Below are 103,956 nucleotides of genomic sequence, written 5' to 3' on the forward strand. Positions count from 1 at the left end.
CCCACCTTGAGCTGCTCCAGCTAGAAAGGGCAGAACTGAGCCTAGGTCCCTACACCCTCCATGAAGGTAAAGGATCCCCTCATTTCCTGTTCAACTGATAGACATCAGGGTCCTGAAGATAAAACAAGAGGTATCCTTAGATTAATGTAGTTGGATAGGCAAGTACAAATAAAGATATGTGTGAACATGCAAAAGCACACCCATGTCAGTTATACTGATCTTTGGGGCTTTCCTGGCAGCCCAGTGGTGAAGACCCCATGCTTCCACTGCAGGGGTCTTGGGTTTGATCCCTGGCCAGGGGGAGCATATAGGCAGGGAAGGTCCCACATGCCAGGTGGTACGGCCAAAAATAAAGATTATGCTGATTTTTTTTCCTCCTTTATCTTTATTGTAGCTATTAAGTTTAAATTTATATGATTCAAGATTCAAAGGGTACAAAAGGGTACCCTTTCTTTCTCCCACCTCTGTCCCCAGGCGCCTAGTTCTCCTTCACATGAATACCAATTTTGAGTTTCTTCACCAATTTTATGAGTATATCTTTACAGAAATACTTTCGACTTCACAATTATAGATAGATAAATATCTAGTTAGAGATATATCTCCCCACATTTTTACATAAATGATATTACAAGACTCTTTTGCACCATGCTTCCCCCCATTATATCTTGAAGATCCTTTCTTTCTACTTTTTTACACCTTTATGCTGTTCTACTGTATACATCTACCACAATTTATTTAGTAGTCCCTTATTAGTGGGCATTGATTTATTTTCATTTTGGTATTACAAACACATGCTCAACATTTTGCCTATTAGAAAAAATTCCTAGACATGAAATTACTTAATCTAATATATGTGCACTGGCAATGTTTCTATATATTGCTAAATCGCTCTCTTTAGAAGTGAATACTTCTACAGCAACATATGAGAATTCTTGTTTCCTCATACCTTTGACAAGTCAGTGGATATTAAAGATTTTTTTAAATTTTTGCCAATCTGATAAGTGTAAGATAATACCCTTATAGCACCTCCAAAAATGTCATTCTTCTTTATCTTACCTGATTCTATTATAATTCTATTTTACAAATGCTAATACTGACACAGAAAAAAGAAACAACTTATTGCAGTCACCTTCAATGTAAATGGCTAGGGTCAGATGTTCAGCACTTTCCTATACAACACTGTAACACAAGGAAGCCTAAGATTTAAAAAGGATGGGTGGCTGCAAGCATTCCCTGAAAGACACATGGTATAAAAAAGCACAGAAGCTTTCAGACATCTCTTAGAGGACCCCTCTTTAGTGGTCTGATACCAAGACCACATTTCTGCTTGTTCCCCTGGAGAATACCCTCTGGAAGGTGAGGGACTCTGATTAGCAATCTGATCTGACCCAGTCCTAAGCATTAGCTTGAATTCACTATCTGGGAAGCAGTAGAGTGTTGTTTTTAATTTCCCTGAGACTTATTTCTCACTGGCCACCCAGGATCTAAGTATTGATCAGCATGGGGGTGGGTAAGAGGATGTTTTCCCTAGATTTTAGCTTTTTGTAGACCTGATAAAGATAATTCCTAAGCTTGGGAGTGCACACATGTGGCACACTGCTTTACTAATGATAAACCTGTGGATCTCTTTATTGACTGTTTCGTTGATGATGAAAGTGAAGGCCAGAAAGATTAGATGAATATCTTAGGGTCACACAGTGCATCAGTTAGCAAAGCAGAAGCCAATGAACAGAGACCTAAACCTGAACTCATTCCTTTCTCCTGCAGTCTTCCCTTCCCACTCCACTGTTCATTTTGGTGGATAACTGACTACCTGCTTAGGCTGTCAAAATCAAAACCTAGGGATTAGCATCCACAACTCCTCTTTCACTAATCCAATTGATCACCAAGTCCTCTGAATTCTTCCTCCTAAATGCCTCTCCTCTTCATCCTTATTAAGTTTCTCCCTCTCTAGGCTGGATTATGGCAGCAGCCTCCTTCTTTGTTCTTCCCGCTTCCTCTCTCTCCTTTCTCCCATCAGACACAGTACCCCCTAGAGTCAGCTTTCCAAATATAGATAACAAATGATCACATGTCCCAGCTTAAGACCTTTAGTGGCTCTCCCTTGCCTACATGTTAAGTCCAGATGCCCTTCCGTGGCCCTTACACAGCCTCTCTGTCCAGCCAGATGCCTCAATCCGAGCTCCTCTCCTTGTTCTAGGTCCATACCTTGCTCTTTCTTCCCTCCCTGCTTTAGTATGTGCTGCTCTCTCCACCTGGTAGATCACTCCTTCTTGGGCCTAAAAAATTCCTATACTTCAGGAACCCAAATTCACCTCTTCTGAGAAGCCTTTTTTGACACTACGATACTGTTAATGACTCCTTTATTCCAGGAACATTTTGGCCACACCTCTGTTATAGCATCTCTCATACTAATCTTAGGATTCTTTTTCTACCCCAGCAGACTGAAGGGCATACGCCATTAGTGACTCAATTTTTATATCCCAGAGCCCAGCACAGTACACGTAGGAACTGTTCAGTAGGCACTGCTGAAGAGAGAAGACTCTGAACCAAGAACAAGAGGTTCAGTATTTTAACTGCTGGAGGAGTTCAGGACACTGTAGAGGCCTTAAGGCTTCAGCTTACATCCATCTGAGGAAAATGATAGTAGAACATTTCTCCAGAAACAAGCCATTTCCACCCAAGAGGAGAGAGAGAGAAGAGGACTGAGGGGAGAGGGCAAGAGCTGGGACTTTCTGTCCTCCAGGGGCTCTTTACTGTGGGCTGAGACAACAGGTTAACTTGAGAAACTTCCCATCTCATATCACTGAGAACAGAAATTAAAAAGAGAGGGTAGCCCAGAACTCTCTTAGAATTTATGACCAAAAGGACAGCGGGTGCCACTCAAGAGGGGTATAAGAGTGCTTCCCCACCCCCTCACCCAGGCCTTCCTGCTGTGAACAGCTCTGCCTGAAGCCTGCCCCTCGCCCCCAGCTGTAGTCTGCTCCTTCACGGTGTTTCTAAAATGAACCCCCAACAGCTAAAGTACAACTACTCCAAGCCTTCCCTCATATCACAAAAGAGAGAAGAGGCATATCATTGTGGTTAGTGTTTTAAGTGTATTTTAATGGTTATTTTAAATTGCATTCAAGTTTAGTTCCAAGTTCAACAGGGGTTCTTAACCTCTTTCCTCCCATACAAATAGGAAATAGTCCTGAAGGTCAATGAGAGAACTCGTTCAGCGTCTCCCCTGAATTCTGATCCTTTGGGACATCCTTTATAAAACTCTTAAATAAAAGTATTTGCAAGAACCTTTCCACCTATTGAGGTTTTCTCTCGTCCTGCCCTCAGAGACGGGTTTGTCCCTTTCTGGGGGGACAGCAGCGGTGAAGGGTGTCACTGGGGCAAGCGGGAAGTGCGCGGAGGTGGGGCGTGGAGGTGGGGCCGGGACGCTCGGGGCACCCGGCGCCCTGCCTGGCCCGCGGGCGGGGCTGCTGGGCGGCTGCCGTCCCTGGAGCGGGGAGGACCGGGCGGCGCTACCCTCGGGCCTGGCGCTGCAGAGCGCGGGGCGGCAGGTCGCGCCCTCCGTTACCCGCAGCCTGCGTACCCGCGTCTCCTCCGCTTGCGGTTTCTGGTCGGATCCCAGCTGGCCCGGACTTGCTCCGAAGTAGGAGGAACCGCTGTCGAGCGAAAAGTGCACACCGGTGATTGATGAACTCTTAATAGAACTAACCTCTCCCGCCCCCAGCCTAGACACACACGCAGAGCAGGCCTTCACCCCAGCCCCTCCCCTGGCCTCCCCGCGGGCCAGGGGGACGCGGTCGCCAGCCGGTTGGGTGATTAACTTACCGTTTGTCTTTCGGAAAGTGTTCAGGTGGGTCGGAACACCCTCCCGTCCGCCGCGCCGCGCTGTGAGAGCGGGTCGAGCGCGTCACATGGCGCTAGCCGAGCCGGCCTTTGTGCGGCGCGACCGCCCCACTGCCCCGGGGAGGCGGCAGCTATTGTTCCCCGTGGGGGTGGGAGGCTGTCCAACTCGGGGTCCACGCCAGCCCTCTCTCCAGTGTGCCCCCAGGTTCGAGCCTGGGTGGGGGCCTCCTTTGTGTGTTTTTGCCGGCGACGGAGATGGCATCGTTGCTGCCCCAAGGGGTTAGCAGACGCGGGTGAAAGAGGTCAGTTCTGGCTCTGCCACTGCCTGGAGTTCAACCCAACCGACCCACTTTCCCGGTCATTTGGCCTTCAGGCCCTTGTGGAGACGAGGAGGGGTGTGGTATTTTAGGGTAGCTTTCCTACCAGGAGAGCCATCAGAAGGCCTTCTCCCTGTCTCCTCATAAGTCAGGGACTCTCATCGCCTCCTTCAAAAAGGCCTTGGTCCAACAGGCACTCTTAGACGGATTTTAGCCCGGCTTCCCCACCTAAAACACTGCCTCTGTACCAGGGTTCTCTATGCATCCTGGTTTCAATTAAGATCTCCTCTTTGGGCTCTTACTAATGTTAAAATCCTATTCTCATGATTTTCCAGATATTATTCTTCCATATAAAATGACCCCAACTAGATATAGGAACCATTCAAGAGACTTACCCCTGGAGGAGGAAATGGCAACCCACTCCAATATTCTTGCCTGGGAAATCCCATGGACAGAGGAGTCTGCGAGGCTACAGTCCATAGAGTAGCAAAGAGTCATGACTGAGCAATGAGCAGGAAGAAGAAGAGATTTTACCACAAGATCTGGGACAAGAAGACTTCTGTAATATCTCCCACCATGCTGATCTTCTGGGAACCCTTCACCTGCTTCTGCTACTGCAAATGACTGGACATCCATTAACCTTGGTTCTTCATGTGTGGAAACCTTTTGTTTACTGTGCTTCAGAAGGCTGGGCCTGGCCTGAAAATGGATCTTTGACTTATCTTGGTACTTTCCCAATTTGCCAAGGTGAGTATGAGACCTGAGTGAAATGTTTAGGAATGGGTTTGGGGCCAGGCACATAAATCCATTTGGTCAACTCTGGGCATCCAAAATAAAGGGCTTTGTAGCTGGAGTAGAAGACAAGGGAGCAGTGATAACTAAGATTTCATCCTCTGTGATGATCTTCTCTACCACCAGCATCACCAATGCAGTAAGTGCACAGGATTCATCTACCCTATCTTTTTTCTCTCCATCCAGACCTTCTACAAGAGAGCTCTAAGAGAGCCAGTCCTCAGAGGTGCTATGGGTGCAGCTGGCCACTCAGTCTCACTTCCCTGTGCCTGAAGTGTCAAGGGATAGGCCCACTCACCCAAGCCATAGCTACATCCCCTCTCTAGAAAGTTGCAGTGCCCTGAAGTAATCAGGCTATAGGCCTGTGGGAACTGGAGCCTTATGTTTCTCTTTTTATTTACTTAATATGAACTGCTGTTCATCCTGTTCTTTTCCTACAGTTTCTGAAAGAAGGACCAGAGTAATGCCAAGAGTTGCCAGATGAAGAGGACCTTCCTGGATTCTGTAACTGGGATTAACCCATTCTTGACTTCAGGAGGCAGTTTCAACTAATTCTCAGGATAAAGTCAAAACAGGCCTGGGATGTCCCTTGAATATCCATAGTGTAAACAGGCTTCTGGCTCCCCCAGGTCAAGCAGAGAAACACTTTTTTAGAATGTTGGGTTTCTCCTTTGTTATTCAAACATACACCCACACACACATCCTCTTCACCCTCCCTAATGAAAAGCCTCAACAGATGGGGAGCCTAGGTGCTCAAGCCTGCTGGCTGAGAAGACCACTTCACTCAAGGGTCAGTTGGCTGGTACAGAATGGGGGAGGGAGAGGGATGAGTAACTAGTATGGTTAATTACCATGTTTAAAATACTCCTTACAGATACAAATTTAAAAATGCTTTTCAGCAAGGTTAGCAGCCTCTGGGGCCTGGGAAACCAATTTGGCTGATGTGTCTCTGATAGGGACTAGGCTTGAGGCTGCACCAAGGGGCAAGCACTTGCTCTGTATTCTCTCCCTCTTATTTGAAAGCCTGTACAAAGAAATGGTACAAAATGGATAGCTAACAAATGATTCCATCTGAGAAGGATTTTTCTCTGTGAGGTCCTTAGATAAGGCTGAGGTCTGAAAGCCAGGAGGTAGAATGTGTTACTGCCCTTTCTTGCCACCTTTCCTCTGCAACTTCTCTATCCCCTTGGCTAACTCAGTAGGGTTTTCTCACTCCACTGCAGGCTGGGTCCTGAGTTTCTCCTTGGTAGCCAGGGCAGGCTCTCCCTGTCCCTAAATCTTTTCCCACCCCCAGCTCTCATTCTGCAGCTGGTCATTCCAGCCACTTCATCTCAACCCTGCTTTAATTCACGTTTGATTGGCAAGACGGACTAGGGGGCTCCCAAATGACTTCCACCCCCATCCATAGGCCTGGGCTTGGGGCCCTGACCCCTTTCTTCAGGTCCCAGAAGAATCGCCCACAACCTCCCTGATAAGACCTCCCTCCAATGGGTCTAAGTAGGGGGGCGAAAAAAAGGCAGAGCCGGCCACGACCAGAGCCAAAGAGCCATTTCCTCCCCTTGGGCAAAGGGGTTAACCTCCCCGAGCCCAAGGTCCGCAACGAGGCCGGCCCCTCCCCACCTGCGGGTGTCGGACGCCTTGCCGCCTTTGTGCGGCCTCCCCGCCGCGGGGCCCGTGGGAAGCCGCGCTCACAATGGCGACGCTGCTCCCGGAAGGCCCGCTGCTGCGGGCGCCCTCGATCCAGCAGCGCGCGGCGGCTAGGGGCCAGCGAGCAGCCTCCTCGAGGCCGTGGTGAGCTCCCCACAGAGCCCGCGCGCCGCTCCCGGGAAGAAGCCTCGGTCTGGAGTGGCAGTGTCTTTCCGCTGCAGACGTGCCTCTTCCCGCTGCAGGTCCTCCGCGGGAGAAGGAGCGGCCTGGGCCTGGGGCGCCATTGCCGGCCCGAGCTCCCCTCCCCCACCGTCCTTTCTCTGCCTTCCCGAGACCCGAGGGGGGGGGGGGGGAGGCGGGCGCCTCCGCCGATAGAGCAGCTATTGTGACCTTCCCTCGCGGAGCGGGAACCCAGCCGGCTGCGTACCGCCGGCGGTGACGGGGGAGGAGGAGACTCTGGGCGCAAACCTCGGGCCGCGGAGGGGGTAGCAATGAGAAATAAATAAAGCTTTGCAACCTCGGGCACTTGGACCCTTCAGAGGGTGTTTGGTTGTGTTTAGACTCCGGTGCTTCCTAACACTAATTGCAGGCTCAAAAAGAGCAGAATTCATGGCGAAGGCCAAGGCGGCTTGTTTATAATTCATGCAGTTTTAAATGGCTGTGCGCGGGCTCCGCTCTCGCCCTGGCTGGCGGCCGCGCGGGAAGGGCCTTCCCAAGACTGGCCGCCGCCCCCACTCGCGCCCTGAGCGACCGATTGTGGTCATCACATGACGCTCACGCCAGAGGCAGGAACGCATCCATCCGAGTCGCTCCCGGAAGCCTCGGGGAACCTTTCTCCAGAGGTGGGAGAGGACTCCCACTCTGCTAGCGAGGGGGTGCTTTGGGGCAGCTGCAGCTGCTTGGAAAGGGAGCTCCCAAGCCCGCGCTTCTTTGGAGCCTGAGCGTGCGAGGAGGCTGATGTCAACCGGGCCAGACACCGTTTAAAATCTAATCCATGAAACCCTAAGCCGCAGATGACACTTGGGGCCTTGCAGACACCCGCAGACTCAGCAGATACTCCTGCGGTAACACACCGCGCTGGAAAACGCCTGAAGCCGTGATGCATTATGTATTTTTTATTATTATTTATGGTAGGAAGAGGAGATGAAGGGGAAAACCGGGCTGAATCTAAACAGCCTGACAATTCATCTATTTAATATTTAGCCAGTTAAGAAAGGTTGTAATCCCTGCAAGGCAGCAAGCTCTCCTTTGATTTCCCTAATAGCTTTAAAAAATAATTTCTTACAAGACAATTAGAAATTCTGCCTATGGATGCAAATTTCATAGAAAAACAATTTTAAGCCTTGAACGTGGGTAAAATATCCCTTCGGTTGAAGTCATTTATTCTTTTGATACACTTCTACAACATGTATACTTTAAACCTGCTCAGATAAAGTGAAATTTAGCAAAAAGGATAATTCCCTCCCGCCCCCAAACTAACATGCCATTTTAAAAACAGCACAAAGGAACAAGGAAACTAAATATTATTTTGAGCCATCATTATTTAGCGAAACACAAACATCCAAATAGAAACGATTGTTGTTCCACCAGAAGATTAGAAGTTAAATGATTTCCACACAATAGAAATTTCACCTCATGTCACCGGGGATGTAGTAGGAGTTGCATTATTTGTCAAACCAAATAGAGATGCGTGGGCCGACTTTGCTGAAATACAAAAGAATCGAACCTTATCTGAAGGCGTTCTCCGAGTGCCTCCTCCTAGAGAAGCCGGTGTAAGCAGTCCGCCCCAGTTAAAACCACGCTAATATTTACAAAACGGTTATAAATCCTCGAAGACATTTTGCCCATTTTGTACAAAGAAACAGGAGTAAACAAAGTGTTTATACTTATTATGTTCCATTAATGAAACTTTTATTACTTTACATCGTGGGGAACGTTTGTTTTCTTTAGAAATGAATCACTGATTTCTATAAGGAAAAAATCGTGAGGGCATTTCCGACAGAAAAAGCTTAGGTGCATGGCTTCAAATGATCGTTTCTTTTTCTGCATCTTAGCTTTTTCATTGTTCAGTTCTTCTTATGACTTCTCATATCTTTTCTTTGATTGTCAGTTTTCTTTCAAAGTTTTTTTTAACTACTTAATGCAGAGAAGTGAGCTCTGGCCTCCCCAATGTAAGTGCAACCTAAAAAGGTGGATCTGTATCTAGAAAGAGGGCGGTAGAAACAGCAAAACAGGCAGCAGAGAAACACCCTACCCAGATCATCCCACCCAGAACATTTCTAGGTTTGCATCTTCAGATATCGCACCCTCTGAAGTCAATAGCTAGAAAGTAATCAAGTATTCCCCAGAACCAATTTGTGTACAGGATTCCAAGTAAGTGGAAACAATGTTTCACAGGGTTAGCCTATGGGGGTGGGGGGTGGGGGGTGGGGGGTGGGGGGCGGGGGGCGGGGTTCCTCTGGGATTGTGCACAAGAAAAAGGCAGAGTGATCTACTTGCAAATGTGCGTGATTAACACAGATACACTTCCGACTGAGAAATTTTTTATTCTAAATATTTGTTCAAATAGTACCAGACAATTTGAAATCAATAAACTGTGGCGAGGGCTGTGGCTGTTGGGAAAAGAATAACGGGTGTCGTGCCACGCCATAGGGCCGCCTGACTCTACCCGTGAAGGACAATTTGCGGTCTTAATCCTTTACAACTACAAACACCAGCCACGGTTAACAACTGTTCAAAACTACTCTCTCAACTAGTTCAGACCAAGGGGACTAAAGAGGTGATATGTGGCCCCCCGCGGCCCGGGAGCGCGTTCCTAAACTCGGCTGGAGAACTCTACGAATATACACATAAATACATTAAGACGAGGATAAATAATCAGGAAAACGAAATGACTCGCTTCAAATAATAAATACAGATCGTTGAGTCCGATGCAATTCTTATGGGACGGGAAGAAGCATATAAATTAAGGTCTCCGCAACTAAACTAGACGCGGGCTAGGCCCGGACCCTCTGCGAGGCGCGCCGCCGATGGATCTCAGACTTACCTTCGGGACACCATTACCAGATTAGAGTCCCTCGGTCCGCAGTATGTGGCACTGTGAGGTTTAACAGCGGAGAATCCTTAGGGCTGATTTACGGCGAGTCACCCAAAGCAGGGTGCGCCTGGAAAGGAGGCCCAGGCGCCTGCGCCTCGGCCGCTGTTGGCCCAGAGACCGGGAGGCAGCGGACCGGGCCAGAGCGAGGGAGTGGGGAGGTCACCGAGCTGCCCCGCGGGCCCCGCCCGCCACCCCCGCCATCAAAGCCAAAGAGGTAATCGCGCCGCGAGTTCGGGCCGGTGGCGGCCGCTACAGATGCGTCAGTTTGGGGGCCTCGGGCAGGCGTCCCTGAGACGAGTGGTGGGCCGAGAGATCTGTGTAGGTGGGATGAGGGTCACACGGTCCGTGGTGGTGGTTGCCTGGAATCTGCGCGGCGCAACTGTAGTCCACGCTGGCCGAAGAGGGGTGCGAGAGGTGGCCCAGGTTGAAGACGGGGCCGGACGCGGGCGCCATGGAGTCGACGAAGTTGCCGCCCACGTACACCGGGCTGCCCTGCAGGTTGGCGCTGGCGAAGCCGCCGCCGTTGCTCGCCATGGGGTGGGGCTCGAACTCGGGCGCCGCGTAGCGCTTCTGCTGAGGCAAGCAGCTGCTGAGCGGCGCCGTGTAGGCGGCCAAGCCGTACATGTTGGGCTGAGATTTGGCGAAGGCGGGCGGCGATGGCGCGTCGTAGGCCAGGCCGGGCACGGGTGGCAGCTGCCCTGAGTAGGCCACGTGGCCCGCGGCGCCGCCGAGCGGTGGGCTGCGCTCCGGAGACTGACCCGCCGGCGAGTGCAGGATGCCCTTGGCCTTCTGGTCCTTCTTGTACTTCATGCGCCGGTTCTGGAACCAGATCTTGATCTGCCGCTCGGTGAGGTTCAGCAGGTTGGCCATCTCCACGCGGCGTGGCCGGCACAAGTAGCGGTTGAAGTGGAATTCCTTTTCCAGCTCCACCAGCTGTGCACTTGTGTACGCCGTGCGCACCCTCTTGGACGCTGGGCCCGGCGGGCTCTTGTCTTCGCAGCTCTCTCCTGGGCCGGGAGGGAGAGAGAGAGGTCGCTGAGCAGGAGATGTGGGGACACCCTGGGCCGTAGAGGGGTGCTTCCCTGACTCCTTCCTCTTCCTCCCCCCGCCCCATTTTAATCCTGGCTGGAGCGAGGGAGGGGCGTTAGAGCGGTGAGATTCCAAGAGATTCCCAGAACTCAAAGGCCCCAGGCCTACCTATCAGTGGCACCTGAAACTCCCATCTGCCTTCTGAAGTCCAACTCATTCAGCCCACCCCTTCCCCTTCAGCCTAGTCCATCATCCCGTTCCCAAGGCTGAGGAGGAGTTTAATGAGAGACTAGTAGCAGCTGGTAAGGCCTCCCGCCCTGTCAAAGAAGGGCCAGACTTCACTTTGAACACTCCTTCCAGCCACTGCTGCTGGGAAGGTAGGTGGGGGGAATGTTGGAGGCAGCCTCAAACTGCCTTGCTCAGAGGCTGGATCCTGGGCAAAGCACCCCAAGCATGGAATGAGGGTGGCGATCTTGGCAGCTCACTCCAGCTCAACTGCACCCATGGGCCCAGTACTCAAATGCAAGGAGGTGACATACCATGAAAATATAGCCCCAGATTTTTAGGGCATTCAAGGCCAGGCTGGGCATATTTTGAGTATTACAGTGCTGGGAGCAGCAGCTTCAGCAGTGGTTTCCCCCACCCCTGCCACCTCTCAGCAGCTTGTCCACTCCCTCCCTAGGAAGACAAATGGATTTCTCCTGGGAGGGAGGGCCTAGGCCTGCAGCTAGGAAGGAGGGGCAGAAGGAGAAGGAGCTTACAAGACTTAAAGACTCTTTCCCACTAGGAGCAGCAGCCCCAAAGAGCAGCAGGCAAACCGGAGATCTGATAACAAACCAAGTACATCCCAAGCTAACTACACCTCAAGCTAGCCCTGGACCTGGGAGCAAGTTCATCTACCTGAAGATAAAAAGTGCATCAGAGAACACAAGGCCAGAAAAGTTCAGGAATCAAGCAAGCTGAGCAGAGAGTGGCAGAAGGTCTCAGAGCTGCTGGTCCTGCCCTTCTTCCACACAGACTAAACGGACCTAGGGAAATTTTTCTCAACACCAGAGTCTCCCTTTCCAGGGAAAAAACCCAAGGCTGCTCCTGTTTCAGAGTACAGCCTCTTGCCCTAGGATATGAGCCTCCAGGTTAGGGATTTCCTGGGAGGGGGAGAATTGAGTGGGAGTGGCCTGAGATATGCCATTTGAGGTTTTGTTTTTTGTACATGTTATTTTGTTTTGTTAGGGCAGGAAAGGGTTGGCCTTGCCTTTCAGCTTTCAGGATCTTAGTTCCCCAGCCAGGGATTGAACCTGTGCCCTTCGGCAGTCAAAGTACACAGTCCTTAATCACTGAACCACCAGGGAATTCCCCAGGTGTGCCATTTGGTAGTTTAGTTATCTTGGGCAAGTGACTTATCATCTCTAACATTTTCCTTATCTGTTAAAATGGATGTTTTATTAATACCTACCTCAAAGGGTTCTTTGGAAAATTAGACAGTGCTTGTAAAGCACTTAACATGATTCTTAACATAGTGTTCAATAGCCTTTTAGTTCTTATTAATTTAAGGAAGTGGGATTCATGTGATATGGGCTATATCACCCCCTGGGCTTGGGGATCATAGTACCTATCTTCAAGTTTTGAAGATCTATTGGCTGGAAGGAGTTGAGTTATGACCAGCAGTCCAGATATTAGGGCAGTATAAGGAAGAGCTGTCTATGAATAACTATGAGACATGTCCAGCAGTGGTGCCAGCAGCCTGGAGTGGACATCAGCACCCTGTCACTGTAAGGATATGACCACAACCAGAGACACTAAAAAGAAAGAACAGGGAGCTCCCTGGTGGTCCAGTGGTTAGGATTCAGCACTTTCACTGCCATGGCCTGGGTTCAATCCCTGCAGCCCCCAGTCAGGGCACTGAGATCCCTCAAAGCCATGCAGTATGGCCAAAAAAACCCCACAATTTCTGCATTGCAAGTTTACACATATGGCCTCCAAAGTTGTACGTCCAGCCCTGAGCCTCTTAATTCCTAGGTGAGCTAGCTTCTTGGGGTCAATCTGGAGGAAAGCCCAGAGATGAGGCCCCTCAGAGGGCTACCTGCAGTGGCACAGCTGTTCTTCTGCTTGGAGTTCTGGCGGGACTCTTTCATCCAGGGAAAGATCTGCTTGCTGATGGTGGCTGAGGAGCCAGAAGCATTGGGCCCACCTTTGGCCTTCTTGGCAGGTACTCCACCTCCAGGGTTGGTGGGAGAGGATGGGGGCAGGGCTGGTGGTGGTGGCGGTGGAGGGGGCTGTGGTGGCTGCTGCTCTGAGTTCAGACCTGGAGGCTGGCTGCCACCACCCCCACCTTGGCTGTTCCCAGTGCCAGGCCTCATGCAGCTTCCATTGAGTTCAGCCGCCTTATGGGCTGGGGCTCGGAGAGGCGCAGAGCTCTGGATGGAGCAGGCAGAGCCTGGGTAATCAGTGTCCATGGAGTTGGCAGCAGCAGGGGGTGGATAAGGCTGATGGGGGGCACTATAGCCATAAGTATCAGCAGCTTTGCTGTAGCCATAGCCTCCGAAGAGTCCTGGGTTCTCATAGTAAGCAGCCTTCTGCATCGTGTACTCAGGAACCTCTGGGGCCTGCTGACCCTGCTCAAATAACATTGACCACCACTGTCTCCTTCACCACCACCTCCAATGTCTACCAAATCCTGAGAGAGCTGGGGCAGCCCCAGGCTCCAGATAACCTGCAAAGAAGAAAAGTGAGAGGCCCCAGAGGGACTGTCATTGGCAAGACCAGTCAATACAGAAGGACTAGCCCAGGCTCTCTGCTTCCCACCCACTTCATAGTAGGAGGATCTGGGATTTTTATGAAGTTCAATTTATTTGAACCCTTGGAAATGTCAGAAGGAATTTCTCATAAACCACAAGAAAAGACTCCCCTTCATCCAAGGGAAGGAGTTAATTTTTTTTCCCAGATACAATTTTCTTTCTCCAAGATTGTCAGTTTAGCCTTTGAAACTGCATAGAAAAGCACTTATGGCCTATACATTTTAATGACTGATTCTCTCACTAGACTTTGAGCTTTCTGCAGGTAGGCACTGTGTCTTATTCACCTACATATTCCTAACATCCAGCCCAATGCACCACATGCAGTTAAGTGCAGTAAATGCATGTTGAATGAGTGAATGAATGAATGGATCAATCAGTTAATCATAGGTCATCCCAGGGATGTGATGGGCAAAAGAAAAGTCTATTAACCCTCAGAACAGCTGGCACTCTAAAAAAAAAAAAAGTATCTCCCCCACCTGGTTTCAAAATCACAGCATCTTTCACAGAGAACCAGATAGTCCACTCTCCGGTGAATGGGTCAGAGTCGGCCAGTTAGCACATGGGTCAGCACTGTGAAATCTACTAGGAGATAAAACCCAAGAAGAAGACTTAAAGACTCCCAGAGTTATTTTGAGGCTAAAGAAGTTTCTTCTCTTCTACATTTTTCTAGATGCTTTACTTTGTAGTCCACTACTTTTAAATAGATATCATTGGAAATAAGAGATTTAGAATTTGAAATGCATACAGCATGGGTGAATAAAAAATGCTTTATGTTCTAACTTTATAATTTTAATCCTGCATCCATTGTATGAATAGATACTGCTATTGACCTCTGCTCTTGATCAGCCATTCCACTCCACCTCCAACCTACAACCAATGAGAGACCTCTTATGGCATAATGAATGGACGTAGAATTAGAAGAATTAAAAAAAAAAAAAAAACTAAGAAAAATTCTACCCTTTTTGTGTCCTTTGACTCTTGATGGGGGGTTTACCTTCTCACCTACCCCCTTCTCCTTCTGAAAGCCCCTAATGAGTTAAAGTGTAACCAGCACTATTCAACCACTTTCATCTGCTTGATAAAGAAAACTCATTGGTCAGCTCCTAGATCTGAATTCTTAATCTCACCTTTCAGTCAACTCGCCTTCCCCAAAACTCCCTGGTTTCCATCATGGTCATCATGACAGACCACATTATCTAGACAACTTAGGGCCTAACGGATTTGACCATTAGTACTACAACTCCATTCATTCATTTCCCTTCCATTTTCACCAAACAACCTAACTCAAGTTCTTAAATTCTTCACATTTGCCTTTATTTGGTAGAATAGTTGCTCATTTTGTTTTAAAATATAAGTGAGCATGCCATTAATCTTGATAAGAGAAGTGCTTCTTAATGAAAGAACAGTCAGATGTAATGTTTTAGGAGTAGTTTCTATTATTGTTCTTAAATGTATGCAGTTAGGATATCTACCAAACAAAGCTGGTCTTAATCTTTCTTGCATTCATTTCTGTATCATTATCTGACTTTTAAAGCTACTGAATATTAAATGGAAAGCTACATCCTCATTTTGTGACTAATATTTATATGTGTTTGCCCCCAGGCCAAAAAACTACTCTGACTTTGGTTAGATCTTAGGATTTTTCTAGGATCCTGCTTCCAGTCTTAAACCTTGGGCTCTTTGGATGTCAAAATGGTCACTTTTGACACTCAGACCACCAGAACTTGATGCTGCTTGTCATTCCATCTACAACATTGGAAGCAAAACATCCCCTCTCTTGCCTCCCAGGGTGACCAAGTTTATCTTGATAGGTAGACTAGTCACAGTAAAATAGCCTCTTTAGTAACTGACCAAGTCTTTGAAACAGATGGCTTTACATATATATTTGTTCCTATGGCATATTCCCAGACAAAGGTCTGTGTACAGACCTCAAAAGTGCTAATACTGGGCAGCTCCATGAGTAAGCTTAGAGTCTGTTCTCCCTCTTCTGTTTTCATTGTCTTAAGGAATTTCAAGGGTCACTCCATGATGATCCCACACCCAAATGTCCGTTTCCCCAGAAGCAAGGGCAATAGCTCTCTCCTCACTGAGAAGGACTTTGTAGCCTCTTCCATCACCCCAAAATGTAAAGCTCCAAAGAAATCACCTTTCCTAAAACAGAACCTGAGAATACTGTTACAAAACTGGTTTAAAAAAGAGCCGCAGCTTATTTCTTTCCAGAAATCGCTGCTCCTTGTGAACTCTGCTTGAACCTAAGAAGCAGGAACGGGTCATAAATCACTTGGACAATGGTCAACTGTTCAGTGGCTCATCTTTTTGAGCCCCCCCCCCCTCCTTTAGGGCTTTCTTTTCTCGCCCTTTGGTACCTCTGCTCATTTGGGCCCCGGGACCCAAATGCCTTGGGGTGAAGACTAAGCCGCGTAGGGGGAGGGGTGGTCTTCGAAGTCCTCAGCTGCCCTTTCCTCTCCTCCTCTCCTCTACCCCCAAATCCTGCTCCCACCCCTGGCCCAGAGCACCGGCCAAGGCAGGCACCCCAGAACCCCGCCAGCACCATCCTCCGCTCCTCCTAGGGCAGGCGCGCCAAATGGGATCTAGCTGGCTCTTTTCTCGTGGTCCCGGGAAGTTGCCCAGCTCAGCTCGGAGGCCCAACCGCCGGCCAGACCAAACGGTCCTCAGCCGAAAGGGAGGCGGCCTCCTTGGAGCCACCACCGCCGGATCCCCGCCGCACCCTCTGCGCCTCCGAATCAGCCGAACCCTGATACTTGCTCACTGCACTTAATTCTGCCCGGGATCAATATCTAAATATGATACCGAATAAATAAAAGGCGCTCAAAGCGGCTGGGGGACGGAGTTCTTAAGCAGCTGGAGCTCTCACGGTGCATATCAATGCACCTGTCATTGTGGTTTGTAGCAAAATTTATGACTGCGAGCACGGCTGCAGTAAACGCTTCAGTAAGGAATGAAAAGAAAAACACTTCCCAAGGCCCGGCACTTTTCACAAGTGGAGAACAGGCTCTGCGTAGGAGGAGGCGCAGCAAAAGAATTCCCTGCTCCGCAGTTTTCCCGGCCCTGCGCCCGGGGAGTAGGGGGAGTATATAAAGTGGCCTCTGCGGGCCTCCTGGAGCAGCTCGGCGGCCGGACGCGGGACGCGATGGGCGCAGCCTGGCCAGGGACTGGAGACCTGCCGCCCGCCACAGCCTTGGAGGCCAGGCCGGAGGCTCGCCGGACGCACGAAGGCCGGCCCCGCGCGCGTTCGCCCGTCGCCCTCAGTGGCCGCGCAAAGGCTGAGGGGGCTGGGGAGGGAGGCGGCTGCAGTCTCTCGGTGGTGAATAGAGCTGCGATCGTGGTAAAATCAAGGACGGGTCGGATTAGTCTGTGCAACTTGAGAGAGAAGGGGTAGGCGTTGGGGTGCAGGTTGCTTCTATTTCTTTCATTTTATTATTATTATTTCCTCTAAGGTTTGAACTGGTCTGAGCTTCTCTGCTTTACCTGAATCAGGGCCTTGGAAACCCACAGATCTCTTTCTGGCAGACACCAATCTTGCTGGGCATCCCCATTAATTCACTGGAACCGGGCATCGATTCTTCCTTCTCTTCTGGCTTTACTACTTTGGGATTGTAAACGACTACTTTTCTGATTTGCTAAGAAGGGGCTCTATTTACCGTAGAGCTGGAGCAGCTTTCTGCCCACGTTCTCCAGATCTCTCAGCCTGAGCTCTTCTGCCCTATGGGAAGACCTGGACGCGCCTTCTAAATCACTCTTATTTAGCCCAGATAACTCAATGTAATACACCCTGCATTTAAGGCACTGGGCTGCCCCTATTAACGCACCATAAATTTGAAGACCGATGATCGGTTATCATGTAACCGGCGGCAGTTCACACTGAGGTGATCCACTTCAAAGCCGCCCTTTGTTTTATGTTTTGATGCATGAATCCTGAGATGGCTAATTTGAGTTGCCGGACAAATGGAAATGTAGTGGAAATTACTTTTAAAAATCACACCACTCACCACAATTTGTGTGTGTGTGTGTGTTCTCAAAATTTTGTCTCTAACTCTTTGTAGGCTCTTCAAGTTCCTTTTGATATTCTGTTGAGATGATCTGGAACAAAATGGAAAACTCAGCAGCGGCTAGTTCTTTCTTACCAACATATGCGGAGAGACATTACTCCCTTTAAGGGTGTCATAATCAATGTCACTATTTTATATGGTGTCTGCAGCCACTCCAGGCACCTTCTCACTGGTAAAAAGGAGACTTGGTTGGCTCCTGGGGAGCAGGTGGCTTTTAACACCACAATCCTTGACTGGATGTGAGAAAGGGGAGGCAGAGCGGTGGGGAAGGACCAGACCTTGCGCAGGGGGTGAGCCAAGTGGGTCACACAGGGAAGCCATTCCCTCTCCTCCTATTCCAACCAAGCCCTAAAAGCCCCATGTTCCCCAATCCCCCAGGCCAAGCCCACCCTCTAAGGAGCAAAAGGGAGGGACTGCAGGATTGGGACAGAGGGAGGCTACAGCTCAGGGCACCAGAGAAGGAGGGCAAATGTGTAGATGGGCCCGGGTGGGTCCTAGTCAAGGCTCCCACATGAAGCCACAGAGAAGAGGGAGCTGGGTGTTATTTCTTGGTTTGTACATTGTATCTACCACGATTTCCCTAAGTTTATTGTATTCCAGTCAGTACCCACCACATTCCTGGCCTGGCCTGCCCACAACTGGGTCGGGGGATCAAACCAGCTGCAAACTGGCAAAGAAGCAAACACCCCTTCCACCCCACCCCAAAACAGACCAAGCTGCCTACCACTGCCTGCGCTCAGCGGGTGCCCTCCCTGGTCAGGTGAAAGGAGAGACACAGTCCCCTCCTCTTGTATCTGCCCTGTGCAATTTGTCGACTCAGTAGTTTGCAAACACTAAACTGTGCTGGGGAAAGCCCCACACAAAGCATTCAGGGCCCTTCTAAAGACCAGACCGCACAGCCATAAGCCTTTGAAGTGACCTTTGGCTCGCACGGCAATAACTCACCCCTTAATGAACACCCAACGGAAGCGCCTCAGAGAGATCCCGGACCGGTAGGGCTCCTAACACCGCACCCAGGCTTCAGCTCCCCAGCCAGTCTCAGACCCAGAGGGCCCACTCCACAGAGCCGGCCCGGAGGGCTGAGCGGTGGAAACACGATATACTCGAGCCCTAGGACCGGATCGGCGGGTCCTGAAGCCACTTCATATGATGTATTCACGTGGGTAGACAACTTTCGCCACTTAGTTATTTCTTATTTATTTTGGGGGGGAAAACGTTCTTCAGAATTATGCCCTTCCCCTCAGAAGATCTAAATTGTGAGGCCGCCCAGTGCCGCGATTCCCCCACGCCTGTAGCTAGATTTTGTTTTCCCAGCCCCGGAGGAACAGGGTAAGTTACTCCCAGGTGTTCTTGGGATGTGCTGTGTGCTCTGGGTGCACCTTGGGAAGGGGAAGGAAAAGAGGACCTCAAGGTGGCCAAAGTTGGGCTGTCCAGAGCCCCCACCGTCTTCTCGAAGGCTCTTTCCCCAGCCCACCCAGCAACCAGCACGGGTCCAACTAACTTCAGCCTTCTGCTTGCCCAGCCTTCTGCAGGCTTTATCTGGCTGGCTCTGAGCCACCAGCTCAAGTACCCCTTTCACAGCCAGAAACAGGGAGCAGGAAGGAACCCCGTCTCAGAGCTGTCAAGGAAGAGCTGGTCCCGGCAGACCTAGCCAGGTATCCCATCCCCTACCAGTACCCCGGGAAAAGGAGAAAAGCCTTTCGGATAGGGAGCCTTGGTGCAGATTATTGAAATTTTCGGGGAAGTTATAAGTGAGTGCTCCACGGGGCCAAATGAAATGCTGCTCGCAGTAATTGGATTCAGCTGACTAAGTTGGCAGGCGTGCAGCTCCAAGGCAGCAAGAGAAGAAAAATGTCCAGCGACTTTAACTTCTGATGGAGCGAAGCATCAGCGATTGACCAAACAAGTTTACTGCTCTCCTTTGATGGCCAGGACCCTGGGAGTCTGTCCCTCTCTGGCTGAGACCTGTCCCAACTAAGGTTAAGGGAGTGCTCCTTGCTTTCTGGGTCCCTTTCCCACAGAGGCCCAGTCTGGCCTAGCCCTATAGCAGTTTTCCAGGAGCTAGGAGCCACTCACTCATGGGGCCGCTTTCTCAGGCTTTGGTCCTGGGGAAAGACCCAGGATGAACTGTCCTGTGCTCCCACATCCAGGACACAATACACAAAATGATGGATGGGATGCAGGAACCAAAATATTATTTAGCTGTCATTTCAGTTTCTTTAAGAAGGACCCAGAAGCCCTAAACCTTTTCTCTGCCACTATTGCAGTCAAAAACCAGATTAGTGAGGAGGACTATGGAGGTGCCCCCCAAATTCTTTTGGGTAGTTTGGGGGTTCTCTTGAATTTGAGGGAGAAGCTTGAATAGCATGTTAACCTCACAGAGGAAAAAAAATTAAGCCAACAGTAAGAGGATAAAAAGCATGCGTATGTGGAGCTAGCTCCCAGAACAATGCAGGGAGCTGGCTGTTCACAGAGTTTATTTTAAATACATATAAATCAACCTGCCTGCGCCCAGCCAGGCAGCTCAAGACACGGAATTAATATGATGCTCCATCTTACTTTGGAAGTGACAGTGTTTTTTTTTAAAAAGTTTCTTTTTATTCATTCCATTTTCCACCCATTCTCATAACTGTACATTTACCCCCCAAATACTTCCTCCAGTGCCCAGTCCCCTCCTCAAACTGCCACCTCCCGCCACTATGCCACCGGCAACCCTCCCAACCTGGCAAGGTAGTATGTCCCCCTAATCTTTGGGTAGGCGGGGAACATCCCCACAAAGCGAACCTCCTTAGGATTAATCACCATCCTGGATGTATATGTAGAAGTGTATCTAGGTCTACGCGGGCTGCCTCACCAATTGGCAATAATCAAGATCACAGATTACACAAAATAAATCATATTTAGTATCCCATTCAGGGCAGCAAGCAGCCCTGTGCCCAAAGATTTCTATTTTGTCATGCAATTGCTTACCTGGATCCCAATTTATCATAAACCTGGTGTCCTCGGCCTCAGAGTGGGCGCCAGTGGGGGGCAGAGCTAGCCTTCCCCCTTTGTCTGCAGACAACGCTGTCCCAACCCTGGTCCTGCGCGCTTCAAGACGCGGCCATATACCAGAGCACACGGAATTCCCGGTAGAACGGAACCAGGCTGAGGTTCAACTACCAATAAACGTAGGAGGAATGAATTCGCAGTCCCCGAGCTGGCTTTGCCTGCGCTGCACGCCCGCCGGTCCACCGCCTGCCTGTCCGCTCCCAGGCCCAGAGCGGCGGCCACCCGCGCCCCCACCCACTTCTGGGTTCCTGCCCAGCCCTCCCAGGCCCCCCAGAGCTCGGGGTTTGTTTTCCTTTCGGAATGTGGCCCTTTCTGGATTTGAAGAGAGCCCCGGAAACCCCCTCATAGTCGGGAAATACAGACGCTGCCTTCAAATGCGAGCATATTTGTTCACGTGACCCCGAGGGAAGATTGTACTGATTGAGGCTGAAACTTTCACGCCATCCAGCCCCGGAGCGCAGCCAGGCCTGGGGGCTGGGAGGAGGGGCAGGAGGCGTGGGATCTTGGTCCCTTCCCCTGGGCAGACCAGGGTGGGTTTGGGGCAGAAGAAAAGCCCCCATCCCAAGGCCTATGAATGACCTAGCTCCAGCCTGGCCGCTGGCAGTGGGATGGGGGGCGCTGAGCGTCTCTCCCCCCACGACCTCTGACCTTGGCCCAGCCTTCCACCAGGCTGGCCCGGGGACTGGAAATTTTAGAAGCTGCGTTTCTTACAGGCCTCTCCGGAGGCAGCTGCGGAGCACCAGAGGCCCAGGTTCCCCAAGCTCCCCAGCCGCACCCGGTACAAGGTCCCGCATCCTCAAACACCCGGGCAAGGCGTCGCTCTTCCCCTCCCCTGGGAGGCAATTACGTTGTGGCACAGCGCAGGCTCCCGTCCTAAGGTTGAGAGCCTCCTGCTCACAGACCCCGAGGAACGTCCCTCTTCACCACCACCATAGTCTGGGACTTTGGCTCGTTCCGCGGACACAGCTGATGAGCCTACACTTTCAGAGCCAGAAAAAGCGCATAAGCACGACCGAGACCGGAGGCGTTCTCCCTTCTCTGCATCTGGCGAACTTCACCCGGGTCCGGCCGGGCCTGGAGCCGCGGAGGCGTGGAGCCGCTATTTGCCGCGACCTGTGAGCCTCTGGGTCCGTGCAGGGCCCATGGATCCCGCAGGCCCAGCGACAGAAGGCCGCGGCTTCCCGCTTCCTGCGACGTCTCCAAGAACGCGAAGGGAGATGCGGGATCGGTCCCGGCTGGGCTTAGCTGGGAGAAGAGGGAGCTTCTATTTTAGAAATAGTAAACCAGGATAGATTTCCAGCACACTCCGAGTGGTCGGGTGTAATTTACGGTAACAAGGGTAACAACTCTGCATGTGGGAAAGAAGAGCTTAAAAGCTCCTGGCCAAAAAAAAAAAAATGCTCCTGGCCTGGGCGAACAGCCAGCCTCCAGCCCCCCGGCTTGCAGTGAGCTCCCACCGCACTACCCCAGCTCGACTCGCACCGGGAATCCCGCACCATGTGGGGGTGTCCACTCCATCCCCGAAGTCCCGCTTTCACAGCCAGCTCTGCTTCTCAGCGGCATCGGGCACGGAGCAGATGCCCTGTTGCCACTTGCGAGGTCTCGGACAGGGGTAGGCGCATGGGCAGGGCCGCCGCAGAAGAGCGGGGAGAAGGGGGTAAGATCCTCCGCATTCCCACTCCAGAAGCACAGGAAAGTCCCGGAGAACAGGTCACAGGCTCGAGCCCCCAGACCTGTCAGCGAGCCCCTCCTTTGTTCACCTGGCTGGCCCTAGCTAGAGGCCCACTCAGGGCGCCTCTTGGAGCCGGAGCGTGGGTGCCCCCCCCACCCCCGTCCACCCTCACCCGGAGGACCCCGCCCCCAAGCCTCCCGCCAGGGGCCGTGCAGCCGGCCCGCAGCAAGTGTTAATCTCCAGCCAAAGAGGGGGGCCCCTTTGCGGGAATTTGTCTCCAGGAAAGGATCTAAGCCTTCTTCAATCGGAGCATATGTTCATAGAGCAATAAACCGGAAAGATTTACAGTCCTCGCCCGGCCCCCAACAGCCTCGCACCCTTTCAGGAATTACTTACGATGATTTATCACACCAACCCGGGCAATTGTCACACTGATAAAATAGCCCGGGCCGGTGCCCGCCAAGCCGGGCCTTGGGAGGCTGTTGGCTGCCGGGGCTGGCAGCCGGGCTGGGGAGGTTTTTTGTGGGTTCCTTTCTGGAGCTACCAAGGTATGTCCAGGTGGGGTGGGGTGGGGTGGGGTGGGGTGGGTGGGGGTGAGGTTGGGAGGGTGACAGCCAATTCTCATTGAGAAAAAATGCAAGCAGCTCAGAGAAAGCGCCCAGAATCTGCGCCAAAGTCACTTGCAAAGCACATAAACATTTGTCATCTTTGAATAATTGAATTAATGTGTTATTGTTTGAATGTATAATTCATAATGGAGGAAACTTTGTCTCTGTCCTGATGGGGGAAATATACACACGCCAAAAAAGAAATCAAAACACACACAATCCCAAAACAACCACCACACGCAGCCAGCCCCCAGCTCGCCCGATATCATCCTCAAAGCCAACTAGAGGGAAGGAGGCATCGGGCCGGAGAGACGAGCTGGAGGAGGAGAATGGCCTCTGCTGCCCCCAGCATGGACCTCCGGCAAGCTGGGGTGGGGTGGGGTGGGGTGGGGTGGGGTGGGAGCGGGGTGGTTCGTGGGACCTGACAGCTAGCTTCTCGCGAGTTCGAGAAAAAAGGCTGAAATGAGCCAGCGGGAGAGACGTCTCCAGCATCTCATCCCTGGTCTCTCCCCCACTCTACACGCCCGTTTCCCTTCCCCCGAGGCTTCCCCTCACCCCAGGGTCTCCCACTCCTTGGGTGGCAGAGAATTTCCCTGTCTTTATTTTAGATCTCCTCCCCAAATTAAAGATACGAAAATCGAGGGGGAAGAGGGACAGACTCCTTGCTGGGGTGACAGAAGCAGTAGAGCTGGGGTGAGAGGGAGGGGAGTGGGAGAAACAACTCGGAAATCATTATCTGTTGGTTAAAATCTGCCTGGGGTAAAATTTCAACTCGATTTTATAGCCTTCCATTATGACGCAAAGAAAAATTTACGACCCTTGCTTGAAAAGAGGGCCGGGGCCTTTTCTCACCGGTTTAAGAATAGGCGGCAGATGCCGTGACAGCGACCATTGTTCCCGGTAGACACAGGCGACCGGGCAACCTCGGCCCGCGTGCGCCAGGCGCGTCCCCCAGCCGGGCGGGTTTTTACTACTCCTATCGCCTCTGAGCAGCCCGCGCGCACCCTCGCCCCTCGCCCCCTGCACACCCTCACACACACACTCTCTCTCTCACACACACACACACACACACTCGGCCCTCTCAGTAATTTTTCATAAGTGCAAAGCTTTGCTGAACCAAAGGTCACCATCCAAGCCACTAACAACTTCTTGCCGGCGCACGCTTCCAAATCAGGAAGCAAAGGGAACTATTTGTCAGCGGCCCTGACAGCTAAGTTCATTAAGGATTTAAATCCGAAGAAATAAAAGTCGCCAAAATATTTACCTGCCGGCTGCACTCCCGCGCTCGCCGCCGCCGCCGCAGCCACTGGGGGCCGAGGGTGGAGGGCTGGGGGCGCAGCGCAGCCCCCCTCGGTGGGTGATATTCTTGGGATCCCTGCACTTTCCAAGTAGGAGAGAGCCCTTTGCGTGGCAGATTAATGACGACTCCGTGTTTCTTAAGGGACGTGCTGAATTAATTATTTCGCCAATCACGTGGTCGGGACTTGTAGAAATCTATTCTTATCATCTTCCTCGCACTTTGAAAATTCTCCGGGTTATGAAAGGCCCTCCCCCGGCTGCCGGCGAGCCCTGGCCGCGCAGCCAGGCGCGGGGGGCAGGGAGGGCTCCCCAACATGGCGGGCGCGCGGGAAGCGCTGACTGCCTAGGGTCCCCGATTTACTGTCCTGTACTCCGACCGGCTGGGCTGAGCTTCCTCCTCATTCCTGCCCGCGATTCAATACACACGACCGTATTGATGTATTGGTGGGCACAGGAGGAGCCATTAGCCAGAAGACGGGCAGAGGACAATCATAAAATGTGTCTGAATATTTAAACTTCTGTCTGCGCACTTATAAATACACATGTCCACGCGTCTGAGGCAAGCCCTTACATATATTAAGGACACACGTCTGATTTTTTGCATTCTGCTCATTTCCTGTCGAGAGTAAGCTCCCTACCCCCCATCTATTTTGGGACTCCTGTCTTGGCCCCCTCTTCAAAGGCAAGGCCAAGACGTGAAAAGCCCTCGTGAAAAAAATAGCGCGCGCCACTCTTTATAGTGGGGAGTGTTTATTGTCGTCTGGAGGGCCGAAGGGGCGCTCGGGGGAGGAGGGGCAGCTGCTGGAGGCCCCAGTGGGGCTGAACAGCACAGAAGTAGAAGGAGCCCAAGACTGGAGACCAGAAGGGTAAGATCCAAGCAGCCACGGCCAGCCTCAGGTTGGCCCAGAGCCCAGCACCAGACACTCTTAGAGTTGGGGAGCCAGGAGATCTCTCACTCACCATGTCACAGATCCAGGGGGTCTGGGGCTGACCTGGGCCTGCACAGAGCCAAACTGGAGCCTCTTTTTAGCCCAGGAAGTTACTTATTTTCCTTAAAAAAAAAAATAATAATGCCCACCCCGCCCCCACCCCAGCCTGAATCCAGCCTCTGGCTTTCCAATGCACACAAAATTTAACAGCCAAATTGGGAGTATGTAGGCATGGGGGAGGGAGAAAATGGTAGAATTTCTATGCCTTACACAGTTTAACCCTCACACATCAGGGATATTATAGAAAATAATAAAATACATTGTTTATACTGGATGTTAGCTTTTAGAAGACCTAATGAAGAAAGCTTCTGTGGAGGCACCAAACAGAAGGGAGATTTCGCTACACCTTTTATTATTTCAAATATAGATCAATGAATTACATCAAAACTACAGGCAACAATTAGTATAAATAATACTTTAATCAGTGGCAGCAGAACATTGATTACTTCTATTAAGAAAGCATCTTGTATGAACAGACACCATGGGGCTGACTGACAATGTCATCTCCCAACAAAAGGCTGCAATGGACAAAGTGAGATGGGAGTCTGAGAAGCAGTGTCCTCAGCAAACACTTCACTCCCCCCAGTTACTATCCCAACATACCATTTTTAAAAACCCTCAAAACAAACACTTCTGGCTCATAGTTGGGGGAACAAACTGGAAACAAATAAAAGCAAATGGGCACTGAGCCTTTCTACACCTAGGTCTCCAGAACACGTTCCCAGAAGGAAACTCATTTCCTTCCCTGCCCTGGCCGGCTGGGGGGCCCTGCTTCTTGCCCGCCCCACTCCTGTGGGCCCAAATGGACGACAGGGTCTGATTGGGACCTCAGGGTTGGGGGCTGCCCTCTGGGCCTTGCAGGCTCCATTAACATTTCAAAAGGGAATCTCTAGAAGCCGAGAAGGAGAACTGAGACTTATAAACAAAGAATTCGTTTCTCTGATAAAATTACTTTCCAAAGTAGTGGAGCTATTTTTAAGAAGGAACTTGGGTTTTCTTCATCAAATATACCTCTTGGCTTTCCTCTAGGGCAGAAGTGAAGGCAGTTACGTAGTTTGGCATTTGGTCTGAAGCTGGGATGAGTAACCTGAACTTCTAGGAAGGGAAGAAATCTATATAATAATTTTTATAATGCATATATAATTGGACATTGTGAAATATATACCTCCCCACACACAAGGAGAAGTTTTGATGTATTAACAAGTTTGGGTTTTAGGGAAGAATCTGAGCAACTTTCCAACTTGCCTAAAGATAGCAGCTCTTTTCAAATGCTGCATCCAAAGACTGCTCTCCATGTTAGAGGAGGGAAAAAAGAAGAGAAGGGTAGTTAGAGTCCAAAAGGTTAAGGGTTTAGAGGTCAGTCCTCCCGGCTGAAATACAGCTAATCGAATAGAAAATTTGTCCTCTGGATGAACCTGATTCTGTAATTTAGCCGAACTTCAGTAAAATACCTTTTCAGCTTCTCAACGTGAGGGCATCAGAAAAAAGACGTCTTGACTATGTATGAACTCTGTGCTTTTTGTCATAGAAACAATGATGCAAATAATGCAGGAATATCCATCTTTAATATCCCGACGTGGCGATATTCAAGTATTGCCATGTGCAAGTCTGAGAGCCAGGCTCACCCCAAGGAGGAACAAAGAGCTGTCCCTAGGGTCTAATACAAAAGACCAAGGCTTGGAGGATACTTTAGAGAAGTGGAATTTCAGCCTAGGGACCCCAGTGAATACCTGCCCTCAGCTCTCAGGAGACACAGAACCAAAGAACATGCCCGTAGAGGAAGTCTTTTTTCCCTCTACACTCAAATATATTTTAAAAATTACCTCTGAAACCTTCTGAAGCACTGAAAAATAGCCCCAATTCTGAATCTCCTTTTCAACCTCCCTCCTGCTCCCTCCCCCCCCACTTTTGTCACTTTTTGGTAAGGGACAACCAGGGGCTTCTTTTTGGAGCCCGAGGCTTTGGGGTTTAAACTTCTGAAGCCTTGTTTCATTTGAGTCCATGAACTCTGGCCATTACCTTTGACTCTTTCCCCTTATCCTTAAGGGTCAACATTTTAGAAAAATGAGCTTTGAATCCTTCGCAGGCAAGGCATGAGAAAAATGACTAAAGAACATATCTCCCGTTGTTTGAGAGCGATTGTTTTTAAACCACTATTCTCAAGGCAAGGGAGCGGAAAGGGCCTGAAAACTTTTGTACTTTTACAAATTCCGCTTCGAATTAACAGGTTGAAAAATTCCTTAGATTTGTTTTGAAAAATTAAAACTTAGGGGGAAAAACCCCTAAGACCAACTTTTGTGGACTTCTAGATTCAGTTAGTTTTTCATTTTTTTAAAAGCAAGATTTCCTCACCTTCCCACTTTCTCCCCAATGCACATCCCTTCTCCCATACCAGCCATACACCAATTCCTATAAAATACTGCTACATGGAGTATTTGGGGACATTCGGAATCCAGTTGGAACAGAAAATTCAGTCATTATCTAATGACCCAGAACATGGAGGTTTTGTTTTCTTTCCCCAGAAGGAAAATGTAGGACCATTTGTTTCTTTCTTTTCTCCCTTTCCTCTAATCACCCAGAACTAGTTGTAAGCACAGTGCTGAAAAACACACATGTGGACATACATATTCAAGAACTCAACTTTGAGTGGATCCTTCCCTTCCCTCTAGAAGGGTTAAGGGCCTCCTATATACATTTCCTGGGAGTGGGGAGGGGGTGGAGTTCCAGCCAGAAGTCAGGCCACGCACCTCTGATTCCGCTCCCTGAAACTCAGTCCCTTTCACATGTTAAGTTTTTTGGCAACACCATGTTAGTTATTTCTGTACCCCAATTCTCCAACAAATAAATATTTAAGCAAATATAAACATAAAACAACCCGTTTCTGCTTCCTTCTTAGACTCATTTCTTTGGGCACAGGGATACTGGGAGCAAAAAATATATATATATTTTTTCACACTGGAAATACAGACAACCCAGAAAGTTCAGGAATCCTGGCTCAGCTCTCCTGCTTCTACTGAAAACACCTAGCGCAGAGGTGGCCAAGCTTCTGCCTCAACTCTGGCACATTTTTAAACCACAAAGATCCCTGGAGGGGTGGGGTGGGGGAGCATGTTCAAATTCACACTGGGATAAAGCATCCAACCTTCATTTGCAAATTCAAAACCCAACAGCAGAGATTTTCAGGAGTTTAATCACTCGCCAAGGTTTTATGTTCTCAGTAGCTCCTGCCATTTGATAATATACTTTAGAGAGAGAATCCCGCCCCCTCCCACCCCCATCCCCGCTCCAGGGAGGGTGCTGCCCTCGGGCAGGATGCTAACCTTAGTCCGAGGGAGGCCTGCGTGGGTCCCAGGTCCACCCCACAGTACCTTAGAGCCCAGGGAGGTGACAGCAGGCCCGGCCTGCCCCCGCAGCTTCGGCTCAGCCAGGAGCTCAGGGAGGGGTGGGCCCAGGGTCCCCACTTCTATAAGGTCGTCAGGTCCGTGTGGTGGTCCTTGGCCAGCGGCTGCAAATGCTGGCCAGGGGCAGTTGAGGAGGAGCAGGAGGACGAGGACGAGGACGAGGAGGACCTGCCTTTGGTGTTGGGCAGCTTGTGGTCTTTTTTCCACTTCATCCTCCGATTCTGGAACCAGATCTTGATCTGGCGCTCGGAAAGACACAGGGTGTGAGCGATTTCAATCCGACGGCGCCGCGTCAGATACCTGTTAAAATGAAATTCTTTTTCCAGTTCTAGGACTTGCTGCCGGGTGTAGGCCGTCCGGGACCTCTTGGGCTCCCCGCCGGTGTAGTTGGGGTTCACTGAGAGACAAAACAGATGGCACAAGGTCAGCTCCGACCTCGGGGTAGGCCCCTGGCCACCGGCACTCACTTCCTGGCGCGCCCCGAGGCCGGGCCCTCCCTGCGCTCCCTCCTGGCCCGCTACTCCCTGCCTCCCGCCCGCCCTCTTTCCCCAGCGCACACGCTCCCTCCCTCCCACCCCCTCGCACCCACCTGCTCCCCTGGGCTCGCAGGCAGGGATCCCCAAACGTACCCCCGTCTCCCCAGCCTGCCGCCAGCTCCAGAATTCCCAGGCATTTTGGAAATCCCCTCTCCTCCACCGCGTTCCCTCCACTCTGAAAATGGAGTCCTCCCCCACCCCACCCCCATCTCCACCCCTTTTTGCGCCCGCAGACAGGCAGCCAGCCACATGGTCCCGGCTTGCTCCCTCGGCTATAAAAATTTATGGAGAGAGTAACTGCGGCGCCCATTGAAACCCCACACGCCCCCACCCACTCGCACCCCCTCTAGGGGCTCAGGCCGCCGGGCCAGGGTGGAGACTGAGCGGTCCTGTGCCTGTCCTTACCGGAATTCACGTGCACCTTCTTCATCCACGGGTAGACCACTGCCGGCTGCTTGAGGGCAGTCCCGGGGGGAGGCTGCTTGGGGCCTCCCGGCTGGCTACAGGCCCGGGCGCCGGGCAGGGGTGCGGGCGGGGGCGCGGAGGGAGCCGGGCATGGCTCTCCGGGAGCACCGTAGTGGCCGCCGGGGCCGCCGGGTTCTGGCCCGTGACCCCGCGTGGGCAGAGACGGGCCGGGCCCCGGGCCGCCGCCTCCGAAGGTCTGCTCACCGAAGTCGGGCCGTGGGTAGAGCCCCGGAGGCTGGAAGTCGGTCCCCTGCGCGCTACCGCCGCCGCCGTAGTAGTCAGCGCCCTGCTCGCCTAGGTAGCCGCCCTGCAAATACTCCTCGCACGGAGGAAACTTGGGGTCCACATACTTGGAGTTCACCATATACGAACTCATGGCCATTAATTTCAGAAGGTAGAAAATACTAATTTTTCTCGTGTTGTCTTTTTTTCTTCTTCCATAGGGCCCTCCTACTTGCTGTCAACTGAATAAAGTTGGCGGCCATGTGACCAGGCCAGCCAATAGCGAGGGAGTGAGTTTATCACCGGGCTGGTGAGCATCTCATAATTTTCACAAATTTAACTAAATAACATACGTGTAATCAAGTGACTCACCGTGGCACCTTTGAGGGCTCCCACCAGATGTTAGTGGAGTTCTAATCCCAGCACCCTCATTCCCCACTGGTAACCCCAGCTTTTGTCTGCCACTGACTTTGCTAACCTCCACTGCCCTCTCCATGCACCCGGACTGCAATCAGCCCCCCAAAATGTGCACAGTTCAAGAGGGAATGAATTTCCCATATTTGTCAAGGTGCATGGCATCAAAAGGTGGGTGGAGGAGATAACTCCTGATTTGGACAGAGAACCCCAGGCAGGCAGGACTCCTGCCCACCCAGCCCGCGGGAGCATGGGGACTCTGCCATACAAAGGCCGAATCCCTCCGGCTTTGTCTTCATCAGGGTCACCCAAAAGTTACTACAATCTGGCTGGCCTGAATCAAATTAGGCAATGAGTAACTGCCAAGCTTTCTTTGAAGGCCAGGGTGTTTGTAGCCAAATCTGGCCTTGCTGGTATGGCAAGAAGCTCCCTTGATTCTCTGGCTAGGGCAGCAGGGGAGGGTAGCCCAGGAAGGTTGTGAGGTAAACCCACCTCACTCAAAAGCATCCCCAAAAGGGCCCTTAACTCCCTCTTCCCGGCTTGCCTTCTTCCCACCTGGCAGCAAAGGTCAACAAGCCCCCTCTTTGGGCACCCTCCAACTTTATGCCCCTAGAGAAGAGAGCTGATCCTGGGGCTACCTGACTCCCACTTCACTCCCCAGTGCCCCCAAACCTAACCCTCTGGCCCTGCATTCATGCAACCAATTAGGGATTTACACAGGGGGCCCTGTTTGAAGGTGAGGAGCTTCTCCAGGAAAAGGCTACTTTACATAATTGGGCTCCGACGATCCTCCTGCCTGGAGTCCAAGGTAATAAAACAGAAAGAGGCAACTGAGCAGCCGGCTGCCTCTGGCCTCCACTTCTGACTATTGCAGAGAATGTGAAGTTTTTGCATCGACCATATATTCCCCTAGAATCGAATCTGTGACTACGTGGATACCACACAAATTCGGTTCTACAGGGTATATATAGACAACGTTACTGCCTCCAGGTTCCACCCAGAGCAAGTACCCAGACTGTTGCCAGTCCCAGCCTCTCCTCCTTGGAGCCGCCAGCCCGACGCAGCCACCTTCACTTTCAGAGACAGTTCAGGTAGTCTGAAGTGCTTGGTGGCAATTTGCAGCAACGAGTTTCCCATCCTTGTACCAGAGCCAGGGTTACCAAGCAGCCAAGGAGTCAGGACAGTCTTCTTAAGAAAGAAAGAAAAGAACAGAAGAAAAATAATCCATCGCAGAATGGCGATTGTATTATTATCCCCTTTCTGGATGCACATAGCACCCCATCCCTTATCAAGTGGTATTTTCCAGAAAGGAGAAAATGCCCTTAGTGGCAGAAGAAAAAGAAGCAAGAGGGAATATCCTCTGCCCCTACTTTTGCCCACTGCCAGGGCAAGCCAGGTTGGCTGGCTAAGCTAGTTCTCCAAGAAGTCGCACGTTTACCTTCCAGGGCTCTGAGCCCGGCTGGCCTCTCTGTCCGGCTGCTGCTTACCACCCCGAGGCAGGCGCTGCTTGCAGGCACGGAGCTGCCCTGGGCTGGGGCTGGTGTACTAATGGTGAAGGGCAGGGCGAGGGGTCATTCGAAATCATTTACAAACATATCACAAAGTTTCATTATTTTTGCTTTGCCGACAGCAGCACACAAGAGTACAAAAGTTCACGAAGTGTGCCGCCCTAGTGCTTCGGCGCAGTCTGGGGCTCACCCCTCAATTCACAGCACCAAGAGGGCTCAGGACTGGGATGGATTTCGGGGACAGAGGGATACCCGGGCTTGGGTGGGGATTTTGGATCCTTAACTCTAAGCTAGAGGTATTTCATTTTGTTTTTTATTTTACCCTCATGATTCAAAAATTGTTTTCAAGCCTCAACTTGGGCCTGGTGGGGTGGAACAGGGAGAATTCCCTCCACTCCCCCTACCCCTAGTATGGCAAAATTGGCTGACTTCTCTGCACTGTGCACACTCCCCACACACTCCCCACAGTCCTTTGGTTCCAGTGCTTTGGCTATTTTGTAGGGATTTCCCGGGTGCCAATTCTAACAAGACCTTCTGAAACTGCCCCACATCCAACTCCCTTGTCCCAGGGGGTTCCCCCAACTTCCTTTAATGCCAAGAGCTCCTGGGGACCTTGGGTCTAGACTTTATCCAGAAAAATTGGGGGAGCTTGCTGGGATGAGTGGGGACCTGAGTGAGGGTACACATTTTCATATTTATTAGACACTGTGACCTGCATTTCACCTTATTGCTCCACTCCTTCAGACAGGTCAAAGCCAACGAGTTATTGATGAACAAAAGCGTTAAATATTCACCTCCCGCTCAACTGCCCATACAAATGCTTTTGATGTCTCCGGCTTTTTGTGCTGTGTTCAGCTACGGGGTGCCAGTCCTGGGTTTGCAAGCAAGGAGCATCCACAGAGATAAGCACCCAGAGCCAGGGGAGCTACAGGAAGAGGGCAAGACCAGGAGTTCTGGGGACGCTGGATTTTCCGGCCTGGAGCTGCAGGGCCTGTTTCACTTGAGACAGCCTGATTCGTAGAGGTGAACTATGTACTGCGCGGATCCTCCACTCCTAGGGGGTGGGCACAGCCCCTAGGGAGTTGATTATGTTGCCCAGCCTGGAGGGCAGAAATCTGGCCCAGAGCCAAGCCCTATCTTCTCCGACCCTACAAAGAGGACGTCTCACCAGAAAGGGAGGGTGCCTGGTTCTTAACATCTTCACGCATTCCATCTCTCATTAAAATAAAACCATCTCCGTTTTGCATGAGGGTCTTTCCTGGAGTCTCTCCCCACCACCATCATCTTAATGAGATAGCCTTCCTGAGAGTTCACAGGCCTCCTCAGAAGTGTACCTGTCTTCCTCGGCATAAGCAACTCTGAAAGGGCCGAACTTTTGAGCCCAGCACCCCAAGAATCTCTGCCCCCAACAGCACCCCCAAACACCCCTCCCCCTTGTCTGCCTGCAACACTAGCGGCTCTGGTGCAGAAATTCTCGAATTGCAGGTAGAGAGGAGCAGGAGTGAATTAGAAGGGCCCTGTCCCTCCCTCCTTCCTCAGCCCAAGTCCTCAACCCAAGACCCAAATCCCTGAGGCCGGGGCTGGGCCGGGGGAGAGGGTAGGAGGGACTTGCACGTAAAGCTCAGAATTTTCAGCCCTTCCCGGAAGCGGGCCAACCCAACACACCCGCAGCCGTAAAGGGTTGCGTCCCCCACCTCCACATTCCTTTTATTTAAAAAACAAAAACAAAACAAAACAAAAAAACGAGAGAAGGTCGGGGCCAGGCTGGACCGGGTTAAGCTGGGCTGGGCGGCGAATGGGGATCGCGTTGCCTGGGTGCTTAGCAGGTTGGTTCGAGCAGAGGGCGATGCTCGACACAACTTGTTAATAGGGCAGGCTGCTAATTAGCTGCAAGCTCTTCACAGACTCGTCCGCTGAGGCGGAGCTGCACCTGTGCGAGCGGGGGAGGCCTGGGAAGGCCGGGAAGGTCCAGGGAGGCCCAAGGAGACAAGGGCGAGCGCTCGCTGCGCGTTCCCTTAGTTAGGTGACTGGAAACTAGGCCCCAGAAAATCTTCCCGGGAGTCCAGCTTAGATCCTCCAGTTCCAAACGGGCTCCCCTCGCTTACCCAGGCCTGGGGAGGCAGGGGCCGTTTTTCCACCCGCCCACCGCCCCTGGCTCGGCCCTTCTCCCCGCACCCGCCCAGTTATCAATACCGCCCCTTCGCGATTCGGAAGAAACCGGGAGGTACTTACAGCAGTGGTGTCTCACGGTCCCGAACCTGTTGCAATGAAAACGGGGTCACTTGAATTCCACAGGATAATAAAACGGAGATGGATGATACACAGAAAAATGACAAGGCCCAGACACCCCACCAAAACCCGGACCTCCCTCCTGCTTCGGATGCCCGCCCCTAGGAACTGCGCCAAGTTCTCCGCGAAGCGGGAGACTGCAGTGCTCAAGGGCAGACCCGCAGTAGGAGAGTATGCCCCCATCACCTCCCCCACGCCATGCACCTCTTTGGGCAAAACCTTACTTTTTGCCTGGCCCGACTCAGGCGGTCTGTAATAGTGTTTCCCCCGTGGGAAAACGGGAAGCGAGGAGAAAACGGGCCTTTGTGTGTTTCCTTTTGCAAAATCGGCTGGGTGGGCGCAGGTCCACTGGGGAGGGGGCAGCCGCTGCATCTGTCCCTTACCCCAGCTCCCCGTCTGTCTTGAGCTGGAGCAACTCAGCACCCCCTTTCCAATTTCAGATTGGTTTCAAATTCCCCAGCCAACCAGTGCCCCCTCAAAACTGTCTTCTTCCCAAAGAAGGACCAGGCAAGGCTGGGACTTGCCGTCCCACTTCAGCTCTAATTCAAAACAAAGAGCAATTTCCAAGGGAAATGAGGACCCAAATGATAGCCAAGGAAGAGGAAAATCGATGGGTTTAAAGGTAAATGGCAATGCTTTAGACTGTTATCCAGTTCTGTGGATATGACATCATTTCATCAGCATTTTTGCTGGAGAACCCATAAAGCAATCTTACAAAGCAGTGGTCCTCACGGGGGCTGATGTCCAGCTTTCAGTCTCCTCTAGTTTTATTCTGGGACAGGGGGCTTCTCTGAAAAATCGCAGAGGCAGAGCATCTCCATTCTTAAACTTTCTATCTGTCCACCTAGGCTACCCATTTTATTCCTCTTCTGAAGCAGAACTACACTCTGAGGAGGTGAGAGACAGAAAGTTCCTCTGGTGAGGTGAGAACCCTCAATTCCTAATTTTCTGTGTCTAGAAGGGAGAGGGGATTCCCATCCTATTTCTTGATTTAGGTTAAGCTAAAATTAACTTCCATGGGACTTCTCCCCACCACCAGGCAGAAAAGATGGGGCAGATAAATCCCCCACCCCTGGAGTTGTCCTGGAAAAAGTAATAAGTGACTTACTGGTTTTCTCTCCTAGTGGGCAGGGGAGCTGGGAGCAGACTGTCTCCTTCTGAACCCGGCGCTAGCTGGAGCCTCTCACTTTCCTATCGCTGCTCCAGGAACCAAGCATCTGCACTTGTATGCTCTTAACCTAATTTATGGTGGGAATTATATTTTGGCTTGTCAACTCTCAAGCCATAAAACAAAGTTTATTGGAATCACGTGCTCGTAAATAGCCACTCAGGTCCCATCTCTGCAGAACCATAAATAACCTTCGGCTTTAAACTTTTATTCACTAAATAAAGGTTCACTGCAACTGTTCCCTCACATTTAAATAGTTCCAAATATCTAGGATTCAAGGGGGGAAGTCATATTCATATCAATACCCTGGTCTTTTCAAACAGCATCTTTTCAGGGACTCTGTTTAGAGGGAGAGATAGTGCAATTTGGAAAAGGCTGGTTGGTGGGCATGTCTTATGATTCTTTGGCTGCATCCGCTGTGAGTACCATCAACTCCTTTATTTCAATCATATTCTAGCTCTAGATGTGGTAAATAAAGAGGAAAGCCAAAGGTCATTTCTATTGGCTTATACCAGAAGTTATTTCAAATTTTGTTTTAGCTTCAGTAGAAAAGAGTGGTTGGAGGCTGGGTGGGCTTGGGGGTGGGGGTGGCAGTTGGAGTTAACACTTGGCCCTGTATTGTTGTGAATGGGCTCAGCAAAAGTTGAAGGTAGCCACATGCCTAGAGGTTTCTGTAATTTGCTTAGATCTGGAAGGGAAGCCTTTGCAAGTGACCAAACTGCTTAAAACAGCAAGACTTGGGGTTTGGTGATGTGAGAAAGTAGAGAATAGCCTCATCGGGCATCTTTGGCAACTGAAGCTCTAAAGAAGGTTATAAAACAATAAAACAGCCCTGGTGTGAAGGGGACAGGGTGTGAGGAAGCAAATGAGGCTCTTAGGAACCCAAGCCCAGGAAGTCAGATGTCCCCAGTCCCACAGGCCCTGGGGTCCAAATCTGGGTAAGATCCTATCTCTCCCCGATATTACCCCTCCACTCCACCTCCCCCCCGCCCCACCCCGCACACTGCCACTCCCACCAGAGGGAGAGCCTGAGAGGAGGAGGCAGCTGCTCTCCCGCTGAGAAAACCAAGAAAAGAGCCTGGGCCTGAGCACTGCTCCATCGAGAGTGTGACTCTGTGCTTGGGGTAGGTGGGGGTGGGAAAGACACCCCCAGCTCCCACCAAAGGGAGTGAATGAAAAGAGAATTGACACCACCCTCCTCAGCATCCTTCCACAGCCCACCAGAGTTGCTACCAAACAGTGTGGAAACATGTGATTTTGACTATTCCAATTAAAAGAATGGATGTTCTCTGTAGCTTTGTAGAGCACATATACATCTAAGATTTCTAAATAAAATTGTGAAAGTTCTCATCAGCAAGTCCTATCAAACCCATGAAAGAGATTCCTTTCTACTAAAATCTCTTTGCATTCTAATTTCCACCCATTCTCTGTGCATTTCTAAACCCATTTCCTAATTTCACATTCATTGGATATGAAGCAGGGAGCTATTAGTCCAGACTGTATGGCATTTATTTCTCTCCCCCAACCCCCACCCCATTAGCCCACTTAGAAGTATCTTTTTCTTTTACAGTTGGCAGTATCTGTTTTTAAAATATGAGTAAAGATCAATCCTTTAAAAACTGTTTTCTGACTCTATTAGCACTAGGTGAGCAGCTTCAAAACAAGTCCTTGTTCATCCATTTTTTAAAAAGTTTGAGGGCTTGGGAAAGCCTTCTTTATTTTTCCTTAATTCCTAACTTAATAAAACTGAGTTAACCAAAGGATATATGACATTCTAAGCAGTTGTGATGAGCTTTTTATGGGACAAGGGTGGTGTAAAGAGAAGACCAGACTGAGGAGATGGTGTTTGAAACAATATCTGGCACCTAATCTGGGCTCAAGAGACATTTTTTGAATGAATGATAATGTAAGATGATGACTGGGACTTGCCCACAGTCTTCACTGTGGCTTACATAAGAAGAATAAAATTATACAGCCTACTCTGTATATTTAGATGATAATAGGAAAGTAACTAGCTCTGCTGAGGGGAAAGGAGGAAAGAAAGGAAGACATTGAGGCACACAACTTCAATCACTTTCTAATCTTAGGATAGTCAGACAACATGGTTAAGGAGAGTGTACACCTTCCTCCGATCTTCCCTTGGCCCCTGCCCCCAGTTTTGGGCTTTTTTAGATGAATGACAGTGTGGAATGGGGAAGTGCAAACTCTGTCTAGTAAGAAGGCTGAGCACCAGGGAGAAGAGCAGCCTAGCTTGGGCCGATTTCTTGGGGCTTTTCCAAGGACTGTCAATGGTGGTGGTGGTAAGTCATGAAGACGAGGTGGGGAGAAGAGGTAGAAGCCTTCTTAGAAACCTGTTGCTGGGTACAGTGAGATTCTGAGCACTGTCTTCCCCATCTGACTGGGAAGAGCCAGTTCTCGGAGTTTCTGCTCAAAGAGCTCCCATGAGCTAGAGTCCCCCGCAGGGTTCTCCCAACCCAGATGCCAGAGCCACTCCCAGGAAGGAAGAGAAAGTGAAGGGGCCCAGGAGGCATCAGCTGCACTCCAAATGTAACGAGGTCCGTTCTCTGCCTGCCCTAGAGGCCCTTGCTATGTGGCCTGCTGCTGCTAAGTCACTTCAGTCATGTCCGACTCTGTGCAACCCCATAGGCGGCAGCCCACCAGGCTCCCCTGTCCCTGGGATTCTCCAGGCAAGAACACTGGAGTGGGTTGCCATTTCCTTCTCCAATGCATGAAAGTGAAAAGTGAAAGTGAAGTCACTCAGTCGTGTCCGACTTTCAGTGATCCCATGGACTGCAGCCTACCAGGCTCCTCCGTCCATGGAATTTTCCAGGCAAGAGTACTGGAGTGGGGTGCTATTGCCTTCTCCTTGCTATATGGCCTAGGAAAGGATATTCTGACCTTGACATGCAAGAGGCCTCTTGCCCAGAGGTGGTGCTGAACTCTTCTCTTAAACTATCTCCAAACCAGGATAAGTGGGAATGAGACTTCAGATGAATCCCCTAGACCAGGGGTAGGAAGGAAACCGCCAGGCCTGGCACTTAGGGACACAGACTGGGGAAGAGCCAGAGAAGGGCTGAACAGGGAGTCCCAAACATGAGAGAAATATAATTTCATATTCCTGACACTATAGTCTATCGCTGAAAGAGGAACACAACACCTCTCCTGCTACCCCCACCCCTCCCCCTACAGTAGGGTCTGCTCACTGGAACTCTGCCTTGGTGTCTTCTGGGAAGGAGAGGTAACCCTGGAGGTAACAATTCCAATAGTGAGATGTGGCATCCAAAAGAACGGGCTCTGGGGCGGGAACTGTAATGGGGGGCCAGACCTGGAAAAAGCTCCAGTGGGTCCAAGAAAAGCAGGGTGTGGAATAGCCATCTAAGCCCATTGAGAATCAAGAACAGAGGTTAGATGGGTCAGGAGATGGGGGTGGCTGGGCAACTGCAGCACTGCTCAATTTCATGGGCCAAACTCTGCTAGACATGGTTTATAGCAGGAGGGACAAGGTGTGTTTGGACAGGAAATCCGACCCAGGTGGACTCCTGGTTAAGCAGAAGCAGCTTGGCCAAGGGCTGCAGAGGCCCTCTTAGGAAAAGTCTGTAGTCAGAAGTCTTGGAGGCCAGGGGTAAGGGGTAGAACCTGGCTGCATGGGAGGGGTGTACATATGTGTGGGTTATAGCCTGAGAGAGTATTTATATAATTCTTTTTAAAAGATATAAAGTATCTCAAAAAATAGAAGGGCTGATGGAGATCTGAGGGGGATAGTCCTCTTTAAGACACACCTTGACATCACCATGGCCCAAGGTGGGAGCTGTGGCTCAGCCATGGCCCTGGAGCCCAGATCTTGGAACACAAGCAGATTAAGGTTGCGGAACACTCCTTGCCTCCTTTGTGTTGGCCACTGGCCTTTGGCTTTTCCACTCTGTCCCAGCTTTCAAGATACTGAAAAAAGGGTACTTGCCTTGGGGCTGTAAAAGAGGCTGTGACTGGGTGGTGGTAAGGAAGGTGGCTCCAGAAGGTGGCCTGCTCTCTAGTAAGACCTGAGCCTTCTGTAAGAGTCACGGATGTGCCTGTGTGGGTGTGAGGCTTCTGCTACCTGGTATCTGCCCCCTGAGGAGCTGGGGGCACCTTCTTCTTGGATGTGGCCCTGAAGTCTACCTGTAGGCAGGTGCCAGACAATGAGACCCAAGGAAGCAGGGCCTCTGAGACCCACTACAGCAACAGGGGAAGCCCCAGATCCATGTTCTCCTGTGACCAAGCCTAGGCCTGTCTTCTCTGTACAATTCAGGGAATGGGTGCGTGAACCAGGTCTCTCTCAGCTCTAAAAGGCTAGGCCTGATTATTAAACAGAAAAAGGATACTGATGATAAGAAACACCTATTGAATGCTTGTTATTCAATATGTGATTAAAACAGGTATTGAATGTTTGGCTAGTGCCAAAAACCCATTTTAAGTGCCTAATCAGTGAGTTAATATATGTAAAATAGAATAGTGCTGGGCACATAGTAGTGCTATGTAAGTAAAAATCCTCATAACAACCCTTGAAGGTACTCTAATTATCTCTGCTTTCCACATGAGGAAACAAGCCCAGAGAGTTTGCCCTACTTGCCTAAGCTCACACAACAGTTCAGTGGAAAAAATTTGAAAGGAGGCAGTCTGTACCTAGAACCTATTCACCTCTTTGAAAAAATCTCTGAGTTAGCAAGCGGTCAATTTCCCCTTCCCAGTTTGGTAGCAACTAGTCAGCTTACGACTTTTCCCTGGTGGCTCAGATGGTAAAGCGTCTACCTGCAATGCAGGAGCCGCAAGTTCGATCCCTGGGTCAGGAAGATCCCCTAGAAAACCGGATGCAGGAGGGAGCTCCCTTAACTAGGGGGAGGGGCATTGCTAAATGGTAGTGATAACTTGGCCCCTGTAGACCACAGAATCATAAAAGACACAGGAAAGACCCTCAACCAGTACTCAAACATAAGCATACATCTTAACTGCCATGGTGGAGAGTGTTTATAAACTGCAGGTTCTGGACATCCTGATTCAGTAAGTCTGGCATGAAACAAAGGAACCTGCATTATAAAGAAGAGGCTTGAATGCAGGCCTTCATTAAGAATCACTGCTCTAACGTAGGGAAATGAGGGAAGCAAAAGACTGTGTTGCAAGGAGACAACAAGGAACAGTGAGGTTGGATCACAGCCAGTTGGGGATGTCACCGCTGATGCGAGAAACACCCCCATGGAGCCCACCAAAGGCCTGAAATGGGTGCAATGGGTAAAGAAGAGTGTGGGGGTGGTGTGAAAAGGGGGAAAGATGAGTAACTGCGGGATTTTCAAGTCGCACGCAAGAAGTCACCCTGGATCTCGGAGCCTCAAGGGAGTCCCGGGGCCGAGGCCTTGTTCTAAGTGAGCCTGGGCGAGCCCATCAGTTTGAGGCAGGCGACGCTGAAAGCTCGGGTTTTCAAGGCTGTCGCGTCTAGGTACCAGGAATTGCAAGAAAGGAAAGTGGCAAGAACAGCAGCCCAAATGAAGGGGCTGGTAGGGATTGGGCGTGGCTTGCCCCACCAGACCCTCTTTTCCTGCTCTTCAGAGCCCAAAGCGCAGAAATCGCGCCCCCTCCGGGAAGGCGGAGGAAGTGAGGTGGCCCGCCACCCCGGAACCTGCCTTCAGGTTCCTGGGCCCCGGGCTGCCTCTGCTGCCAGTCTCGAGAAGCCGCCCCTGGGGGTGGGCGCCGCATCGCCAACTATCTTCGTTGGCGGAAAACACTTTATGAACTGGGGTGGAGGGCGGGGAGACGGAGGGGGCGGGGTCAGTGTCCCTCCCACACTCCCGCCCGCAAGCGCCCGGGGCATCTCCCGCGCCTCCGTAGCCGACAGGACGCTTGTCCTACAGCGCCTCCTCCTGGACAAGGCGCCAGACAGCAGAGCAGGGGGACTGTTCCAGCCCCGGAAACCCGAGGCCCCGGCTTCTTAGCGCGGGCAGAGTCTTCCCGAGCCAGAGGCTTGAGTTGGTCCTCCCTTCCCATGGGGGCGGCCTCAGGGCCCTCTCGACTCCTTCTGGCCGCCCCCACCCCTACCCCCAGTCCCACCCCTAGCAGTGACAGCAGGCTCGCGACCCAGGAGTGTGCATCCTCCGTTAATTAGGCGAGCCCAGGCGGAAAAACCCTACAGTTCGTGCGTTTATTTATTTATTATTTGTTTGACCGCTTTCTGCTGAGCCACTGGTCCCCACAGAGCCTTCGAACGTGCTGCGCTGGCGTAACAAGATCCGAGAATGGTCCGGTTGAAGAATTGGCCTGAAGTTTGGCGGTTTGAACAGGCGCCAAGAGGAAAGGCCTTTTCCCAAAGCAGAAGCACCAGGCTGAAAAAAATCTATACACTTTCCTGAGGATTATATATATATATATATATATATATATAAAATCTTCGTTTAAGGTGTTAAAAAATGTATGTATGTTTAACACCATGAAAGAAAGATTTGGTTTTCTTCTGGTCACTAGCTCGTATTTGCATACTGTTTCTAAAGTACAGATTTAAATTTGGGTGAGGTGGTGAGTCAAGATGATTGAAAATAACGTGGTCAAGGGCAAGATGTTTGGCTATATTTAGACTGAAGGCTGGAATAAAGGAAAGATCAGGAGCGAATCCTGAGGCAAGAAGGAGTGGAGAGATCGGGTTTTATCTTCCAGCTCTGAGTCCACTCGCCCCCTCCCCCCATCCGTGCTTTGCTGGTTGGATCCCTAGGCTGGGTTATTTCATTGCACATGCGCCGGACGCTGGGCGCGCGAGCTAGGCAGGCGCAACCCCGCACTGAGCTGTGCGGGAGGTTTGCGCAGCGCTGGGTGGTGTGCAGCACCGCACACTGCTGCAGCGCCTAAGTGCAGAAGAGCCTGAACGCCGCATCTTAGAGACACAGGAAACATACTTTTGCAGGAAATCCTGTTAAAAGCTTCACGCGTCCTTTCTGATCTGCCAGCCCTGTTCCGCCAAACCAACAAAATCGCCATGTTTCCAGTAAACCCTCAAGGTTGTCTGTCCTTTGGATCAGCAGTTTCATATCCAGTGCTCGCCTTCTCCCCCGTCGTTAATCAAGGCTTGGGGGGGGAGGGGAGGGTGAGGGGGAGAGGGAACCACCCTATGTCCAGAGAGTACGACTTCTCCCACATACTGCACAACTATGAAATCCAAGAGACCAGTTCCTAGAAAGAGGGTATCTTTTCGCATTAATTTCGGAAAATTGGCCCTAATTGGACTTAAGTCGGAATTCCGAGTTCTTGGTGGCTTCTCCCCAGCTTCCGGTGCCCCCGCGTGCCCTGCCCGGCGGTCGCACTGCGGCAAGGCCGTAAATACCTCTAGCAGCTGCCTGCCAGCCCAGAGTGAAATACTGTCTTTGTTCCTATTTCCCCTGCTTCTCGAGCTCGGAAAACAGAATTCTGGCGAGATATATTTATTTGGAGGAGCATCTGACAGGAAAATACGTTCGGTTTTCAACCCTGGTGCTTGGCCACGTTTATAACAACGAGCTTCGCTCTTTTTCCGAGTCCTCCGGGAGACCGCAAGCCCAGCTCATTGCCTGACACTAAGGCCCGGACGTGCCATTGGTTCCCTGATCTACACACGGTTAGAGGTTCGGTTCGAGGACTCTGGGAATTACACTCCCCAGCTTGTGAGCTCTTTGGGTCCAACTATATTTTTAATTTCGTTTGAGTTTTTAAAAATTGGGTTAACAGGGACAGTGGGGGCATTTCCAGTAGTGGCAAAAGCGTTGACTAGTCTCCTCTTGGACTAAGTGGCCTGAGTTCAAATGTGACTGGCAGCGTATTTATTCCCTTAGATGCAATTGACTATTTAAGCTCTTAATGCTACTACGGGACTTAGGAAAAACCCCTTAGTCCTCCATATCTGCCCATGACATCACCCTCTGCTGTGCAATTGGACCTGCAGACCGCCCAGGTTCCTAGTCACTTGGGTGCGCTCAGTCATTGAACCCAGGGAGAGGCTACTGAAACTCGGAACACAAGGGCTTGGCCATCACGGCCACAACTCGTCCCCACCCCCACCACAACTCCCAGCAATTTAGGGATTTCTCCTGGAGTTGCCAGGGGAGGGCCTTGGGAGCCCCAGTCCAGAGGCCTGTTTTTCAGTAGGTAATGCTCGATACCAATATGAAAGAATGATCTCAGCAGTACTCTAACAGAGATATTTACAAAATACAGACATTCTGGACTTAAAAATCAGTTTCTCATTTGTGAGTGATCATAATTAGTGATCGAGGACAATTGCCCACATCAACTAGCCACACATCGTGGCCCTCCATTTTGAAACGAGCATGATTCCGTTGTTACTTACTAAAAATACTTTTCTATAAAAATGTCATTTATTGTTCAGAAATACGTTTAAGGCCAGCATGGTCACACTGGAATATTTGGGAGAACATTGAGTTAGGCTTTTCCGCTGGCTCCTGAAAAAACAATGCTCCGCCACGCACAGGTTAACCCCATGCGCAATGCGGCAGATTGTCCTGAGGTTTTAATATTTCACGTGTCCGTGAGGGAAGAGGCAATGGGATTTGAGAACTGCATCCTCTAGTGCCCTTCAAAATCCGGAGAAAATAGCATTTCTTTCTGCAAATAATTTTCTTTCGATTCATAGATATTTTGGTTCACTAGTTTTGAAGTCGAGTTGGAAATATTGCTATGCTATTCATTTGTAGGCAACACACACACACCACAACAATACATTTAGAGAGCAAAATGTCTACTCTTTTCCTACTCTGACAAATAAGAAACACACGCGATGCTTGAACTTATTAAGCATGCTTAGAATTTCTGAAACGTCTCTTGTTTTTTTCCCCAAGACCTGCACCAGGGTTTCTGATCCTCTGCTCTACTGCTACCTCTCAAAACATGCATCCATTTTGTGGCACAGAATAACCCAGATTCACCTGACAGATGTGTGTGGAACCTTTCTTGAGTTGTTACGAAAATCATCTGAGAGCTAGAGAAGCGGTTAATATTTAAAATTCCATCCCATAAACAAGGCCCAATAAACCAAAAACTCTAAAAATCAGCATCACTCACCAAAGCCTAGATGAACAAACGTAGCACCATCCTGATACACAGAATCCACCCCACCCCCACCCCCAAGCTCCAACCCTCAGAAAACACCTGTTAGCCTCCCAGGTACCTCTGACCACAGACCAACCGCAAAATACTGCTCTCGACTTCAGAGTGTCTGTAGTGACCCCCAGCAAAGCTGACAGCTCCAGAAACCATCTGCACAGTCTTCCAGGGAGGGGATCCTGAGGCTCTCGGTCTATGCCGCTATCCACCTCTCATAATCTCGAGAGGAAATAGGGCTTCCCTTCTGTTTCTGAGCTCAGCCGGCCCCCACCCAGGGCCCCAGTGGACGTCCGCTCAGAACCTTAGTGATCTGGAGGCAGGGGACGCAGACAGGCACTCCCAGGCCCCGGGGAAGTGTGGGGGTTCGGGTCGGGCTCCCCGAGCTAACCGAACGGGTGGGCACCTCGGGCTTCCCGGTGGCAGCGCAGGGAGCGCGGGGCGGGGGCCGCTCTTACCGGAGGTGCAGAGCTGGAGGCGGCGGTCGTCCCCGGCGGCTGCTGTAATCCACTAGGCGCTGCCCGGTTACTCGCGCTCTGCGCGGCAGGGACCCACTCATGTTGGAGAAGGAGCCGCGTCGGAACCGCGCGTCTCGGCCACCCGGCTGCAGGCCGGCGGCTCCCGGCGGGCGGTGCCGGCGCCAGTGGGGGCCTGGGCGCCCCGGGCTCCTTCCGGGCTCTCCCGCCCGCCGGGCTCCCCGCTGGCTCCGGAGGCGGCAGCGGCGCGGCCCGGGGCGAAGCAGCCGTGGGGCCAAATTGGGTGCCGGGCGCGAGCCGAGGCCGCCGCGGACCCCGCAATCCCGCAGCTGGCGACTGGAGCCCACCTCTGCGGAGACAAAGGTTAGAAAAAGAGGGGGTGAGGCTCTAGGAAGGCAGAATGCGGGGGGAAATTCGCCTGGGAAATCAGGAAAAAGGCCGTGAAGGCGAGCGGAGCCTGCACATGACCAGCCGCAGCCAATGACGACCGCAAATAGGTCATAAAAAGGTCTATTACCAAGTTGTAAATTTTCTTCAAACAAAAAGGAATTTACTGCAATTCCTTGCGGATTTTGCACATACAGCTCACAAGCGCCATGTTTTTTCCTCTCTTTCTCTCTCCTCTTCCCTCTTCTCTCTCCGTGTTTCTGCTCTTCTTCCTCCCCCCTCCTGTTTCTCCGTGTCCCTCTCCACCTCTCGCTCTGCCTTTCTAGACTTCACGGTTCCTTTCTCTAGGAATTCTTTTCCTTTTATTTTTTATTTTGGTTCTTTGGCTTGAAACCTCTGCTCCTTGGGCGCTGTGTTTCAGGGAGAATGAATGCCGCGCTCGCTTGGGGAGGTGATTCTGCCAGTCACCCCTCCAACTCTCCCCTCACTTGGCTTCTCCTCTCCTCCCCTCACCAAAAGGCCTCTCTGAAAGAGCAGTCAAGCGCTTTCGGTTTTTGCCCCTCTCATCTTCAGGCAAGCCACCCAGTCTGACCTTGTGCAGAAAACCGGGGCTCTGCAGGCCAAGAAAATGTGTGTTCTCCCCCACCCAACTCTCTCCAACATAAACCGGGTCCCTCCTGTTTCTTGGGGTTTCTGCAGTAGGAGAGTTGCCAATCAGCTCAAAGGCTGAAAATGGTTTTAGGTACTTGTCAACTTCTCCAAAATAACAGTTTGAACTCCCAATACCTATACTTAATCTAGATAGAAACATCCCCCTGGGACAGTCCTGGGTTAGAGAAGAGTCAATCTTTTTTAATACCCTCTGAAAATCCTTGTTTAAGTCTCCCCAAGTGCAATTCGCATTTCTATGGAATTCTAGCCCCCTCTTCCCTTGCCCCCCAAAATGTCTGTCCATTGAAGAGCCTGTTCAGTGCAATATTGAAGAGGAGAGGGACTCCATTTGTTCAGGAAAAAAGCAGCTCCCCAGTTTCAGGCTTGGAAAAAAAAAATAGTTCTTTTTCTTCAAAGGCAGGAGTGCCATTCCTTTCGCTCTTCTCATGGAAGCTGCTCCAGGGAACCCCAGCTAAAGGTAAACATCCTTGGCTAGCTCCCCTCATCATTAATGCATAGGCATGGCCATCCAGGCTTCAAACCTGCCTGTAAGAGGTAACCTCTCCTCACCCCCACCCCATCCTTTCAAGGACACTGCTTTGGATTTCAAGTAATACATTTATAAATATGTGCATTAGGATTTCAATGTGTAAGTTCTCAATTAACATCCTCACACCAAGTACCTAAGTGGTCATACACTTAAGTAGGAAGCACACAGCACCCTCTGGAGCAGGCTATGTGTATCCCTTGAAAAAGTTCTGATGACCTTGGATGTTTCTGATTAAAGTACTTCTGTTGCCATGTGTCAGCAAAAGTCATATTCTTTCTAGAAAAAGTCAGTGATCTCCAACTTTGCTAGAGGTACCCAGAGCAGCAGCCAGGTTCATTAAAATGTTCTCTTTCCCCTGTTCACCGCCAGATGCGTGCGGATTCAGCAAACAGTGGGAAAGCAGAGGACACAAGTTTGGATGTGAAAGAGTAACACCTTCTGCAGTGAGGAATAATTAAACAATATTTTAATTACACAAAATCGAGCATGTTGTTGGACCTTCCCAAACAGTAACACTTTATGCTGGTCTATACATGTCTATACATTCAGAACATTGTTTAGTTCTGAAACATTCTGAGAAATAACCTCAACTGTCAATTTTCCTCTACCCAAATAAAGGCCGAGTTTATGACCCTCCATTTCAGCTGGTGGAAGGAGGGCTAGGAAAAGACTGCACTTTTGAAAAGGCAGCCATATTTGTACTTTTTCCCCCTGTGCAGAGATAAGCCATGTGCTGGGCTTTGTGGAACCTCACAAAATGGCAGCCCCTGAACTGACTTTTCTCTAGGAACCGTTGAGACCCACATCTTCTTTTGTGTGTTTCTGGTCTATGCAGAGAACCCAAATCACTTAGGACCCTTGGTTTTTTCATCCAGTGTTAACACTGGAGGGTCCTATTTTTCTGTAAATGATTTACAGACCTCTCTAAGCAGACTCTCTAAGCAGTCCAGGGCACCAAAGTGTCGACTGTTTCCAAAGGGTTCTCTGAAGGCTTATGCAAATTTCTGCAGCAAAAATGTTGGTTCGATATGCTGCAACCCTCGGATGTTTACATATCTGAGCCAATTAGAAGGGCATCTCCTGCACTCGTCACTGGGAGTTGTCTGCATGAAACACAGATGGGGGTTTCTAGCCACTGCAAGAAAGAAGGTGGTGAGTGTGTGTGATTGTAATTCCACAGACTTTATTTGAAGACAAATCTGTGTTTTCCCCAACTACAAAAGGAAGCATGTATACTTACATTAATTACCAACACTTTCTACATGAGTAATCTATATATACATACAACAAATATATACCCAAAATACCAAATCTGTAAATGTACAAATACTCTCAAGTGTACTAATTTTTGCAAGTCTTTTTGTGTACATGAGCTACGAATTTACCATTGGTTAGGGGTCCAACAAGGCCAGAAGGTACAACACTTTCAGAGTAGCACAAAATGGAGGAAAAAACATTTTTACCGCCCTTCCTTAACTGATTTCCACATCAATCCATGCACCGGGTCCCCCACCATATCGAGTCTTGCCCAAATCAATGGCTCTAAAAATGATTTTCAGGGAGAATTCTTGTGTAGAAGACAGTGAATTTTGCTAATAGAGGAATCCCTTAAATGGAGGGCAGCTGGAGTCTAGCCAGCACCAGTCTCCAGCCAGCTTATTCCCACCCTCTCCACAGCCAGTTTCCTAGCCATGCTTTCAAGCACTTGGCACACTTGCTCTAAACCAGTCAACAGCAGAGTCTCAGGCAACACACAGAGCAAAACGTTTCCAAATCCAGCAGGCACGTTTGCAGCTGTCTCTTCTTGTGCAAATGTTTCTTAAGCCCCAGGCCACCCTTGACTTAAAACTCTTTCCTGGCTCAGGTCAGCGAATGCCACAGCCATGGCCTCTTCCCTGGATAGAAAGCCAGGCTGTGCTTCGCCTCCAGCCTAACCTGTGCCAACGTTTCCCTGGCCCTTGAAGCAGCAGGCAAACAGCCCACCATCACCTGAACAAGTGATACAGACCCCAAAGTATAGGATTCCATTTTCGTACCTGTGCAATAAAAGCCACTCTGGAAGTTAAAATGTACCTCTTTAAAAACCTTTTCCTTCTCCAGGAGAAAAAGAAGAGAATTCTTCAAAGTCTACCCGATAAAGGGGCTTTCCCTTTTGTGGGGAGAAATGTTAGTTTACTTGAATTTCTCCTCTTCCCTCCTGCCCCTCTTCCCCCTCCTCTTCCCTCATAAAATGGCAGCTGCAGGAGTAGCCTCAAATGGAAAATAGATATCTTGTTAATAACAGATCCCAAACCCCAGCATCAGCACTGGCTCAATGGAATAAGCTGTGGTATAATCTGGACTTTGGGTTGCTACCCACTGGGCCTACAACTCCACTCCTTTGCGAAGTTCAAAGCTCTCCCAGTATCTTATCAAGGTTGTTTAGAGCAAGATGAAGCTAGAATAGCCTGGCTGACCCTCTCTGAAATGAAAGAGAGCTCCCCCCACCCCACATTTATTTACTTTTATAGCAAGGGTGCAGGTAACCCCCCTCCCACCTTTTAAAAATCAAATAGATGCTTTAGCAGGATGCTGCTTTCCCATGAGCCCTGGAGATTGTTCCTGACTCAGGAAAAGGGTTATTGGCGGCGCTCAAAGACACTAGCTCTAGAAAAAGGATTCATTTCTTTTATTAAGGAGCTAGCTATATTCCGCAGCGGTTGTTTACACTCGGATTTTTCTGCATTTGCTCTCAAGGCTTGTTTCAAATAGGTGAGGCCAACCTGGAGAACAGCAGAGGACGTACCAACCGACATCTGAGATGCACACAACAAGTTGGCTCACAATGGGCGTGCAAACAGAGAGAATACAAATAAATATGGCACCTCCTCAGAAAAAAAAAAAACAACCCACAAAAACCGGAATCACAGCGGCGGCCACAGCACAAAGACCTAGCAGTTGCAGGCGATACCAAGCACAGTTCAAAACGAAAGCAAATTCAGAAAGGAGAGGCGTTCCACAAGGTGACTTGCCAGGCTAAAAAGTATCTAAGTGAAAATGTTATAATTGACTTTTCAAGTATTCATTCACTTTAGATGATTCAACTGCCATAATTTGTATAAACTATAGAAAAATTATTAAATGTCAACTTTGACATTGTCCTGAAACTTCTGTCACTAGCCGAACATTTTCCCCAAGTTTAAGGAAGCTGCAGAGCCAGGACTATACATTACACTCTTCAGCTAACATGTGCTTTTCTCAATATTTGGCCCAGACTTTTCCCAGAGATATTACATTTACAAAATTCTCAAAGAAACCTTTTGGAGTAAACAAAAGGCACCCGAACCATTCATTATAAAAGCAGAAAAAATATAAATAACACATTTTAATCAAATAATATAAAGTAAATATTCTGCGGGCATAATTTTTTAAAATTAATAAACTTCTTTTAATTTACTCACCATAAAGAAAAGATTTAAAACGTTCAAGTGCACTTGTTTGATTAATAAAGCATTTTATATTCAATTATTTAGTGCTAATCATTAGGAAGTTTACGTTGTCGAGGCAAAATCACCAGCTCAGACATTAAAAACTACCATTATAAAAATATAGCTACAAGGTCAGTATCAAATTACTCTTACATAGGACAGCTCAAGGGCTGTTTCTATGCGACACTAGAAACATTTTTTTTTTAAACACCCAAATCCCTCTCAAAGCGCAGAAACCTCAAGAGCAGTGACATGAAGGTAGCTTGAAACACAGGTAAAGTCCTTTCCAAAAAAGAAAACAGGTGGTGTCCACCAGCATATGCTGATCATTAGTTTTAATAGTCTGCGGTAAAATTTTAAAGGTAGAAGTTAATTTGTCGGGCCTTCGGCTCGGTCTTCCTCCAGCTCTTGGGCTTCCTTTTTGGTTTCCCCATCCTTCGCCTCCTGTCTGGAAACCGGGAATTTGTCCTTGTTGTTCTCCTTTTTCCATTTCATTCTCCTGTTCTGGAACCAGATTTTTACCTGTCTCTCGGTGAGGGCTAAGGCATGGGAAACCTCGATTCTTCTCTTCCTGGTCAGATAAGGGTTAAAAAGGAATTCCTTTTCCAACTCTAAGGTTTGGAAACGACTGTAGGTTTGTCTTCCTCTTCGTCTACCAGGAGCTGCTGATTAAAACAAAGAGGAAAATAAATATTAAAAATGTAATGGTGCGTCTGCAGGTTGCTGGAGGTTTCTGAAACAGGTCTAAGGGGTGAAATATACACAACTTTCCTTAGGTCTGATATAATATATAGCATGGGCAGGCAAGAGGGACAGCGAGAACGTCCTAGCAATTATTATGACCCCCATCATCTTTTCATGGTTTCTACTTTAAAGAAAAAAAAAGTCTGTACTACTTCATGAATAAGAGTCACTGCAAGCTACACCAGAAGAAAAAGGAGAGGGAGAGAAAAGGGGAGTTTTAAAGTAATTACGTGAGATGAAAGCAGATTTCTCCCCCTCTCCCCGCTTAAAAAAAAAAAAAAAAAAAAATTGCATCCCAACCTTGTGGTCTCATCCAGGGAAACATTTGAGAAGGAGACGAGCTCTGATTTAAGTGGTCTGGGTCCTCGCCAATATTACCACTGGACGATTTACAGTCAGGATATTGTACCAGCTCGGCCTCTTGCTGGGTCGTAAAAATCGGCTGTCTCTGTAAGTTATCGTATCCGTAAAACTTCGCGGGCTCCCCGTGACAGGCAATCCCACCGCAGGGGGGAGGCGGCGGCGGAGGAGGTGGGGCGGCCTGGTAGGCTGCGGCTGGGCTGCCCCCGCCGGGGTGGAAGTAGTCCTGGCCGGGACCCGGGCCTCCCCCACTACTGCAACCCGGCCCGGCGGGCGGCGGCGATGGGTGCGGGTGCGGGTGCGCGTGCGGGAAGCCGGCGGCGCTGTTGCCATAGAGCTGCAAGGCGGCGGCAGCGGCGTGGCGGCCGCCGACCTCGGGCGCGAAGTGACAGTCGTAGTAAGTGGGATTGATGGCCTCGCCCGCCGCGGCCGCCGCCTTGTACTTGGAGTACAGCGGGTTCACGAAGTACGAACTCATCGAGGCGGCGGCGGCGGCGGCCAGCGGCCGGGGGCCAAGGTAGGGCGGCCCCGGGCGGGCGGGCGGCGCGGAGCAGGCAGGGAGCGCGCCTCAGCGCCACCGCACTGCCGCGGGGGCCTCTGGGGCGGCTGCTCGCGCCACTGGGGCCGCCGGGCTACGTTGCTGCTGCCACCCGCCCGCCCGCCGCTTCTGAGACCCCGCAACCGCGGGCACTCCGCTACTGGGCGCTCATGCTCCTCTCTCGCGCCCGCCGCCTCGACCTCGCGCCGCCTCCCTCGCGGGTCGCAGGGCCTCACCCAGCCCCCGCGTTCCACTGCCCGCCCGGCCTCTCCCGGCGCGGGCCGGCTTGGCCGCAATAAACTCGCCAACACCCCGGGTGACCTGCCCCGCTGCCTCCACTCTTTCCTCTCAGGCACCAGGCGGCCCTGAGCGCACCGGGACAAACAAAAAAAAGTGCGCCCGGCCCACGGAGACACTCTTTGGCTTCGGTTTACAAACCCCCGCTCTGGAGGGAAAAGGAAAAAAAACACCCTCTGCCCGCCGCCACCTCTCACCTCGCCCCCCCCGCAGCCCCCTCCCACCGCTCTCGCCGCCGCTGCCGAGGCTGCCGCCCCGGTGCGCCCCGGCGAGGCATTTTCGCACCACGCCACTGCAGGGAGAGGGAGCGAGATGGACGCGAGATAACCGCGCGGAGGGATCCGCGCGGAGGCGACATCACTGCACCCGACGGGACGCCTCACGCTGGCGCGGAGATGCCTCCGCCAGCCTTAAAGGGGGCCCATAAAACCGCACTGCCAAGGGCTCGCCGTGCCCCCGGGGCCCAGGGAATGCGGGCCATGGCCGGCAGGGCGGGGGCACCGCAGAGCCTTACACTTGGGGGTGGGGGAGCGGGGAGGCAGGGAGGCCACTCCCAAGAGACTGTGGAGCAAATGACTCCCTCCCCGGCCCCTGGAGCAACCCCTCAGAGGTTGGCCGTGGCTTTTGCGCCTCTGGACACGCGGGCGCAGCCCAAGGAACGAGGACAAGCCGTGTAGACGATCCGGACTGAATATTTGAGTTAGGTCCTATCCAAGTGGCTTGATTAAAGGCCACAAAGGTGACCTCAATACCAAAGTGCATTATCAAAGCGAATCTAAGTAAGTCCTTCTTTTCCAGCCGAGCGGGCCTTGTGGAAATGAGATGTACATTTACCCTTGACGCACTGCACGCCTGGCTGAGGCTCCCAGGTTAATTGATATTTAATGGAAATCATGCCCATGAATATAGTTTCCATCATTTCACCCTTGATAGACGTCAGTACCAGACGCAGGGGGCAGCCTGAAGAATGTGGGGAGGGGGAACATTAGCATTGCTGAGAGGGTAAATAGAAAAGCAGACAGAAATGTTCCAAGCCGCGAAGGAGGACTCACGCTGGGGAGGCTGGTATTTTCTCCGGCAGGACGCGCGGCTCCGGGTCTCAGCCCCTGCGTGGAGAGGACCTCGGCAGGCGGTGGCCCCGGGCGGAGGTCGGGGAACCGACACTCGGGAGCCCCCCAAGGAGCCTCCGGGCCGGCGTTCGGAACATGCCGGTTCCAAGCAGCTGCAGGCGGCGCCCATCTTCTAACGATTCTAGTTCATGCAACAAGCTTGTGAAATTAGTGCCGACAACAGGCGCCGTGTTCAACTTAAAAAGTTACTAATTTTTCCAAAGGTAAAGAAAGAAAACTCATTCTATGAAGGACGAGGAAGAGAAACGTCCCGTGTCCTGTGGGCAAATCGAGTGTGAATCGGAAAAATATTCCTGATTTTAGAAACTGGCTCTGAAGCCTCTTGACGTTACACCACCAATTCGCCTTCTCTCTCGCCTTCTTCTTCCCCCGACCTCTACTCCTGTGTTGATGATGTTCAATGTCCAATAAATGTAATAGGTCTCTGCTGAGTGTGTTTTCCTTTGCCTACTCTGCCCTTTTTCGTGGGTCTTTGGGTGACCCTTTTTCTTGGGATAATCGTTGTTGAGGGCGCCAGGCCCACGGGAACCGACCTCAGAAACACTCTCTCAGCCCACAGAGGACGCCCCCGCTAGAACTTAAACACACCTTGCTGGCTTTTCACGACAAATCAGAATGTCTAAAAACCCCCAGACAGCTCCCAAAGGCGTAGCAGGCGACCGATTTCAACTACCTCTTGCCCCTTGTGGGTTGGCCCAGCTCGTGGGTGAGATCCTGAGGTTAGTCCGGGTGGACAGAATATTATTATTTTGCAAATGGAGAAAATAAGGTCTGAGACGGAAAGGCATAACAAGAGAATGTTTATTTGTACAGGGAATAGCTGAAATAGTGAAGGTAAACGGTTTGCTAATGAATCTGCAGATTATAAAGGCATGTCTTATTTTAAAATTAGTATTGCTGTGTGAGTAGTGAGGGGTCCGGGTTTTGTTGCTGTTGTTGTTTTTTTCTGCCGGTTATCACCAGGTTAAAAACTTCCTTTAAATCCCTAGGCGAAGGAACTGATTCAGACGGTTAACGATTTGTACTCCAATCTTGCAAATACCCAATTAAAAGAGTAATTATTTTCAATAAAGCCTTGAAACAAACTTTGCAATCGTGCCTTTTAATTTCACTGTTTGCAGTGTGTGTGTGTGTGTGTGTGTGCGCGCGCGCGCGTGTTTAAACCCTCGATAGTGGATTTTGGAATGGAATGGGGGGAAAGAAGAGAGAGTCCAGATCTCAATAATACAAAGCACTTTCTAGAACTTTGTGATTCCTGAGGGGGCGAAAAAGAAACACAAACACTACAAAGTCATTTCTACACACATTCTGGCCTAATTACGAAAACATTGTAAGACAACATTTCCTCTTGGGACAAAACAGTTTTATTTTTTTTCCTTCAAGCATTCCGTTTATAATCTGAATGGGAACAGAGTGCGATTAACTTCGTAAACATGTATTCTTTTACACTTTTCTGTTCTGATACAATGCATTAACGTAATGTTTTCAACTGTGCCATAGTCCAAGTTTTCTGAAATCCTAAGCCAAAATTTTATACATAATAAATACTTCTGGAGAATGTAATAGTGCACATTGATTCTTCTTGGTTAAATTTATCCTAATTTGGAATCTAACATAGGATTGTAAGTATCTTTAATCAAGCCCTTCTTCCGCCGCAACGCCAGCTTTACGATCACAAAATGGAGCAACGGCGCTCTCTAGTGGCCAAATGCCACCTCTAACCGAGAGAGCTTAACTTGTCTTTATTCAACTCAAACCAATTCCAATCTTGTTCTTTAGTTTGACTGGGGCTTGGATCGCTGACACTAATAATGCTTTCATCTCTTTGATTGTCGACAAGTCAAGTGCAGAAAACAGAGGCTCCTGAATGCCAAAGATATTTCTGCTCCCGAGAGCTTCCAGTAGTCTCTTTTTCAAAAGCTTCCAGCCCTTATTTTGCCAGACATAGTAAGTCCCCATTCTGTAATCGCCCACAATTACAGGATGGGCTAGATTCAACCAGATCATAACTTTCTAAATATCAACTGCTGTAGGCCTTTTTTTTTTTTTAACAGTGGAGCCGGACTTCGAAAGCTAAGAAATTACAGAAGTTAAATTCGTTCATTTTTTCTTTTAAAGCTGTTACATGTAGCATTAAATCCTGAATGTTAGCTACTTTGTAATTTTAATGCTTCAGGCCCATTTCACTGGACAATGGGGGTGGGGATAGAAGGCAAATTAAAAACGTTTTTTATTTATCCCTGAATGCCTGTCTGGAAAGGCCCGTTGGGGTGTGTTCATTGGAACTTCTAAGCACAATAAATGAGATATTAAATGTATATCAAAAGTCACAGAGCAAAATGAATTGGCTGAGCATTCCACTTGAGTTTTTTTAAAAAGTCAAGACTTTAATCAGTTTAGGTGTTTCCTAAGAGGCTGATCTTTTTTTTTTTATTCTCATTTTCAAAAATGCTTTCCTCCAATTCAGCTGTAACGATTAATTTATCTATAAGCAAACAAATAATTTCCAACAATATTTTTGCTCTGTGTTTGGAGCGGAGGGCTAGATATTTTTGTGAAAGGTCATTTAAGTGGTAACTTCATCTCTTTCCCTCGACCATGCGGCTGGGAGATGCTCGGCCTAAGTAAACGACCCAAGAGCACTAACTCTCCCAACCCCCAAATAACAGACGTATTTTCCTTTTTTAAAAAGGAGCTAACGGTGGACATAGTCAAATATTATTGAGAGCCACCCATTGGCTACTTCTATACCCAGCTTATTTTTAAAATCAGAACTGTATTGTCTCCTCCTTCCTACTGCCCCCATTTTTATTTCTTAGGTGCTCACACCTCATTCGGGGCTCCCCAGCCCGTCTTCTTAGTCCAACGGAGTCCGGTTTATATTTTATTGTCCAGATTTTAAGACCCAGTTTTGTCTGCATTTTTCCTTTCCTCCCACAAACACAAACATCAAAATGAGATGCTTTCAAAGCGAAGCGCCGGGCCTGTTGTAAACTCATTACCTCCAGACGTCTCGCCGACTCGATGGCTTTATGACACCTTGGCTCTTCCTGTTTTCAAAGAGCCCAAGGTATCGCGTTGGCCGCAGGGGCGGGGGGTACGCAGCACCTTCTGCCGGATCTGGGCCTTGGATTTCCCTCCCTGCCCCCCTCTGCTTTTCCTTCAAGTCCCCTCTTTCATCCGGATCCCCCCAAAACTCTGCCATCGCCCCCGCCTTCCGCCCAGCCCAGGCCGCCCGGCGCCGCCGCCTCTCGGGCCTGCAAAGGCCGCGTTGGGCCCAAATCCTCACTTACAATGACCTTCATTTTAGCCTCTGAATGCGGTCCTCGGAGGGCCGAGCTGGGGGCTAAACACACAGAAACTGGGTGGGGGAGGAGGGAGCGGGGTGGGGATAGCTGCGGAGGAGAGCCTTGACCATTTTGATCTTCTAAGGTCAGTTCGGGGCTCCTGTGAGGAGGGGCGGAAGCTCATAGCCTAACCGGCTCAGCCCTCCCGGAGCCAGCCAGCCCCGCGCAACTGGAGTTGCCCCAGGGTGCTGAGTTGGCCTTTCCCTGGTTGCGTAGGGGGGAGGGGGGAGGCGGGGGTGTTGATGACTGCGACTCCGTGAGCTGAGGGAGACATGGGGTGCGGTATGTCAAAGCCCCAGAAAGAAGGTCTCTTGGTTTCTGGGGTCCATCGGCTCTGCCGGTTCTGCTGCAATGCTGACACTGGGTCCCGGGTACAGAGTTCGCCGAGGCATTGGAAGCAGGCTGGGACAAGACCGCCTAGGGCTCCCCCGGGGGAGGGGAGGGGGGGCTGTGCTCTATGCTGCAGTCTGCCCAACCAAAGCGAGGCTCAGAGGCACATCAGAGACCTCTCAGGTGGAAGGGCCATGGATTTTTAGCAGAGTATCCTTCCCAGAGATGGGGAAGAAGTCCCATAAGGGTTATATTTTGCAAAGAGGCAGAGAAAGCAAGCACACAGTGTTCAGGGCCAGCGTCTGGGCTCCATTTGATCAGGTCAGCATTTATTGGTAGGAAGCGGTAGCATTTACAACTGGTCCTCAGGCAGGAACCGGGAGGGCCTACACCCGCGGCCGCCCACGCGAGCCAAACCCTCCCAGGGAGAGTGCGGCTCCTCCAGTGCACTGAGAAGAAACCCCTGACCCACCGGAGGCCCTGGGCTCCTCTCTCAGCCTCATTCCAGATCTCAGTGGAGGGCCCGCGGCCTCCCTGAGGACAAGGGGCTTTCTTAACCGGTGGGCAACACGGCCACGGCTCGGCCCGGGCGGGCCTCCGCACCGTCGTCGCTCTGCCTTCGCTCTCGGAAATTGGGTGCGCTTGGCCCCTGCTTGAGCAGCGCTAAGCAGCGCTCGGGGCTAAACTACAGCACTTATCAGAAATATAGGAGACATTTACACAGGAGAGGACTCCTCAAACCAGCGTGCACTCACAAAATATGGTATTTCCTAAGGAACCAACGGAACAGGAAAAGAGGGGAGCAGGATAGGGCAAAACCCCAAAGCCACTTGGTTTCTCCACCACATAAGCGAGCAAATACAGAGTCCCCCAAATTACCTCACAGAAACCAACCACAGTCACTTCTACATAAAATGGGGTGGGGGGAATGTCCGAATGGCTGGAGAAGTTCTGGAAATCAAGCACCCACAAAGAAAAAAACCCCACTGCCATTGCAAAGCAGAGCGGTCCTGCCGGCGCCGTGCCGGGTCAGTCTCCCTTGGGGCATTTCTCCTTGCTCATCTTTTTCATTTTCATCCTACGATTCTGGAACCAGATTTTGACCTGTCTCTCTGTGAGGTTCAGAATCCTTGCCACCTCATAGCGCCGGTCCCGAGTGAGGTACATGTTGAAGAGGAATTCCTTCTCCAGCTCAAGCGTCTGGTATTTGGTGTAGGGACAGCGCTTTTTCCGGGTGGAGCGAGCGTGGATCCAGTTTGCTGCGGGGTTGTCTATGAAGAGGGGGGTTTGAAGAAGGGGAGCGAGGGGCGGAGGGGAGGCAGGGAGAGACAACGGGGTGGGGGAGAGAAGAGGTTGTTAAATTAATTTCACCAAGGATGGCCGGTTTTCACAACTTGGGGGGGGAATTATCATAAAAAGCCTTAATGCCCGCGCTCTGTTTACAGTACAAACCGCGTGCCCAGGGTAGGTGGTTATGGGACGCTTTTTTTATGGATGCGTGTAGCTCGCCCAGGCTAGGGTAGGCGTCTAGACGTTTTTATAGGTTAGTAAAACTATCAGTTTTGCACATTCGAGCCTTACAGGTTTCAGCAATAAATCAGGGGGCAATTTCTTTTGCACTTACTTGGGTCAAGTTGCTGCTGCGGCGCCTGCGAATGCTGCTTCTCTTCCTCCTTCAGCGGACAGCCCGGGCTCGGGTGGTCGCTGCAAGCTGAGGGCTCCGATGAGCCGCCTGCCCCGGACCCGGATCCAATCCCCGCCCCGGGCCCGGTTCCCCCAGCCGCCGCCGCTGCCACCTTGTCCCGTAGGAACGAGTTGCACGAGAACTCGGGACCGCCGCTCCCCTGGGACTCTCGGGCCGCGGAGCACTCAGTCCTTTTGGAGGAGGAAGACGAGGAAGTGGAGGAGGTGGAGGTGGTGGCGGCGGCGGCGGCGGGGGTCGGTGCCGCTCCGCTTTCAGGCTTAATCCCGTAGTGGCGCCCGTTGGGTGGGCCGCTGGGGCCGGGGCTGGGACCGGGGCCCGGGCCACCGCCGCTACCGCCGCCGCCGCCGCCCGCACCGCCCGGGAAGCCGGGCAGCGGCTCCATCCAGGAGCGCATGTAGCGGCCGGGCTCGGAGGCGGAAGCGGCCAGGGGCGGCGGGGGCACGTATGGGTGGTAAAGGCCGCTCATCGCCGCCGCCGCCGGGGGCTGGGCGGGCACCGCGGACCACGAGGCGGAGAACACGGCCGATTTGGGGGCAAAACTACACGAGGCGAACTCGGCGGCGGCAGCGGCTGGGCTGTCGGCCACACCTGCGGGCCTGCCCTGCGTGCCAGGCCCTGGAGGTCCGAAGCGCCCGGCGAACACCTCGTCGCCCTCATGGCCTATGAGCGAGTCCACGTAGTAGTTGCTGAGGGTGCCACTGGAGGACATTTTGAGGCGCCCCGCGCTCCCACCCAAGGTTACACTGCCCGCCGCGGCGCCGCTCCCCGCCGGCGCCCGAGCCGCCGACTAGTTCGCAGGCTGCAGCCTCCACCATTGGTCGCGCGGCCCACGTGATCATATTTACCAATACCAGGAGTAAATCAGTCCGCTAAACTGGGGGCTGCTGTGATTTAAAAAAAAAAAAAAAATCATCATCAACATAAGAGCAGCAATTAGAGCCCACGGGTCCCGGCCCGTGAGCCGAGCTCGGCCCGGCCTGACTCGGCCAACCCGGCGGCGACTGGGACCACGCGCCCCGACCGCGGCCGCAGGAGGCGCTGGGGACTATTTGTTCGCCTCTTCTTGCCGCCCTCGGTCTTGCAGTCCGGACTGGGGCTGCTTCCTCAAGCGTCTGGGCTCCGAGCTCCCGGCCGTGAGTTCTGGGCGCACCGAGCACTTGGCAGAGCCCAGAGCGGCCGGGGGCGGGGAGCGCGTGCCTGTGCGGCCAGAGGCAGGCCGGCCTTCCGAGGCGGCCCCCTGGCGCCCGAGGGGAGTTCTCCCGGTGCTTCTCTCCCGGCCCCAGCCCACCCCTGCCTACGCACACCCACACACGCTCTCTCACAGCTTGTCGTGTTGTTTAAAACAGGTGGAAGACCTCTGTAATGATATTATGCCTTTCAATAAAAATTTTATGAGGTGTATTTGATTATAGATTAATGTGTCCCTAATAAAACGGACGGATGGAGCAGCTCGAAAGGCCCCCCTCCCCCTACCACACTCACACACGCCCGCGCAGACACACACCCTCGACGTGAGGCTGAGCACACGCCGAGGCCGGAGGGTTGAGCTGGGGCGGCCTGGCCCTTGGGCTGGGCGCGGCCGGCGGCCACCGCCCGGGCTCTGTCTGCCTTCGGAAGTGTCAGCACTGCGCGGACCGTGGCGGCCAGGGTGCCTTGTCTTCTCCGGGACTTCTGGAAAGGTCCTGGAAGAGAACACGCCATAGAGAAGAACCCAAATGGCAGCGCAGGCCCGCACCCCGCTGCCGCCCCGACCCTGCCTCAAGAATGGCCATCGGAACAGCATTTCCCTGGGCCAGGCCGCTCCCCTTGGTTCTCACTTGGAGGCGTCCAAGTGAATTCCAGACATCTCTAAAAAATGCCCTGTTCCTTGGGCTACTCTTACGAATTCTTTTCTTTCTTCCTCTCCCTCCTCCCCACTTTTTTCCCCCCAGTCTCCAAAGGTAAGGCTAGGCAGCCTTGAATCTGAGGTAAATGCTCATTGTCACTCCCAAATCCATGGTACAAAGCCTCGGAAGCCCGGCTGGGAGCCGAGACAAAAAGCAGTCGGGCGTCGGCGGGTGGAGGATATATTCCTCGCTCTACAAGTTGCCCAGAGCACCCTTGGGGGGCTCCCAGCCCACCTTGAGCCCCTGAAAGGAAGGGGGGAAATGGCTACTTATGGTCTGATTGATTGCCTTTGCCAAAGGCTTTCTGATTTTATTCCAGAGGAGCTGCCTCTGCCTGTAGCCCAGATTTTCCTCTGAGACATGACCCCTTGTCAACAACGAATGGTGCTCCCCACATCGCAGGAGGTAAACTGAGAAGCTAAAATTGCCTTCCTTCTCCTGCCCAACCAATGGAGGTCTGGGCAGATCTATTCCAGTGTTCCCAACCTGGCACTGATGCCATCCATCTTCCATCCAAGGAAATGGCTCCCCTAAAGCTTTCTGTCTTGGACCTGGAAAATAATCTCTGTTTTCGGCAGGAAGTTTAAAACTCTGAATAATTACTGAGTCTCCCAAGGACTCTTGGTCGAGGGTTTTAAGGCTGAGACCCCCTTAAAGAGATTGTTTTTAGGGGAAAAGTTGGGGGCGGGGGGACACGAAAAGGATTTGTCATTTTCATTTGCCCTTTGACAAATCCAAGGATTTGTCAAGGAAGCTGCTTGAGTCTACTGGAGACCTTTTGAAACCACAGCACAACCTAGGGTAACGATTTCTCTGTCAGCTCATCCCCCCAAGGCCTCTCCTCTTCTCCCTGGCAGGACTAGAAAAGTATGGACTCTCGTGGGCTGAGGATCCTGCAATCCATCAGTCAATCTATCTATCCATCCATCTATCTATATGCACACTCATACACAGGGGAAAGATAGCTGGAGTTTTCTGTGTCATGGTAACAACTGGAACATTGGACTTCATGGGAAGTCATGTTCATCTGCAAATTCTTTCGGTCACTTTTCGTACATTTTCTTGCCTCCCAGATATGATGGCTCCAACCAGCAGTTTGTAATTAAATGGAGGGAGAATTAACTGGTGAAAGCCTTTCCTTCCTTTAATTTTTTTTTTTCATTAAGGCCACCAAAAGGTAATCACTAAACATAAAATCCTTCCACAAGGAAACCACGGCAAAGTGGGATGAGAAAACTCACTCATCTTTGGCTTCACTGTGGCCTGGCTATCTTGTGCTTGGAATGGGGGTAGGGATAAGAACAGGGGAGCAGAAACGGATCCGATGCAATGCTAAGCTGCTGCTTGTCTTTGCTCCTGTAATGGAGGCCCCGCGGCTTCCAGGTGGGCAAGACTGATTTCGACCTAGTCCCTGACGATGATACACCAGCTAGAAATCACGAAGACGCCACTGAAAGCATTAAAAATAACACAACCAAAACCAAAGAAAGGAAGACACACAAGTGGGGAGCTGCAAGGAAAATGCGGTTTGGGCACAGGTTTACTTACCAGGCTCAGGCTAGAGGAAAGTTCACATCCACTGACAAATCAATTATGTTACTATCATGAGGGGAGGGGGGAGACAGGACCCTGCTTCTTCCCAACTAGGAAAACAGCAGGCACAGCCTGGATTATCACTCCCCCACCACGGCCAAATTTCAGCACCAAAGGCCCCCTTCAGCTTTTCTCTCCCATATCCCTTCCCCTACTCTCTACCACCCCTGCAACTGCCCCAAACAAGCAGTTTAACAGGAAGATAATCTCATCAAAGTCTTTCATCTCCATCACAACATATTTCCATTTCAGAAAGCAGAGGGAGTGCACTTGTTTCCAGAGTTTATTGCATTATACATGCGACCAGAACATGCACAGAAAGGACAGGTTGCTGTTGTACTTCTACCAAACCACAGATGCACCACAAGGGAAAGGCTACAAGGCAAAGTCAGTCAATATTCCATCTCACCAAGGACAACTGCTAAACTCATTTGCAAAAAGATACATTGTAATGTGCTTTTTTAGTCCCCCTCCCCCCAAAGCTTGTGGGTTTTAATCTTTTTAAATATATATGTAATTTAAGTACTTTTAAGTACTGGATGTATTCAAAACGCCATGAGCTCATGGACTAACCACACACAGAGACCTTTTGTGTTAGGAAAAACATGAAAAAGTCACATTGCTGGATGGACGACTGGATTGATGGATGCTCTACAGTTCCAATAAGTTAAGAGCCAAATGAAAATGCGCAGTAATAGTTACCCTGCATTACGATGAAAAAAAATAATAAATTACACGTGCTAGTTTTTTTAATATATATATATATATACTCATAGGGATTACAGATCACTTGCAGCACGAACAGAATGACCCCAAAGTCACATTCTAGCAGGAAAAAAAAAAAATTCAAAAAACAAAGAGCATTGAAGGTTTTGTTTCCGCCTTCCCAGTCCTCCAGCACTCGGCCCTGGAACTCGACGCCCCTCTCCGATCCTAGCCTCTGACGGGCCTCGGACCTAAGAGAAGGTGAGGTTGGCGGTCAGTTCTCGGATCCGGTTCTCTCGGCTCATCTTCTTGAGTTTCATTCGGCGGTTTTGAAACCAAATCTTGACCTGCCTGTCGGTGAGGTTAACGCTCTTACTGATCTCTAGGCGGCGCTCGCGGGTGAGGTACATATTGAACAAGAACTCTTTTTCTAATTCCAGCGTTTGGTGCTTAGTGTAAGGGCACCTCTTCTTTCTGCCACTCTTTGCAGTGAGCCAATTGCTGGTTGGAGTATCAGACTTGATTTCCTCTAACAAAATTAAAGGGAGAAGAAGAAAAAAAAATCAAGAATTTTTTTTTTTCTCTCAATCTGTTCAAATTTACCCTTGGCCATGACCCCGCTGGCAGCCAGGCCGCTTTGGGAAATGCTTGTATTAAACATTACTCACATGAGGTGGGCCCTGAAAGATATTTGTAAATGATGCCAGGTTAGTTAAAGTACCCAAAATGACACAAATGGGTGGGTATTCTTGCCGTCTGTGTCAGCGTTCTCTCTCTCTCTCTACTTTCTGACCTGCACAAAATATTAGTACAATAGTAAACTTTCAGGATCTCACCAGCAGCATTCTAAATGATCATCTCACGACAGGGCTAGAGTGGAAGAAGCAAACCACAGTCTGACAAGCCTATGAATCCCACTGCTGCCTCAGATCCCCAAACCTGCCACTTCCTCCCCACTTCTCCCAGGCAGGCGGGGAGCCCCACAGCCAGGCTTAGAGATACCAATTCTTTCAAAAGATACCAGAGGAACCAAGTACACCTTCTCCGCCCTGCCTGGGCATAGTTTTATGCCCCAGAATTTCCTGAATTCTTCTGCTTTCTTGCCCCCACACAAAAGCATTCTCGCAGAAATGAGAAATGTAGCTCCTTGCTGTGGCCCAACTCTGAGCACTGGGGCAGAGGATCAGGGGCAGAAAAGCCAGAGCCCCTGGCTCTTTGCCCTATCCAGCCCTAAAGCTGGCCCTGCCGGGTGGGCCATGCACATTCCATTCTCCCTCCCTTATGCCTTTGCCCCCTTTGCAAAAGGACTGCAAAGCTTTCTGCACTTTCCCCAGACAAAGCCAAGGTTACCTAGCCCCGCAGAGGCAGGGAGCCCTGTTCTCCGGCCCAAGCACCAACTGGTCCAGCCATCTCGTTCCCCTTGCTGTACCCAAGCTCGCAGGATGCGGGGTGCATACAGTTGAATACGAACACGGTACCTTGGACCACCTTAAAATCATCACTGAGTGAAAGGCATGGCTGGGACTGCAAATCTGAGCGGGAGAAAGGAGGTTCTGGGGCTGCGTTTACCAGCCTCAGGTCTCATTTGCACTCTTTTGTTGCATTTCATGTCTAGCTCAGGAAAAATAAACCCAGCAAGCCCTTCCTCTGTCCGGGCGCCATCAGCATGGGGCCAGGACTAGCCAGGAGGGTCAGGGCAGCGCGGCAGAAGAGGAAGCCATCTCGGGATTAAGACTGCCCTTCTAAAAGACGGGAGGAGAGGCACCTGCCAGTCGGGGCCCCAGGCTGCCGGTTCGGCACTGGGCACCCGGGTGTTCCCTCTCTCTGCCGGTTCCAGGGCTGCGCGCCCCGCTGGGGTGACAACTCTGCTCATACCGACCTTTGCTTTCCTTCTCCTGTACTTCGGGACTGGACACGGAGACCTCTGCCAGGCAGCTCCTCTCTTCCGGAAGGCCGCCCTTGGCTTCGGGGCTCTCCACCTGGGAGACTTTGGTGGGCTCCTGGCCACTCGCTGGCTCGTTCATCTTCTTTTCCATCTGCAGCTGGGCGGCCGAGAGCTGCGGCTTGGCCGCGCCGCGAGGGTTGAGCTGGAGCATGACTGTGGAGCTGCCTTCGGGGCTGTTATTGTACTCTTGGGTTTTCCCGGTGGCGTAGGTCTGACTCAGTCTAAAATATCCAGGGACAGGAACCTCGGGGTTCTCAACGGGACAGGACTCAGGGACCAGCCTCTGGTACGAAGGGACCTCAGCAGAAATGAGTTTGTTGCGCTTATCAGAATACATGCAGCAATTGGATTCTTCCTTAATGTTGGTGGTGAAGGAGCAAGTGGGGACTTGCTGTGTAACAGGTTGCTCTATTCGACAAGATCTGTTCGGGTCTGTCCAACTGTCTACTTGAGGTATATAAGGATGCACATTCATACCCATATTTTGGTGGTTCACTTCTCTTTTGGCCAGAGACGGGAGCAGTCCACAGGTTTGCATTCCATAGGTCCCCATGTCTGCGCTAGGTGGTGGCATGTACATGCTGGCGCTGCTCGAATAAAAACTGTCACTCCTGCAGGCACTGATCAAGGAATCTACTAAAAAAGTATTAGCAGCAGGAGAGCTGTTGGGAAAGGACATTTTGGGGAGGAATTTGAAGAAGAGAGATTGTGTCCTTTGTAGGCTGACATCTCTAGGAAAACATTCCCCGTGTAATTGTGGATGCCTCTGCCGACCACATGACAACCAAGCCAATGAGATTTGAAAATGGCCTTGAGCCGCAGCCTCCTCGCAGGTCACGTGCTCCAGAGCCCGGCCAGCCGGCCGCGTAAGCGCGGACAACAGCGACATCTACTACGCGCCCGCGATAGTGCGCGCTGGAGACAAGCGGCGCAGCGCTCTCCGCCGCCCGCCGGCCTCCCGGGGCTCGCTCTGCCCGCCCGCCCCACTCGCGTCCCCTACTCCAGCCTCTGGGCCCGCAGGCGGAAGGAAAGGCTCGGCCCGAGGGGTCTCCGGGAGGACACACGCGGGGAGGGCAGCCCGGGCGCCGTGGCGCCAGCACACAGAAGCATTCCCCGCACACACCCAGGCAGAAGGCGCCCGAGAGAGCCGGGGCCAGGGCGGTGGGTGGGGGCCCAGCCTGGTTCATTTTGTCTCGGACAGCCTGGGAAGGTGAGTTGGACTCCCCAGACTCTGAGACATCCCACCCCAGGAGTCCACAGGAAAGAGCTCTGGCGCCTTAGACGCGTCCAAGATATCCTGGGGAGTGGAGTCGAGAAGGGCCGCGAGGGCCGAGAGGCCACGCAGCTGACCAGCCTCGAGGAGCCCCGAGGACCGGCCCGGCCCCGGCACTGTCCTCTGCCTCGGCCCGCCAGCCCGCCCCAGCTCCCGGCGCCTCTGCGCCCCGGTGGGCTACTCCAGCCTTCGGCTCTTCAGGGAACCACACCCCGACCTCTGCGGGCCGGGCCGCTGGGAGCTTTCAGCCTGGAGACAGTCCCTCGCCAGCAGCGCGGCATCCGCGAAAGCGTCCCCCCACCCCCGGGTTCTTAGCGGAAGAACTAAACCAACTAAACCGAGGTTTCCCTCCCCACACGCCCTGAAAATAGAGGGCAAAGAGGAAGGAAGGAAGAAGAGAGAAAATGTTTTCTAGGAAGGGGAAACTCTCACCCTCTGACTCCAGAAGTTTTAGAAAACTGACTGGGCCAAGCAGGAGAGAGTGATGCAAAGGTGTCATATGGTTCTTCTGCAAAGAAAAATATGTTTTCCTTTTATGGATTTTGTAAAAGCATTGGTTTTTGACAAGTGCAAGGTACAAAAGGTTGTGGAATTTATTAATACATATTAAGAAGAATCAGGGCGATCAATAAAATTCTCATCTACATTCTTGGGCTACTTGGTAATTTTCTTGCTTCTGAAGGTTTTTAAAGAGTTATACCCGCTGTTGCCACACACGGGAAGATATTTTATTAACAAATCAATCGAGACTTTGTAAAGGATAAGATTAATAGTTAAGATTTAGCATAATGGCGTTCGCTTTATGAATTATTGAAAATTATACTATTGATTTTTCCCCCTTGCTACTAACCAAGAAGGTCAATTTTTGTTTTAACACAAATTGTCAAATATTAAAAGCTATACTTTTGTCAGAAGTTGAGTCTTACAGTTTTGGGCAATTCCTAAAATTATTTGAGAAGGTTTTGTTTGGATAAGGGAAGGGAGGGAAAAAAGGAGGTGAGAGAACCTTAGTCTTCTGTTTCCTTTGGTGAGGGAAAGTTCTATAAAAAGGATTTGGTCTGGGGTTGTGGTCGACCTCATTAAAAGAACAACCACCATCACCACCATGGAAACTCAGTTTTATGAGAAACTTCTTCAACAACTTCCTCCCTTGTTCCCTGTTGCAGGCGGTGAGCAGTCCTTCGGAAGCCGCGGCCTCGGGGCAGCAGCAGGGAGCTTTAAACTTGATTTCCAAAGGTTTGCCTTGGGTGAGGGGCCCGGCCAGGGCACTGGAGCCGTTCTCAGGCTTCCTGGATCCCCTTTCCTGCATCCGAGAGAGGAGAAGGGCCCCGGAAACTCTGATCGTAAACCAGTTCTCTGTCTGGGGAGGCATCCGTGTTTTCTTCTCCCCACACTCCTGTCATGGGGGCTGGCCTTGGATTTCAGGCCCAGAGACTGAACTTGTGGGCAAACTGGGTTTCTGCCTTGCCTTTTTTTGGAGGGGGGGAGCCCGATGCTCAGCCTACTGGTGGATGTAGTAGCCCGCTCGCTCCTTCACAAAAACCTTTTCCAGCAAACCCTTTGTCCAGCCCTCCCCAAAAGGAATCTCCCCTGGCCTGGTGGAAAAAGTCGTTGGACATTATTTTCGGCCTTGGGACCGCTTCGGCTGTCCCCTCACAGTGCCCTCGCCCAAACAATAACCCCTTTTAAAAAAAACTCCTCGGTGGCAATGAGACAGACCTTTTAAACCTTTACGCAGCTGTTCAAATACAACATCATTGTCAGGTTAAAAGCCTGGCGCCTCTAACTGCTCCGGCTGCGGGATGCCGGCTAAGGAAGCGGAGGTTTAAACATTACCTTCGGCAGGGGTGGCTGTTTTTAGGCTTGGGGGTGGGGAAGTGAGGAAGGCAGGGGAAAAAACCCAACTTTTGACTCAAGTCAGCTAAGGTCCTGTTCAAAGCTAACAGCCACGGACTAGCACCCAGAAAACTGCCTTCTCTCAAGGCGGAGATCATGATCTCAGCCACAGCTAAGCGTGCCCAGGGCTGGACAAAGTGCCCGCTGCACATGCTCTCGGCAGGCGCCCTGACGCCAGCCTGGCGCTCCAGTACTGTCCTCCCTTGCCTGTCGGCCAAGGGAGCTGCCCGGAACTCCGCTGTCCAGTTCTCCCTATCCCACAAGAGAGGCAAGAGTGTTCGATCTAATCACAAATTTTATGCCCATCAAATGTCCTTTCATAATCTTTATTTATACATGAAGAAAACATCCAAGCTAAAAACCAGCAATTCCTCACCGAAGGGGTATATCTGCCGTTAACCAGGATCTCTGCCTCCTGAATTTGGGGAGCCTTTCTGTTTCAGCTCCCTGCGCCTTCAGGCTCAGTCACTCCCACACTGGATTTGGTTTTAAATAGGTCATCTTCACTCACCGGAGGGGGGGAATATGTGTATCAGATATAATTTTGAATCTATTATCACAAAATTCTATTATTCTTTTTCAAATTTTTATCTTCAGACCAGCTCCTTGAGGCCAGAAATTGCCAATATTTTGGAGGGATTTTATTATAAAAATCAAGCAAAATAGAAACAATACAAGGAAGAGAATGATCTGAGCCTGGGAGGATAGAAACTTTATCTAAGACCCTAAGGCTAAGATAAAACAAATGGAATAAAAAGGCTGGGTTTTCAAGGCCAGGCTTTATTTTGCTTACAAGTATTTAATGTAGCTACATAGCTGCTGTTTTCGATCATCTTTAGATCAGTTGGAGCAGTTACCATTAATAATAAATCAATATTGTACCATAAAGGAGATGAATATCCACAATTGTATCAAGACATCCTTCTCCCTGGCACAGTTCTTTCCAGAGAAAAATTAAAAGGGTCGCTTCAGCAAGAAATTAGCATTTGTAATCAAGAAGTGACTTGCATCTGCGCTTCCTGTCACCGGGAAGAAGGGCAGCGGCCCTGGGCCTGGGTGGACCTGGGGATCCACTGATTTTGGGCCCTGAGTGACCTCTCAGAGATGTGCCACTTTTGGGGGGCAGAATGGATGGGCACAAATTTTAAAAGCTGCTTCCTCCAAGCACCCTTCTGGGTTGCACCGTGCACCTCACAGCTGATGTGAAAAGAACTCAAAGGGGCAACTGGGGAGGCCAGAGAAGCCGCCACCAATGCAAAGACGGGTCTAGGGAGACATTGCAAAAGGACCAGCAGCCTAGGAACCTCTTCCCTTTGCAGACACAAAAGAATCCTACTTCTTCCAATCTCCCTTCACTTCAAGCTCTGAGACCTCAGTGACTCAAGATGCTGGGGCCATGCTCCATGAGCCCCACATGCCCTGAATGATCGCAGAAAGGTCAGGTCTGCAGCCCGGAGAAGTCCTGGTCCAATTCCCCAATTCCTCGGTCTTTTTTAGACTCAACTTGGGCGCTGCCGAGAGGAAAGGGACTAGAGATTGCTGAGCACTCGTGGTCTAGGAGAGGCTGCCAGCCAAGGCCAAGGGGCCCTCCAAGGCCATAGGCGCCCCCGCTGGAGCTGGCTAAAGAGGAAGACAACGACATTTGGGGAGGAGGACTCTCACCCCACTTGGACTGAGGCCCAGGTTAGGCCCCGGGAAATGTCGATTCACAATAGCTAAGCTGGACCCACAGTCAGACAGGCAGGAGCCAGGGTGCCCGCGGGGAACATCAATGCCTCTGGCTGGCGCCTCCCATGGGGTGGGGAGACTCATGGCCCCCAGCCTCCACTGAAGCCGATGCCAACTTCCAGGGGTGGACCCAGAATCTTTAGCCCGGGGCCTGGAGGAAGGGGGCAAAGACAGCCAAGTTGAGGAGGTCCTCACTAATTCTGGGGTTGCGTGTGCTTCACAGTGAACTTTAGGAAAGAAGGGACTGGCACCTTTCATTTTGGAACTTCTCTTTCAGTCCTTGGATGGTGGCACAGGCCCTCCGCAATGTCAGGGGCTTTCGGGGTGGGAATGGGGTTGAGGAGGGCATACGGAAAGAAAACTGCTTTCAGGAGCTTGTGCCAAAATAAAACTCCACACTCAAGGCCAGCAGACAGCTTGGAAGGGTGGCCAGGGTTCTGTCAAACGCAAAGCCCCGTTTGCTTCAAATGCATACACCATTCCAAGATACCTTGAAGTATAAACATTCCCCGGGGCTGTCTACCGCTCCCCGCAGCCACACTAGCTCGGTATGGCCGGGAGCCCCAACTCAGTCCTGCCTGCGCCTCCCGGTCACTACCGGTAGCCCCGAGCGTCAGGCACTACCGGGGGTGGGGGTGGGGGTCCCTGGCGCAGAACGACCCTCTAGGTCTCGACGCGTCTCATTTTTCTGAGACCACACTCAGCTAAGTTGCCGGCGCCCTGATCTGTCTTAAACAAAAGCCTTTTAATCACCCCAGGCGGTCGGACAGCGTGCAAGGCGGACGCGGTATTAGGCAGGGGTGGTCCTACCTTCCTATCGCTCTCCACACGCAAACCAAGAAAATTGATTTCCATAATTTAATTAACTTGCAGTGGCATGGCTTATTTTTTGAAATGCACATATTTGTCTTTTAAAAACCTCTCTTCGACACCACCAGGTTATACCAAAGTATTCTTTACAACAGCTTATAAGACAACGATTAGGTGATCTCTTATTTCAGGAATCTGCTAGCATTCCTCTGTCTTTATACAACTTCCCAACCTCACGGCTACTGAGAACAAACAATCAGCAAGCAAACACCTTAGCGGTTTCTAGCTGGTTAAGATTGCATATTAGAATCCAGTATCCGAAAGATACGGTACCGCGGCCTCTCCGACAAATGAGGCTTCTGGAACGTGAGCACGCCCCCGTGTGGCTCTCCAAGGCCATGCAAACGCGAAATGGTATCTCTAGGTTCGGCTTGACTAAGGTGGTGGACATACAAGCTGCTGCATTTAGACGCAGCATTTAAAAAAGAACAAGCCAGCGAGCAAGAGAGAGAGAGACGTAGAGAAGAAAATAAACCAGTTTTAGCCTCCTGGAATGATCGCATTACTACGACACTGAGACTGTAACGGATGCCTAGGATTCCAAACAAAGGAGTCCCCTTCTGAACGAAATTATTCAATTGTAGGCTTTGTTTCTATCGCATCCTTAACCAAACGTTGAGGGACGCTTTTGGAAACAATATATTTTCTTTTGTTCCATATCATAGAAAGTACAGTAACTTATTTGACAAGGTGACTTCTTTTTTTTCCCCAAATATAACGAAGTAAGCCTGTAATAGAACTGTCTTTTTCAAGTGCCTACTTTCAAAATCGCGTTTCTTCATTAGAGCTAATGGACTGCTATCTATGACTCCCCCGCAGCAAAAAAAAAAAAAAACAAAAAAAAAAAAAAAAAAAAAAAAGCACTTCCTAGCTGTAGTAAAAGCATGCTGGTAGACATTTTAATATAACCAGTATTTTTAAAAGAAGTCAATTGGTACTGAATTACACAAATGTTTGAAGGGAAATTAAGGTTATTGATCCTGAAATTAGGAATTTGCTTAGATTTATGGTGAGCCCTTGATATGATTCTGTGTGGTCATAAATGTGTGTGGGGCTCTGGATGTGTGTGAGCATGTGTGTGTGAGAGTGGGTGGCAGTTGAATATCACAGAAGAACCTTAAGGCGCCTAATTATTCAGAAAGGTTAAAGGTGATGACCTTGACATTTTGGAAGTTCAAAGGCATACACTTATGCACTTATGTTTTTCCTTCCTTCCAAAAGCTTTGATAATTAAAAAAAAATTCTGCATTTGGAAATGCATGCCTCCTTGGAAGATGCATGGGGTGCTGTATAGCTCATGGATTTATTTTTTGACTTTGGACTTATGAGAGGTTAAGAGTCATAAGATTCACTTTACTCTTTTCAGAGAAAGAGAAGCTTTTCTCACTCTTCCAGTTTATTGCACATTGCGGAAATCTCTTTTGGGCCCACCAGAAGGTGTATAATATAACCCAATTAAGCTATTTAGAACTTTGGCTTTTATGGTGTTGTCTAGACAGTTCAAGGTTTTGTAAACAGCCTGGCCTGGCCCTGCAACATAAAGTGCGGTGTAGCCTCCACCACATTCTTTAACTTGAAGCGGTATTTGCTGTGAGAAGTGGTCGGCCAGTCCTGGGCCCTATTTCCAAGGCGGGGCAGTGAGGGAGACCTTCTCTGCTCCAGGTCCCTGTGACACCAGCAAGGACCCAGGCCCTCTCCACCGTCCCTTTAGAAAATTAGTTTTGTTTCAATGAAGGTTCTAGTTTTTATTTCTTCTTTTAAGGGACCCTGACTCCTTTACATCTTATTAAGAGTGAATTTGGATCTCCTACCCATTTTTTTTTTTTAAAGGAATTCCAAGTTTACTACCCTGGGTGTAGGATAGGGTGAGGTGGGCAAGGAGACTTGTTTCTTAGGTTCCTGCTGTCTCAGACTCATTGCCTGGATAAGGCAGCACCAGCATGGCTGGGTCACATCTTCAATTCAGAGAGTCATCCCTAAAGTGATTTTTAATGCCAGTGTAGTTTAGAAGGGATGGAAGAGAACAAGTCTTATCTTAGCGGGATTATAAAGCTTTTCACTTGATTTTCAGTTGCTTGGGGGAGAAGGTTCTGGCCACAAAAATATCCTAATCAGACACTAAACTTCTTCAAAGAGGAAAATTCATACAGTGTATTGAAGCTATAACCTCCATTTTACTAGAAACCATTTATTCACACAAAAGACAGTGACTCGTGCCTTGATAGGATAGACCAAAGGTACATTTCCCAGAGTTTAAATAATCTGCATTCACCAAGGGGAAAAGATGCAGTCCCTTAAACTCAGAACAAAAACAAGTGCCTTCCAGCCCCTCGGCCTAACTCTCTACAGATCCCACAGCGTCCCCACGGGAGCTCAGAGAGAGGGAAGAACAACAGCACATTGGCGGTAAAATTGTAAAGGGACGTTTGCATTTACCATTTTCCCCTTATTAGGATCCGTTCGGCCAAGTCCCCGACCTCGTCCGCAGGCTGCAGTGGTCGCCGGGAGGTCCCGAGTTGACCGTGGGAAGGAATCGTGGAGTTCCACAGAGAAGAGGCGTCATTAAACCCAAGGACATTGGGCCTGCTCAGGGCAGGCTGGTGGGGAAGAGAGTGGGTGCGTGGGGCTCAGGGGAGAGGGGTGCTCCTGGAGCTCTTAAAATAAGGGGTTTCCAGTGAAATACTGCAGACGGTCTCTGTTCAGTTTCTTTTCTTTCATCCTGCGATTCTGGAACCAGATTTTGACTTGCCGGTCAGTAAGGTTGAGCATCCGAGAGAGTTGGAGTCTTTTCTCTTTGTTTATGTACACGTTAAAGAAAAACTCGCGTTCCAGTTCGCGGATCTGGTACTTGGTGTAGGGACAGCGCTTTTTCCGAGACCGCTGGGGGGCCACTGTAAGTTAAAGAGACCAAGGGGTAAGAGAGGCCACTGCCTGCCCACCCCTGGCTGTCCGCTCGGGCCGCGCAAGGGCCAGGCCTCGGCCGGTTGGGGACGTCCCTGCTGCGGCTGAAAGGCCCTGCCTGCGTCGTGGGGGATGATATATGGGCGGGCACAGGAGAGAGTGCGGGCGTGGACCTGTGTTCACGCCCCGACACACACACACACACACACACACACACACACACACACACACACACAGCCTGGCATCGAGGTGGGAAGCAGAGAGCGAGAGCGAGGCAGGCTCTGAGCTGGACTCAGAAGGGAGAGAAACACGAGCGTGCCGGGCATCTACTCGACTCCAGCCGGCAGCGTGCGTCAGGCAGAGGCTTGGATAAAGTCCAGTTCAAGGATCAAACTCTCCCCAACCCCCCACTCCTTTAAAAGCAGGAGGCTCGAGTGTCCACACTCACAAATTGGCTTGAAATCTCCCCTCCCTTCCTCCCTCCTTCCACGGTCTCTAGGACACCTCCACACACACACGCACAAAACTGGGGGAAAGCTCTCTGCAGCGATTAATGTCCTCCTCGAAGTCTACCTTAAGCCCACCTAAATTGGTTTCCTATCGTAAACACGCTTTACAACGGCCAGGGAAATCTTATAGGATGTATAAACCCCTTCGAACGCTTATAAAGTAGCACATAAAACGGCGCAAGCAGAGGGAGGCCCCCTCCGCCCCCCCGCGCCTAAGGCCCCCAAGCCCAGCCGCCCACCCCGCGTCCGGTGCCTACCTGTGCCTCCACTCTTCTCAGCCCCCGCCTCCCCCGGGGGCACCTCGCCGTCGCCGCCTTCTGCCGCCCCCTTGGGCTCCGAGCCGGGGGTCGTCTTGGCGCAGGGACTTCCCCCGCCGCCACTGGCCGCCGTCTTGGGGTCGTTCTTGTCGGCGGCGCCCTCGGGCTGCGGCGGCGCGGGCGGAGGAGGGGGCTGCGGCCCGGCGAACGGGGGCCCGGGCGCAGCCTCGTAGAACTGGTCGAAGCCCTGAGGCAGGATGCCGTTGCGGCCCACGGCGCTGTAGAAGTTGGAGGCGGCGCCCGCAGGGCCGTGCGGCGGCCCAGGCGCGGCGCATACCGGCTCGGGCGCCTTGAAGAGCACGTCCGGCCGGCGGCCCGCGGGCGGGAGCAGCTCGCGCTGCATGGCCGCCTCCTCGGCCGCCGCCGCCGCCGCCGCCGCCGCAGCAGCAGCCGCGTAGTAGGGAGCGTAGCCCCCGGCGCCGCCACTGCCGCCCCCGCCGGGGCCACCCCCGCCGCCGCCTCCCCCTGCGCCGCCGCTGCCGCCGCCGCCGCGGTATGGCCACTTGGCGCGCTCCAGGCCGTAGTCGCGGAAGGCCACTTCGCGCACGGGTTGGACGTGCGGCGCCAGGTTGGAAGAGTAGGGGAAAGTCATCTGGCAGGACGACGGTTGCGACAGGAACGACGGCTTGCTGGCGAAGTCCGACGGGGCCACATAGTAGGCGCAGCCGGGCAGGTACATGCTGGCTGCGCTCGGGCCGCACTCGTCAAAGTCGTTCATGGCTCCGCGGCGTGCGCGCCGGCGAGCCCTGGGCCGCTCCCCGCGCCGCCAACCTGAGCCATCGATTGCACAAGAGGCTTGGGCCAGGATCAACTAAGCAAAAATCCCCACCGGGCGCTGACGTGCAATTCATCTTGATTGATTCTGGTGGTAATTATGTCACGTGACGCCATGGAGAGAAATGTCCTTATATCTATATCAGTGCTCGCCAACACGCCCCGGGACGGCTCCTGGCGCCGAGACGCGCGCGCGCTGGGGGCAGATCGGCCTCCCTCTCCAGCCAGCTCTCTCCGGGAGCCCCCTGACCAGGCTGTGCAGCAGGCCGGTCACCTGTGCGCCGCCGGCGGCTGCCACTGCTGGGTGCATCTGCCACCGCCCGGCTGGGCCGCCCGCCCGCGCCTGCCAGCGCCGCTTTAAGTACGCGGACTGAGGCCGGCAAGGAGGAGGAGGAGGAGGGAGGGGGAGGAAGGGGGAGGAAGGGGGAAGGGAAAGAAGCGGAGCTCGGAGGGGGAGCCCCGGCTCCAGGCACAGGGGACTAGGTGTGAGGGTGTGAGGGTCCCACCCCCTACACCCCTTCCTGCAGCCGCTCCCTCCCCCGTGACGCCGCCACCCTCTTCAGTTTGCCCGCCAGGAGCTTGTTGCTTCTAGTTCAAGGCGCGTAATTGCGCCGCTCTCGGGGAGCCAGGAGCCCTGATTTACATATTTCTCTGCCCGGCGCTCACGCCGAGCAGTAACTTGGCTCTCTCTACTGCCGACCCGGAGCGCGAATGCCAGCCTCAAAACACTCAGCCAAAAGCCTACCAGAAGCTCACCCGGCTCAGGGTCTCGGTGCCCACTCGGCCCTGTCGCCTTCTCTTCTCTTTCTCCTTCCTTGTCCCCCTTCAGTCTTCTCACTTGTCTCTCCGTCCTCTCTCCTCTCACTTCCCTGTTTCCTTTTTTCTTCTTCCTTCCTGTTACTTTACTCCCCTCCTTGCCGCTGGCTCACTCGGTCCCCTGACCCTCTATTCTCCTTTGCCCCAGCTATGTGTCCCCGCCTCAATCTCTCTCCCTGTCGCCTCTCCGCCTTGTCTCTTGCAGTGCTAAAGCAAGGAGGGAGTTCAGCCAGCGGAGATACCCCGTGGCCCTCCAGAAGCTTGGGGGTCTGCTGAACAAAAGGATCTGAAGTCCTACTCTCAGGGTGCCTGGCTTCCCGCTTTTCCGCAAGCAAGAAAGCAGAGACAAACCGCCGGTGCCTCCGCCCGTCTCACCCTCTCTGCCTTCTGGCCTGGATAAGACCAACCAGCCTCACATCCAGCTCCTTCCCTGTGTCGGAGCCCCGCCAAGGCCTACGCATCCGTGCTGCGTCTCCCCTAGGCTTCTGCAGCACCCTAGGGCCCGCAGGGCCACTGTGGGCTCCCCGGAGGTCCGTTGGCTCTGGGGGTGAGGGGCGGGCTCTCAGCCGCTCTTGCCTCCTGGTTTAAGCCCCTCTTCTCCACTCGACCCTGAGGGCCCCCCATCCACTCTCCCCAAGGCCTCACTCTCCTCGGCGGCTGCGTCCCTCTTTTCTAGCCCGTGGGGTGGGGGAGTGGGGTGGGTCCAGGCGAGGCCTGGGCTCAGCCTCAGGAAAGCCAGCGTTTTCCAAAGGTGAAACCAGTCTCTTGGCAAAAAGCTCCCCAAATCCGAATCCCGGAACTCAGGGCAGGAGGTTGCCTCTCGCTCCCCAGGATTCCTCTGCCAGGCAATCAATCCCAGCATTGGTCCCAGGCCTCAGCCCTGCGCCCGAGAGAGGCAGTGCAGGTTGTGAGGCTGGTTCCCTCCCTGGCCCCGGTCGCCGCAGTGCCCGTGCCGTGAGCTCTGCCCACCATGCCGACTGACAGAGAAAAGGCGGGTGATCAGAGCGCATATCTATTTTTCTGACCAATGTTCCCCCCTTCCTCTTTTATCTCCTCCCTCCCATTCTCCCTCCCACTTTCTCTCCTCCGCCCCCTCCCACCTCAGCTTCCCTCCGAACACTGCGCAAACAGGTCGGTGGGGCTGGAGAGCAAGAAACCCCCCCATCCAAGAACTGCCCATCCTTGCATGCACCCTCCACATAGCTGACACCCTCGCCCAGATTCCAGCTCGCCCCCTTCTCCTCAGCCTAGACCGCTGGCACACTTGTCTGCCTCCCCATCTCCATCTCTGCCCAAACCTCTCCCTTTCGGGCTCGGAGTTGACGCCCCAGGATCTCTCTCCTAAAATGGCTCCCCGGACACTGCACATTAGCCCCGCGGCCGCTCAAGACCCAGGGCAGGGGCCGCGGGGTGCCCCCCGGCTGGCTCTTTATGTGTCTGCAAGTGCGCAAGATTTTGGCACCTTCTCTCTGCACGGGTGGGGCGCAGGCAGCCCGCTGCCCCCAAAGTGGAGTCTGCTGACCGTTAAAGAGGGAAACGGGGGAGGACGAACCATTCAAGTTCAACGACATGGCGACGGCGCTCGGGCTGGAGGCGCGCTTTGGCGGGGGAGGGTGCGCCATCTGCAGCGGCGCAAGGGTGCACAGGGAAGGGGGCGGCCGGCCCTTCTCTGCGCATTAGCGCGAACCCCCACCCCCCACAACCAAGCCAAGGCGTTCGTTCTTGGCCCAGCCCGCTTCGCCCTTTGGCCCCAGCTTTCTCCTCCATCCTCACCCTGAAACCCAAGGAAAACCGCAGCCTCCCGACCCGTGCGTCCGGCTCGAGAACCTACCGTGAAGATCCAGGGGCTGTGGCCTCGTCTTTGCCTGCGCGGCCCCACTCGAAGCGCAGGGAGCGCACCGGACCCTGTCTTCACAGCCCGCAGCTCCGCGAGTGGTAGCTTTCGGCGCAGCGCCCGGACGCGATGCGGTAATTTTGAGCCACCCAAGATAAGACACTAACTTGACCTTAACTTTGTCAGGGCGCCCCTGGTATCTGGAGAACGTGAACAGACACTGTCTGGCAGCTCTCGTAAAAACTGACTGGGGAAGAGATTCTGAGTCATTTCATTTATTGCCACTACAGTTTTGCAAGAAAGCTTTTCCTCCCTGCCAAACTTTAATTATTTATGCTCTTTTAGGAAACGAAAGAAGAGGAGAAACGCAGGGAAACACCCAGAGCCTGTCCCTTCCCTGAAAAGTCTTCGGAATGGGCTCCCTAAGTCAAGTGACCGAAGAACAAAAATGTGGGGAGATTACCTTTGTCCAAGGACGGTCGGACAGCCGGTGTGCCCCCCGCCCCCACTAAGGGGGGGGTGGGTGCAGCTGGAAGAGGCGGGGTGAAGGGGCACACCCTCCCCCCACCCCCACATACATGAATATTTACAACGGTTCTGGGTTTCTCCTCCACGCGCCCGCCTCCCGGAAGCCTCTCCAGCCCGCCTCCCTTGGGGAGAGCCCCCAGGCCTTAAAAGCGTCTCCTGGCCGGGCCTCTGAGCTCTCAGCCGGTTGAAAGCCAGACCAAGCCGTTTTTCCTTGTTTAAAAACCTTTTCTTTGGTCAAGAGGCCCGCCTGGACTGCAGCATTTCGGAGGACGCATTTGTCTTTGTGCGAGGGAATGTTAAACACTCAGATTTCAGCATTTTGCTGGGGTATTTGTTTTTTGTTTTTTTTTTTTTTCAGATTTCATCGTGCTTCCAAATCCCTGCTGGGACTTTGGTTAGGAAGGGAGAAAGGACACCACCGCCTTTATATTCGTGTGGATCAGCAAAAGGGATGGATTTGAAAAACACTATTGAAGCTCCAATCAAGAGACAAAATATTACACTTAGAATAATTTCAATCTCTTTGGGGAGTGGTCTTCATGAATATCTCCTTCCATCCTACATCCCAGGCTAAAGCGAAAGAACACAATGATATAATGGCGTATATTGCAGAGAAAATGGTCTCCCTGTGTTGTCTTAGGGCCTTGGTCTAAGTCCGGTTGCCTGGCCCTTTACCCAGCCGGCCATACCTAAGGTCCGAGTGTGGCCTCTGCCTTTGTTTGGTTATTTTGAAGGGGGCAAACCTTACCGGACTCAGAGAGACTCAGTTCTGATACCATTGCCTCCCTGAGCCCTACCAGCATTTCTAAATAATAGGGCCTCCCTCAGCAGCTTCTTGCTTCATTTTTCTTTTTTTAAAAGGAGCTGTTTAAAATATATTTCATCAGATTTGCTTCAGAGAAGGGGAGTTGGAACCATTGAATGCTCAAAATTAGAGACAACGTTTTTCTAATTCTTCCACTTGCTAAAAGCTACTAATTCTCTAGTTTCCATCTCTGAGCTAGCAGGGGGCTGGGGTCTGCAAGAGCTCAGAATACTGAGCAGGCCCCAGGTTTCCTGGCCTGGTTTAGAAGCTCTGAAGACCTAGAGAGTGCCGGGTCCACATTTGCTAAGGGAGGCTGCTGGGCTCCTGGCAGAGGGACCAGTATGGAGGATTTCCACAGGACGTAGCCTATTCACAAGAAGCCTGACTGGAAAAACATGGCAGGGAGAGACGTTTTGTATTGAAGTCCAAGGAACCTCATATCTTGGCAGCCCCCTGATAACAGCAAGCTTCAAAGTTTGAGAATTTAGGCAAAATGCAGAAGTCCCGGCCAGCAACAAGCCGAGGGTTCACTTAGTGTGTGGGACATGCTGAAAGTTGCTCATGGTTCCCCTACCTTGGTATTTTATATGTTTTGTTCATAGGCTTTTATACACCATTTCCTGACTGACTTGGAAGCCATTTTCTCATTTAATGAACAGTCAAGTCGACACCCATAGTGAAACAGCAACCAGGAAAGAAAAACGAATTTGGTGACCTGAAATACATTAGAAGAGAATCTGACACATTTTGAAAAACTGACATCAGTCCTGTGACAGCTTGACTGGGACTTGGATATTTATTTCCACTGAAAACATTTCTGTATGTCTGATAGATACAAGCTATTGTTTTTGACAAAATAAACAAAACACGTACAAAAATTATTAGATAGCAGAGAAAATGCAATTCATCTAAACATCAACTGAGGTCAGTTGGGCTGAGGCTCAGGGTGCCCCATGAGGTGTCCATTCCAGATCTTGTACTGAAAATTCTTGGTCTTTCACTGAGAATAAATCATCATCGTACTTTTGAGAAAAAATCTTCAACTCTTTGGCTGTCGTGCATCTCACTAGAAGAGAGGGAGCTATTTCTCTGAAGGAGGTGGAGAAGGGGCAGAGATGAGAGAAGGAGCTTGGGGGGGTCACTGAAATCAAGGCAAGACACCCCAACACACCCAGGACATCTCTACCTGGCATTCAGCAACCCCAGCCTCCACAGAGCAAGCCTGCCAGGGCCCATAATCTCTCAGGCTCTGCTGGAGCAGGTCAGACATGGCCTCAGAAAGAGCACAGCAATGGGGCCCCTGGTGAATCTGGTGGGCGGTGAAGAGAATGAGGAGAGAGAACTTCTGCTTCTCTCTGCTTGGTTGAGAGAAGAGAGGGGGCTAAGGATCTGAAGGGCCTCCTTTCTAACCCTCCTGATTTCTGGCTGGTGGGAGAGACTTCACCTCTCCCTGCAGTGGTTCATTACCATAATTCAGGAAAGAAAGGCAGACCAGTGGACACCTTTTCCCACCTCTCCAGGAAAGCCTTATGGACAGGCAGAATGTAGGACCCCCCCCCCTTTCCTGGCTCACTCCCACCTCCCCCTGGATGTTTCCCTTCCTCCTGGTGCAACTCAGCCTCAAAGCCAAGTAGGAGCTTGCCTCACCAGAGTTCAGCTCTGGGGGTCCAGTTACAAAGTGGAGGGCTCTAGCATAGGTATGTGTGAGGATGTGGGAGAAATGGGGATTTTACCAGTCCATCTGGAGATTGCCATTTGCTGTGGAGCCCCAGCCTCCCTCATCCCATCCATGGGAAGGAAGTGCCCAATCCATTCAGCCCAGCTGGAGGGGCCAGCCCAGCCTGGACTCCGAGGTGTCTCTGGAGTTTGTCTGGCCACCACGCCCCCTTACTCCTTTTTCCTCCTGAAGGTCTAAGGTGGCTACTGTCCTCCCAAGGGAGAACGGTGCCCTTTCCTTCCTCCAGAGTCAAGATCCTGGATTTGCCACAAGGAGTTTGGCTGTAAAGAGACAGAATTGTGCCGTCAGCCCTTTCTACTCTGCCAGGGAGGTCTTCCTAAATTCAGTTTCACTCTGAGCCCTAGTTAGGTGCCTGCTGGACGCAGAAAGGGCTGGGGAGGAGGAGATAGGGAGACGAATCAGGTGGAAGCAGAAATGCTAGTACAAAGGCGCTAAAGTGAATCCGAGGGATAGTACCCCAGCTAAGAGTTAGGACAGGTGACCCTAGACTTCCACTCTGGAAACCTCAAGGCCGAGGCTGCGACTTCTGCAGGTTTCTCTGAGAAAGGGGGAAAGCAGGGCCGCTTAACTGGCCAGGTTTCCAAACAAATCTCCTGCAGGCTTCTGGGGCTGCTGTCTGAGAGGGAGGGTACCTGGAACCAGTGGAGAAGGAGCAGAAGAAAAAGCCCCATCTTCCTTCACGGCCAGGCCTTGAAAAAAAGGCAGGCCCAGCTCGGCCGGGGACACACACGGGGCTAGTACAATGCCAGCGCCTGCTCGCGCAGTACCACGCGCTTCTTCTTCATACGCCGGTTCTGGAACCAAATTTTGACTTGCTGGTCGCTGAGGTTTAGCCTGTTGGACAATTCCTTGCGCTTCTGCCGGTTGATGAATTCGTTGAGAAGGAATTCGTTCTCCAATTCCGCAATCTGCTGCTTTGTGTAGGGTTTCCGCTTCTTTCGGGCCCTCCCCGGGGCCGCCCCCCACGTCAGGCCTGCAACACAGCCCCAACCCAAGTCAGCCCGGCCCGCTCCCAGTTGCCTGCCCACCCCTGGCGGCTTCCCTCCCTCTACACACTCTCCCCAGCACCCCACCTCCCACCCCGGCCCGGGGAGCTTTGCTCGGGGAGCCTGGCCACCCTTTACCGTCGGGCAGCGAAGGTCGCAGGCAGGAGGCGACGCCCGCCTGCATTGTCATGTTCAAGTTGAGCGGGCCTTTGGCGTCGTCCTTGAAACCGGCGGAGCAGTGTGTCCCCTCGAGCAGGGTTGAAGAGCCCGGCGCGACGCGGCCCATACCCGTGTAGTCGTATTTGGCCGCTTTGAGAGCAGCGGCCGCAGGGGCCAGACTAGACTCCGGGATGAAGGGCGGCCGCGCACGGCCGCGCTCCTCCGGCCCCGCGGCCGCGTCGGGAGTATAAAACTTGGCCTGTTCTTCGGATCCGTCCTTGGCGCTTAGGGGCTGCAGGCCGAGAGGCCCAGAGCCAGCCAGGTAGGGCTGGGGAAAGCTGCCGAAGGCGGTGGCACCAGCAGGCTGCGCTGGGGCGCAGGAGGCGGGCGTGGTGGCCCAGGGCAGCGCGCCGCGTGGGTACGAGATAGGGGGAAGCGCGGCCAACTGGCCGCCATTCGGCCGCAGGTTGGAAAAGTAGAAGGAGTCGGGCGACTGCAGATTCAGAAGCGAGCCCACATAGCCCGCTCTGTAGAGACTGCGCTCACACATCTCCAACAAAGGGCTTGGGCTGCGCTTGCAGCAGTATTTAGTTACAACCGGGAATAAGAGGGACAGGCTCAGACGATTGGACGAAACTTCGCCTGCAGGTTCTTCAAAGCCGGTCATTTCAGCACCGCCTACATCCCCCGACCCATTTCCCTCGCCCCCGCCCCCATTCAGGGTATTATGATAACACCCGCAATATTCGATGGCGAAGGACGAGGTTGCCAGGCCGAGCCAAGTCATACTGAGAGAAGATGGAAGCCTCTTTGAGTTTCCTGGACGATTTCAAGAGCTGGGGGGCATTGGGCATCGGGTACCTCTGCCTTAATGTCCCTTGGGACACTTCTTGGTCTTGACTGGCTTTGCACTCCCGTTTTCTGCTGGCTACTTGGGTCAGGCTTGCTTTTACCAGCTTTCACGTGCAGCTGAGGCCTTTTTCAGTAGGGTGCACTTCCTGGCTTGTCCAGAGAGCCCTTGGTCTGGTAAGGCCATCCTCGGTCCATAGGCCTTAGCAAAGCTAGTCCTACCCCGTCCCTCCCCACCTCATCCCTCTGGACTGGACTGTGCACAGGTGACCTGGCAGTGAAAACCCAGGGCTGCCTGAGCCCCAGGTCCCAGGCTGCCGGCATAGTTTGCTGATAGAAAAGAAATGCATCACAAATTCTGCCCAAGTTTGGCGCACAGGAAGGAGGCTTCACATCACTCCTGGTGTGCTTCACCATGGCCCAGCCTTCTGCTCCTAGTACAGTCAGCATCCAAATCCCTGTAGAGTGCTGGTCTGGGGACCCGGGCTGCTTGATTGGACAATCGTGGCCAAAGGCTACATTCTTTTACTGGCCAGCAGTTCACCTTGGCGATTACACCCAGCAAACCAGAATTCCAAGGTGTTCATTCACTCCGTGGCGTGCAGTAGAGCGAGCTCCCCTGACCTGGTGTTGAAGAACAGAAGACCAGAGCCACCGGCCGGGAACAGCGGGGCACACCGAGGCCGCGGACTAACTGCGTTCCTCTGCTTCGCGCCTCCAGGGGCGCGCGGGCCGCTGGCGGGTTCGGAGGTCTGGCGAACAGGGAGGCGGGCGGCAGCGCTCCCTTGCTGGGAGCAATGCGGCAGCCCCCGGCCGCAGTTCCTCCGGTCCAGTGTGGCCAGAGGGCTGAGGATCCTCCTTTCTTGCCTCCGGTCCCAAGACCCCCAGCGACCCGCCTCCGCCCCAGCCTGCAGCCCGCCTCGCGGTCCCCGAGCCAAGCTGGAATTGGTTAGACTGCCAGCTCCGGCACGGAGACCACACAGGCGCCGCCGCAGGGCAAGGCTGACCACCGCGCTGCGACTTTATTGTGTGAGTTATGGCGACCAATTGGGCGGCTCTGGGGAACGCAATCGGCCTCTTCCCCTCGCTCTGGGGCGGGGGTAGGGGGTGGGGATGGGGGTGGGGTGGCAAGTCTGGGCTCCACAGGGCTCCGTCAGAGTTTCCTTAGGAGCTCAGAAACAGAGACATATTCCATTCCCTTGTCCTTTCGTGGGGGGTGTAGGCACGCGCTGCAACCTCAGTTCCTGGGGACTTAGGGAGCCTAGGCTCTCAGGGAAACTCGCCCTGTTTTCGAGGAGCTACAACCTCCCTAAGTCTGAAAGTTCCAGTTCCAAGGGGTGCCTGCAGTCTTTTGTCTTCCTACCGCAGTACCATTTCCAGGTCCAGGGGTGTCTACTTCGGACGCTTAGGCGGATGCTTGCTGCGGTTTGCCCAACGGGACTAGAGGTATAAAGGAATCAAGAGAGAAATAGAAAAGACGAACAACTAGACTCTCTTTTCTCCTTGGCTCAGATGATGCCCAGCTGCCCCATCTCATCTCCTGGGCTTATGATTTCCTAGGTCCAGCAGACAAAGTTGTATGTTAGAGCTGGCAGGCTGGGGACAGGGAGGGAGGGAGGGAGGGAAGGAGGGCGGCGAAGTGGGAGGGTGCCAGAGGCTTGGCTGGTGAACTGCAGAATGGGAAAGGAGGATATGGTCGCGGAGTTACACGGCGAGCTCTGCCAATGCCGCCTACTGCCCAGGAGATGGCGAGCGAGCTCCACGCCTGGGGAGGCGCCGCCGCACGGTCAAGATCAACAGTGAAGGACGGCTCAGCCGGCCTGGGGTCGCCAGCCTGTGCGGTCACGGCCCGCGGCCAGGCGCGGCCGAGCATCTCGGAACGCCGGAGATGGTAGCGGCAAGGCTGGCCGGGACGGCGGAGCCACAGGGATCCGGATGGCTGCCAGAGACTGGGAAGGGTCGCGGCCGCCCCTTTGTCTGGCGGTAAGTCCCAGCTCCGAAGTCTTCTTCGCCTCTTGGATCGCGCGTAGACGCGGGGGCCTCGATTCTCCACCGGCGGCGCTCGAAACCTGCCAGGTTTTGGAGGCGCTCTCTCGGTGGCCTTTCAGTCTCCACCCGCAGCAAAGGCCTCTCCCCGAAGCTTCCTCCGTTCGCCTCGTGGGTCTCCCTATCAGCCCTCCGGCCGTTGATCGGCTCCGCTCCTCAATTCGGAATATAAAAGGAATGCATATAAATAACAAAGTCTTCATCTGTTATTGATTTAGCCGTCAATTCAAATTCCACTGGAGAGCGTTTGAACGCAGTTTTCATCTTCAGCAGTCCTCCTGTTTCTCTTAGGCGGGGAAAACTACAGATGAAAGGAAAACCTCGAGGCAACCCTCCCTACCATCCACGGCAGGAAACCTGAGAAATGGACCTGGGAGATGGGGTGCGGTTGTGGAGTCTGGAATTTACAAAAAGAAAAGAAGGGGAGAGGAACGACGATGGAGAAGGGAAACAGGCCCGTTTTAAATAAAAACACATCTTGTGAGAAAAAGAGAAATATGTTAGTGACTCTAACCGAAGTGGAACGTCGGGACGGTGTGGCCCCATTTTCAGGGGTTATTTCTTCTTGAGAGATTGAATCGTGGTCACTTTTCCTTTTCTCTCTGTCTCTGCTCCTGTCTGCCTGTCTCTCAATTAAAAAGAAGTTGCCTGCTCGCAGGCGGTTGCAAGATATTGGGGGGGGCGGGGGGTAGGGGGAATCAAGCCGATGCGGAGAAAACGAAAGTAGCTCTAAACTTTGGGTCTCTGAGTTTTCTCTGGCAGATCCATAGGGAAATTCTCCCACTAGAAGAGTTTACATATTGTGTGAGGTTTTAAACAACTATATTTAACTCGCATACCAAAAAGTTAGCAGCCATTGAAATCATTGCGCCCGGGCGCTAACAACGAGGAGGCATCCAGTTCCTTAGCGGCCATTTCCCTGAGTGGCAAAAAGCCCTCAGAAATAAAGTTCCTAGTGCCTAAAAATTGCGTCTAGAGGTTTAGGGTGTATAATTATGGTTTCAGCCTTCAACTGCTGTATGCAGACTGCCGGGAGAAAGCGATAAGGGATAAGCCTGAAATGTTTCTTTTTCAGTTTCCAAATATGGATATGACTAATTTCAAGACCTTCCTAGAACAGATATTTATAACAGCCTTTCTAGGAAGAAAATCGCCAACCCGAGCACATATATATTATATTGGTTTAAAAAATAAAGCCATTTGAATAAACTGATAATTTTCTTTTCAAAGAGAAGTAGAATTTTATTGGGGACTTTTTTTTAAAGCTGGTCTGGTAGAAAAATATAATTTTAGACACCACAAATTATATCCTAATTTAAAGATATCACTATTTATGTTAAAGCCACGGAAAAGGAGGGGGAAAGGATGATGGAAGTGCAGAGCCTGGAGGTTTTAGAGACCAGAACTAGTGTTACATTTCCTTCATCTACAGGGAACCATGGCATTTGGGATAACAAGATTTTATAATAAATAAGAACAGTTTCTAGAGGCAACAAGAGCTTGGAAAAAGAAAACTAATGTATAAAGACTCAGAAGAAACAAGAGAGTTCTGTTTATTTGCATCTCCCTAGGAGTAAAAAGTGATTTTTAAATGCCTGAAGCACTGCCCATGTGTCTCAGCTCACAGACATTGCATCTACAAAAATAATCTCTTGTATAAATATGCAGCACTTTAAAAGTAGTTATTTATCATCATTTTCAGAGACATCTTTTATTTTTTTCTTCCTGGACTTCAGAGCTCCACATTTCCCACATTTGTTAGATGCTTTAAGCTCCAAAAGAGCCCAATACATTTGTTCAGACAGTCAAGTTCTTCACTGGGTTCTGGATTAAAGTTCCCACCCATGGCCACATCGATTCAAACCTCTTTAAGGGAACTTAGAAGATGGCCTCAATTCTAGCCCCACAAATTGGAGGCCAAGGAGAAGGAATGCACTTATACCATCCATGGGTCACTCTGCGGATTGCAGACATTTAAATATCTCTGTCTAGAGAAATGAAGACATCCATGAAGACACATTTCCAAATTAAAGATTATAAAAGCACAAATCTACAGGGCGTATTGTACACATACAACAGCAAACGACCCAATGTTGGAAAGATTGTCTTCACTCCACTATTGATACAAACCCTATTTAATAAGGCAGCTGCTTTAAAAGCCATCACAGTACCTCCAGCCTCCTGTTTTCAGACTGTCCCAAGGACCCTAGAATACTGCTTGCCCAGAGCTGTTTCCATTTGCCCCAGGGTGACTGCTGAGAGCTAATGATTCAATTACCCAATCACAGGATATGAATGACTGCAAATCCAAATCCTTCTGCCCTAATGGATTATGAAGATAGTAAGTGCTGGAAACAGGCATAAAGAGCGATTTAAAAAATAAAACCCTAAAATCAGAATGGCACTTCTGAAATTCATTTGGGGGGATTATTCAAAAATACTTCAAGTCCTTTATACTGGCCTGGAGGGAGAAACAGAACATTAAAAAGTCATAAAAAATAAACCTAGACAAGAGCAAAATCAATAATAAGAAAGAAACAGAAGTACAAAGGTTGGGCAGCTAAAGGTTTTAGAGCCAGATAAGGGGAAAAGAGAAAAACAATTCACAAAATTTGCCATCACTGGCAGGGGATTGGGGGAATTAAATACATATTCAAGTCTTTCCAAAAGTCTTTTGGAGGCAACTGAAAGCATTTAAACTCTGTGGCCAATCTGGCCCACATCAGGAGACAGTGTCTTTGAGCTTGGAGACGATTTTCTTGTCTTTCACTCTTCGGTTCTGAAACCAAATGGTCACTTGTCTCTCAGATAGGTTCGTGGCAGCCGAGATTCGCCGCCGCTTGTCCTTGTTAATGAACTTGTTAACGGCGTACTCGTTCTCCAGTTCTTTGAGCTGCAGTTTGGTGTAGGGCACCCTCTTCTTTCTCCCCCGACGGTAGACACACATGTCTGGCTGATTTAGAGCCACATCCCCTGGTATTTAAAAAAAAAAAAAAAAACAGCACGGGAAAAATTAGATGGGGATATATGGAGCACACAGCTGGGGACTGTGTGTGTAGACTTGGAGAGGGTATAGAGAATGAAGAAAGCCAGGCTGTTTACATTTTATTATTATTTATACAGACATTTTATTTACACATTATTAAAGAAAGATTATTTACACTTCAAAGTGAAGGCCAATTTGATGGATCATCATGGCTTCTCACACCGGCATCTTAACAAGCCTGCGATTTTATGGTGTGGTTGCTGGGGGCTCTCATAAGGACAGTTCCTGCAAATGCTGGTTGCAAACATACGAACATACATAGACTTAAGAAAAAGCCCAGGCTGTTTGTTCAGACTTTGATTTCTTGTGTTCCTTGGGACTTGTGAGCTCTTGGAAGCTTTAGTGGCATTCTGGGGCATTCTGTCCTTGGAAAGTGGGGCTCAACTTCATGACACCTCTTTGGGGAGGAGGGGCCAAGGCCTGGGCAAAGGGCAGCAAAAACCTTCAACTTTAGGAGAAAAATAGGCCTATGTCCACACACAGGAAGAAAAGGGTTGTGAGACAGTTTAATCAAGGGATGAATTTACAGATTTCACACAAACTGTTCCACTGGGTTTAACCGCGGTTGGGGGAGGAGGACAGGCACTCAACTCCCAAGTAGGGGCGCAGACTCCCAGTCCTTTCTTTTCCTTCTTTCTCTCTTCCTCTACCTCCCTCCCTGCATTTCTCCCTCTTGCCCTTTTCCCTTTCCCAACGTCCCTACCTGGAAAGGATGACTTCCAAAAGTGAGAGCCCTGTGGCTGGTCCTTGGCGCAGTACACCTGGCTGTTCCACCCGTTGGCCAGCGTCCAAGACTGGTAGCCTTCCATGGAGATGTACGCCTCGTGCCGAGGCTCCCCGGAGCCGAAGGTAGACACCATGTCGATGTAGCCGGGCACATGCTGGTAGGGGCTCGTGTAGCCCTGGTAGAAAGACACCTCCTTGGCTCGCGCGGGCACCTCGTTGGCTGGTACGCTGCTGCTTGCCAGGCCCGACACGTCCATGTACTTCTCCACCGGGAAGCCTCCCAGCGAGGCGTGCGGCGACGACTTGAGAGCATTCTGCTGTAAGCCCACGCCGTGCGACATGCGGCAGCTATAGTAGCCGTTGCCGAAGTGGTAGCCGTAACCCAGGGCTGGGGCGCCCGGGGGCGCTGCAGCAGCTGCGCCGGGCGCCGGGCACTCTTTGGCGGAGGGCGCCTCCGGGCGCGCAGCGACCACAGCCGAAGAGGACGACGACGAGGCGGAGCCGGCGCGTTCAGAGGTCCCCGGGTACGCGAAGCCTGAGGCCGCCGCCGCCGCCGCGGCCGCCGCGGCCGCCGCCGCCGCAGCGCGCCCAGAGTGTGTGCCGGCGAACACTGGCGCCGAGAGGAAGCCGCGACACTGGCCCGGCGCCGCTGCCGCCACCGAGGAGGAGGAGGACGAGGAGGCCGGGGCCGCCCCGCCGGCCCCGCCGTCCGCCCGCAGCCCGTCCATGTCCCAGCTCGCGGCACGGCTCATGGCCCGGCCCGGCCCGGCCCCGGCCCCGGCCCTGTGCAGGACACCATGGCGCTGCGCGCCTCCTCCCTCTCCTTTCTCTCCTGTTCTCTCGCTCCCGCCCTCTTCCTCTCGCCCTCTCTCCCTCTGCGAGCCTCCCGCCTCCCGCCCGCCCTCCAACAGGTTAGCTCATCGCGGGACGTTTATAAAAACGAAGTTCAGGTTGGGAGGGGGCCTGGGCCGGTCGGGGGGCCGCCTCCCTCCCCGAGGGCTCCCGCTCGGGGCCGTGCCATTGGCTGCGCGGGGCCACGTGGGGATGGGGGGCGCAGGAGAGCCTGGCTCCCGGCCGGGGCCCGGGACCCACCCACCCAGGCCCCTACCCCTCCCCAGCTCTTGTGCAGCCCACCGCCCCTTTCCGCCCGCCCCCGGACTCAGGCGTTTGCGGCGCAGCCACCCCCACGAGCTGATTGCGCGACCGCCCATCCTGGGCCCTGTCTGCGACCGAGGCGGGCGCCGAGGCCTGCGCCTTGTCTCGGCCACGGCTGTTTTTGCCACCTCTCCTCGGCTTCCTGGCTGCACAACTAAATGAAGGCAAAGGACAGAGATGATCAGAATGATGTGAAAACAGACGGGTTTTGATCCTGTTGCTTAATGCCTGGGATTAGCTGACCTAGACCCCAAACCCGAGGGAGCTAATTTTCCCTACCTTGCGCGTTGTTACAGGGCGAAGGCTTTTAATGCAAGTTTTCCCAGGCGATCCTCCGAATTAAGACCAATTGAAGCACAACCCCCTCCCCCGCCCCAATTTGCACACACTGTCCACCCGGAAAATGCCCACGAAGCCGCCCTGCGGGCGGGGGGCAGAGACTTACAAGTAAATCAAGCGGACGAAAGACCGGTCCTCGGAGCGGCGAACCCGAGAAAAGTCCGGAAGCCTGGTCCACGCTATTCGCCTCTACAGTCAAGCCAGCCGGGAGTCGCCGCCTGAGATGGGCTCCCGAGCCCTCGCGCAGCCTCCCCGGGTCCGCAGAAAGACCCTGTGGAGGGCGCCCGGAGAAAGCTACTCTGCCGCCCTCCTGGAAACTTCTGCGCCTCGCCCTGCAGCCGAACTGCCTCATGCATTTTGCAGCCACCACCCACCCCCGCCCGTTACTCACACCAATTAATTGAAAACTTCACTTTCCCAGGGACCTTTGTTTCGCTTTCTTTTCCTAGTTGCCAACTGCAGAGAATCGAGAGGGGCAGATTAAGAGAGTGTTTTTCCCAAGCAAACTTGGGGCTTGTAGTGGGAACAGCCCAAAGCAACAGGGTCTGACTTCGAGGGGGAAGAGTGCCAGGGTGCGGGGATCACAACCCTGAAGCCTTTTCAACACTTCCTTCCATTACTCGGCCACAGAATCCCAACCCATCATCCACCATCTTAGCCACTGTCTGGTGTGAGTCCTGTGGCAAATTTAAGGATCCACTTTAGAAGCAACGTTACATCTAATGAGCCGAGGTTATTGGAGTGTGTGGGAGAGCCCTCAGAGTGAGCCCATTTTGTTCTGTAGGATTAGCTCCCCAGGCCAGCCCATTTCCAAGAAAATTGCTTCCACGAGCCTGTGATTGGTGAGGCCAGCCGTCACCTAGCCCTGCTGTTTCTGGACCAAGACAGGACCTGGATGGGGCAAGCAAAAGAGCCAGGGAGGCCGTCTTGGGCCTGGTCAGACATCGCAGGGTGGGCTGGTGGTGTTGGGAGTGTTGACACGCAAAAACGCAGTAACCATAAAAGGCTCAAATAAAGGGGAAAGTTATGAGAGGGGCGCTGGAAAGGAAAAGCAGGAGACTTGACCTTTTTGAAGTCTTAGACATGTTCATGACCAATTCGAGACAGGAGGGGCCTAAGCCTCTGCATAAAATTGTAGGGAATGTAACTCTGCTGGTGAGAACAATTTTGGCTACTTGAGAGAAGGCAGAAGTTAGCAAGAGAAGCTGGATTTTTTGTTGTTTATTTGTTTATTTAATACCAGCCAGAGCCAGGTAACAAGGTTGCTGACTTTTTGGAAGAGTTTGGCTAGGGTCTCTTTACCCAACAATATCATTACCAAACCAATCATGGAGGCTGCCCTGAAATGCTCTTATTTTTCCTTTGTATCCTTTTCTTTTTCTCAGAGAGGGAAAACATGTAGATACTTAAAAAATTTTTTTCTGTGACCTCAACAAATTTGTCGAAATATTTCTGAAACATAACTGGAACCAACGAACTTTCAGCCTCTTATAACTAAATATCACTGTGATTTTGAGTTCTGGAATTTCTGTTCCATTTTTATCTGTTAATACATATTAATGACTGATTATATGCTTAAAAATGAGGAAAATGACATTAAGATGAGAAGGAAGGACTTGTCAAGTTTTTCTGATTTCAGACAGCCCCTCATTTTTGGCCTAATTGTCAATGCAGCAAAGTAAGTTGTTCAGGACTGGAAGCAAAGTCTGAATTAATGCTCTGTGAAAGACACTTCTCAATGGTGGCCATGTCTCTAGTTTCCTTGTGGAACTCTGGCAAGACATGGCGTTACTCTACCCATCCTAGCCAGTGGATATTCAGAGACCAGGGAGGTTTTGAATAATAAGCCTAGCCTCTTGCTATTCTGCAGTTGTATTCTCTTCCAGTACAGCCTTCTAGATCCTGGCCCTGGAGGAGGGGATTCCCCTTAGGAAGGAGGTTCTGACTTGACCCTGTGAAGGCCCCCTAAACCCAGCACCCCAGGGCAACTTCTGCTATTAGATCATGGGGCTGTGGTTGAGTACCACGCAAAGTCAGGGCTGCTCTGTTTATGAACTAAGATGACACACAGTTTACAACTCAGAGTGGTAGGCAGTGGAGGAATTTTGAGGCTGAACTTGCAGAAACATTTCATTTAGCTTGTATATCCTGTATCCAAGCTGATTTTAGGTTTAAACTTCATGGGAAATTTTTTCTTTAGCTGGCCAGGAGCACAGATTGTATGCGTATGTTGAGGGGGTGTATTATGTTGGGGCTTTAACAACAGAAATAGTCTTTGTAACATGAAAATCTTTGCAGCCAAAAATCTTTGCAGTCTCCAAAAACTGATGTGCAATTATTCACTGAAACCAGTTTTGCCATCTTTCCTGATTTTGGCGAGAAACTCAAGATGGCCCTTCATTGCCCAAAGCCCCGCTCTCCTCTCCCACTTGCTCCTTTCCCTCCTTAGCCTGCCCAAACACTCTTTTTTGGAAATTAATGCTGTTCTGGAAGTTACATCCTCTTTTTTCCTCCTTGGGGCTGATATTTCAGATCATGTCCCTGTCCTGGATTGGGGAATGGGTAGATACAGGCTGCAATTTAGATTTATTGAAGAACATAAGTTCCTCCCCTTGCCAAGAAAGCATCGAGCTCAATTAATCCCTTAATCGGTGGCCATTACAACAATAACCTGGTCCTAACAGAATGGAGTCGCAGGAACTACTTTGAAAATGTTTTCTTTGATGGCCACACCAGAAAGTACAGGACACCACCCTAATTAACTTGTAAGAAGCCAAAACTTCAGTGTAGAAATAGTCTTAATTCCAAAGTAAAGTCTTAAATCCAGTGGAACAGGCTGGACAGTTCTTGGTTAAGACCAAGTCTGTGCTCTGCCAACTTTGGAGCTAATTTTCCCTCTGCAGGCAATACCCAGTTTCACTCAGGCTGGAAATATCGAAAGGATTAAAAACAACAAACCCGGGGTAAAGAAAGGGGTCGTTAGCAAAAGTGAGACAGCGGAATCCTGAGTTTAGGCACTTAATGTGTCTGAGATGTATTCCGTTTGAATTTAACAATATAGGCTTTATTAAATGTAAATTGTTTGCAACAACAAAAAGCCGCTTCAAACCGAAGTGTTATTTGGTGAAACCAGGTTTACCTCCCGCAGGGCGGTGGGCTCCTCCAGTCCTGGAGGGAATTAAGCACAGGGAGTCTTCCCTCTCACAGAAGCACTAACCTCACTACGAAGGGGACGCCGCAGCGTGGGTGCAGAGCTGGAGGAAGAACCGGATAACTTGTTGCTCCTCACCCCCCACCCCCCGCCCGCAAAACAAAAGATGGGACTGCAAACCATCTTCCCCTGTTTTGTCCGACAACTCAAGGTGTGAGGTTGCCCTTGGAATACTTCTCCAGCAGTATCAGTAACTGAAGTCCAGTAAGTGCTCACTCTGTCGGCCCTTTGAGATGAAAGAAAATAAGTAAGTCTCTCTGTCTCTCCTTCCTCCCCCGCATTCCGCAGAGCCCCGCTGTCCCTGTGGGAAATCCACTTGTGGTCATCGACAGAACGAAGGGATGAAGTGTAGGGAAATGCCTAACCACGAAGGGGCGGGGGTTGGGGTGGGGGGCGGGGAGGAGGAGAAGGGAAGGAGGCGGAGGAGTAAGTGATGGGGCTTAGCTTCCCGGCTGGACCGCGCGCAGTTCCCCAGGTCCGGCGCTAGATGTCCCTGCAAGTTTTCCTGTCGTGTCGGAGGGCGCGCGGGCTTCAGGCAGGCAGCGAGTCGGGTTAGTCCAGGAGTCCAGGGAGAAAGTACCCTCCCAGCCCCCACCCAAGGCGGTCCAGTGGGCGCAGGATTGTAGGAGAAAAGAGGAGAAGAAATAGACGCAGCCAGAGAGGCCCGGGAGGGAGAGCGCGAGGCCGGCCTGCAGAGGGAAGGCAGCAAAAGTTTGCCAGTTACAGAGTCCGCGCTGGAGTCGCCAGACCCACATCTTTGCTAATAAACCGAAACCCCCGAGCCGTGGCAGCGGCACTAAGCCTAAAGAAAATGTACCCGGAGATCGAAGCCCAGGACCTAGCCGTCCTGCTCTCCGCCTCCACCCTGCGGCCCCTGTCCTGGAGAGGGCTTGCGTCCCGCTGTGGACCTGCCAGTTTTGAGCCCCGTTCGCTGGGAGTCTTCCTCCGAAGTCAGGAGACAGGCCCCAGCGAGGTTTTGGGGGTTCCACGGCATCTCGGGCTCTACGGGCACCCTTCACCCTTCGGACAGCCTGCACACATTTTCATTACCTTCAGTCGAAAGCCAAAAGTGTTTACCACTTCACCTCGCAGGACCCGCCGCTGCTCAAGAAACAGATATTTAGTCTGGAGGCCTAACAACAACAACAACAAATTTAGGCCTCTTTCATGTAATTCCTCCTTTGGAGCAAAAAGTGCTTTTCAGTCCTTTTGGAGAAAGCCTTCCTGAACCCTCACCCCCAACGCATCTTAAAAATTCCTGCCAAAGCGTGCGGGCATGGGTTAACTTTTTTTTTTTTGAGTGAGTGAGTCTTGTGCCTTGGTAGTGAGTAGGGAGTCCTGGTGGCCTGGAGGCTGTGTCTGAAAACCAGGGACTTTTGACAGGCCGAACCCAGTCTCAGTCTGGACATTCCAGAGGTTCAAGGTTTGGGCATTTCAATAATAACCCTCAACAGAATTGTGTCAGTCTTCTCACTACCTCTATACAGACTAAATGTTTTTGAGGTAGGCCTATATTTAAAGAAGACATATACAAAATAAAAGAACCAACCAAAAATGCTGCCCAAAGCTTTATAATACAGTATAGTTTGGATGCGATCAGAGATAACTTAAATCACAAGCAAACTGTCTAACCTCCATGTAGAAAGGTTCTCATCTCTGAAAAAGGGATAGTAATAGAATCAATTTCTATAGTTGTGAGTTTTAGAGGAGCTAATATATGTAAAAAGCACTTGTAGTTTCAGAGTAAAAGCTCAATACAGCTCGGCCAGTATTACTACTACTAGTAGATGTGAAATCTAAATAAATTAAGGGACATTAAATATTGGTATGTTCAGTGTCTCCCATGAAACACTGTCTGCTAAACGGACTTCATGAACAATTATAGGTGTCTTTTAGTGTGAAGAGTTTTCCTGACATGCTCTCGAATGTACTTTTCATAATAAACGTGCTATAATAGCAATATTAGTATTATTTAAAAGGTGCAAAATAATTTTCAAAACCACTAATAAATGAAGGTGTCGCCAAGAAATGGTGTTCTCCCTTTCCATCAGACTGAGGTACGATTTGCCACAGGCTTTGGCACTAGAGCCGAAGGGTCCCAGAGGAAGGGAAGAAGTTGGAGACCCACCCACGGGGTGAAGGAGGAAGGGGCTGCGCTCAACACCCAGCCACCCAGCGGCGGCTCCTGCGATTGAAAGTAGCTCACAGCCGCTGAAACCGCTAGGAAAACAGACGGGGGCGCCAAACGACAGCAATAAAGACATTCGCGACTTCCGCCTAAGTCGCGCCTCCGCGGATCCCACCCTCTGCCAGGGCCTTGACCCGCCCACGGACCAGAGCCTGGACCGAAGTGTCCCGTTCAGTCCCCAAAGCTAAGTGGGACTAAGGGGAACACTTCCCAAGTTCCTGGGACAGCCCCCCTCCTCTGGGCGCGGCCTGCCAGAGATTGTGAAACTGGGCACCCGGACTATGGAGCAGGAAAGGAAAGGTGGGGGCATCCGCTAGGCTGAGCTCGGACCACGTTAATGGCCTGAAAGCTAGCGCAAGAAGGGCTCATAGTGCTTGGAATAAGGTGGCCTCTGGGGCAGGGGCCGAGGTGGAAGCGGACTATGTCCTCCTCCGAACTCCTGACGCCCACTTTGTGTCCCATCTCTCACCTCCCCAGCCACCAGGCAGGTGCTCCAGCTTTCCATTTTTCACCTTTGGGGGTAGAATTCCGTTTATAACCTTAAAGAGGTGGGATTGATTTTCGAAGCAAAGCTCGCGTTTAAGTTGGTGCCAAGGGGAACAGGAGAGAAACTTTTGGCATTGACTGTGTGTATAAATGTATATAAATATATTTCACACCTCGTCTCCTCTTACATTCCTGACTCCCCCAATGGGTACAAGGTTAAAAGGAAAGCGCCAACAGAAAGATGGGCAAATAGATCTCGGGTTTGCCCCTAACACACCCCCTAGGTCCTGGGTGTGGCGGCAGGGAGGAAAGGCGGGGGGGGCGGGGGGGTCTGGGTTGGGGTCTGGGTTGGCGGTGAGGCGGGGATGCGGGACCCGAGACTAGCGCCCAGATTGCCAGGGTCTCTCCGCCTCTTTGGAAGCTCCGCAGGCCGATCTCCCGGTCTTGTCTCCATCCGCCCTTGTTCCTGCCTGCGGTCGTGGACCTCTCTCCCTGGGCAGCTGGTAGGTGGACTTGTACAGCTAGTTGGGGGTCCGAGCACCGTGGCGCGCAAGCGAGGGAGGAGACGCGCAACGGCCTTGGGTGAAGATTGATCTTCGTTAAAATGGTTGCCTCCAGCGTCATTATGACCATCAAAGTTATCACCAAGAGGCTCAGCCGCCAAGCTCAGGTCGGGAGGAGCAGCGGCAAGGCTAGTCCGCGATTTTTCGCGCGCAGACCCAGCGCAGAGATTATCCGAGGCCACAGGTAAGGGGCTGGGGCGGGAGAAGGGAGGAAGGCGAGAAAGAAGAAGGGCACAGTGGGAAAGAGAGGGCAGGAGGATGGTAGGGAAGGGAACCAAGGCTGTTTTTTCTCATCTTTGACCTCGAAATCCAGCGACTTTGCCACAAATAATTCGATGTGAGAAGGGGTTGGGGAAAAGCTGGCAACGTAAAAGTGGAATTGGGGCCGCCCATATGGCGCTGTAAATTGCGACTGTATTTAAAGTTAGCTGTAGAATTCTGCTATGAAATCGTCCAGCCGAGTTCATTTCCCCCAGGGAAAATGCGTAGGCGAGAAGCCTATCCATCAGCAGGATTATAAAAGTGAAAAACCCGGGACTTCAAGTTCAGAACTCACTCTGCAAACGGTGTTAAAAAATCAGGGAGGACCTAATGATTTCCGTTTGGAGGCGCGGGCCCAACGCACCTCCCCAGCCACGTAGCACTGAAGTGCTTTCAAAACTCTAGGAGATTCTCTCTCTCTCTCTCTCCCTTCTGGGGTGGGAGGAGAGCAGCCAGGCTGAGATGAAGTGGGGAGGGAGAGAACTCGGCGTCCTATTTGTTAAATAAAACACATATTTGGTTCTGAAATTCTAAAGATAAGTAATCCAGACAGGAGCGCAAGATCTTCTCCTTATGCAACTCTTCCAACATCCTCCCCCTTGTCCCCCCTCCCTCTTGTAAATGTAAAAAAAAAAAAAACCCAAAAAAAAACCCACTTCGCGACGATTTACTCTGGAAAATCAAAGCATTATCTATTATTTAACACGTATCTATGTCCGAGGAAAAATGAGGAAGGCGCTGCATGATTAGGACCTAAGGGGCAACCCAGCAAACTGAGAGCGTAATGATGCCCCTAAATGAAGGGGGAAATGTGCCGCGGCGCGCTCTATTAATCAGACTGTCAATTTCACCCCCGAGGCCAAACCCCCGGGCGAGCAGAACCGGCTCTGAGCGGGCAAAGGACCGGAGACTTCCTCCTCACTTCTTGTCTCTTCTCGCCTCCTACCTGGATCTATTTGTCTGCTCTGAAGCCGCCTTCATTACCCACTGACAGGAACGTGTATTTATTTGCTTATAAACCTGTTACAATAAATGATTATTCGAACAGCGTCATTCGTACCTTAATGACGAGCGAGCGCTACTTTTTGATGAATGACATCTCGGGCTCGGAAGGATGTATGGGTCATTTTGACCAGTCATTCCCTCGCTCTGGCATCCCACAATTTTTCCGCCTCCCTCCAAAAGAGATAATAATATTTAGAGGCGCTCGCTGGGGCTGAATGAGAATTAGCCCTCGGCGTAGCCCATCATTAGGACGGGACAGCCGGGCCACTGTGACATTTTTTAGAAAGCTGAAATGATGGAAAGAATAAGAAAAGAGATGATTCTGATGGAGAGAGGGCTGCACAGCCCTACGACCGGCAAGAGATTCTCCAATTTGTCCGACTCGGCTGGCAATGCTGTGCTTGAGGCCCTGGAAAATTCGCAGCACCCGGCTCGCCTCAGCCCGCGCCTGCCGTCCGCCCCCCTGCACAGCGCTTTGGGAGACCTCCCTGCCAAGGGCAAATTCGAAATAGACACTTTGTTCAACCTGCAGCACCCGAGCAGCGAAAGCACCGTCTCCTCCGAAATCGCGTCTGCCGCGGAGGGCCGAAAAAAGCCGGGTCATTATTCAGAGGCGGCCGCCGAGGCAGACATGAGCAGCGACGTGGAGGTGGGCTGCTCGGCGCTGCGCTCCCCCGGCGGCCTCGGAGCGGTTCCGCTCAAGGAAAACAATGGCAAAGGTAATCTCGCTGCCCGCGCCGCGCTCTCCGGTCCCATTCTCTATGTTCCTTCGCTGCCCTGAGGGCCCTTCGTGGTGCCTTTGCCCCTCTCCGACCCTCTGCAGCGAGCTGCACCGAGCTGGTTCGGGCGGGGGCGGGACGCAGGCGTGGGACCGTGCCCTCCAGCTCTGCTCCTTGAGCCTCCCAGAGAGACGCAGGCCTACGGCCTGCCCTCGCTCCTAAGTCGGAGAAAAGATTTTTCGCTTGCGGGTCTAAACGCCCGTGCGAGCCGATCGACCCCGAGCCATCCACTGAGTCTGTCCGGGGGAAGGGTGCCCTGGGCAGCTGCTCTGAACTCCGCGGCCTCTGAACCCCGAGGCCGAGCGGAGGAAGCATTCTAAATAAGACAAGGGAGCCTCGCTGGGCACCTTTGGGAGACCCTCTTGGGTCAGCTGGAGAAAGTTGAAAAGTAGAGTTCACCCCTCAATGGTTCCGGTTTGAGTTGTTGCTGTCTTTCGAATCTTGAAATATTTTAAACAAAATTCCAAAGCCAGTCAAAGGAAGGTTAGAGGCCGACAGAAAGCTGCCCTGTGGTCTCCAGATCAAGGAAAATCCAGAGCTTCCCAAACTGAGTTTAGATGTAGGCTTTTTCCCTTGGCCAGTTTTCCTCCTGAGTTGAAAATTTCCAATTATTAAAACAAAACTACCGCCCTTACTTGAGTTCCTATTATTTGGTTATGAAGGACTCCCCAAACTTTATTGATTCCATTAACGGCAGCAATTTGTAAACATGACAGACCCCATCAATTTAGGCAGCGCCTCGCCCTCCTCTTGTGGCTTCCCCCATCCGCGTGCAGCCTCAGCGCGGGGATCTCGGTCCTACAGTGACTCATGCGCTGCCGGCCGTTTGTTTGGCAGGGTTCGCAGAGAGTGGCTCAGCCGCGGGCACCACGACGTCTGCGACAGGCTCCGGCCTCGGCAGCCTGCATGGAGGCGGCGGCGGCGGCGGCAGCGGCGGGGGCACGGCGCTGGGCGGCTCCGGCTCTGGCGCGGATCAGGTGCGGCGCTACCGCACGGCGTTCACCCGCGAACAGATCGCCCGCCTGGAGAAGGAGTTCTACCGGGAGAACTATGTGTCGCGGCCACGCCGGTGCGAGCTAGCCGCTGCACTCAACCTTCCCGAAACCACTATCAAGGTATTGATTCCAGCACGCGCCTGTTCTAGCCTCCCCCGGGTGTGTGGGTTGATTTTTATTTCTCCTTTTTGGGCGACTAGGTTTAGCTGAGGGCCTGAAAACCCACGGGGAGAGTCACCAAAGGAATTGGCATATTTATTTCTCAGTTGCCTTATCCGAAGGGCTAGCCGGTCTGGCTCACCTAGAAAGGGCCCCGAATAGCGCAGCCCATGCCGCAAATGCTCGCCTCCGCCCAGCGCGTGCTCAGGTGCCCCTAACCCTTCTCCGCGGCTCCACTTTCCCCTGGGCGGCAAAGCCAGCTGGTCTTTGTTGCTCTGGCACGAACCAGAGGTGAAACTTTTCAATTGCTCTTGATCTTGGAGGTTTATTTTTCACATAAATCGTTACAAGGAGAAAGGATAGTGTATTTTTTAAAATCGATGGGGTTGAGAAATAGTTTTCTAAACATTTTTCTCCTGGGCAACGGGAAAGAAAGCAAGCTCCTGGGGGGGGGGGGGGGCAACGAAATTGTCCTTATTAACATCTCTTTAGGTGATTAATTTTATTTTACGTCCAGGAAAGATAGCCGGGAGGTTGGGCGACTTGGTGAACTCTTCAAGGAGGATCTGGCATTCTAAAAAAAGAAAAGAGGAAACTCCATGGGATGGGGAGGAGTGTGCAAGTCTCTCTTCAGTTTGGTCGGGCTTTCTTTAATTTAGAGTTGTGACGAATGATGTCTTCATTAGATACTGTGTTGGGAGGGGTAGAAAAGTCCCCTTCCCAGTTTAAGAGGATGTTGTTCCCGCCATTCATTTGAAGCAAATGATTTCAACAAAACCATCCCTTCAATATCAGAACCGGACCCATGCCCCTCGGGATAATTCCTCACAGCTCAGAGGACTCAAGACCTCACGCGGCGACTTTTTACAAAAGCTGCGGCGGCAGCTTCTCTTCAAAGGAGCCCTAGAATCCTCGTGCAAATCCTGGGATTGAGAGACGGGTGCTCAGCGAGGCCGGGCAACCTGTGGGTGGCGAGAAAGAGAGGAAAGGTTGGGTTGGGACGAGGAAGCGCATTCTAAAGCTAGAGAATAGAAGCTCCAGGAGCCGCAGCAATCGGACATAGGGAAGAAGATTATTTTCGCTGAGGAGAGTGTGCCTACGGCGCTTCACACTGCCGCTCACACTGTCTCAGCTGGAAGAGAGGACTCGGCCCGGTCGGAGGGGCGTAGGCCAGGCCATTCCGAGGTCTGGGAGGGGCGGGGAGGCCCGGGGCGGGGGCTGGGACCTCCGGGCGCTCCCTAACTCGGGCCGCGGCGCGGCTATCCCTACAGGTATGGTTCCAGAACCGGCGCATGAAGGACAAGCGGCAGCGTCTGGCCATGTCGTGGCCGCACCCGGCCGACCCCAGCTTCTACACCTACATGATGACGCACGCGGCCGCCACCGGAAGCCTGCCCTACCCCTTCCACTCGCACGTGCCGCTGCACTACTACCCGCACGTGGGTGTCACGGCCGCGGCCGCGGCGGCTGCGGCCTCTGGCGCAGCCGCCGCGGCCTCATCGCCCTTCGCCACTTCCATCCGCCCGCTGGACACCTTCCGCGCCCTCTCGCACCCCTACTCGCGGCCCGAGCTGCTGTGCAGCTTCCGCCATCCCGGCCTCTACCAGACACCCGCGGCTGCCGCCGGGCTTAACAGCGCGGCTTCGGCCGCCGCGGCTGCTGCAGCTGCGGCGGCCGCGGCCTCTTCGGCCGCGGCGGCCGGGGCGCCCCCCAGCGGCGGTTCCGCACCCTGCTCGTGCCTCAGTTGCCACAGCAGTCAGTCGGCCGCAGCCGCCGCCGCCGCCGCCGCCGCCGCTCTGGGCTCCCGGGGTGGCGGCGGGGGCGGCGGGGGTGGCGGCGGCAGCGCAGGGGCCGCCGGGGGCTCGGACTTCGGCTGCAGCGCTGCGGCGCCGCGCTCTGAGAGCGGCTTTCTGCCCTACTCAGCCGCTGTGCTAAGCAAGACCGCCGTGAGCCCTCCGGACCAGAGGGACGAGGCGCCACTCACCAGATAACTACGTCGCCGCCGCCAGGGGGCTGCGCCCGACGCTCCGAGTGTGCCCCGGGAGTCCCCTGAGCGCCCCCCATGCCCTCTTTGCGCCCACGTGCCCTCTGCGCTCCGCCTGCTGCTGAGGCTCTCGCCAGGGGGCGCCCCGGCGCGGGAGGTCGCAGGGAACTTGCCCCGAGTTGGGGGGAAAGAGCCAGCTCGAAAGCCCGGCGTCCGTCCCCTCAAATTATTTCTATTTTTGTATTTTCTACCCTGCCGCCTCCCCTCCTTTTAAGTGTGTTTCCCGTCGCCCAGACCCCGCTTCCTGCCTCTGTCCCGAGCTCTTGGTCTCCCCAAGACAATCTCCTCGCGTCCGAAACCAGTCCGCTGTGGTCTCGGGCCCAGGCTGAAGCCGTCAGGCCTAGTTTCTCGGCTGAGCCACGTGGCCAAAAGCAACGGAAAACCACAACAAAGAGAGTAGGGAATGGTGTGTGCTAGTGCGGTGTGCGGGAGGGAAATCCACCCCGTTGTTCCCGCTGCTGCTGTGTTTCTTCCATCCTTTCATTTTCTTTAAACGAGGGTGAGAGGAGGTAGCAGTTTTTCTCTTAGCCTGAGCTTGTTAGGGGCCTTATACGAGGAGAGCGGAAGAATGGAGGTCTGAGGAGGCCTAGAGGGCGGATGGAGAGTGCGGGCGGCCGCGGGTGTAGAGAGTGTTTACTGCGTGCAGGGGACAAGGATGTTGGGGCTGTGGCCGCGGTCCCGGGAAGGACAAAGCCACGAAGCCGAGATGCGAAGAGGCGCAGTCCCGCCTCCTCTCTCGGCCCACCGCCGATCTCTCTACTGATCTTCGGTTTGGGTTGGAGGCGTCTTGCATATTCTTGTGCAAAAAGTAATGGTTAATGAGAGTGGCACAGCCAGACCAGGGGAGGAAAGGCAAACGGAGGGATGAGGAGGGCAAGACTGAACGATCTCGTAGTATTTGAAGAATCGTTTTAAACTTAGTTTTCCAACGACTGGGTTCCACTCCATATGGGAAATACTTGAATCTCTAGATATATATTATCCTGAAGCATTTACTTAGACACTTTTCTAAGTTCGAACTCTATTCCCTTCACCCCCTTCCCTCCTCGCTTTCCTTTTCCTCGGGTAAAATGGTTCTTGGCTTATTTCTCACGCATGTCTATTGCGCCTTCGCCTCTGCAAAGCCACCGCTGGGTTGCTGAGACTGGCTCTGCCAACCCTGGCTACTGGAGGGGTTTCCTTGAACTTGAAGAAAGGCACATCAAAACACACCAGTGTTAACTGCCACGTCAATTTTGATGCTAATAATGTGCAGATTATGACGAAAATTGCCAATCATGCTCTCTGATGGACCTCCTTTGAATGTGGAATTGGAGAAAAGTTCCCCGCACGGAGACCTGCTGTCAAGTACTAACAACCCGCTAAGGGAAGTCATTAGGAGAGACGGATAAGAGACTCGGTACATAAAACAATGTTCTTGGTGCATAGAATGTATGTTATTTAATGTTATCTCTGTTACCTGAAGTGATTTCGCAGAAGAAAGCCACGTTCTTATCATCTCAATTGCCAATTTTCATTTTGGTAACTTGGACGCCCTGGGTAGACTTTTCTCTGTTAAGTTGATATTCCACCAATGTGAACAGCCTCATTAAATCAAGCCCAGATATTTCCATAATGCTCCCCGCAGAGCCACTTCGCTCCTCACATAATGAGATTTTCTGAAGAGCTGAAGCCCTAAAATAACTTGCTAGTGCATGTTTAGACCCAGCGAAGTGGGTATGTGTGTGTATTTAATGTAGGTGTGCTACCTACAGATTCCTGTATGTGTGTGTATATATATGTATATATACATACATATATAAATATCTGTTCTCTTAAACATAAACATAAGAGATACACACACATCCATATATACCCATTGGCATTCTTTTCTGTGATTTATTTCAAATTTGTGTTCTGACATACTTGTGTTAAAGACACTGGATTTTAAAAATTTATTTCCTAAAAATAGGCTTTCAGGAAACTTTTGAAAGAATTCACTTTACAGGGGAAATTGTTATTTTCATCAAATGGAAAATATTTCAAGGGGAAACAGTATTTTCCCTGGAGTCTATTAAAATATTCCCATAAAATATTAGAGAACTTCCCAATGAAATAGCAGTGATCTAAAGCTCAATTTTTTGTTTTCTTTTTTCTTTAAAGCAATGAGACTACTTGTGTTAAAATTGATTATTACAGCTCTTACTGCGTTTACATTAAAAATATTAATATATAATTTAAGGCTAAATAAAGTAAACCAAAATATGGTACCCTTTTATCAGCTTTACCTTTGTAGATTGTTAAAGTCCTTTCTTATGATCAGCTATCAGATGTATATAAATACTTTAGGCAATAATGTTTACATTTCCCTCCAAAATATATATAATTGATGAGAACGCTGGTTGGTCAAATTAACATAAATTCATCTTATATTAGGTCCATTGGATCTGATTATTATATTAAAAAAATTGTAAATAAAGTCTTTGTGCTTTAAATATTGCTGGCTGTATGAACTCACTGTAAGATATTTTACAAATGTGCAATAATTATAAAGCTTTGT

General features: G+C 51.7%; 9 protein-coding genes and 3 long non-coding RNA genes across 28 annotated transcripts; 4 read left to right on the top strand and 8 right to left on the bottom strand.

The window, feature by feature from the left end:
• Nucleotides 1-3,078: 3,078 nt before the first annotated feature.
• On the bottom strand, nucleotides 3,079-13,399 carry HOXD3 (homeobox D3). 5 transcript variants are annotated; one of them, XM_044933361.2, is made up of 4 exons: nucleotides 12,809-13,399; nucleotides 9,649-10,706; nucleotides 3,829-8,804; nucleotides 3,079-3,659 (listed from the first exon to the last, which is right to left on the bottom strand). In XM_044933361.2, exons 1-2 carry the CDS (start codon nucleotides 13,353-13,355, stop codon nucleotides 9,949-9,951), a joined length of 1,305 nt encoding a protein of 434 aa, XP_044789296.1. In that variant the 5' UTR covers nucleotides 13,356-13,399; the 3' UTR covers nucleotides 3,079-3,659; nucleotides 3,829-8,804; nucleotides 9,649-9,948. The 5 variants fall into 5 exon arrangements, with proteins under 5 accessions (XP_044789296.1, XP_044789289.1, XP_044789295.1 ...); XM_044933354.2 differs by having other exon boundaries at nucleotides 3,829-4,663; nucleotides 6,576-10,706; XM_044933360.2 differs by having other exon boundaries at nucleotides 3,829-4,113; nucleotides 4,559-10,706.
• Nucleotides 3,714-4,608, top strand: LOC123330888. Its single transcript, XR_006547168.1, has 2 exons — nucleotides 3,714-3,853; nucleotides 4,499-4,608. It is a non-coding gene; the product is annotated as an uncharacterized LOC123330888 (long non-coding RNA).
• LOC123330889 lies at nucleotides 10,691-14,443 on the top strand. The gene is made up of 4 exons (XR_006547169.1): nucleotides 10,691-11,105; nucleotides 11,516-11,708; nucleotides 12,745-12,934; nucleotides 14,340-14,443. It is a non-coding gene; the product is annotated as an uncharacterized LOC123330889 (long non-coding RNA).
• Nucleotides 14,444-25,538: 11,095 nt separating this feature from the next.
• Nucleotides 25,539-44,888, bottom strand: HOXD4 (homeobox D4). 10 transcript variants are annotated; one of them, XM_025274465.3, is made up of 5 exons: nucleotides 44,779-44,888; nucleotides 33,991-34,016; nucleotides 31,689-31,795; nucleotides 29,555-31,438; nucleotides 25,539-29,010 (listed from the first exon to the last, which is right to left on the bottom strand). In XM_025274465.3, exons 4-5 carry the CDS (start codon nucleotides 29,994-29,996, stop codon nucleotides 28,676-28,678), a joined length of 777 nt encoding a protein of 258 aa, XP_025130250.2. In that variant the 5' UTR covers nucleotides 29,997-31,438; nucleotides 31,689-31,795; nucleotides 33,991-34,016; nucleotides 44,779-44,888; the 3' UTR covers nucleotides 25,539-28,675. The 10 variants fall into 10 exon arrangements, with proteins under 10 accessions (XP_025130250.2, XP_044789322.2, XP_044789320.2 ...); XM_044933387.2 differs by lacking the exon at nucleotides 44,779-44,888 and adding an exon at nucleotides 35,156-36,191 and having other exon boundaries at nucleotides 29,555-31,435; XM_044933385.2 differs by lacking the exon at nucleotides 44,779-44,888 and adding an exon at nucleotides 35,156-36,191.
• A 146-nt stretch (nucleotides 44,889-45,034) lies between these two features.
• On the top strand, nucleotides 45,035-49,530 carry LOC123330891. The gene is made up of 3 exons (XR_006547171.2): nucleotides 45,035-45,159; nucleotides 46,252-46,312; nucleotides 46,754-49,530. It is a non-coding gene; the product is annotated as an uncharacterized LOC123330891 (long non-coding RNA).
• On the bottom strand, nucleotides 49,038-52,070 carry HOXD8 (homeobox D8). 2 transcript variants are annotated; one of them, XM_006066089.4, is made up of 2 exons: nucleotides 50,896-52,070; nucleotides 49,038-50,513 (listed from the first exon to the last, which is right to left on the bottom strand). In XM_006066089.4, the coding sequence occupies exons 1-2, from the start codon at nucleotides 51,431-51,433 to the stop codon at nucleotides 50,221-50,223; spliced, it is 831 nt and encodes a 276-aa protein (XP_006066151.1). In that variant the 5' UTR covers nucleotides 51,434-52,070; the 3' UTR covers nucleotides 49,038-50,220. The 2 variants fall into 2 exon arrangements, with proteins under 2 accessions (XP_006066151.1, XP_006066150.1); XM_006066088.4 differs by having other exon boundaries at nucleotides 49,038-50,516; nucleotides 50,896-52,009.
• Nucleotides 52,071-56,900: 4,830 nt separating this feature from the next.
• HOXD9 (homeobox D9) lies at nucleotides 56,901-59,154 on the bottom strand. Its single transcript, XM_025274433.3, has 2 exons — nucleotides 58,222-59,154; nucleotides 56,901-57,868 (listed from the first exon to the last, which is right to left on the bottom strand). The coding sequence occupies exons 1-2, from the start codon at nucleotides 59,009-59,011 to the stop codon at nucleotides 57,627-57,629; spliced, it is 1,032 nt and encodes a 343-aa protein (XP_025130218.1). The 5' UTR covers nucleotides 59,012-59,154; the 3' UTR covers nucleotides 56,901-57,626.
• Nucleotides 58,367-77,323, bottom strand: HOXD11 (homeobox D11). 3 transcript variants are annotated; one of them, XR_006547162.2, is made up of 4 exons: nucleotides 73,866-77,323; nucleotides 72,635-73,089; nucleotides 59,148-59,984; nucleotides 58,367-58,472 (listed from the first exon to the last, which is right to left on the bottom strand). XR_006547162.2 is itself a non-coding variant. In XM_044933375.2 (2 exons), the coding sequence occupies exons 1-2, from the start codon at nucleotides 74,641-74,643 to the stop codon at nucleotides 72,854-72,856; spliced, it is 1,014 nt and encodes a 337-aa protein (XP_044789310.2). In that variant the 5' UTR covers nucleotides 74,644-77,323; the 3' UTR covers nucleotides 72,353-72,853. The 3 variants fall into 3 exon arrangements, 1 of the variants encoding a protein (XP_044789310.2); XR_006547158.2 differs by lacking the exons at nucleotides 58,367-58,472; nucleotides 59,148-59,984 and adding an exon at nucleotides 62,878-63,015; XM_044933375.2 differs by lacking the exons at nucleotides 58,367-58,472; nucleotides 59,148-59,984 and having other exon boundaries at nucleotides 72,353-73,089.
• On the bottom strand, nucleotides 62,082-66,156 carry HOXD10 (homeobox D10). Its single transcript, XM_006066092.4, has 2 exons — nucleotides 64,366-66,156; nucleotides 62,082-63,015 (listed from the first exon to the last, which is right to left on the bottom strand). The coding sequence occupies exons 1-2, from the start codon at nucleotides 65,318-65,320 to the stop codon at nucleotides 62,738-62,740; spliced, it is 1,233 nt and encodes a 410-aa protein (XP_006066154.1). The 5' UTR covers nucleotides 65,321-66,156; the 3' UTR covers nucleotides 62,082-62,737.
• A 3,831-nt stretch (nucleotides 77,324-81,154) lies between the features above and the next one.
• On the bottom strand, nucleotides 81,155-82,115 carry HOXD12 (homeobox D12). The gene is made up of 2 exons (XM_006066094.4): nucleotides 81,545-82,115; nucleotides 81,155-81,393 (listed from the first exon to the last, which is right to left on the bottom strand). Exons 1-2 carry the CDS (start codon nucleotides 82,113-82,115, stop codon nucleotides 81,155-81,157), a joined length of 810 nt encoding a protein of 269 aa, XP_006066156.4.
• A 3,623-nt stretch (nucleotides 82,116-85,738) lies between these two features.
• HOXD13 (homeobox D13) lies at nucleotides 85,739-89,324 on the bottom strand. The gene is made up of 2 exons (XM_006066100.4): nucleotides 88,210-89,324; nucleotides 85,739-87,433 (listed from the first exon to the last, which is right to left on the bottom strand). Exons 1-2 carry the CDS (start codon nucleotides 88,982-88,984, stop codon nucleotides 87,183-87,185), a joined length of 1,026 nt encoding a protein of 341 aa, XP_006066162.3. The 5' UTR covers nucleotides 88,985-89,324; the 3' UTR covers nucleotides 85,739-87,182.
• An 8,408-nt stretch (nucleotides 89,325-97,732) lies between these two features.
• Nucleotides 97,733-102,449, top strand: EVX2 (even-skipped homeobox 2). Its single transcript, XM_025274488.2, has 3 exons — nucleotides 97,733-98,159; nucleotides 99,057-99,334; nucleotides 100,645-102,449. The coding sequence occupies exons 1-3, from the start codon at nucleotides 97,733-97,735 to the stop codon at nucleotides 101,362-101,364; spliced, it is 1,425 nt and encodes a 474-aa protein (XP_025130273.1). The 3' UTR covers nucleotides 101,365-102,449.
• Nucleotides 102,450-103,956: the final 1,507 nt, after the last annotated feature.

This window comes from Bubalus bubalis, chromosome 2 (genome assembly GCF_019923935.1).
Source record: "Bubalus bubalis isolate 160015118507 breed Murrah chromosome 2, NDDB_SH_1, whole genome shotgun sequence".
Taxonomy (NCBI): domain Eukaryota; kingdom Metazoa; phylum Chordata; class Mammalia; order Artiodactyla; family Bovidae; genus Bubalus; species Bubalus bubalis.

Bases quoted from the DNA above. Each gene is read 5' to 3' on its own strand.
- HOXD3 (XM_044933361.2), bottom strand. From the start codon at position 13,355: ATGTTATTTGAGCAGGGTCAGCAGGCCCCAGAGGTTCCTGAGTACACG. The intron at 10,707-12,808 runs GTAGCCCTCTGA...CTCCCGGCCCAG, and splicing joins GAACAGCTGTGCCACTGCAG to GAGAGAGCTGCGAAGACAAG.
- HOXD4 (XM_025274465.3), bottom strand. From the start codon at position 29,996: ATGGCCATGAGTTCGTATATGGTGAACTCCAAGTATGTGGACCCCAAG. The intron at 29,011-29,554 runs GTAAGGACAGGC...TTTGTCTCTCAG, and splicing joins GAAGGTGCACGTGAATTCCG to TGAACCCCAACTACACCGGC.
- HOXD8 (XM_006066088.4), bottom strand. From the start codon at position 51,433: ATGAGTTCGTACTTCGTGAACCCGCTGTACTCCAAGTACAAGGCGGCG. The intron at 50,517-50,895 runs GTTGGGATGCAA...TGTTTTAATCAG, and splicing joins TCCCTGGATGAGACCACAAG to CAGCTCCTGGTAGACGAAGA.
- HOXD9 (XM_025274433.3), bottom strand. From the start codon at position 59,011: ATGTCCTCCAGTGGCACCCTCAGCAACTACTACGTGGACTCGCTCATA. The intron at 57,869-58,221 runs GTAAGTGCAAAA...CCCTCTTCATAG, and splicing joins GCAGCAGCAACTTGACCCAA to ACAACCCCGCAGCAAACTGG.
- HOXD10 (XM_006066092.4), bottom strand. From the start codon at position 65,320: ATGTCGCTGTTGTCCGCGCTTACGCGGCCGGCTGGCCGGGCTCTGGAG. The intron at 63,016-64,365 runs GTCGGTATGAGC...TAATTTTGTTAG, and splicing joins ACAGGAGAAGGAAAGCAAAG to AGGAAATCAAGTCTGATACT.
- HOXD11 (XM_044933375.2), bottom strand. From the start codon at position 74,643: ATGAACGACTTTGACGAGTGCGGCCCGAGCGCAGCCAGCATGTACCTG. The intron at 73,090-73,865 runs GTAGGCACCGGA...TTTAACTTACAG, and splicing joins TGAGAAGAGTGGAGGCACAG to TGGCCCCCCAGCGGTCTCGG.
- HOXD12 (XM_006066094.4), bottom strand. From the start codon at position 82,115: ATGTGTGAGCGCAGTCTCTACAGAGCGGGCTATGTGGGCTCGCTTCTG. The intron at 81,394-81,544 runs GTAAAGGGTGGC...GCTGTGTTGCAG, and splicing joins GCGACCTTCGCTGCCCGACG to GCCTGACGTGGGGGGCGGCC.
- HOXD13 (XM_006066100.4), bottom strand. From the start codon at position 88,984: ATGAGCCGTGCCGCGAGCTGGGACATGGACGGGCTGCGGGCGGACGGC. The intron at 87,434-88,209 runs GTAGGGACGTTG...TTTAAATACCAG, and splicing joins TTGGAAGTCATCCTTTCCAG to GGGATGTGGCTCTAAATCAG.
- EVX2 (XM_025274488.2), top strand. From the start codon at position 97,733: ATGATGGAAAGAATAAGAAAAGAGATGATTCTGATGGAGAGAGGGCTG. The intron at 98,160-99,056 runs GTAATCTCGCTG...TTTGTTTGGCAG, and splicing joins CAAGGAAAACAATGGCAAAG to GGTTCGCAGAGAGTGGCTCA. The intron at 99,335-100,644 runs GTATTGATTCCA...CTATCCCTACAG, and splicing joins TTCCCGAAACCACTATCAAG to GTATGGTTCCAGAACCGGCG.